Source organism: Eubalaena glacialis, chromosome 11 (genome assembly GCF_028564815.1).
Source record: "Eubalaena glacialis isolate mEubGla1 chromosome 11, mEubGla1.1.hap2.+ XY, whole genome shotgun sequence".
Lineage (NCBI taxonomy): Eukaryota > Metazoa > Chordata > Mammalia > Artiodactyla > Balaenidae > Eubalaena > Eubalaena glacialis.
This window is the reverse complement of record NC_083726.1, coordinates 105,053,620-105,197,798: the sequence shown is the minus strand read 5'-3', so window position 1 is coordinate 105,197,798 and position 144,179 is coordinate 105,053,620. Positions and strand designations below refer to the sequence as shown.

The following is a 144,179-nucleotide window of genomic DNA, read 5'->3' as shown; positions in this document are numbered from 1 at the left end:
TGCTATTGTTTTCTTTGTTTCTATTTCATTTATATCTGCTCTGATCTTTATGATTTCTTTCCTTCTACTAACTTTGGGTTGTCTTTGTCCTTCTTTCTCTAGTTCCTTTAGGTATAAGGTTAGATTGTTTATTTCAGAAATAAAAGGAATACAAATCGGAAAAGAAGAAGTAAAACTGTCACTGTTTGCAGATGACATGATACTATACATAGAGAATCCTAAAGATGCTACCAGAAAACTACTAGAGCTCATCAATGAATTTGGTACAGTTGCAGGATACAAAATTAATGCACAGAAATCTCTTGCATTCCTATACATTAACAACGAAAGATCAGAAAGAGAAATTAAGGAAACAATCCCATTCACCATTGCAACAAAAAGAATAAAATACCTAGGAATAAACCTACCTAAGGAGTCAAAAGACCTGTATGCAGAAAACTATAAGACACTGGTGAAAGAAATCAGAGATGATACAAACAGATGGAGAGATATACCATGTTCTTGGATTGGAAGAATCAACGTTGTGAAAATGACTATACTACCCAAAGCAATCTACAGATTTAATGCAATCCCTATCAAACTACCAACGGCATTTTTCACAGAACTAGAACAAAAAATTTCACAATTTGTATGGAAACACAAAAGACCCCGAATAGCCAAAGCAATCTTGAGAAAGAAAAACGGAGCTGGAGGAATCAGGCTCCTGGACTTCAGACTATACTACAAAGCTACAGTAATCAAAACAGTATGGTACTGGCACAAAAACAGAAATATAGATCAATGGAACAGGATAGAAAGCCCAGAGGTAAACCCACGCACCTATGGTCAACTAATCTATGGCAAAGGAGGCAAGGATATACAATGTAGAAAAGACAGTCTCCTCAATAAGTGGTGCTGGGAAAACTGGACAGCTACATGTAAAAGAATGAAATTAGAACACTCCCTAACACCATACACAAAAATAAACTCAAAATGGATTAAAGACCTAAATGTAAGACCAGACACTATAAAACTCTTAGAGGAAAACATAGGAAGAGCACTCTTGGACATAAATCACAGCAAGATCTTTTTTGACCCACCTACTAGAGTAATGGAAATAAAAACAAAAATAAACAAATGGGACCTAGTGAAACTTAAAAGCTTTTGCACAGCAAAGGATACCATAAACAAGATGAAAAGACAACCCTCAGAATGGGAGAAAATATTTGCAGATGAAGCAACTGACAAAGGATTAATCTCCAAAATATACAAACAACTCATGCAGCTCAATACCAAAAAAACAAACTACCCAATCAAAAATGGGTGGAAGACCTAAATGAACTTTCCTCCAAAGAAGACAAACAGATGGCCACAAGGCACGTGAAAAGATGCTCAACATCACTAATTATTAGAGAAATGCAAATCAAAACTACAATGAGGTATCACCTCCCACCACTCAGAATGGCCATCATCAAAAAATCTACAAACAATAAGTGCTGGAGAGGGTGTGGAGAAAAGGGAACCCTCTTGCACTGTTAGTGGGAATGTAAATGGATTCAGCCATTATGGAGAGCAGTATGGAAGTTCCTTAAAAAACTAAAAGTAGAATTACCATGTGACCCAGCAATCCCACTACTGGGCATATACCCTGAGAAAACCATATTTCAAAAAGATACATGCACCCCAGTGTTCACTGCAGCATTATTTACAATAGCCAGGTCACAGAAACAACCTAAATGTCCATCGACAGACGAATGGATAAAGATGTGGTAAATATATACAATGGAATATTACTCAGCCATAAAAAGGAACAAAATTGGGTCATTTGTAGAGATGTGGATGGACCTAGAGACTGGCATATAGAGTGAAGTAAGTCAGAAAGAGAAAAACAAATATTGTGTATTAGTGCGTATTTGTGGAATCTAGAAAAACGGTACAGATGAACCGGTTTGCAAGGCAGAAATAGAGACACAGATGTAGAGAACAAACGTATGGACACCAAGGGGGGAGGGGGGGTGGGTGGGATGAACTGGGAGATTGGGACTAACATATATACACTAATATGTATAAAATAGATAACTAATGAGAACCTGCTGTATAGCACAGGGAACTCCACTTCACTGTGCAGTAGAAACTAACACAACATTGTAAAACAACTATACCACAATAAAAAAATAAAATAAATAAAACAAAGTAAAAAATAAAAAATAAAAAGGAAGAAGAAAGAGGAGGCAGACAGGGGAAAGGTTTTGAAGTTCCTCTGTCCACACAGTTTAACTCAAAAGCATGAGAATTCCATGCTTTATTTAATTGAAAAAATTGTACTACTAAAAAGTTATTTGAAATTCATTGGCCTATCATTCAAATGATATGTAAAGAATAAGGTATTAAGTGATAATACAAGGATGAGGCAAAACTTTTGTTTCATTGGGAGTGGAACTTAGCAGGAATTGCTGTAGACAGAGTGACACAATGTATCTCAAGGAACATCCTGGCTGGGAGCCCAGATAGGCTACTACCAATGTTAAAATGCCTAAGTGATGTCACATGGTCCTCAGCTTTGATGGTGCAGGAAGTTGATTATCAGCTAATAAGAGATGATCAATCTCTTGAGGACTGCTTCAATTAAAAAATAGGAGATGAGGGACTTCCCTGGTGGCACAGTGGTTAGGAATCCTCCTGCCAATGCAGGGGACTCGGGTTCGATCCCTGGTCTGGGAAGATCCCACACGCCACAGAGCAAATAAGCCCGTGCGCCACAACTACTGAGCCTGCACTCTAGAGCCCGGGGTCCGCAACAAGAGAAGCCACCGCAATGAGAAGCCCGCGCACCGCAATGAAGAGTAGCCCCCAATTGGCGCAACTAGAGAAAGCCCGTGCGCAGCAGTGAAGACGCAATGCAGCCAAAAATAAATTAAAAAATAAAAAATAAATAAAATAAAAAGAGGAGATGAAAGTAAAAGCTACAATGCATTCATTTATAATAAGAAATAAGAAATTCGTGCAAACTGAAATACCCATGTTGTCGTGACTGGTACACATGCTCCATATAGGCAGGCTAAACAGTTGTCTTGAGATCCTGAAGTCAGAACAAAAAGAATTAGCTAGAGTGGGCAGCTGCCCGTTTCAAAACATGGACTCAATTTCCTGTTCTGATTCTTCAAAACCTCAATCTGTGTGATTTCTTAGATTTAAAAATTCTCATGATTGCGGTTATTTAAAAGATGAGATCTCGGGAAACAGGGGTAGGTCTTAGGCGGATAAGCATCTAACCAGAATGCATTTTGGAATAGACACAAATACCACCTGCTGAGGCAGCATCATAAGCTGAGGTCATGTTGAGACATCAGGGGAAAGAAATTAGCAAGGGAACATATACCTGCCAAATTATTAGTGCCACATTGGCTGTGAAAGTGGGATATCTCTGAACCTTTGAGAGCTAGATAAAGCATAGTAACATAAATTCAGAGTATTATGCATATTATCCATTTATAGAAAATAATTAAGTGTGGATGCATAGATGCATAAGTATGGATGTGTATATAAAATATTAGGAGTGGTTTTCCTCTATAAAGAAACCTATGTGAAAACATGGGTGTTCTTTATTTTCTTTTTGCTTTATCTGTGATTTCAAAATTTTCTGGAATAAAAATGTGCTACTCATGCAATAAAGAAATAGAAAGTTAGAAAAAAGTAGCATGAGAGAAAAAAGACTGAATGTCTCCCACATTCACTGGAACAGCTAATAGTTGTGCAGCTTGGATGGTGTTGGATGTGAACAGGTTAAGACCATAGGGAACACTAAGAAGGGCAGTGGAAAGGGGTGTGTTTAAAAGCATGTAGAAAGGGCCATGCTGCTGCACAGAAAGGAATTTCTTTTCGGTTTGGACTGAGAAACAGGAAGGGACTATTTTTGGTAGGAGTTTTAAATGCCCCTCCTGTTGGCAGAGCCAGCAACAAAAATATTTATCTTGCATAAAGAATGCACATGTTATTTTTCGAGCACACTAGAGTCATTTATGGAAATCGAGCATGTTCTAGGCTATCAAGCAAGTATCCACAACTTACAAAGAATTAATAGATCACAATAAAATTAAATCAGAATCAATAACACAAAGGTAACAAAAACCTCCCTCAAACATTTAAAAAATTTTAAAATACATATTTAAATAATTCATGGATGACAGAAGAAATCATAAGGGAACTTTGACAATACTTAGAACTCCATGATACTGAAAATGCTACTTCTCACAACTTGTGGGATGCGGCCTTTTATAATGCATGATTCTCTCAGCAAAGTTGTGGGGTGGAGCTTCCAATGTGTACTAAGGCATTTAAAGGAGGCCACATCAATTTCATTTTCTACATTATTTATATTTATGTATGGAATGGAACCTAGTATATATTGCTTTGCCAAATTAAAAATGACTTTTAGGGACTTCCCTGGCGGTGCAGTGGTTAAGACTCCGCGCTTCCACCGCAGGGGTCACAGGTGCTATCCCTGGTGGGGGAACTAAGATCCTGCATGTCGTGTGGCATGGCCAAAAAACAAAAAAAAGGATTTTAATATAAGGGCCAATTTACAGACGTTAGTTTGATTTCAATTAGAAGTTGTATGACAATTAAGTGACTGTTGAAGTTTTCCACCGGGAGCCAGGGTCAGGGCAAGTGTTCTCTTAGGACTCACTTCTAAGGAGTGTAGAAGCCTAACAAGGGTGAGTGAGTATGGTTGTATCCTGGATATCTTCCAGACTTTTTCAACAGGATTCCTTGAGAAAATCTAGCCCTAAAGGGCCAAAGACGCCCTTTGTATGTAATGAGTTAACCTCTCTTATGCGTCTAGAATGGAGTTAGTTATGCACCATCTTTGGGGGAATTAAGAAAATAGTCACTCAAATAATTTTCTGCATCCTGTGGTTTAGATGATGAACCCAAGTCGAAAAGGGCTGTGTGACAGTGGAGTAAACCCTGCTCTGGACCTTCTGGGCCCTCATACCTGGGGTTAGCCCAGAGGATCCTCATCCTGGTTATGAGGCAGGCGACTGGGTAGTCAAGGGGAGCTGGGTGAAAGGGCTAGACCCTGGGCTGATGGTGTGCATGCTTGAGAGACGCATCTTTGAGCTCATACCTAAGATTTTCCCCTTGTCCTCAGGGCAACCCTGTGTCCTCCTTCAAAATCCTCTCCTTGGCTTTGGAGCCAAGTTAAAACAATCCAGTTCCTTGTATAAAAAAAAAAAAAAGAGAACTCTACAGGACATAGGAAAGAATGATCACTAGTCTAAGATTGAAATTGTAGCAAGAAAACAGAAACTTAGACACAACTCTCAGGGCATCATTTTCTAAAAAATAATAAACATTAGGAAAGTTCTGATTATATCACAAATACCAGTTCTAACAACCACCAGCATCACAATCACCTGAGATCCTTATCAAAAATACAGAGTCCTGGTCTCTGTGACATCAGAATTTCTACAGTAAGGCTTGGGAATCTAATTAAAGACAAAGAACCACTGACTTAAGTAGATTTGTTGGGCACGTAGCAAAAGCCTTTACCCAACCCTTGTTAGATCTTAATCAGGAGGCTCCAGAGTGGTTTCCTTTGATATACAGAAGACCTCTGCCATTTGTGGATTCAGTAATCATAGTTTAAATGACCAAAGAGAGGTCCCAAACATCCATGACGTGTAGTCATTAGAGGTTTCGCTGAGGCACAAAGTCTAGATCAAATGGGAGGAAGTCAGCAGACGGTCCCAAAGACCCAGCATTGCAGCATGACTTTTGTAATTCTCTTTGTCAGCATGCATTCTGTAGGAGGAATTATTTGCTAAAATTGAAATTATGATTTTAAGGATACACCAAGGTCTCAGGGCAGGCAGGAGTCTTTTCCGATCTGATAGCGAGCCCTTTGCCCATTCTCCAGAAACTTCTTGAAGTTCACAAGTCTACTCCTAATTGCCATACCATTGATTTTTTAATTTAAATCTGGATTCTATTTGCCCTCTGCAGTGTTTGGCTCAGGTGACAGGTCCCTATTTTCAAACATCCTCCTCTTTTGGTGTTTATGAGGCCACCTCTTATTTTCTTTCACTCATTTTCATGGACCTTCTGCTTCCTGCCTCTATAGGCAGGGGACCTCAAGTTTCTGTTCTCATCCTTGATTTTCCACAGAGGTTTCATCTATCTTAGTGACCTTGTTGTGTGCTGGTCTCAGCCTATCAATAACCAATGTTATTGTTGTGGTTCTTATTATGATCTCAAGACGCCCTTCAGCAATAACCATCAGGAAACTTTGAAAAAAAAATAAAGGCTCACTGCTTACAGGACCTAGAAATTACACAGCACGCCTGGGGCCACACAGTGCGGTCACAGGTAGAGAAAGAGAGCTGAGGGCCTGGCGTCCTGCTTTTACTGGGGTCTAGGGTAGGGGTCCCAGGGCTTTGCAGGCTCACTCTTTATCAGTCACTTTAAAACATAAGAGCAGGAATTTAAAGTGTGGGAAGAGAAAAAACAAGTGGTTCCAATGGTCAGCTACTGAAATCAGTCAAGACCTCTAAGACAAAGTAGCTTCAGTGCAGGGAGGTGTCTGGCTCTTATCTAGTCATGTGGCTGGCCATGTGTTTATTCGGGATATCTGCCTTTGAAATGGTTGCCTCAGCAACCAAAGCCTAAGTCAGGCACTTGCAGTACAAAGAAGAAAAAAAGAAACATCTGCCAGGGTTTACACTACAGACTTCAACTAATACTTTGCAAGTATCTTTCTAAGTTTACAGTAAGTGTCTTGTTATCATTTCCATTCTAGCATGAAGTTCCAATCTGTTCCATCATCTCCTAATTTGTTTATTCAATCATTTAAAAACATCTAACAAATATTTTTGGTTTCCTATCACGTGCTTGGGATGTATTTGCGTGAAAAAAACAAGGTCACCACCCTGCAAAAGTTCAAAAGCCATACTCAAACGTCACATCTCCTGAGGTAACAGAACTTCTGTGTTCCACCAGGAATGTAATACCTTCCAGTCATATTGGCTCCAAAACTTGGAGTTCCATTTGACTTTTCCCATTTCCTCATCCCCCAGTTCTAATCAGTCACTAAATCCTGTCGATTCTCTTTTTGGATTTTCAAATTCTCATCTGCTCTCATACCAGGTACATGACTCTGGTAATAGTCTGCTCACAGATGCTGAAAATGAAAGAGGCTTTTTGTTCTCTGCCATTTTATTGCATCTTCCTTGATGTAGACTTACCTTCCTTTGTGTTATTCGCCTCTCTGATCGCCCATTACTTTACAAAAACCAGGCCAAAGCCATGAATGTAGAGTTCAAGGCCCTCCGTGATTTGACCCCATCTTCTTTTCACTCTCAAGCACTGCTATCACCTCCACTGATTCCTTCAAACTGCTCCTCCCTCAGTCCTCCTCAGCTTAGTAAAGGGCCACTCCTTTCCTATGGTTCCTCAGGACAAATACCTTCAGTTGATCGAATTGACCTTCACTCTTTTATCTCCACTTCTAAACTGTCAGCCAATCCTGCTGGATCTGCCTTCAGAATACACCCAGGATCTGACTACTTCTCATCCTCAATGCTGCCATACTAGGCAGATTGGATCTGGAGAACAGAAAGAAGATATCCAGCCCAGATAAATATAGAAGAAACTTCTCTCTCTAAACTTCTGTATCTGCGTGACAGAAGAGTGAAGGAGGTATAAGACAAATGTCCTGCCTGCAAGAAACTTTTAGACCAATCAATGATGACTATATATATATATCTCCAATATGACTAAAGAATAAATACAAGTGCCAAATGAGTAGTACTGAGAAGAGAGAGCGAATAATAACCCCAAAGTTTCAATTCCGTCATTGGCTTTGGTATCTGGGCAACCTATGTCCCAATACTGGCCTGTACTTTCAGTACTTGTGTAATGTTAGGCAAATTGCTCATCTTTATTGCTACAGAGTCTGTAAAGCAAGGATAATGGTTACTTAAGAGGTTGTAGTGGATTAAATGAAAGGATATCCCTAGTACCTATGTTTAACGAACATAGGAAAACTGAAGAAAGTTGGGGTTGCAGACAGAAATGGATGAGTTGGGAAAAGGCCTTTCTTTTTTTCTTTTTTCTTTTTTAAAGTGAGGAAGCTCTTCTTTTTTTTTTTTTTTTAAATAAGTGAATGATCTTTATTTATTTATTTATTTTTGGCTGCATTGGGTCTTTCCTTTCTCTAGTTGAGGTGCGCGGGGGCTACCCTTCGGCGCAGTGGCTTCTCTTGTTGCGGAGCAGGGGCTCTAGGCATGCGGGCTCAGTAGCTGTGGCTCGGGGGCTCTAGAGCGCAGGCTCAGTACTTGTGGTGCACGGGCTTAGTTGCTCCGTGGCATGTGGGATCTTCCCAGACCAGGGATCAAACCTGTGTCCCCTGCATTGGCAGGCGGATTCTTAACCACTGCGCCACCAGGGAAGTCCCGGAAAAGGCCTTTCTAATTTTGTAAGATCTCTGGAAAAAGGGAAATGGTTATCCCACAGTTCTAGATATCTTGTGGTTAGGAGGTTTTCCCCTTACAACTCCATAGATGGCTACTTCTGCTGAGTATCACCATTCTTCACAGAATGCTATTCAATTTCCCTGCTGGGCTTGACAGATTTAGAGACTTTGCAGACAGGCAGCCTTGGTTTCAAGTCCTGTCTCCACCAATTAGTAGTGGCAAGTTGTTGCTTTAAGTCCCCGGAGCCATAGTTTTCTCAGTTACAAAATGCAGTATCGCCATGAAGCTTCATGAGATAGTGTTGATAAAGTGCCAGAGAGGCGTTCCAATTTCTATCTGATCTGCCATTCTTATGATTGGAGCTGGACTTAGGAATCTCAATTTCTTTTACCCTTCTCACCTAAAGCCTAATCATTTCCTATCTATCTCCAGCAGCCAGCACTGTGGTACTTTTCAATGGATTCTACCCTTGTCCCCTGGGCCTTCCTGGTCACAGAAGTCTGGAGCAAGAGAGTCAAGAGGAGGAAGAAAAGAACAAGGATCTGCATTCATGTCTCCTGCAGGGATGCTCTGGTTCCACACTGGCTTTCATCCAGACTTGTGTCTAAATTTCTCTGCCTTGAGAATGAATAAAGTAAAAGGGGAAGGCTTGTGCCCGCCTTTTGAAATTATATGAGTAGGGCAGGATGTATCTATAGTAGGTCAAATCATGGCCCCCAAGATATGTCCATGTTCTGTGAATGTGACCTTATTTGGCAAAAGAATCTTTGCAGATGTAATTGAATTAAAGATCTTGAGAGGAGATCATTCTGAACTATCTGGATGGGCCCTAAATTCAATGACAAGTGTCCTTTTAAGAGACAAGAGACAACGAGGGTAGACTTGGAGAGAAGAGGAGAAGGCCATGTAAAAACAGAGGCAGAGATTACTCCCCCAGAAGCTAGAAGAGATGAGGAACTGTCTCCCTCAGAGACTTCAGAGGAAGCACAACCCCCAGACACCTTAATTTCAGAGTCCAGTATCTAGAACTGTGAGAGAATAAATTTCTGTTGTTTTAAGCCGCCAAGTTTATGGTTTTGTTACAAGCAGCCCTAGGAATCAATGCAGTATCCAGTCAACATTAATCATAAATAATGAGTATACGTACTACTGCTACTACTATCTTCCATCTGTTGAGCATCATATTTAAGATAGCAGTTTCTGGGAGCTGCAAGTTAGCTCCTAATTCTATTCCCAAGATGTCCACCCTCAGCAAGCCAGACAGTGATATAATTAAAAAAAACTATTTGGTCTTTGTCCCCTGTTCCTGGCACAGAGCTCCTAAAACCCTGAGAATTTCCTGAGCAGTAAGAGTATCTTTTGTATGCTAATGAGATGATCCAAGGCTGGGGGCCCCTGGATAGTTTCAGGATGAGGGCTGGTCACCAGAAAAACCAACCAGGGGATTAGTGGGTTAGAACTTTCAGACTTGCCCCTCCATCTCTGGGGAGAGGAGAGGGATTGGAGATTGAGTCTGGCTGCCATCTGGGTAGTAAGGAGGACCTGGTACAGTCCCTTCTAAGGAGATTCAAGAGTAGCCTCTGTTCTTAGTGATTCTAAATCAGAAGGGTGGGAGAAAGTTGGAAAACATTAGTTTGGAAAGTTGTAGCCAGATGTTTGAGGAAACTAGAAGAATTCAGGATCCAGTCCAGTTTACAGGGAGATAACAAAACCATTAAAGACTAAAATCTGATATCTAAAAAGGTGCAAAAATAATTCTTTTTTCTACACTTGCCCCCATTTTTAATCAAAGATAATCAAAATAAAACTAATTTATTTGCATTAAACCTCATCTGATTATTTACATGAGTGCAGCAAGACTAGTGCTTGACCATATAAGCTTCTTAAAGACTGCTTTGCTAGGACTTTTTATAAGGAATAATAGATTGAACTCTTAAAAAAAAATCTCCTGGTCAAGTAGCCAACCCAAAGTTCAAGCAGTTCCTTAAAGCTGTCTGGTCATATCTGAGTCTATGCATATCTCTCTCAAATTTGATACTCCAGTCAAAGCCTTGTTGATATAGTCAATATTTCCAACTGTGTTCTGTTACAAGGAGAACAGATTCTCACTGAACTTAACAAATAACTAACTCTTTTGCCATGAAAAGAATACTTAACAAGTTTCCAAATTCTAGAGGGATTAGGTAGGAAGAAAAAGTAAATGTTTCATCTTTGTTTCCAAAGGCATATCTTACTAAATTCTTGATAGCTTTAAGAGAAAAGAGAGAAAGGTTTCCTTAAATCTGGAAAAGCAAAACATAAAAGAACGAGCAAAATTCATAAAAATTATAATCATCTTCATCATTTCATTTAGCCCCATGTTATTAATTCTTATTCTGCTTGAATTGTTTTTCCATTAATTCTGGAAATTTTTACCCAGTTCAGTTTTATGATCTTAAAGTGATCAGAAACCTGTATTCTACAGTACCTGTCAGAGTACTTTCTATGAATTTTTCTAAAGCTCAAACACCTTTGTAGGAACACTTTTGCAAAATTGTTATAGTAAACAATAATTGCCTGTAAATGACAAAAGGCTTAAAATGCCCATTGTTAAAGATCTGATGAAAGTTCATTATAATGGAATTGACAAGAAAATTTGGTTATTTCTGTGACACATAACATTTCAAGATAACTGGATTTATGACATAACATTATGGCAGGACATATCTGAATTTTAGGAATTTTATACAATGTCTAGAACACTTATATTAGTAACATTCACCCACATAATATAACCTAAGGTTGATCATCACTTATTTAACAATGCTTCTCATGTAATTTAATATGCCGGATAAGTCTAATTAGTGTAACATCTCTCTTTCTATAAGGAGAAAGAATGAATCTTTTCAGATGTTCTAACTTGGGTTTTTCTAAGTTGGAAAAACCCAAATTAGTTCAAGGTCAAAAAGACATTATTTAGAATTTGAATTTTGGAAAGTTTGTCAAAAATGTCAAAAAAGGTTTTAAAACACTTGGTCAAATATAAGATCATAGGTCACTGTGAAACTATACTCAGTTATCCACTTAACCAAAGTGACAAAGACTTCAGAGGCAAATAAAGAAAATTATACACTTCTGAGTAAAATTTATCTCTGTTCAATATTGAGAAGATAGGTTTACTTAAGAAATCAAAGATCCGATGATAAAGATAACATGAAGCACAGGAAATTATTTTGATAAAAGACAAAATCTTTGTTTTCTGGGTAGGTAACTTAAAAGATAAAGAAAAATCTTTTACAATCTGTTATTATCAAAAGCAGACCAGAAGTCCAAGCAAACTTTGTAAAAAAGAGAGAGCAAACCAAATTATAATTTTGAACCAGCTTAATTTTGATATGAAAGCTCATTTACTTAATTAAATTTATTTTAATGCATAGACTGTCCTGACTACACCTAAAATTCTTTTTCAAATATTCCTTTTCCACAAACTTCCAAATTTTCTTTTTGCATACATACATTTTGGATTCATTTTTGTCCTATTTTTTTCCTTATTCCCAGCCAGGACAAAATTACTTTCTTTTCCTTTAACAAAATGCATTTCCATTCCTTATACCTATTTTACTGAAAACACATATCTTTTCTTGTATATGGAAATGTTTTCCTTATTATTTTTAGTAGCTTCAATCACATATGTTAGAATTATTTTTAATCCTTAGAAGCCCTTAATTTTTAGTGAAAGCTAAGAAGTAAGCAATTGTAAATTGTCCTTTATATTAGCATTCTGTGGCCTGGCAAATTTATACTTTTTGTAATTTCTGGAGACATGCTTTTTTATAGTAAATTTCTCAGTTTGGCACAAAACATGTTTACTAATAGATCCAAATATGTCTAATTCCTCTATAAAAAAGGAAACAAAAAGTGAATAAACTTATGTCAGTAATTAATAGTTCAGTCTTTTATTTAGAAATGATCTAAATATTCAATGAATTTCCCTCATTTAATTTAACTTAGAAAAGTTCTAAGGTTTTAGGTTATCAGAAAGATTTGGAAAAATGGCTTAGAAAGTTTACCTAGAAACTCTTATCTATTTAATTTACTTGTTCTCAACATTTAGGTTAAGCTACCCACAAGAACTTCATGGGACATTAGACAGAGTCATCCATCATCCAAAGTTATTTTTCTGGCAGACAAATTTTGTAACAGAGATAATAGGACCTTATTTGATTAGTAAACCCAGGTAGAATAAAAGTTTTACATTTAACATTGATAACCCTCAAGACATGCTTGCTTTAATTAAACCAGCAAACTTAAACTAGCATTAGTACTGAATATTTTCCCAGATCATGTGAACCTGAAAAACATTTGGGTTAGTCTCTATTATAGTTATAAGAATTTTTATGAATACTAAATTTATATAAGCACTTAAGCCAATTAAATAGACCTCTTTTACAAACTATTAATTTTAGTAATACCATCCAGAGGTAGTAAATGCCACACATCTACAACACATAAACACAGCCAAACACAAAGAGACCTAATAGTTTTCATTTTACTAGTTATTGAAGAAGTTGGATCTAAGTTGTTGGGTTTTTTTTTTTTTTCTTGATCCTAAGTTTCAAATGATCTTCCCCCTTTCATTTTCCTTATGATAAGAATTACATCCCTGAAGTTTGTGCTTCAACATTTACATCTCAGAGACAGAGGGAAACAATGTAAGTTACAAGCCTTTTAAGATAAACAGGGGAGGTTTGGGGATTGATAAAAAGGAACAGTGAACTTTTGAATTGCCTCTAGAGCTGTCTTCCTAGTTTTGTAAAGATGTGACAGTTGCTCTCAATTCCATAAGAAATTGGGTTGAGGCTTAAATGATATTATGGATTGATCTACTCATCCAACTGCATTATCTTTAATTTCTTTAGGGGAGAAGGCTTTAAAAAAATTCCTTTCAGGATCTGAATATCAGCTTCCAATCTCTGAGCAACTTTTGACCACAGAGCTACTTAAAAATTCTTTTAACTCTCTTGTCAGTTTTCAGCCAGGACAAACAGTACATATTTCTAGCAAAATTAAACAACTTCATGAACCCAAAGGCATCCTCAAAGAGGGTGAAAAAGGTACTGCCTTCTCAAGATCCAGAGTCACTCCCAAAGATAGCCAAAAGAAAGAACCAACAGCCTGCATGTCCCAGGGAGGCAGAAAGTCAGGCCAAGTTCTTACTTTGGAAGGTAACTGTTTAATAGTCTTTCCAGCATAGAAAGGCAATTCAGACAGAGGATTGCTAGAATAAGTACTCGAATAAAGGAGGATAGAGCGGAGCAATAGGAATTACATCAGTCCTATAGTCTTTTGTTTTAGGTGCCTTTTATGTCCTTACTTTTTTCATTTTAGCCTTTTGCAATGAATCTTTTAATGGGCTATTTTGGAATTTTGAAACATTTTGGAAGCTTCTTCATACCAATTAAAATATGTATCCCTTGTGTTTAAATGCACTTCTTAAATGATATTATCCAACTGGAACATTCCTCATAGTGGCCACTGTGATATCCCTGAGGGCTGGCAGCAGTTTGGTAGGACCCTTACCAAATGGTGTTCAACCCACATTTCTGCCCAGCCATATCTAGCCACAGATGGGGTGCAACCCACATTTCTGTCTGGCCATATTTTGGGGCCCCCAACCTGATGGTTATCAAGGCAAGTTCTCAGGACACAAAATTCTGGATTGTCTTTAGTAAGATTTTGACCATTTTTGGTAGATATTTATAGCTTCTTGGACCATAGTTCTTAAGCAGGTATGTAGGAAGGTGGCATGCTTAACTCTTTGGGTTTTAAGGATTCCCTTTTTTTTTTTTTTAAGAGAAAGTTTTGGGTCTTTCAGAGCCAAAATAATACATAAAGGGGATGTGCTGCTGGGTTGGGGATTGTGTGGCGTTTTGCAGGGTACCGCACAGCACAGAAATTTTCTTGAGGTTGGCAGGTGACCTAGTGTTGATCTAACCCATTCTGTGACCAACTTGTCCTAACACCAGAGTCTTTGGGTTAGGTGGTGAATATTCTAACAGCTTCTATTAAATGCTCTTCCCATGCTCACCAATTTTGTGATTTTTTCTTTTTTACTTCTGAGATTCCCATTAGCTATAGCCTTTACTCAAAATTTTATTCACTCAAGACCTCACACTGAACCCAGTCCCATTTAAATCAGATCTAGTCTGAATCCAGATTAGTCCGGTTTTTAAGTCAGACCCAGCCCAACTCTGGCCAGTAATTACCTGCAGTTCCCGATGTGGAACTGGGGATCTGGGGACAAAACCAAGGGCTGGGGTTTCCAACCAAATAAGTAACTATGGAAAAAGCCAATTAGATTAGGAGCTCCACGCAAAGAGGGCAGAGCTGAGAACCAAGAAGGGACTTACCCATGGGCCTTGGAAACGGTGAGAAAGACAGTGAACTCAAACAGGTCACAGGGTACCACTCCTGTGTTTCTCCTTGTCTTTGAAGCTGTCGAAAGTCTCCCTCAGTCCCGCTGCTGCCATCAAACTATTAAATAACAAAAATACAATTAAGTAAATTTAAGGATCAAAGTGGCTTTATTAAATAATTAATGAATCAGGCAGTATCCCATCTAGCAAATAGAAGGGCGTTCTGCTAAGCTGTACAAAAGGAAAGATTCTTAAAGGCAGAAAGGGGGAAAATTATTAGCAAAGAATGCATTACTTCAGGCAAGGTCACCTCCTAAAGGGAATGGAAGAGGATTACCTCACTTAGGGCTGACTAGGTAATTCCAGGTCGACTAGTTGAAGTTTCCTGAGGGGTTGGGAATATAAGGTTAGGTATTAAGTCTTTGGTGACATGGGCTCAGCACAAATGACTCCATTTGGGGCCTGTTGTTTCTTTTTAACAATAATAAACTGGTAAACATATAGTGTTTTCTCAAGTTCTGTGAGTTGTCCTAGCAAATTATGGACCCTGAGGAGGGGGTCATGGGAACCTCTGGATTATAGCTTCAGGGTGGCCCTCTGGGACTTGTGACAGGCACCTGCTGTGGAGACAGTCTTGTGAGACCGAGCCCTTAACCTGTGGAGTCGGTGCTGAGTTGGTAGCTACTGTCAGAATAGAATTGAATTGTTGGTCACCCAGTTGGTGTCAGAGAATTGGCTGTTGGTGTTGAGAAGAAAAAACTCACATATTAACTTCTGGGGTTTTTTTCTTAATTACTCTTTTTTACAGAAGAACTGCATCAGTTTTTCCAAGGTATAGATAAATTCTAGGTCAGTTTTGTTGGCCTCGCCTAATTACAGGAGCATGCATTCCTTCTTCACTTTAGCTGAGCTGTGGGTCTGGACTCCTCTCTCAGGAATTTGTCCCTAGAGGGATATACTACTGTGTGCACATCCCTGGAAAGCCTGGGAGGCAGCTGTGACATTCTAGGTTATTGATTCTGTGTTTTGGTTTTTTAATACTGAGGAGGATGGGTCCTAGTTAAAAACTTATGTGTGAATTTTTTCAGGCCCGACCATAGGCAGTTCCATAGGCTCTCCCTAGCAGGCCTCACAGGGAACGTTGCCCGCCCTACACCAGGCCTGGTGCACAGGTCATGCACTGCTATCTCTGGAGGAAGGTTAAGTCAAGGACTCAGGCCCTCAGGCCAGTCGTACTGTTTGTACATTTGCAGTCCTGGCCCCGTGCCTTCATTCCTAGGTCTCTTTATCTGAAGCCTTGGCTAGAGAATCCCTCCAGGTGTTTCTGTGGAGACCTCCTTATCAGGAGGAGGAAGAGGAAAACTTGAAGACACTTTACCCCATTTTGATCCAGGACCCAGTACTTTTCCACTCCTAGCCCTGCTCCCTTGCCCTCTCTTGACCCCAGAGTCAGGAAGACAGCCAGAGCCTTTTGTTGGAGGCTCCCTCAACAGTGAGGTGATGCCATCCGTGCTGGTCCCCCTGACCCTTAACAGGTGTGCTGTTCCATGGGGGGAAATGCAACAGGGGGAGGTGGTGTTTTCTCTGGTTTCAGACTCTTGCTTATACCATCTCAGTAAATGATTAGAGGCTTCGCTCTCTTTGTTGGCTTGCTGCTTTAATCAGCTACACAGACGATGAGCAGCTCAGATCTTTCTCCTAGCCTAGCGAGCTCCTGACAAATCTCAGGCCCAATTGACCTTCAGCCAAAGGATAGTTAAGAAATCAAATCAATTTAAATCACAGTTGCATTTCAATAAGCACATGTGAAGTGCCTACTGTACTCCAGGCACTGTACTAGGCTCTGTGGCTGTAGACGAATGAACCATAGCCCCTGCCTTTGAGGAGTTCATGGTCTGAAGGGGCCTAGAAGGTCAGCAGTTCACTTCACAGTGTGGTAAGTGCTGTGACAGAGGTAAGCACAGGGCGCTTTGGGGGGCACAGAGGATGGGCACTGAGCACGGAGGGGATGGGCACTGAGCACGGAGGACATGATACCTGAGAGGAATCTCAAAGCACAAGTGAAGAATGTGGGAGAGATTTCTAGGCAGTGGAATCAGCATAAGCAAAGTCATGATCAATATCAGCAGTGAAATCATCAACCTGTGTTATTGATTACCTCCTATATGTAATGCTATGGGATAGGTTTTTTTGATTGAGTTTGTTTTTTTGCTTTGTTTTAGTTTTGGGGTTTTTGTTTTTGTTTTTGTTTTTTAAGGACTACATGGCTTCCTTCTCACTGGTTGAGACAGGTTGGTGGTGGCATACGGCATGTCCATATGAAAATGGAGCAGATCATCTTGGAAAACTTGGAGCAATGAGAGAGGTGGCCGTGTTTGGGGAGACGGTATTTTCAGCATGCATATGGCAGAAGCATCTGGTCCTTTGGGGCAAATGTAGTGGGTTTCTGGATTACAGTTCTTAACAGTGCTGGGGAGCAGGGTCCTGTGGTGTTTCGCTGAAACAGTTCTCTGTTGTGACGATCCAGGTTTCATTTTTGCAGGCTCCTGGTTTTGTGGCCTCTAAGTCCGCTTCTCCTGCTCTTCCAGAGACTGGGGGAGCTACTGATGAACTCCTTACTTTTAAACTAGCTGGAGTAGATGCTTTTCCCTGTAGCTGAGAAACAGGGCCTTCTCACTGGGGAAGAAGTTTACAAGCATCAAGGCAGAATCAAGGCAGGACACTGTTCCTCTGGAGAAAAAGGCCTCATGGAGGGGGCTGGGTGGTGGGATGTAGGACTTCTTGCTCCCATGGTAATGCTGAGTCCGGTGCCCAACTTACTGGTCAGGATTCACAAAAGTTCTCTTCCAAGCGGAGCCTGTAAGTGTCCAAGAGCAGCCTTTGTTCGGATGTCTTCTTATCAGTCAACACAGGGAGCCAAGGGTGAGGAGACAGAACGGGCCAGGCACTATCTGCTCTATGCCCAGTTCCTTAGAAACCTCTTGGCACTACACTGTATACACACACTGTCCACCCTTCTTGCTTTATTTAAACAAATGCATCAATACACAGAATCATTAAAGTTTAAAGTACTATACAGATCACCTCCTTCAATTCTCTTTGAGTCAGATTGAAATTGAGGTCCAGAGAGGTTCAGAATAATAACTAATATGAATATAGTTCTCCTCTCTTTACAAAGCTTTCATCTATAAAAACTCCTTTGGTCTTCGCAGCAGCCCTGGGGGTTAAGCAACTGGCCCAGAAGCTCTTGGTTTAGCTTGTGGCAAAGCTGAGACTGAAATCTACATTTCTGAATGTATGGTCCTCTCTACTAGGGGCTCTGCAGACCGGTCCTGGTTTGCAGTGGCAGATGGACATTGCCATAACATCTAAGCGTGTGCTTCTGTGTTTTATAAAAGTATCATTCTCTGGTCAATTTGAAATGAAAAAAGATCCTTGATCACAGAATCACAGAGTGAGAAATACTGCTCTATATAATGTTTGTTTCTAAGCTGAATGAGTGACTGAGTAATCTAGGATCTCTTTAGAAGTTGCAAAAGGTTCTTGTGCAATTCCCACTCTTACCAAACATGTGCCCTATCACAAACCACAAGATTTGATTATTTATTTCAAAAGAAATATGGAACTGGAAGTGATAACTCATGTCTTTTGTAACAAATGTGAGTTTTGAGTCATGAGTCTGCCCAAATATTAGGACATAAACCAGGAGTGTGTCACTGGTTTCTCTGCTGTGAGCTCTATTTACACTGCGGTCAGGTTAATACATTAAACAATTTGATGGAATAATCTACACAATATTAAACTGCAATTACTTAAAGGTGCTAGATAAGATGTGTTTTAACTGGGATTGCATTGTATGATATATGTGTATATGTAAGCACATACACAAAGTTTTATATTCTATAAAAATACAGAAAAGAAGATAATGGCATTTTTAGCAAACATGAAAACAATGTGCTATTGCTGCAAATACAAAGTCTCCATGAGAATTCTAGGCTGGAAAGTCTTCTATTTCTATAATGGTTAACTTATCACCACTTAATAAAACAAGGTCATTTTCAGAACATATTATCCAACATCTGGTCTACCATCTGCTGGCTGAATAAAAATTCATGTGACTCAAGCACAAAAGGAGCAATTTCCCACATCATTTCTGTTGTTGATTTTTTCTCATTTACAAAAACAAAGGCTGTGTGATCATTTAAAAGATGCTCTCAGAAAGACACGTGTACTTCATTTGTGCAATAGGTAGGTTTCTGAAAAAAATTTGCATGAATTATTTTTTCCTTGTTTTACTAAATCTCATTTTCTATGCGTGGGGAACATCTAAATTTTAAACAAATTTTATTCTGAGTCTTTCAAACACATAGTAGTCCCAATTTTTATGGAATACTATCTGTTATTTATTTTTGTATTTTTTAAAATTTATTTTTATAGTCGATGTATAACATTATATAAGTTATAGGTGTACAATATAGTGATTCACCATTTTTAAAGTTTCTACTCCATTTATAGTTATTATAAAATATTTGCTATATTCCCTGTGTTGTACAATATATCCTTGTAGCTTATTTTTTTTTTTAATTTTATTTATTTATTTATTTATTTATCCATTTATGGCTGTGTTGGGTCTTCGTTTCTGTGCGAGGGCTTTCTCTAGTTGTGGCAAGTGGGGGCCACTCTTCATCGCGGTGCGCGGGCCTCTCACTATCGTGGCCTCTCTTGTTGCGAAGCACAGGCTCCAGACGCGCAGGCTCAGCAATTGTGGCTCACGGGCCTAGTCGCTCCGCAGCATGTGGGATCTTCCCAGACCAGGGCTCGAACCCGTGTCCCCTGCATTGGCAGGCAGATTCTCAACCACTGCGCCACCAGGGAAGCCCTTTTGTAGCTTATTTTATACCTAATAATTTGTACCTCTTAATTCCCTACCCCTATATTGCCCCTCCCCCTGTTATTTATTTTTTTAAATAATCTAAGCAATTAACGCACATAGTTTAAAGAGTACGAATATAATCAGTGTTTATAATGAGAAGCAAATCACCTGACCTACACTTCTCTTCCTCTAGTACAATGTCTCTGACGTTGTCCCTTTTTACTATTTCTGTTTTTAGGTCTTCTGAAGGTGCCAGCATCAATCAAGCCAATATGCCTATACTATTGTTTCTCGTTTTATCAATCTGACATTATCTGACTTCCTGCTAGGATAAACGAAGAGTTGGCTCACCTACAATACTCTCTACCTTGTTCTCCACCTCCTTCCATTATCAATGGTATCAGCGCCTCTACTGCTATAAACTTCCCTCTTAGAACTGCTTTTGCTGCACCCCATAGGTTTTGGGTCGTTGTGTTTTCGTTGTCATTTGTTTCTAGGTATTTTTTGATTTCCTCTTTGATTTCTTCAGTGATCTCTTGGTTCTTTAGTAGCGTATTGTTTAGCCTCCATGTGTTTGTGTTTTATACAGTTTTTTTTCTTGTAATTGATTTCTAATCTCATAGCATTGTGGTCGGAAAAGATGCTTGGTGCGATTTCAATCTTCTTAAATTTACCGAGGCTTGATTTGTGACCCAAGATGTGATCTATCCTGGAGAATGTTCTGTGTGTACTTCAGAAGAAAGTGTATTCTGATGCTTTTGGATGGAATATCCTATAAATATCAATTAAGTCTATCTGGTCTAATGTGTCATTTAAGGCTTGTGTTTCCTTATTAATTTTCTGTCTGGATGATCTATCCATTGGTGTAAGTGGAGTGTGAAAGTCTCCCACTATTACTGTGTTACTGTCGATTTCCCTTTTTATGGCTGTTAGCATCTGCCTTATGTATTCAGGTGCTCCTATGTTGGGTGCATAAATATTTACAATTGTTATATCTTCTTCTTGGATTGATCCCTTGATAATTATGTAGTGTCCTTCCTTGTCTCTTGTGACAGTCTTTATTTTAAAGTCTATTTTTTCTGATATGAGTATTGCTACTCCAGCTTTCTTTTGATTTCCATTTGCATGGAATATCTTTTTCCATCCCCATCAGTACCTCTACTGATCATCTCTGTAACTTCAAACATTTTTCATTTCCTAGTCCTTCAACCTAGGATAGAATCTCCTAAGCTAATTCTCATAGGGTCTCACTATTTCCTCCAACTTTATTCCTAGAACTGGTCAAGTATTTTGTAGAATGTCCCTCAATTTGATTTTGTCTGATGTTTTCACATGATGAGATTGAGGTTATGCATATTAAGGAAAAATATCACATAGGTGAAGAGACTCTCTCAAGACATTGTATGAGGGGGTACAGGATGTTAATATGTCTTGTTACTGGTGAAGTTAGGTTTAATTATCTGGTTAAGGTGGTGTCGGAGGCTTTTCCACTTTAAATGACTACTTTCCCTTTGTAATAATAAACATTTGAGGGGAGATACTTTGAAACTATACAAACATCCTGTTTGTCCTTAAACTGTCACCCACTAATTTTAGCATTAATTGATGGATATTGTCTGTAAAAATTATTACTCTGGTGTTCTCATAGCCATTTTCTTTTTCCTGCATTTTTCTTCACTTCTTAATTGGATTATCCTATAAGGAAGTGTTATCTCATCTCCATCATTTATTTGTATATTTAATCACATTAATTTTGGTATGGAATCATGGATATCTACTTTATCCTTTAAGTTTCATTATTTATTTTATTGCTAAATTTCTTCCAGCTTTAACCATTTGGGAGTTCTTTCAGGTTGGCTTCTGTGTCATTTTGACATGCCCCCAACTTTTTTTTGTTTGTTTTTGAGCACTTCATTACCTTCTGTCAACACAAGGTGCTCCAGGTTTATTTTGTATTTTTCCTGCCCTAGTCTTTTTTTTTTTAAGGGTATTTTTTTTTTCTTGGCTGTGCCACATGGCTTGTGGCATCTCAGTTTGCCAACTAGGGATTGAATCCAGGCCATGGCTGTGAAAGCCTGGAATCCTAGCCACTAAGCCACTATAGCCTCTACTATATATTTGCCTTTACCAGTGGAATTTTTCCTTTCCTATGATTTCTTATTTTTTGTTGTAGCCTTTTCTTTTTTCACTTAAAGAAGACCCTTTAACACTTCTTTTAAGGTTGGGTTAGTACTGATGAACTCTTTTAGTTTTTGCTTTTCTGAGAAGCTCTTTATCTCTCCAATTCTGAATGATAACCTTGAAGGTATAGTATCTTAAGTTGTAGGTTTTCCCCTTTTAAAACTTTAAATATGTCATGCCACTCCCTTTTGGCCTGCAAAGTTTCTGCAGAAAAATCAGCGGTTAGCCTTATGGGGGTTACCTTATATGTGACTCTTTGTTTTTCTCTTGCTGCCTTTGAAATTCTCTTTAGCTTTTGTCATTTTAATTATGAGATGTCTTATATGGGTCTCTTTGTTTTTTTGTTTTTGTTTTTTAATAGTTCATATAATTGTGAGTTTTTTGTAACTGGTGAATATGCTTCTAACACTCTTTTAAATATTTTTTTTTAATTAATTAATTAATTTATTTTTGGCTGTGTTGGGTCTTCGTTTCTGTGCGAGGGCTTTCTCTAGTTGCAGCGAGCAGGGGCCACTCTTCATCGCGGTGCGTGGGCCTCTCACTATCGCGGCCTCTCTTGTTGCGGAGCACAGGCTCCAGACGCTCAGGCTCAGTAGTTGTGGCTCACGGGCCTAGTTGCTCCGCGGCATGTGGGATCTTCCCAGACCAGGGCTTGAACCCGTGTCCCCTGCATTGGCAGGCAGATTCTCAACCACTGCGCCACCAGGGAAGCCCTACGGGTCTCTTTGGATTCATCTTGCTTGATGACTCTCTGTGCTTCCTGTACCTGGAAATCTATTTCCTTCCTCAGGTTCAGAGAGTTTTCAGCCACAATTTCATTAAATACACCTTCTACCCCTTGCTCTCTCTCCTCTCCTTCTGGGACCACTATAATGCTAATGTTAGTATGATTGATGTTGTCCCAGAAGTCCCTTAAGCTATCCTTATGTATCCTCATTTTTTAAATTTGTTTTTCTTATTGTATTCTGATTGGGTGATTTCCATTATTCTATCTTCCAGGTCACTTATGTGTTCTTCTGTATCAACTAATCTGCCGTTAATTCCTTGTAGTATATTTTTCATTTTAGTTATTGTATTCTTCAGTGATGACTGGTTCTTTTTTATATTTTCTAGTTCCTTGTCAAAATTTCCACTGTGTTCATCTATTCTTTTCCCGAGCTCAGTTAGCATTCTTATTACTAATGCTTTGAACTCTTTATCTGGTAAATTATTTATCTCTGCTTCATTTGGGTTTTTTTATTTCTTGTTCTTTCATTTTAAACAAATTCCTTTGTCTTCTCAATTTAACTTTCTCTGTCCCCATGAAATCAGTGAAACAGTTGCTTATTGTGGTCTTAAAGTGGTGTCCTTGAATGGAGCATCCTGTACAGTCTCTGGTACCCAGTGGCTTTGGTGGGAGAGTTGGATCTGAAATGAGCATGTCTTCCCACAGGTGTGCTGGCAGCCCCACCTTGGTAGGAGGTAGGGCTGGAGCTGGAGCAGCTAGAGCCAGAGCCAGGTGCAAGCTGGAGCTTCTCCTATGCTCAATGGCTGTTATCACCCTGTCGGGAGCAGAGTTGGGACCCAAGGGGCTGAAGCAGGAGCCCTGAGGGAGTTGGGTTTCTCCCAGATTGGTGGTAGTCTGTACCTTGGTTTGCATCATAGCCAGGGCCTGAGGGTTTGGGGCTGCACTTTTGTGCTGGCTTCACTTTTTCCCTGGTATGCGTGACTTGGTTAGAGGCTGGGTCAGGGCCAGTGGGGCTGTTGCCACACTACTCAGCTGGTTTCGCTCCCGCTGGTTTCGGTGGTCTCCACCCTGGAGCTAGTTCCCCTCCTCCCAAGTGTGGGCAGGAATGTGCGTGCTGGCAATGGCTGCCTCAGCCTTGGTCAGAGGCAGAGCCAGGCCAGGGTTTGAGCTGGCTCCATTCCCCCTAAGTCTGTGTACTCTCATTGGGAATGGTAGCCTCCATCCTAGCGTTGATTAACGCTAAGATTTTCTCTTGCCCCTTTATCTGCTCCTTCTGAGCTTGGAGCTCCCCCAGAACCCTTCCTACCTTCTCCATCAGTCCTCTTCTACAATTGCTTTGGGCTACTATTCTCTTTTAGTCTGATCCCATCTGTTTTCTGTCTTTCAGAATTGCCTCATAATTTCTGGTTCACCGAGGATATTCTTTCCTGTTTCCCAATTCTTTATAGAAGTAATTTTCTGTCATTCTGGGGGTTTGAGGTGGGAGTGGGTGATTAAAACTAATGCCAAGTGTGGCATTATAATCTAGTCTCATTACTGATCACTGGAGCTGGAATCTCAGTGTATTATTCTCCACATCTAAATTCTCCTTTGGGAGACTGGCTACATAAATTATCTTGGGCAAATATTAAACCTGACTCTAATTATCTTCTGGGTCTAACTATCAAATTCCAGGAAATATGGAAAATATAAGAACAAATTAAACATAACCATGAATATTCAATCAGCTAAATTCATTGAGGAACTATGTAGGAAAAATGACTCAATTTCTTCCACAAATAAATGTCATAGAAAAAAAGTGTGTATGGGTGAAATGGTATAGGTTAAAAGAGACTAGAGTGATGTTTCAGGCATGTGTAAACATATGGACCTTTATGGATCCCGACTTGAAAAAACTAATGTAAAATATTTTTTTGAAACAGCTAGGGAGATTTTTAATAAAATGAACCTGTTGTTAGTTGATATTAAGGACTTTTCATTAATTTCATTTGCTATGATAATGGTATTTTAGTTATGATTTTTAAAAAATCCTTATCTGCTAGAGCAGGGGTAAGCAAACAATAGCTGCAAATAAAAATAAACTTTTATTGGAACACATCCTGCCCGTGGCCTTGCATACTGTCTATGGTGGCTTTCGTGCTACAACAGCAGAGGTGAGTAGTTGCAACAGAGAGGGGGTTGCCTGCCAAGTGTGAACTATTTACTGTCTGGCCCTTTACATAAACTGATTGTCAACTGGTTAAGGGGGGAAGAGGGATAAGTTAGGAGTTTGGGATTAACAGATACACACTACTACATATAAAAATAAATAAACGACAAGGACCTATAGCACAGGGAACTATATTTAATATCTTGTAATAACCTATAATGGAAAAGACCTGAAAAAGAATATATGTATATGTTTATATATATATATGTATATATAAAACTGAATCACTTTGCTGTATACCTGAAACACAACATTTTCTATCAACTATACTTCAATAAAAAAAATTAAAAAAAAGATGTATTGAGGTATTTATAGGTGAAAGACAGGATATTTGGAAGTTCTTTTAAAACAATCTGGTAAAACAAACAACGTTGGTAGAAGATAGATGAAACAAGATTGGGAAAATATTGGTAATTCTTGAAACTGATGATGACTTGATGGGGATTCATAAGCTATTCTCTCTACTTTTGTGTACATTTGAAAAATTCTATAATCAATTCTTGAAAAAAATCATCTTAAGTATGCTTATTGCACATGAAAGTCCTGTGTTTGAAATGCTTTAGTTCTGACTAATTAAGCAAGTAGAGAGAGGGGGGAAAAATTGAAGGTAGAGGTTATATGTTGAAAATCTACTATATGAACCACTGTGCTAGGTTCTTGACAAATTTCATTAAAAAAATCATTATAACAACTCCTTGAGGTGGATATTATGATTAATGATTTATTAATGAAACAGAGGCTTGGAGACATTAATTAATTTACAGCTAGAAAAGAGCAGAGAAGGAATTTGACCGGTACCATTCTTAGTCACTGCCATCACTGGTGTTATACATCCACACTGTTAAGTGGACAAGCCGAGGCCACACATCTGTTTAAAGGTCAAGAAATATTTAACCACGTAGAGTCTATAATAGAATACAAACACTGGAGCCTTCAACTGAGAAGTTTTTCATCAATGTCCTGTGAGCATTAAAAACAATTTTCTGGTCGACCTTAGAGTTGCTAAGTTTGCCTGGTGTCAAGGATGCTGCTTGGTCCCCACACCCACTTATCTCTTTCCATTTCTCTCTCTCCTATAAGATTCAAGGTATGGCAGAGACCGTATGTCTCTACCGCCTACATTAAGCCCGGTCCCTGGAATAAAAGGAGAAGGTCAAATATGTTTCCTGAATGAATGAATGACCAAGAACTTCCATGCCACGACCTCATCCCTGTGTGTAAAGTCTCCTTGTGCTGGACACAGAGACACAGACAGATTGTAAACCTCCAGATTCCAAGGAAGGACTCTTGCTGCATATTACGTGTTCAACCTATACATCAGGAGATAATTTATTACTTTTTGATTGTCTGCTTTTCCAGGTGATGGAGAAGACATAACCGGTTTCTTAATCTCTGGAGTGGCTTTTGTGGCAGAGGCCTGGGGAGGTATGATGTGGTTAGAGCAGTTATTTTAGTGGTTTAGTGCCAGGGTGTTACATGCTTGTTCTTGCCCTTGCTGATACTAGTCTACTCAACCTGACCTTTGTCCTTTCCCCAGAGATTTCAAGCAGAGAGTCATGCTGGAGTGCCATTAGAAGGGGCAAGAGATTGCTGCTGGATGTGAAAGGGGGATATTTGCAGAGTTGGAAGTAATGTGTCTTTACAGGTAAACAGGATTTGAATTTAGCCCAGATCTTAAACAGCTCCTATGGTAGAGGGCTAGACACAAAATTCCCACATGCACACAGGTAATGATAAACGTCAAGGTTCGTATCCCTGAGCAATGATGCTAGCTTTGCCCTCCTTCAGTGCAGGGGAAGTAAGTCAGTTTTTCAGTGAGGGCAAGGCGATGGATGGCGCATTCCAGGAAAATGGGTGAAATAGATGGAAACACAACCACAGACCCAGGAAACATTTAACTTTTATTCCTACCTCATATACGGCATATTTTCTGCAAAAATTATGAGTTAAATATAATTTAATGGAGACAAAGTACTTAAAATATAATCGCAACAATTAAAAAAAGAATCCTATCACGAATACAGAAGGAAACAAAACAAAACAAAAATAGGCGAAATAAGAACAAAATCTCCTCAACTTTGAGATGGTACATTCATTCCTCTTCTTTCCCAGGTCGAAGCTCCCTGGGGTAACTGTTGAGATTGGGCCCCAGAGTAAAAGGTAATTATCGCACTGAGGGCACACATCTGATTCACAGAAGCAAGTCTATGTTCCAGACAGGGCAGCGAGGCTGAGGAGGCTGCATCTAAGTCTTCTTCCGTTCCACTGAGGTCTCAGGGAAATGGAAGCTTCAGGACACTAGAGGTTGTTGCCCAAGTGCAGCTGGGCTTGGTTTGCCCGAGCCCTTAGACTTCACTGAGGTTTAAAAGTGGGTGCTCTCCTTGTCTGTCGTGTTCAGCTGCAAGTATTCCAGGGTGCCCTTCTTGTAGCTGGCTACCCGGGTTGGTTTTCTGTTCCTTATCCCTGAGGCCTGTCTTTTCTGTAAAGAGCTGGCGATCATGTCTACAAACTCGGCTTGCAATCGCTGTTGGTTTTCCCTGGAGAGAGAGTGCGGAGGGAAAACGGATCTTCTCAGCAATTCATACAGACTACCCCTCAGCTCCAGAACTGCCAGTTCCATTCACTGAATACTTGTTGAACACCTATTCTGGGCTGAACACAGGAAGTCCAGAGAACACAAAATGATCCTTGCCTTCCCTTGATGAGCTTAAAGATCTGTCATCCCTGCTCTGTGGAGTTGTAGGAAAAGCAGAATATATTTCGAGCAGGAAATTATCGATATGTTTCAATTTCAAAGTGAAACAACATGCTGCGGAATTCGGAGGCATGGTTAGGTTTACACATACCTCTGCAGGGAAGGGAAAGGAAGCCAGGAGGGTGCTAAGCCCCTGCCACCACGAAACTCTGAAAACGCATTGGTCCCACACCTTCCTAGGAGTGTGGCTTGTCTGGGGAGGGCTCACAATGGGCGGAGGGTTTCAAGAGTTTAGAATGGACCTGGGGTGCTCTTAATAAGGGGCCAGGTCCCCCGTGACCCAGGGACGATCTGGGTTGTCTTGGCATCTCTACGGTCTTCCCCATGTGTCTGGGTCCTGCATCTAGGAGTCTGCAAAACAGGGTTTCTCTACCACAGCAAAAGCCATTCCAATGGCCACAGTGACTGATCGCAGTGGCCAAGGTGCAACTGGAAGACCATCTGAGTCATCTTTAGGGGAACTGAAACCGGTTACTTGGACCTGAAACCTCTCTTCCTCATCTCACGGGGAACACACGCTCCATGTGAAGACCCAGACCCGCAGTCCTGGAGCTGGGGGCGCTCCCGTTTCATCGGGTGACTCGGCAGAGCACTGCAGGCCCCGGAGGCAATGCAGTACAGTGTGCTCCACTGCTCTACTTTTGTTACGACCAGAGGGGCAGGGAGGGAGCCCTAAACTGTTCTCTGGTCTCCTGAGCAGGCCTGAAACCCTCTAGCGGTCAGAGAAGGGAGGTTTCCAAGCTTTTTCATGTGTGTAGTCTCTCGCCTTGTATTCATTGCATCACTGCCACTGGCAAAGCACTCGACAACAGTTAAACCGGCTGCATGTAGCACAACTTACAAAGCCGAGACCTCCCCTCCCCCACCCCTCCCCATCACAGCCGCAGGCAGCTTACGCGGTCGGAGGGGTTGGCAGGTTGTACTCCTGGTGCTTCCCCCCGGTCAGCCAGTAGGTGGTCTCAGTTCCTCTTCCCTAGAGAGAAAAGAAAGGTGTGTACCATGGAGACCAAGACAGTCGGCTCTAGCCCATCGTTCTGACCCACCGTTCTGACAAGTATCTGTTTCCAAAAGACATTTCACCTCTGAGTTTCTCATCAGTGCCTATATTTCAGGACAGCACCTGTTCCTGATATGATCTGCATTATTTGTAGACCGATCTTTATTTCTAAGTGCCTGTTAAAAAATAAGTCTCTCATCCACCAGACGTGTTTTTTTCAAAGTAGAATTTTCTTTTTTCCCAAAAGATATTTCAAAATACCATCACAGCAACAGCACAAGAGCTCTAAATGAAGAAGGAAGAACATTCATCCGCAATCCTGCTACACCAACGAATCCAACTGGTTTCTGTCGTCTACGTTTTATTCCGGCCCTTTCTGTCCCAAAACTTTGCCACGAAACTTGTGCCACAGTTTCCCCACCTTAAGTGTGTAAATTATAAATGCATGTGCATCGTAATAAACATTCACTAAGTACCACTGGCTGGGCCCATCTGGAGGCTATAAAATAAAGGGAAACACAGGCAATTCTGTTTTTGCTAGAGCTTGTATTTGAAAAGGAGACTGGATGTTTATATTTTAAAAAATCACTCATTCAAAACAATCGTGGTTTGGGGCTGTGTTTGGACTGTAATAATCCTTAGACCACTTCTGTTTTGGGGGGAACACCCTGCAGAAAATGTATTTACGGAGAATTAAAAAAGCGAGTGTGATGTTCGGACACAACTACCTAAAAGGAGGCTTTCCCAGCTGCCGTCACAGAGTAGAGGCCGGCGGCCCTATGACTAGTAGAGGCAGATGGTCTTGGCCGATCACTGGCTTCAGACCAACTGTGAGTGCGGTTGCCTTCAACTAGCAGCCGGTGGGCCACCTGGAGACGCGCGGTGGCTCTCGAGGGCTGCTGTTCTAAATGTGTGCGGGGCAGCACGGCGCATCTGAAACGGGGATTCTTACATCTCCCTGTGCATCACAGTCACGTAGAGTACATGTTTCAAGCACAGATTTCTGATCTACACCCAAGGAGAGTCTGACTCAGCAGGCCTGTGGGGGGAGTCCAGGCATCTGCATTGTAACACGTGCCCGGAGGATGCTGAGTCAGAATGTGGAGCCACATCTTGAGGTTCACTGGTCCAGAACCTCAGAAAAGTACAGCAAGAAAGGTGGCCTTAGAGAGTAGCAGCATCTTGCAGTAAAAGCGAGGACATGAGTGGGGAGAGTGGGGGCTTTGACTAAAGTAGTCCTGCAATAGACTTTAGCTCTTGGGAGTGGAGGGGGAACTGGGGACAAACTTGGATACAGGTGAAAGAAATGGTGGCAGCATTTTATAACGTAGTGGCCATAGTTCAAAACATCAGAAGGGCTCTTTGGAGTAAAGGAACGTTCTGAGTTTATAGTCTTCAGTGGTAGCTTCTCCTACAGGGGAGAGTGGGTGATCATTGCGGGGAGAACAGGAAAGCATTCTTCATCCTCACGCTCATCAATATACTGAACATTGGATGTCCAGACTCAAAGGAGGCATCCACCAGGTGCTGGTGAGAGCTTTTTTCTGGGTGCTGTCTCTGTGGATTCCTTACCTTTAAGTACGTTTCTCCTCTCACTTCATACAGGAACTGGCACTCCGTTCTCTTCAGGATGGATATTGTGGAGCCGCTCACGTGAATTCTCAAGGCTGGAAATGCAAAATAGATAAATGAAAATCTCGTCCGTTTTGCAAGCTATTATATGGCTCCATTTGTTTCCCCTTGAGCCAGAATATTTATTACAGGTGCTCTTGGCAGCTTAGATATTGTAGTTAAAAAAAAAACACTTAAAAATATCATCAGTGAGATAAGAACTATTATCACACATGGGAAGAGAGAGGGTCCTGAGTGAGGGGGCTCCTTAGGTTGTGCCCTGTAAATTCTCATCCCAGCTCAGAGTGGGAGCCCCTGGGCCTGGCTTTGGATTTAGCCTGTGGTGCTGAGCTTAAAAGGTGGAATTTGCTCTGGTGTCTCCATATAAACATTCCAATAAGTAGCTAAAGTGTTGGTGGCAAGGTGAAGATTCTGGAGAGAGTTATAGAGTCTTGATTTTCTCTTATTTTACTCTTCTGGGATAACTGTTATCCTTCTAACAAACAAGTGGTGAGGGCAATCTCATTCACTGATTCATTACTATATAACACCTTCCCACTCTGGTTGCCACAGACAGTAACAACAGTAAGAATAATGAAAACCCCGTACTGCCTGCCTAGCATGTACCAGAGGGCTGCTCAATGCTTAAAACACATCACTTCAACTCCTTCCAGAAACCCTTCCAGCAAGGTTGGAATCCCATCCTCAATTTGTATCTTCAACTTTCTGATGCCTAGAAAGATGAGGTAACTTCCTCCCAAGCTTACACAGACAGTGACTTGTATAGTTATGATTTTAACCCAAGTCTGTTTGGCCCCAACCTTATTATTTCCTTTACACCGTGATTTTCTAGTTCAAACCAGTATCAGGTTGTCAGTAGACTGCCAAAATACCATACTACCACCAGTGTTTTGTAAGCCCGCACACACATTACCAATGCTTTCTTTCTCTCTTGTATATATTTCTAATATTATCATAGTCATAGCTATTTATTGAGCATTTACTAGATGTAACACACACTGCCTCCACCTTGCCAGAAAAACGCAATATAAGCTTTTGCATATAACAAATACTTATCGTTTTCTTTATTAAAACCAATTCCAAAGAAAACCAAATAAAAGAGGAATAGGAAAGTGAACCAGGGTATATACTCTGTATCTAATCCACTGAATTTCTATTCAGTTTAACAGAAATCCCGCGCGCAGCAATGAAGACCCGACGCAGCCAAAAATAAATAAAAATAAATAAATTAAAAAAAAAAGTAAACCTTAAAAAAAAAAAAAATTTAGCCCTGGAATGCGTACCATGTCTTTCATTTTTCCTTATTAAAGGCTCAATCCAGCACTTTGTATAGGCTATGTACATCAGGCAAAGTTCAGTGTTCATAGGAGCTTGACATTAGCTGCCTCAATTTATAGCTGTGGTAGTTTGTCCACAGGGGTGTCAAATTTGAAGTCTGTAGGAAACAGATCTGGGGCCCGAGGACAGATTAGTCTGTAGGACTGTCTGACTGTAACATCAGCAACACCAGTAATATCTCCAATTTCTTTTTGGGTCCTTTTCTCAGCTGATGCCTGTGAGGCCATGTAAATGGCGGCTGCTGCCACAGATATCAGGCTCCTTCCAGGAACCAAGTCCAATGCCACAGCTTTACGGGCTATATGTGTAGCTGCCATCTGTACTTTAAATGTCCTAGGAACTCCTTCCTGTCTGCAGGCAATATAGAGACAAGCAGAAGCTATGGCATCATTAGCCCTTCCCTTCAGGCTCTTCTGTTCATACCCTTGCCTGAATAGATTTCTGTTAAACGGAATTTCTGTTTAACTTACATGGATCTATGCTAAATTTCATGGCTATTCCAGGTAGAGCATGCCTGAATGCATTGCAAATGAACCCAAATTAATGACAACAGTCTAAAACTGAGTCAAAAAGGAAGAATAAAATAGTTATCAGTAAACAGCAATTTGTAGCAAGGACCGGATTGACCCAGGCTCACGGCCAGTCAGTGTGAAGAGTCATTCTTCATCTCACTGGCACTTATTCTGCATTTTATCCTATAATTCCCCTCTGCTGGAAGACAGAATCTCTGTCCTCTAAGAAAAGCAGTCTCCCTTCTTACGGAGGCCAGTGGATTCCATCCGCGAGGCTGTGTTGACTGTATCTCCGAACAGGCAATAACGGGGCATCTTGATGCCCACAACTCCGGCAGCACAGGGACCTGAGAGGGACAGAAAGCAAGAGGTGGAGGCAACAGAAGTCACAGAGTCGGGGGGGTGTGGGGCAGGCCTCTTCTTGGGGTCACGATGCGCGATACCTCATGTCATGGAGAAGCGGTTCAAGGTGGGAAATGCGACCTGTGACTCTTGCTTTAAATCAATGTATTCACTGGGGGAAGCACCATTATCCAAATCACGCTTTCAGAAAGTATTTTGCTCTAGCACAGAGAAGCGCATTGGCAAGAAACAAGGCATCCAGAGATCCAGGCCGCAGAGGTGTAAAGTGCTCCTTGAGATTATATATATATATATATATATAAGATTTATTTATTATTTATTTATTTTATTTATTTTCGGCCACACTGGGTCTTAGTTGTGGCACACGGGATCTTTTGTTGCAGCGCACGGGCTTCTCTCTAGTTGTGGCGTGTGGGTTTTCTCTCTCTAGTTGTGGCGCGTGGGCTCCAGAGCGCCTGGGCTCTGTAGTTTGCGGCACGCGGGCTCTCTAGTTGAGGCGCGTGAGCTCAGCAAGCTTAGCTGCCCCGCGGCATGTGGGATCTTAGTTCCCTGACCAGGGATCGAACCCGCGTCCCCTGCATTGTTAAGGCGGATTCTTTACCACTGGATCACCAGGGAAGTCCCCCTCTTTAATGTATTAAATAGAAGGCTCTCAGGAAGGATGAAGACTATTTGGCATTGGTGGCCTGATGATGGAAGACCCAGAAGACAAGGACTTGGCATCTTCTTCCCTGAGCATTTCATGCACCATGTGAATACAGAATGGGGAGCCTGTCACACAAGGATACTCCAAAAAGAAGAAGAAAAGCCAAGGCAAGGCGATGCACAGTGGCATATCAGGTAGGAAAGAAGGGTTTGCTCATGCAAGCATTTGTGTGGAATGACGGAATGCAAGGAGTTAAAATTTTAGAAGTTAAAGATTAACTCAGAAACTGCAAAATCGGGTTTTGGATAGAGGTAACTATTGATTTTATGGTTGGCTGATTGGGTTTTGACCTCTGTGAGTTTCTTGATAGATTCGTCCTACAAATACTCTGTGTTTATGAACACTGAAAAAATTGAACATTGAGTTGTTCATTGTTTATGAACACTGAAAAAATAAAAACACTGAAAAAAAAAACAACTTTTTTTTTGCATTGAACCCAACCTCCCCTGTTAGGTTCAATGTAAAAAACAAAACAAACCACAAAGAAATAAAAAACAAACAAAAACAGCAGCAGCTACTTGATTAGAAGCTCTCTGAGCTTCCCAGAATCTAAAATATGACACAAATGAACTTATCTACGAAACAGATACAGACTCACAGACATAGAGAACAACCTGTGGTTGCCAAGGGGGAGGGGGGATGAGGGGAGGGACAGACTGGGAGTTTGGGATTAGCATATGCAAACTAGTGTATGTATGTATAAATGAATCACTTTGCTGTACACCAGAAACTAACACATTGTAAATCAACTATACTTCAATAAAATAAATTAAAAAAAAAAAAGATCTCTGAGCTTCCCAAGGCTGTGTCTTGACTAGTCACTTCAAAAATGGAATGATAAAACTGGGAAGGGCCTGGAGGTGGAAAATCCCTGCAGATATTATGTTTTGTCTTCAACTATCAATATTTAACTGCAACCTTTTAATTTCTTAGGGATAAACCCATCCCGGTATATGTGTCTACTATTTACTCTCATTCCAGCCCAATGTGACAGTGCCTGGGCCCTGGCAGTCACTCAGGCATTGAGTAGGTCACAGAGGAAAAGAGAGGGGACCAGGACCCAGAGCTCCATTCTCCCTCCCTGGTTCCATCAGTTCTCTTGCTGTCCCTTCCTCCAGGCCCGACAATTTGTGATGGGTCAGGGAGATGCCGAACAGTTCCCTTATGTGTATGTGGAAATATCTACGACAATTTGGTTGTGACATGACTGGGGAAGGCCACAGCTATGTTCCTGGCTGTCAAAGATGTGGCAGCAGTTTTTAACTTCTATTTACTGTCACTCTGAGACTCTCACTGATTCATTACTCAACCAAATATTTACTGTCTGACTCTGTGCTAGGCACAGTGGATACAGGATGACTTTTGCAAATGCCGTTGTCTGGCCCTCACCACAAAGCCTGGAGTGACCTCTTGGGTTTTCTCTACCTTGGGTCTTCTGTGAGGCTTGGAGGGCAGAAAAAGGGGCAATGACAAGAAATTATAGGGAGATGTGATTTACTTTAACACAAGGAAAGACTGTCTAACAATTATAACTATTTGATAAAGGAGTGAGCTGACTTTGGAAATACTGAGTTTTCAGGGAGTCCTGGGATTATTTACTCTAAACGTGGTTATATTATTACTTATCTTGGAAACTATAATTTATGCCCTGTAAAAGATTAATCTAGATGACTTCTGCGTTCCTCTACCACTATATTTTTCTGTAATACCGTAAGTCCCTACATACGAACGAGTCCTGTTCCGAGAGTGTGTTAAGTCTAATTTGTTCGTAAGTCCAACAAAGTTAGCCTAGGTACCCAACTAACACAATTGACTATAGAGTACTGTACTGTAATAGGTTTATAATACTTTTCACACAAATAATACATAAAAAACAAACACAAAAAATAAAGAAAACATTTTTAATCTTACAGTACAGTACCTTGAAAAGTACAGTAGTACCAGCTACATCACCGCTGCTTTTACGCTCGCTTCTGGACATCCTGGGCTCAAAATAAAGATACTGTACTACTGTACTCTAAACAGTACTATACAGCAAAGTACACAAAAGCACAACCACTTGTAGAGGATGCACGCATGTGACAACATACGCCAGATATGTGAGCTAACTTACATGACTGGACACGCGAACGCATGTTTGCATCTTTAAAAGTTCGCAACTTGAAGGTTCGTATGTAGGGGACTTACTGTATTCATAACTCATCTTCTCAAATCTCTACATTCAAGGTTGGATAAGTTTCATGGTCTTTGAAGTGATCCATGTACTTTCTGTACCACTGAGGGGTTGGGGGAACATAAACGCCCTTTTATTGTAGGGATCTGACCAGATATGTTTTCCCCCTGTAGGTAACATAATCCATTTAAGATACCGTAATATTTTAGTGGAAAAAAAATACACAGAAGTTGGGGGTGAGGGGGAGGGAGGGAATGGGGAAGAGATAAATGACATAGTAAATAGGGTGGCTTAAATAGGAAGTCTGGAGCTCGGTATTTTAGTTTGTGGTTGGTGTTTATCATTCCATGAGGGCTGTCATGGCTGTTGTTTCCTAGAACTCTCTAGAGACTAATTATAGGTCTAATTATGTCAGGATGTGTAACGGGACTTCGTATTTGGCAGGAGGATTCAAGAGTAAATCTCATGTGAAAATTGATCACGTCTGAAGATCCTTTAACCTTTCTGATTTAGTTGGTGCACAGAGGTACATACGGTTCCCGATTGCTACAACGCTCAGCTACATACCAGAGTGAATTCCAATGCGAATCCATATTGGGAGGCCGGGAAGATGCTCTAGCTCAAAGGTCCCCACGAAGCTGAGGATGTCCAAAGCCATCTTGGCAATGTCAATTGCATGCCGGTTGCCATTTCTCTTAGGCAAACCACTAGCCACCATGTAGGCATCACCAATGGTTTCCACCTGTGGAAGTAGTTTCTCATCAGTGAATCTGCCCCTTCTAATGGCACAAGAAATTAAACAGAAGCAGTTAGTCACATAACAAATACAAAAATTTTCGAGAACTCAGTATGAGCATGGCCCTGTACGCTTTTTCTGGGACTAGTTCAAGACCAGTTCTATGCTAATTTCCTCAGGGTTTTTATAGCTTAGTGAAATAGTTGATAAAACAACTATAAACGATTTTAACCATATGAAAGTAGTTTATAATAATATGAATCATCCAGATGTGATGACAATTCTATCAATGTTGAAATAATCTGAATGGTTTTATGTAATTTTAGGAACACCTCTAAATACCAGAAAAGTCATCTTTGGCTCTTATCATTTTTTATAAACTATTTGACAAAAAATAATTATAAAACTCAAAATGGATTAAAGACCTAAATGTAAGGTCAGACAGTATAAAACTCCTAGGGGAAAACATAGGCAGAACACTCTATGACATAAATCACAGCAAGATCCTTTTTGACCCACCTCCTAGAGAAATGGAAATAAAAACAAAAATAAACAAATGGAATCTAATGAAACTTAAAAGCTTTTGCACAGCAAAGGAAACCATAAACAAGACGAAAAGACAACCCTCAGAATGGGAGAAAATATTTGCAAACGAAGCAACTGACAAAGGATTAATCTCCAAAATATACAAGCAGCTCATGCAGCTCAATATCAAAAAAACAAACAGCCCAATCCAAAAATGGGCAGAAGACCTAAACAGACATTTCTCCAGAGAAGATATACAGATTGCCAACAAACACATGAAAGGATGCTCAACATCACTAATCATTAGAGAAATGCAAATCAAAACTACAATGAGGTATCACTTCACACGGGTCAGAATGGCCATCATCAAAAAATCTACAAACAATAAATGCTGGAGAGGGTGTGGAGAAAAGGGAGCCCTCCTGCACTGCTGGTGGGAATGTAAATTGATACAGCCACTATGGAGAACAGTATGGAGATTCCTTAAAAAACTAAAAATAGAACTACTATACGACCCAGCAATCCCACTACTGGGCATATACCCTGAGAAAACCATAATTCAAAAAGAGTCATGTACCACAATGTTCATTGCAGCTCTATTTACAATAGCCAGGACATGGAAGCAACCTAAGTGTCCATCATCGGATGAATGGATAAAGAAGATATATATGGCACATACATATGATGGAATATTACTCAGCCATAAAAAGAAACGAAATTGAGTTATTTGTAGCGAGGTGGATGGACCTAGAGTCTGTCATACAGAGTGAAGTAAGTCAAAAAGAGAAAAACAAATACCATATGCTAACACATATATATGGAATCTAAAAAAAAAAAAAAAAAAGGTTCTGATGAACCTAGGGGCAAGACAGGAATAAAGACACAGATGTAGAGAATGGACTTGAGGGCACCGGGAAGGGGAAGGGTAAGCTGGGATGAAGTGAGAGAGTGGCATTGACATATATACACTACCAAATGTAAAACAGCTAGTGGGAAGCAGCCACATAGCACAGGGAGATCAGCTCGGTGCTTTGTGACCACCTAGAGGGGTGGGATAGGGAGGGTGGGAGGGAGACGCAAGAGGGAGGGGATATGGGGATATATGTATATGTATAGCTGATTCACTTTGTTATACAGCAGAAACTAACACAACATTGTAAAGCAATTATACTCCAATAAAGATGTTAAAAAAAATAATAATAATTATAGGTTCCTCTAAGACATAATACACTTTCTTGTACTATGATGATTCCAATCACTTTTCTTGTAATAGGTAGTAGACCTATTTATTCTTTGATAAATGTTCTCTCTTTTAATATTATTTTCATAATCATATACATAGTTCACATGTGTTGGTTAGTTAACTTCATTTTGCTGAGTATCTCTAAAATGCATAATCATTTTCTATTCAACAGGAACTCTTGTTAGTATGGCTTTCTGATCTACATAGGGTGAGGACTGGGCTAAGATAAATCCTAAAAGGACATCCTCCCTGTGGGTAAAACCGTCATAACAGACTGTTACATGAATGACCCCTAAACTTAAGGATACAGAGTTTTAGTCATATTGTTTATCTCAGTAATCTTCAAAATAATCCATTGAGTTAGGTATTATTATGCCATTTTACAGATAGGTAGATTGAGACTTGCTGAAATTAAATACTGTATTTTATGAGGTCATGCAATGAGGTGGGGCAACCTGGGATTTGAATAAAGAGCTCTAATTCTGAAGTTACTTGTTCCCCATGCTCTGCTGCTTTTCCAACATGAAAATGTGGGAATGCAATTCTCCTTTACTCTTCTGATTCAGACATTATCAGCCCGGAACTGGCCAGCACCCTGGTCAGGCAACAGATCCAGCTCTGTTCTTTACTCTTCTTCGAATGATGCTTGCTACTTCAACAACAACGACAAAAGATTCCAATTCTCCTGAGAATAACTCTGGTGCCTTCTCTCCTTCATTCATAATCAGCCTAAACACTGCCCATTTTGTGAAGATGACTGAAGAGTAAACCATTTTCCCTAAATTTAACACCCCAAATTCGTTCTTGCTGGACTGTATGTTGTGTCTTTCATATTGGTCCTTAAAGTTACAAGGTCATTTCGACTTACAACCCTTCTTATTCTTCCACTTCCCTTCACTTTTAGCTCAGATTCAACCACTAATTCATTAAATCTTAAATTACAAAGGACAAGACCTGAGTAGAGTTGGCCTCTGTATCCACAGGTTCCACACTGTGGATTCAACGAACCGTGAATCAAAAATATTTAAACAAAATTCCAGAAAGTTCCAAAAAGTAAAACTTGAATTTGCCGCACTCCAGCAACTATTTATATAGCATCTATACTGTATTAGGTATTATAAGTAATCTAGCGATGATTTAAAGTACATGGGGAGGTACGTAGGTTATATGCAAATACGCCATTTTATACAAGGGACTTGAGCATCTGGGGATTTGGGGATCCATGGGGGTCCTGGAACCAATCCTGGGGCAGAGTGGGTAGTGGGTAGCGACGGAGGACTGTAATAACAGAAACAACCGATTCTGGCTCTGCTGACCTGGGGCTGAACCATCATTCAGCCTATTAGGTGAAGTGGTTACCTTGTACACGTCGTGGTGATCGAGAATGTGGTCAAAATTCTTATAGATGTCGTTGAGCATGTCCACCACTTCCATGGGGGTGCTATATTTGCAGATGGTGGTGAACCCCACAATGTCACTGAAGTAGATTGTAACTTCCTCGTATAGTTCAGGCTCCACGATGCCTTTCTCCTTCAGAGACTTGACCACCAGCCTAGATGAGGAAGCGAAAAACAAGGCCTTCAACGTCAGCAAATTTCTTCTTCTCCTACAGAAATCTTTGAGACAGTACTAATTGTCCACCAGGAATTCTAAAATTGGGGATTTCCAGTGAATTGTGTGGCTAGGAAGCAAAGATAGTTTGCATATACCAAATGTATGAATATACTACACACACACGTAACACATGTATTTGACCTCAGATGAATAGGAGGCTCAGTATTAATTTAATACTTGATTATAACACTAATACACATGTACACATAACTGTAATACCTACACAATCCTAATACTTGCTCACTTTTTACCTCTCTATTGATAGCTTCTTCTAGATAGAGCTCTACATCCAGAAGCCGAGAAGGAGAGTGTGTCATTGATGAGCCTGACTCACGATAGCGATCAGATCTGACTTTCTCATCAGTAAATACTTTTACTTCCCTGGCATATTTAACATGGCCTTGTTTAATATCACTATGGAGGAATAATGTATTTAGAATGAATTTTGATACATTCTGAACCCGGATTTATTTGAAACATTTTGGACCAGAATTGGGTCCTTTAAAAAGCAACATCAATTACCATGTAAACAAGTTAAAATTCTGCTAAAACTGCACAAGTCAAATAGAAGCAACTTAGAATATCTCTGTTGAACAGATATAAAGAGCAGTATATTAGACTCAGAATTAAGAGAGAAGAACCACAAGAAGAGATGCCACACTTCCTTTATGTGCCAAGTTGCCTTTTCATTGAGTAAATGGGGTGGAGGGGTGCTGACATGAGGCTGCGTGTTCCCTGTCTGCCTTTGGGATCACTTGGTAAAGGACCAGAGTATGGACCGCCTGCAAGCTGGGAGGTACGACAGAGGTCATAAAACCCCTTACTTTTCCAGATGAGAACGCTGAGGCTTAAAAAGAAAGTATGGGGACTTCCCTGGTGGTCCAGTGGTTAGGACTCCACGCTTTCACTGTCCAGGGCCTGGGTTCAATCCCTGGTCAGGGAACTGAGATCCCACAAGCTGCGTGGTGCAGCCAAAAGAACCCAACCAAATAAAAAAGTATGACTTTCACAAGGTCCCAGAACCACTGAGGGCAGAGCCAGTGCTGGAACTCAGTAACTCCCACCCTTCAGCCTTTTAATTGTGTCACATTCCTCCACAACCCAGGCCTCGGATCCTCGGGGTGATGGGGAAGATTTGGAGGTGTGCTGGTTGTAGTAAAGGAAGAAGGTCTGGCACTTCCCTGCAAAACAGACAGCCAATCAACCACAAGCATTCCCAAAACTCATTTAGAGAACCTTCAGAGCATCAAGGGAGGTCCTTTCAATGGGTACGATGATGAAATTTGGGAACTTGAAAACCACCCCTTCCGTGCGGCTGGTTAGATTCGCAGGGGCACGTCTGGGGTGGTGGTTCTTTACGTGCCCAGTAGAAGGGTGCAGATTATTTGGAGGCTACATAGACTAATGATAAGATTGGATATTTCGCCATCTTTGCCCTTCATTTTACTGCTTATAGCTGAAAAGTCATATGAGCTTAGAAAATAGTATGTTACCTGAGAGAGAAACTAATGTTGGTGGATAAATGAAGGAAGGGCTATGACTTAACCTGGTGAACTTTGATAACAGGTTTTTGCTGACACAGTATACAGAGTAGGTGTCTTGGAAGTGCTTCCCATAGGTAGGTAGTTTTTTCCATAGGTAGAAAAACTTCTATTCTAACCTGTTTCAAAACCCCAAGGAGTACTGTGAAATAAGTGCCTAAGTAGTATCTGGCTCCTACCTGCAGTTTATTTACAATTTTGCTGTAAATATTTATTTTGGATTCTTCTAGGTATCATGCATGTATATTTTAGTTTTCTTTTGCAAATATAAAGAACTTGTATATAAATGATCAAAATGACTTGCCCTGTAGTCATTGTGTATTGCAGCCCTTGCTCTACAATCTTTGGTGATCCAATAGGAACATCTCCCATCTAGTGGTCAACGTGGCACACTGAACCAAGGGTAGGAAAAAATCCACGGTGCTGAGCCAGCTGTTTCAAATCGTGTGAGTGTCATTATGGGTTAAAACCATCAGTGATAAAAAGCTGGGAAGGCAGCTAAATCATCAGGATGTTGTTTTTGTCACAACTCAGCATGAAAGGCCAGGCAAGGACTGATGCATTATATAAAGAACATTCACAGAGCGCTAACAGAAACTGCCATCTCTAAAGTGAATAATAAGGGCTCCAGCCTATGCCCAGGGTACCAATGCCAGGCTGAGGGCACATGGGTTCTGCATTAGGCTTTCTTCAGGGCCAGATGGCTGAACAGGGCATGTGTGTAACTCCTACCTCCTCATTCAAGCTTGTAGGAGAGAAACTATTTCTTTATTTAGAAAACAACTCATATGAGCTCAAAATCACTCCTTTATTAATGTAGAGCTGATATGCTCAATGAGCATGGGTTCAAAATAAAATAATAATTAATGCAAGTAATATATAAAAGTCGTAACTACTATGCATAGTAATAACAACCATGGACGTTCCAGACACTGTGCTAAGTACCTTATATTGTGCACATTATTTTAGAGGATTCTTTGAGCCAGCCTATGATGGGAAACTGAGGCTTGCAGTGTTTAGGTAACTTGTCCAAGGCTGCAGATCACAAGTAGGTGGTGGAACCATGATTTGAAGTCAGGCCTAGCTGACCTCAGTTTCCGTGATCTCACCCAATGCGAGACTGCCTCGCTTATCCTTAATCTAAGAGGACAGTTTATCATTCATTAATGAGCAGAGAACATTACCTCTCACTTGTGACAGTTGTGGGTCCCTTGGTCCAACCTATTTCCCAGCTGTTCACATTTTAATTTCTTGCTTATCTTAACATTTCTTAGTTATTACCTGAGGGCCAACACTTATAAAACGTTAAACTGGGATTTCAACCTTAATTTCTTTCTCTTCTGTCATGGTTGTAATATTGTTTCACAAAATAGAGATCAGCCCGTAGATGCCTGTGTGATGAGACACCTGGGGAGAGTGGGACCATACCTTCTCTACTAAAGATGCTCCCACTTCTTGTAATTTGGCCTCTACTTTGAGGCAGACAGAAGAAAGCAACGAAACTAACACTTAGTGCCTGAAAATGCCTTAAAGCTCACAGATTCTGTAGGAAAACTTTAATTTCCATTTTTGGACTGGGGACAGACAGTGACTGGCCTAAGGTCCCAGACTTAGCAGAAGCGGCCAAGAGGTGCTGGAACCCAGGTCACTTTAACTCTACTGTCCATGCTCCTTCCATGGCACCACACAGCCACTGGAAAACAACCTCTTTCTTCTAGCTATTTAGACAGTGCAAACCAGGACAAGGCTTAGCAAGGTACATGAATTTTTAGAAAAATATATTTTCTCATATTTTATTGTGCAATATAAACTTGACTAAAATGCACTAAGTAACAACATGTTATATTTAAATCAGCACTAAATTAAAATGTTTGGTAGGAAATAGTATAATTTATTTTAATACACTCCAACTCAGTAGGAAGGTGAGCAGTTTATTTCTGAAGGTTTAGAGATTTTTAACTATAGCTTATTATTGAAACAAACAAATTTTTTGGTCTCTTTCTTCACCTTTGATTTTTAAAAATTCTTCTTCTTTAGTTCACAGTGTCATAGAAATGTAAAATAAGACTGATAGAAACCACTCTAAAACATATGGCTTTATATACATAAAAAATTCAATAATGTTGTCACAACCCCTAATACAGTATGATTCTTATTTATTTACTAGCATCCAGAATAAATACATGTTCTGTACATATTAAATTGTTCAAGTATATCTAGAGCAGTGCTTGTAAAAGCAGGGATATATGCATTTTTAAACACAACAATCTGTTGAAGAATATGCAAAAGGGACCAATCCTATATAAATACAGAGAAAACCAATGCTAGACAAATATGCTTTGGCTTTCAGCCTTAAGGGCTGAGCGTGTCTGTGGAGTCTGGGAAATCACGTCCGCGGGAGGACTTCCTTACCTTGGGAGCAACATAAAATTAAGTCTGTCAGCCCTGTCCCTCTCTGCCTTGTACAGCTGTGTCCTTTCTTCCACCAGATGTTCCAGGTTTCGGGAATACAGCTGTAGACGTCGGATCAAGGTATCCATATAAGTTTCATTTTTTTGGTCATGGAAAAGGCTGTAGGTAGTGATAGATGAAGAGGTCTCCATATTATTAAGAAAACATGAACATCCATTAAAACAATGGGCAAATATCATAAACAGGTAATTAAACAAAAAAAGAATAAAAATGACCAACAAATGCAGCAAAAATTTTTAACCTGAGGAAGGATCAAAGAAATAGAAATAATGTTTTAAAAAAAAGGAAAACAAATATTAGCACAATGGTAATCAATGTAGGTAAGACGGAAGAAAAATATACATTACAGCCTTTCTGGAGGGAAATCTGGTAAAATGTGTCATAAGCTTTAAGAATGCTTATGCCGATTAGCCCATCAACCCTACTTCTAAGAATTATCCGAAGGAAACAATCATGCATGTGCTGAAAGTTAACTGCAAAGAAAGCCACAGTATTCTTCACAAGCAAACATTTAAAAATAACCTAAATGTGTAATGAAAAGTGATTAAAATATGAAACGATGGAATATGAATGTATCATTAAACACAAATTAGAATCGTGATACACACAAAGATGCTACCTCTATATTATTAAGTGAAAAAAGCCAGTTTATAAAACAGCAAAAATTATCATCCCATTTTTAATTTTTGAAAACTGGTGGTCATCTATTGAAAACCAGGTGATGTTTGTACTTTCTTGTTTGCTTATTCAAATTTTCTAAAATTTTAATAAGGAGCAACTTGCAATAAAGGGGAATATAAGAAAAGGACCAAGAAAAGCAAAGCTGAGCCTTATATAGTATCTCCTCAGACAGAGTCAGGGTCCTAGAGCAAGAGCCCTAACTCTGGAGTATTTTGTTAGATCAAGACAACTTAGATGAGATGGCAGCTTTTCGTGACCCTGTGACACGCCTAGGTGCAGAGCCCAGTCGGGAGGCACACTGAGTCCCGCACAGCTGTTGTGAGGATTGGCGACAACGTTCATGACACAACCGAAGGGATGAATAGATCATACTGTTTCATTATCACAACAACAATTACAAGTTGCCATTTCTGTACTCAAAAAGATGGACTACATCATAATCCCCTTGGTGTGGGTCGGGATGTCTGTTAAAAATTCAGTACTTTTCTGAGTCCTACCACAGACCTATATGACTGGAAACTGCTAGGTTTGGGATTAAGAGAAATATTTAACAAGGTCCCTAGGAGATTCTTACCAGAAACCATTATGGAGTCTAGTTGGGTAGAAAGAGTGAGGGAGCAGGTGTAAGGGATGGATTATCTTATTTCATGATGAATTGATTCAATTAAAACAGTTTCCTCAACCTTGGCTGTGTATTTTAATCACTTGAGGAGCTTATTTAAACTCCTGATGCCAGCCTGCACCCAGATCAATTACACCAGACTCTCTAGGGTAGGACTCTGGCATCAGTAGTTTAAAAATCTCCCCAGGTGATTTCAGTGTGCAGCCAAGTTGAGAACCACCATATTAAAGGCTAAATATCAGGGGCCTAGTTTTATCTTCACGAGCTTACATTTCATCTGTCACACATACAATCTCATCTGCTCTTAGTAACAGGTCTGGGAAGGAATGAAAATAATAAATCATTTATTATTCCCTGCTCCTTTTCCACATATGACGGTTTAGATCAAACAGTCAATGGCCACACTTTCATTGTCTTCACTCTACCCCATCTCGGTCCTGGGCTTTATTTAGCTTTATCTGTGTCTTTGACTTGACGAGAACTACAGAAAGAGCTGGAAGGAACTGCAGAAATCATCTTGTTCATTCCAATTTTACTAGCAACAAAATTAATACCCGGTTCGGGTGTTTTGCCCAGTGTCCCACAACTAGCTATTATTAGATCCTAGCCTAGAAACTGGATCTCCTAACTCTTACCTCAGAGCTATTTTTCTCACCCTGCATTGTATCTAACTGAAAACATGGGAAATCTAAAATTCAGTCTTACTGGATAACTGTATGTTACTTTTTTTGATCCTGAATTATAATCCGATTCATGGCTCAAGTGCTTAAGGCCAAAGTTGCTGATCTTAAGATTTTAAAACTGTAAGAAACTTTTTGATCTTCAGAATTATCCAGGGTTGTGTGCAGATTTGTACTAGACTTCTAAATCCTAATTACCTGCAGAAGGGTCAGGGAACTATATTTTTAACAGATCAGTCAGAATTTATTTTCTAATCAGGCAAGTTTTGCCCTTGAGTATAGTACTTAACGTTTCAAGTGATTATTCCCCCAAGAAAATGGTCTGTTCGCCTCCATACCATTTTAATTTTTTTGAGACAGGTATTGTAGTCTGTGATTTTTCATTAGAAAAGACATTCTCATACTTAGCTGCCACTGAATGTCAGCTCTTATTAGAAAAATCTGAAATTAGAGGAGAAAAGTAAAAATTTCAGCCATACCCAAATATCTTGGCCAGTGTATTCTCAATTTTCTTGAAGTCTGGCCTCTTTTCTGGATCTTCCTCCCAGCAGGTTTTGACAAGTAGATAGACCTGGAAGAAAGAAGAGGTGGAAGTGAAGTAAGTCGGAAGAAGAAAAACAAATACCATATGATATCACTTATAGGTAGAATCTAAAATACGGCACAGATGAACCCATCTACAAAACAGAAACAGACTCACAGACATAGAGATCAGACTTGTGGTCGCCAAGGGGCGGGCAGGGAGGGAGTGGGAGGGACTGGGAGTGTGGGGTTAGCAGATGCAAACAATTACATTTAGAATGGATAAACTACAAGGTCCTACTGTACAGCACAGGGAACTTTATTCAGTATCCTGTGATAAACCATAATGGAAAAGAATATTAAAAAAAGAATATATATGTGTATAAGTGAGTCACTTTGCTGTACAGCAGAGATCGGTACAACATTGTAAATCAACTATACTTCAATATAAATAAATAAATGAATGAATGAATGAATGAATGAATGAAGAGGTGGATTAGCTTAGAGGGCGGTATCCTATCCTATTCTGTTCTGGGTTGGGAGTAACTGAAGCAGAGACTATTTTTAAAACATCTCAACTCTGACAACGAGGATGAAACGGCCCAGCTCCCTGTGGTGTATCTCACTCACTGCCGCCTGCACTACCTTGCCTCACCCTTCCCTTTGATCCTAAACTAAGGAAAACGGCGATACTGATTTGGACCAGGTGGGGTTGATGGGAGAGACAAAATGCTTTACGGACGGACGTTTGCAGGCTTTGTGCAGGGGATGGCAATAAACAGCTGGGCTCTGTGAGTACGAGGCAAGTGACTCTAAATGAGTGAGGCTCTATGACGTTAGTTTTCAACCATGCCTGACCGTGGAATCGTCTGGGGAGCGTTCACAAAACTTCCTATGATTTCCGGAGATTCTGAATTAACTGGTTTGTGAAGGGGCCTTGTTAGGGTTCTCAGATATAGCAAATAGAAATACAGGACACCCAGTTAAACTTGAATTTCAGATAAACAACGAATAGTTTCTTTAGCCTAAGTATGTCCCAGATGTTGCATGGCCAAAGGACACTCATCTGTACATTTTTAAGTTCCCCAGGCGATGCAACGCGCAGCTGCGGTGAAGACAAGCGAGGAAGGGGAGGTGCGGAGGGAGAGGGAGACGCGAGGAAGCCTGTGGAACCGTCTCTCGTTCGATACCACTTGTTTGCAGCTTTTGTGGGATCAAAAAGCATGGTGAAAACCATTTGTTTTAAATAATAAAGTTTGTTCTTCACTCTGACCCCAAACAGGATCACAAATGGTACTAGATACAGTCCCTGCCTGCGTCCTTTTGCCTTAACGAGAGTCCCTGGGTAGGGACAGGACCACGGTATGGAACCGTGGTTGCCTGTATTCACCACTAGGTGATGCTCCTGCCTGGGAAAACGATCTGCTGGCCGATGCCTCAGCAAAGAAGGGACAGAAGCACTGACAAATGGGCTGATACGGCACCGCCCGTGAAACAGCAGATGTTCTTCAGGCATTGCCAAGTCTTGGAGTTTTGGGCCTGTATTCTGTTGGAACCAGCTACTAGATAATGCAATCGAATTCCTCATATCCAATTCCAGAACCATCCAGCCACACGAGTGAACTGATGAGGAGGATGCTTTGGTGAAAGAGGTTGTAAACAACATGTGGATATACTCAGGCTAGAAAGGAGGGTTTGAGAAGAGAGATGCTGATGTGTGGGGAGGGATCCCAGGATCCAGAAAAGCAGGAGGAAAGGAAGGCATGAGGAGAAGCAAGGATAGAAGCAGATGTAGCTCAGAACCCTGGGGTATAACCTGCCTTTAATGCTGAAAAAGAGAGAGAGAAGTAAAAATGGCCCATTCATGCCCAGCAGAGTCTGGCCATAACCGCATCTGGCAGGTTGCCTGCAAATTAAAGCAAAATATTTTTATCTTTATCCTGCAAGGAACTAAAGTTTAAAAAAAAATTTTAACAACCATAAATATTTTTTAAACATTTACTTACCATCTTTTGGATTATAAAAGTGCAGATAAAATTCTAAAAAAAAAAATTAGAATTTTTTTTCCCACAGGCCTTAAAGGCCTTTGTGAGGGATTACAAAAAAATTAAGCAGATACAGAGAAAATCTCCATTTTCTTCAGAGGAAGGATAGAAAGAGTGAAAGTACATTTCCCTATTGTTTCTAGATGTTGGCATATTTATTTTTTAATCAGGAGGTAGTAGTTATAAGCTTAATATGGTTATCACATGGAATCTTGCTCTTTTAGCTCCTAAAAATCGAGAATGTAATGTGTACTTGAGTTCCTTCCTGAGTTGGGAGTATGGTAGGCCGATAGCGGCTCCCAAGGGTGTGTCCCAACCCCTGGAACCAGTTACCTTATTTGGAAAAAGGGTCTTTGCAGATGTGATTAAGTTAAGGGTCTTGCGATGGGGAGATAATCTGGATTATCTTGATGGGCCTGATTGTAATCACATGTATCCTTATATAGGAGGGAAGTAGAGGGAGGTTAGACAGACAAAAGAGGAGAATGTGGCCTGGAAGCAGAGATTAAAGCATTGTAGCCACAAGCCAAGGAATGTCAATAGCCACCAGAAGCTCCTGGAAGGAGCAAGGAATGGATTCTCCCCTAGAACCTCTGGAAGAAGCATGACCTTCTGACAACTCATTTCACACTTCTGGCCTCCAGAACTGTAAGTGTATACATTTCTGTTGTGTTAATCCACCAAGTTTGTGGTCCTCCCGCCGCGGCCCAGAAAAACTCCATGCAGGGAGATATACTCACTTCCAGCTCTTTTTCCTCTGCTGTTTCCAGGAACAGATCAGGGCGGAAGGGTTTCGTTCCGTCGGAATTCTCCACTCTGAAAATCTTCTCTGGTGGGGTAGGAAGAATTCAAATTACAAGAAAGAATGCAGCGCGAAGGAATTTTAGCAGCAGCCGCCAGACTCTGAATTGGTTCACCGACCCTGGGTGGGTACCCAGTGGGAGCGTGGCAGAGCCTAGGCCAGCACTTGACAGACAGATGTGAATGAATGGATGATCCACCAGGCGAAGGGGTCTCATGCCCCCTTACACCCAGGAGATTACCTTAAGTTAAGGCTACTAACCCTTTAAAACTTAACTCAGAGACCACTGTCTTAGGGAGGTTTCCTCTGACCAAGACGCTAGCCTGTCCTCCCTATATCCCTTAGCCACCTCCATCCCCCAGACAGGTAGGAGCTGGCACATAATAAATGCTCAGTAAAGCGAGGACTGGATGAACAGAAGGAGACATTTCCCCCTTGAGAGGACATGTGACAAAACTATAGATCTGCTCTTAGTAAGAACTAAAATATGTGTTGTCCCGCTAGAGTGATCTAGTTCAGGTGTGAAGCAGACACACATCTCTTATTGGAATCAGAAGGAAAGCAAGAAATTGTAAGGCGAGATTCTCTAACTCACAAAAATGCTGACGGTAGTGGCAGCTGGCAGTGGTATATTGTCCTATGCTTTTCAGAGCCCTCTAACATTCATACTGTCACTGAATCCCTCCAACTACCCCGTGGAGCGTGGAGGGTGGATGTGACATTGCTTTTACAGATGAGGGACTGAGATGTGGTCACAGAAACCTCGGGGTCTCAGTCAGCCTAGAATTCCTGCTGGGTCCCAGAGAAGGCCCCCGAAGGGTCAGACTCTCACCCTTCTGGTCCCGACAGCTGAACGTGTAGAAGGTTTCTCTCCGCAGGATGATCTCCTGGGCGATGATCCCATAGCTGTACACGTCTCCTTTCTGCGAGATGTTGGCTTGGCGAAGGTGCTCCGGGGCAGTCCACAGGTCTGTGCGTTCAGCATTGAGATCGCGAGGTTGAGAGGGGTGAGCAGCCCAGAGATCCCCAACTTGCTTTTATTTTTAAGTCCCTCTACCATGCTGATGCTGGTGATGGGGCAGAACACACACTTGCCTCCCAAGCTGACTAGGTAATGCCAGGATTTGGGTGAGGAAATATGGCAATGCCTTCCCTAAAGCTGCTTGGATCATAGGCCTGAAAACCCTCAAGGTCTACCTAGACTAGCACCTGGGGTACAGGAAGCGCTCAGTAAATATTTGTGGGGTGAATGCAGTAGAATGTAAGAGGCTGAGGATTTAATAGCTTACGGAACATATGGCATAAACCTATGAAAGCCTCTATAAATATTTTAAAACTATATATTTATATATTTTATGTAATATAGAACATTACAAATACATATATTTATAATGTTTCCTAAAAGAAAATAAAGACAGAACATTTGAACAAAGAGACCACCACTGATATTTTCTGGGTGTGACATACTGGCAGCCATGAAGTCAGCTATTATCCACAGATGTGTTTTCTCTGGAGGTCGCGGTATTATTTAGAAATAGAATGCATACACTTTACTCACATTTTACTAGTGTGCCTGCTATTCCTAGTGCTTTCCATCAAGTCTACTTCACACGAGCGAAGCACTCCTGTGTCCTGTGTTTGGCTCCTATAGACACCTGGGTTTTGGACCCCTATCACATATCTTATGTATAATAATGAGGGCATACAATTAATTATCCTCCAACATCCCTTGGAAGTTTTCCAGGATCACCTAGCTCCTTGCAGACTTTTTGAGATTTCTATCTTCAGCATTTTCAATTAAGTAAGCCTACAGATTCATGTGTTTTCAGTATGGTGAGATGCTTATGATGAAGCACACTTTCCTCATTTAGTTTTCCATCCAACTGTTCACTGCCTTTTTGAATTTATGTCTTGTGAATTCATGTGGCTTGTGATTCATGAACAACTGATCCTAATGGTTAAACTTGTGGGAAGGGAAATAAATCTACTTATGCTAAAATTTCTGATAACCGACCCCATAGACGGGTAGGTATAACTGGATGATGTTCAGAAGGATAGGATTTGGCCTGCAATTCATCTGATGCTGTGTCATGGTGAGTCATTTCATGAAGGTGAGTCATTTCATGAAGGAGATTTGCTCACTCCATGATGAGCACTGCTTGGCACACAGTAGGTCCTCAACAAGCACTTACTAGATTGAGTCCAATGTCCTAGCATCCTTGACATGACTGAAGAAGTTGGGGGCAGAACTGTAATTTTTCATCTATTAAGGGAAAACTAGAGGATTGCAAAGTAGGATTAGAGGTAGAATTTAGTTTTTGGATCCAGGTAGTATTTTGAGGCATATATGAGTCCTAGCCTTCTGAGGCTGTTTAACCCTGAATTCTAGTAAAGAACAGGTGAATGTTCAACATGAAAAGCCCTTTATACTTTACAAATCACTTTTTTGTGTGTTACTTTTTTGATCCTCATCACAATCCTGAAAGGGATAAGTATGAATATATTTTACTGATAAGACTTTTTTCTTATCATCATCATTTCTTATCATTATCACAGATAAATGAATGAAGTCTAGAATTGGGAAATGGGTCTTCAGCCTTGTACTCTATCTTCTTGGGCAAATCTCTTAACCTCTCTGAGCTTCAATTCTGTCTTCTACAAATGAAGAGGGTTCGATCAGACGATTTCTAAGATCTCTTACTGCTCTAACTTCTGTATTTTTTCACGCAGTCCTGCTTCCATAAGCCAATAACTTCTTCATGATTTCTCCCTGATATCAAGGGACACACAGATGAAGGAAATCCACAGAGGAGATTTGTTCAACTCGACAAGCATTCACTGAACACTGAGAAGGGGGTAGTGCTGGAGAATGACCCAGCTGATACCTCTTACAACTCCAAGTGTTTATTTTCTGACCAGTATCACCATTTCCTGAGCACCTTACATGGACTTGTGAGAAAAAAAAATTTTTTAAGTGGGAAACGAGTAAAAATTTCATTCATGACAGACCTTTTCTTGGAGGTAAAATGGAATTGCAGCCAAAATCAGTGATCTTCACCACCATTCTACTATCCACCACGCAGTTGGTGGATTTCAGACGACCGTGGACCTCTGTCTTACTGGAGTGCAGATATGACATCCCCTGTAGTTTTTCAGATAACAGGAAAACAAAGAGATATGACACTTTTCAGCAGCTCCATTATTTTAAGGAAAGAAATGACATTTTGAAATTATTTTGGCATGCAAATAGAATCACCATCAAACTTTAAATTTAATTCCATTAAGTTTAACTTTCAAAATGTTGTTAAAGCCCCAATATTTGCCTAAGCACTGCATCTAGTTTTGAAGTCTATCTAGGTGACACAGTAAAAGGCAATTGTCTAAAGACTCTGTTTAGTAGTTGTATATAATATGAAGCAAAGATTGATCCTATTTTTTTAAAGCGTTTCTGCTTACCACTTATTCTGTATGTGACCTTGGATATGTCTCTAGTCCTATGCTACCTCAATTAAAAAATATGAATAAGGCCTTGCCTTCCTGAAGGGAGGGGTGAGGCTAGATTATTTCCTAAAGTCTAAACGGTTTCATTCTATCTTGAAATAGAATGTTTCATTCTGTTTTGAAAGAGGAAGCCCTTTTTGGGCTGATGTGCCTCCCCCTGGTGGCCAGAGGTGGTATTGCAGAAACTGGTGTTCGGCCTTGATCCCAGGGATGAAATGTACCAAATAAGGTATTGTGTCACATTTTTTCCAACTGATTCTGATCCTATGTGACTTTCAAGTGATTTAAGGCTGTATCACATAGCTTACTCTCGGGACTCGCTTTTCTTCATTCTTGAATGGGGCCCTAGTTACTGGTATCCACTTCCTTTTCATAGCACATCTGGGAAATATACATGTCCAGATTTATTATTGCCTCATGCAAGACGAATGCCTGCCCTTAATATTTTCTCTTATGAAGATGAGGATTCAGTCATCTTCTCTGAGACCTTATGTGATTTTTTTACTTCCAGCAAATCTGTGAAAATGTGCGCCCCAAGCCCAGTGTAGAAAGAATTTAATAATAAAAATAATAATGGCCAACATATATTGAACACCTGCTTGTCAGGTCTTATTCGGAGCACATGCACTGTTTCATAAAATCCTCACAACAACCCTATGACATAGGTACTATTTTTATTATCATTTTACAGATGAAGAGACCAATGCAATAGCTTGCTAGATCTGTTTTCCCAGATTTAACTTTCATAAACGTCTTTTGTGTTTGTGGGTCTCTTACCTTAGCAATGTCATACAAGACAGAGATCTTAAACTCCCAATCCATGAATGTACCATCAGGATAGGAAATTGTGTCATTTAAAACTTCCTGAGCAGGAGAAAAAGAAGAAGATGAGTTGGCTGAAGGAGGCTATTGTGGAAAGACTCTTACAGGCAAATAACGACTTTCTGATCATGAGGCCTTGGGCTCAGGAACAAGTTGGAACTTCATTGTCCTGGTTTTCCTGAACATGTGTTTCTTTTCTCTCTGATTTAAGAAACATTAGGTGGTTCTTATCCCAAGGAGATGAGCAGGAGATGACCATAGATCCAATATACCGGTTCTTCCACCAGGAGTAAAGGAATGAGCAGGCACCTGCCAGGAGAGTGGGCTGGTGGGCTAAGCCGCAGGCTCTGTCTCATCAAAATTACCCTAGTGTTTTTCAACAAGGAATTGCTATTAGGAAATTCTTTCATTAGGCTATTTTCACTTACATGATCAATTGTATCCATTGGCTTAATACCTCTAAGTGTTTCTTCCATTTACTAAGTCCTCTGTCGTTAAGACAGAGCGCTTGGACTTTCACAGGAACTGTAGGACCTAGAATTTTGAACTCACAGTATTAACGTGATGATGGTTCTATCAAGATACAGGGTTTTAACTAAGCTGAAAACTATTCTTCACAGTAAAACTCTAAACAGCACCCTAACTGAGAACCTAACAATAGTTTCTTGTTTGGGGAAAAAGCCCAGTTTTAACTCAGGTACTGTACCAATAGTTTCCAACAGAGGGTCCAAAGCCGTCAGTCATTTCAGATAAGGGGCTGTGGGTAGCAGGCCAAGTTAAGGGAGAGGAGTTCTGAGCAGACAGACCCTAAGTAACTCTTTCTTTGAGCACTGACATTTTTTACGTTTTTATTTGTTTACTATCTCTTCTCCTTATAAAAATGTCAACTCTGTGATAATCTTCATTTACTGGTGTATCTGCAACATCTTAGTGTCTGGCACAGAATAGATGTTCGATAAATGTTTATTGCATGAATGAATCAACTGTTCCTAAACAAGGTTAGCCAAGGTTAGCCTTTTATATGCTGTATATTTTTTAAAATTAATTAATTAATTTATTTTTGGGCTGCGTTGGGTCTTCGTTGCCGCACGCGGGCTCTCTCTAGTTGCGGCGAACGGGGGCCACTCTTCATCGTGGTGCGCGGGTTTCTCATTGCGGTGGCTTCTCTTGTTGCGGTGCGTGGGCTCTGGGCAAGCGGGCTTCGGTAGCTGTGGTGGGCGGGCTCAGTAGTTGTGGCTCATGGGCTCTAGAGCGCAGGCTCAGTAGTTGTGGCGCACGGGCTTAGTTGCTCCGCGGCGTGTGGGATCTTCCCGGACCAGGGCTCGAACCCGTGTCCCCTGCATTGGCAGGCGGATTCTTAACCACTGTGCCACCAGGGAAGTCCCGGTTGGTGTATATTTATAAGATGGGAAGTATATTGTTTTTACTCTGTCTAGGGAGAGACTTTCTCATTTGTTTCCCCACAAAAGTAGTTTCTGATGGGATCTGCCATGGGTTGAAGCCTAAAAGGATTACATCAGGGAGGGGAATGTAGTTTGCAAAGGCACAGCCTTTGCTTTGAGGTTCATGATACAAAGGAGTGGATAAGTTTCCTGTAGAAGCTTCTGTGTGGTCTGCTCCCAGCATGAGTCAGCAATGCCAGACGGGGGGGGGGGGGGGGTGCCAGGACCACTCAGGTAATTGAAGTTTCCCACCATAGGGTAGAGAGCCAAAAACACTACGCATATGATATCTAAATGTTGGCTGGGCATTCTAGGGATTAAAAGACCGTGTGATACCCTTTGACCAGGCTCTGTTAATTGCTAATTTCTGTTGCACTGAAATCAAATGAATCAGATATGGTCTAGCCTTTGTATGGAAAACATTGAATTTGAAAGACCTGAAATTGTTATTATTAGGAATGTGTTTATTTTATTATATCAGCAGCAATTTAAACGATCACTTTTAGCATCAGTTAAAATGATCATATGGTCTTTCTCCAAAGACCTTTTGATATGATGCATTACAGTAATATTTTTTCCATTCGTAGAATTAACTGTATCTAGTTGTATTACACTTTTCATATACAACTGGCTTAGTTACCAGTATTTTATTAATAATTTTTCCATTTACATTCATAAATGTAATTAGTCTTTAATCACATTTAAGTATCAACTTTATGCTAGCCTTGTTGAATGTTAACTGAATTTAGAAGACGTTCATGTTTTTGTTTAACTTTAGAACAGTATTTACATAGATGATAAGAATTATTCACTGAAGTTTAGAAAAATTAAGCTGAATCTGGTTTTCTTTGTAATGGGAGTGTTAATTTCTTCTATTGTTACTGACCTCCTTAAGTTTTTACTTTTTGAGTCAAGTTTTCGTGATTATATTGTTTCTGAAGTTTTTCCTTCTTTTTTTTAGATTTTTTTAACTTAATAGTCATGACATTCTTTCATAATTGAAAGCATCTTTTTCATAGCTTTATTTTTTTTATTTTTCACTTTTGTGTATTTTTATGTTTGTTTTAGAGATTTAATTAGAAGTATGAGAAGCTTGTATGTTTTGTAGTTTTTTTTTTTAAATAAACAACTCATGAATGCACTTTAAAAATTTACCAGTTTTATAGTAATTGAATTGTGAAGGTTTCCTTTCCTTAGGCCATAGTTATTCTTCTAAATTTTGCATTGAATACTTAGATTATTTTTTTAAGAGAGAATAGCATTTAGGGATATAATTTTTTTCTTTGAAGATAGATTTGAGTTTATGCCATACATACATTTTTAAAGCTACGTTCTTTTTTTTTTTTTCTTTTTTGGCCACGCTGCGTGCAGCATGCAGGATCTTAGTTCAGGATCCAACTCGTGCCGCCTGCAGTGGAATTGCGGAGTCCTAACCCCTGGATTGTCAGGGAATTCCCTCTTGTGTTTGTCTGTTGTTTTTTTTTTTTTAATTGAAGCTTATTGAACAAAAATATTTAAGTTATTAGTTCAGCATTTTTTATTATCTTAAAATTTTATTGAATTATGAATGTTTGGACCTCTTTGAAGCTGCTGCTGCCCCCAATATTAGTATTCTGGCTTTGTTGGGGAAAACACTGAGGTTTTTAAGAGATACGAGGTCGGAAAGGAGCCCATAGGTAGGGTGACCACAATTCCTGGTTTGCTTGGGGCCAGCTGCAGTTTATGTCTGCTGTTACAACATAATTATTTTGGTACCCCCTTTCATTCTCAAAGGATCCTGAGAATGAAATTATACGGTCACCCTACCCAAAGGTATTTAAAAGGCTGAAAGCTCTTGTAACATATGCCTAGAAAGTACTCAAGGTGCGGAGCAAATATTTCGATGCTCTTTGAAGCAACTGTCCTGGTTTCCTTCCTGCTCCTCCCCTTTTCCTCGACACCTGACTTTGTTTTTTGTATGAATGCTTCTGTGTATGCCTGCCCTTCTGAACTAGCCAATGATTTGATATTCTTAGCTCGATAGTTGGTTCTTCCCAAGAACTTGCCTCAGTCCTGTCTTTCTTTTTCTGCTTTGGACTTGTTCAACGAGAATTCCTGACCCCATCTGGCAACTCCTGGGTCATCCTCAATCCTTCCCAAGGGAGACAATGGTAGGATTTAGACAGCAGAACTAGGACTTAGGAACAAGCCTCCTTGCTATTGTAATGACCATCCAGGTTTCTTTTAATACAAAAGCAAGTATGCAAGTAAAATAAAATGAATCAAGAGGCAATCACATTCCACATCTGTTCTTTGTTTTTTCAAGTCTACACTCCTGAATATTTTTTAGCTAGTTTTCTTATAAAGATATAATATGGATGATTGACAAAATCTGAGTGATCTAGTTTGACAAGCATATGGGCCCATACACTTTTCCTGATAACTCTCTGATATTATTTCACTGAGTGAGCCTTTAAAATTGCTACTAAATATTTGTTTTTGCATATGGTTGGCTAGTTAGGGAATTGGAAACGATCCTGGTTCCTTACCCGCAGGGATCCTCTCTCGCAGTACTCAATCACCCCAAAGATCATGGAATCAAGCTTCACCGTGCCGTAGAACTTGGTTAGGTTGTAATAGTCAATCTGAAGCAACTGAGATATAACATGTTTATTTACAAAGCAAGTCAGCCAGAAAGCAGCGCCTGAGTAAAAACTAACATGTTAATAAAACATGCCGTGTCTCAGATCTCTGGGAAGATGTATTGCTCTTGATACAATGAAGTGTCAGTTCATTTCCTACTGCACTTGGCATTACATCTTACCCCACAGCCTTTTTTTTGTCAGCAAGGGGACTTGAATACAAACCTTTGACTACTCTCAAATCACATCAGGACCACTTTCTAGGACATGCCAGCATGTTTTACACCATCAAACATCACTCTTCAACATATTTTGGTAGAATTTTCAGCGAGTATGGTCACCCATTTCTTGGTCTGAGGGCTTCTCTGTCAGCATCCCCAGTAACATCTTGCTCCAGCAGGGACCTCAATGCTTGGGGAAAATGGAGTGAAGCTATTTCTCACTTAAAGGTTTTAAGTAAGGGACGCATACCTTGTTCAAGTCTATCTTCTGTTTCTCGGTGAAATTGCCATCGTTGTGCTTGAGATCCTTTAGAATCACTTGCTGCAAAGATCCATTGAATTAAGGAGATAATGTAGCATGACCACTCATATGCATGTTATAATAATTTGCTCACGTGTCTATCTTTCCACAATACCGTAAGCTCTAGAGAGCGGTAACACTTTAATTGCTGTTTATATCCTTGGTGCCTAGTGCCTGGGATATGGTAGGCTCAGATGGGAATGTTTCTTAAAAATGACTAAATGAAAAGGAAGGAAGGAAGGGAGGGAGGGAGGGAAGGAGGGAGGGAAAGAAGATACAAAACCACCCTATGGGATTGTCGTATTCCCACTGCAATGAGCTGAAATATATACAGGGTTGCCTAGACTACTCTGAATCTCTTTAATTTTTCCTTTTCCTTCCTTCACTCTCCCCCTCTTAAAAATTCTATTTTTCCTTCAATATACTCATGACTTGTGAGTGTTGTAACCCTTGAAGCAGAGCCCTGCCCATCCCTGTGAAAGGCTCCAAGAACAGCCCCTGGGGTCAGCCCGGGCACCCTGGCCATCGCACTGCCGACATCAGAGCTGGGGCGACGATGAGCCAGAAGACCCAGCACATACCCCTGATTGAGAGTTCAGAAAAGCAGAGGAGACTAGAGTCACCTTTTTGTCGTATTTGCACTGTCGTAGTCTCTGGATTGTATCTCGTCTCTTGTCATCATCGATCTGGCACAAGAAAAGGCCAATTATTCCAGAAGCTCCATACCTTGTCTCCCCCGCCCCCCCACCTGCCAGTCAAGGCTGAGAGGCCCTGCGGGTGGCCTGTTTCTGTTGTAGTTTGCTCACAGCACTCTGGGCAGGCTCAGAACAACTGTCAGAATTGACTCGTGTTCCCCATCATTCTCACCTTCCCCCTCCAACGGTATCTTCCTTCCAAGTATCTGCCAGCTTAACCCTGGGTTTTCCTCCCTTCCTCCTGTGGCTTATTTCAGCCAGCGATTTCCTTTGCTTCCTTCTCTCTCAGCTCCCCCATCTATTGGGAACCATCCCCTGTAGCTCCAGACAGATGCTCTTAGGGGAGCACGTTGTGCGTCTGAGTTGCGAACTCATGCCTAAATGCCCAAGTAGCAACACATGTGGGGACACTGTGCTGGGGCTTCGGGGGCAGCCGCATCAGCTCTGGGTTCAGCCTGGAGTTGCCAGATCATCTGATTTGTCAAAAGAAGCTCGTAATATGGATTTTCTATGCCATTCCCAGATGTTTGTATTTGGTAATTAATTTTTTAAAAAGTTAAATATGGAACGAAACACACACACACACACACACACACACACACACACCTGCAGGCTAGTATGGCTCTTGGTCTGCCAGTCTAAAGGCAGAAAAAAGACTGAGAACTATTGCATCTTTCCACTTGATTCTCATAAAAACCTGTGTATTATATTTGTTAAAACTTACCTCATAGGGACATTTTGAAAATGTGAGTGTCATAAGTTATAACCAGTTCCAAGCATGATGGCCAGCACAATGCAGATTAATAAATGTCACTTGTCTCCCCTTCTCCTGTTTCTCATTTTATACATGAGGTACAAAAGGGTTACAGGATACCACATGTGGCCTAAGAACATATGGAACCCAAGCATGACTTCTTGTCTAGTATTCTTTTCACCCTCTCAGGCCTCGATACGTCATTTAAACCATTTGAACCTCAGTCCCTTCCTTATCTGGGCAATCCTAACTCACAGGGATACCTGAGAATCAACTGAGACAAACTTTGTGACATTTTCTTGCAAGCAAAGGTGTTTTATCCTCAGATGAGTCCTCTGCACCTTTACCATTTTTTTCTGTCTGTTGCTCTCCCCTGGGGCTTTGCTGACTTCTCTCCCTCTGGCTGCCTTGGTTTTCTGACCCTCTCTCTTCTAGCCCGGGATGCTTTCTTCATCATCTCGCTCCTTAGTCTTGCTTCCTTATCCAGAGCTCGAACCACCGCCTGTCTGGTTGTATGGCATTTTCCCCTCTTGCTGACTTTGCCTGACCTCCGTGGGCCTTCTCCCGGCCCTGCCGGACTCAGAGCAACGGAAGACCTCTCCTTACAGCCAATTCCCAGTCGCCTGCTTCCCAGCCGGGCTGTAACTCAGAGTAACAACGACTCCCCAGGCTCTGAATCACTTCTAACCTTCCTTCTTCTCGGTTACCGTCCCCAAGACCTATTCCTTAGCCTTTTCCTTAACTGATGAATTAACTCATAAAAATTCTGTCATGCCTGACAAGGGGTAGATGGGGTATACTCCTAGGAGTATTTATATTTTAAGAAAACGCGCAGAGACACAATGTTTTAGGCTTAACCCAAAAGAACAAAGTGCAATATTGGGGTTTTGAGGCGGTGGGGTGGCTTGTGAGGAGTGGAGCCGTGGCTGGACGTGGGCAGAGGTGAACCACGTGGGAGCCCATCCTCGTGTCACACCAGAGGCAGGGGAGCACTCACTCCTTCTACAGGTCTCCTCTCCCCTTCCCAGGGTACTGCCGGTAAGTCATTCAGGTCAATAAATTCTCTCTTTGAAAATCCAATAATCTGACGATTGTTTACATTTTACTGTGAATGACCACAAGGTCGATTTCATCCTGACACTTGCCTGAGACAGATTGGTCTTTTTTTTTTTTTTTAATTTTTAAAATATTTATTTATTTGGTTAGTTAGTTGGTTAACTATTTGGCCACACTGCACAGCATGCGGGATCTTAGTTCCCTAACCAAGGTTCGAACCCGTGCCCCTTGCAGTGGAAGCTTGGAGTCCTAACCACTGGACCACCGGGCAAGTCCCTGGTCTTTGCCAACAGCACCTTTATTTCTGTGGTTCAGAATGTAACAGGAGCATCACTTTCGAGCATGGAGCATTTCTGGAGGATGGGAAGACCCAGCCCTTGCACAGCCGTGAGGGGACCTGAGGCACGAGAGTGCAGCATGCACGACTTGGGGTGGAATGCCAGGAGCTGGCGGAGAGGCTCCAAGCACAAACCTGACCCATGAAGCAATTTTACTTTTGCTGACTCTAGGCAGGTAGGCACCCCAGGTCACACGATCATGTTGGCTTGGCCCTGCTCTGAGGGACCCTGCTCACTCCTTCACGTGGAGGTTCTGGGACTCCATCTCCTCTTAGTATGCTTTGGTGTAAAACCTCTGATAAGGCTATGGTGTATGGTGAATGTTAGGATCGTGGTCTTCACAGTTATACAGACTGGGTTCAAATTGTGGCCACGCTCCTGAAATTCTAGCCCTGTTGCCTCAAAGTGCTCGGGAACAATGAAATGGGTCAATGCATCTGGCACATAAGAAGTGCTCAGGAAATGTTAGCTGTTACCATTTGTAGCAATCTGACTCACTAGCTGTGTGTGATCCTGCCCTGCTTCTCAACCCTTTGCCCTTCAATTTCCTCATCAGCAAAATTAGGATGATAAAGTTCATCTCATGAGGCCCTTGTGGGGCGTAGATAAGACCACTTAGGTCCCGCATCACCCTCAGTGGATGGGAGGAGTTATCATGGGCTGCTGAGATTTCCTGGCTGAGGGAGAATGTGGGCAAATATCAGCAGAGACCTCTTTTGTCAGCAATGAGCAAGTAAGTCACACGTCCTTAGTATAAGCAGAGTAGTTCCCCAAGGTTTAGAGGAACTCAAATGCTCTACCCATTTCCGTATCCCTTCCATAACAAATTCTCGCTCTGTGCATTTGTCTTCTGGGTCAAATGCAAGGAATGAGTAACACACCATATCTCAGCCTCCACCGAAGTGTTCATTGGTTCAAATAGCTGACATTTAGTGCAATGAAGAGCCAAGGGAAAAATAGGAAGCTGAGAGTTAGAAAACATCTAAGTCTTGGATTCTGAAACAAATGATCCTGGCCTGGAACATTTCATACCATGTACCAAAGTCTTGTCAAATCCCTGGCAAGTTGCACCAGCCCTTGCATTCACCAGGTAAGGGACACCTTACCTTTAGGCTAACATGGTTGGTCTCATTGGACTCCAGGGGTAAGATATTTTCAGGAGGAATGTGGGACCACTTTTTCTGACGAAGTGCATATTCTCTCTTATATTTTCTGTGAAAGGAATAGAACCAGCCAATAGGTTTGTATTAGTATTCATGCCATTCGGTTTCTGAACACTAGGAGAAATCTAGAGCTATGATGCCCTCAGGTGGATACACGGTGAGTACAGCTGGCCCAATGGTGACTCCATGTTCTCCAAACTGGTGAGTGCAGGCCTTTTGTGGACCTGTCAGGATTTCTGATGGTCTTCTGTACTCTTTCTTTTTTTTCTTTTTCATTTCACTTTCTCAGATCCTTCACTAAGGCAACCCTTTATTATAATAAAAAATTTGAACTGATGTCACAGAAAGAGTGAGGCGAAAACAGAGGATACATCAGATTCCTAAATAAGCCAGTTCCTCTTCGGCATTTGTGCCTTTTAAAAAATGCATTAAGAAAATAGAAAAGCACAGAGAAAAATGTAACAACATGTAACCCAACATTCAAAATGTCAAGAATTTGTGATTGTTTCCCCCAGACAGTATAGACAAAGCAGCATTCTTGGGTTATAGGAATGCACACTCACAACTTTACAGACATTGCCAAACTGTTTCCCAAAGCGGTTGCACCAATTTGCCCTCCCACTGTGAAAATTCCCGTTTCCTCCGTATTCTTAACAACATTTGGTATTGTTTAACTTTTTTTAACCTTTAGGATGTATGTGAAATGGTGCTTGTTGCTTTGCATTTCATTTTCTTGATTATTAGAGAGATTAAATATCTTTTCAAATATTTTCTAGCTATTTTATAGAGTTGCCTGTTCATAATTTTGCCCATTTTTTCTATTGCATTGTCTTTGCCTTATTTATTTACATGAGTTCCTTATAAATTCTGCAAAACAAATCTTTCGTCCTTTGATGCGTTGCAAATGCCTTCTTCTGGTTTATTGCTTTATTGAGCTTTGTTGTATAAAAAGTTTTGATTTTATTATGGCCATGGTTATATTATTTTCTTCTTTGACTTTTCTTTTTTATCTTGACTGAGAAGTATTTTCCTACTTGAGACATAAAGTCATTTTCTATTAATTTCTTCTGAGTTTGCTTTCTCACATTTAGGTCTGTAATCCATTTACAATCCATATGGAATGAACTTTATCTTTGTGTATTGTTTCAGGTAGGGCTTTAATTTCATTTTTTTCACATTGAGAGCCTACTGTTCCAACAGTAGGCTGTTCCAACAGCCTACTGTTCCATTCATTTCCCAACTGACTCACAATGTTCCCATCATATGCCAAGTTCTCACGCCTGCTCGTGTCAGATTCTAGAATCTGTATTCTTTCCCATTGGCCTATTTGTCACTGAGTTTGTCTTTGCTTGTGCTCATTTGACAAACTCCTACTCACCTTCTCAAGGTCATAGATGATGACTTTCTGAATGTCCCCTAAGCAGAAATGATTATTCTCTTCCTATGCTTCCATTTAACTCTGACTATTCCTCTATTAGATACATATAAAATAGTATATTATTGGCCAAAGATTTTGGTCCTAAGACCTGGTGGCAAGTGGCGTGACTATTAGGGCCTTGAAGGCTCCCGGACTCTCATCTCTGCACTGCAGAAGACTTCTGGGACTCCACAGAGCCAACTGCCATTCATATTGAATTAGAGGATGCTATAAATCATTCACGACTTTTCTTGCATAGCTGTTGGAATGGAAAACTATAAGAATAACATCTGTCTTCCATATCTCCTCATGGACACAGTATTGCTCCGGCCATTAGGGAGCCCTATCTCTGCTTTCCCTGCTTAGAGAAAATGGAAAATGCCTGTTTCCACCTGTTACTGTTTCTTACTTTGTGATTCATCCTATCTTAAGCTGATGCCCATTTGGACTTGGTGTCTGAGGGACAATAGCCACATCTGTGGCCCTGCTATTGGCTGCCTTTACTCTTCTCAAATTTTGGTCTCCTCTTACCTTCAACTAAATGGTCACCACACACTGTAAATCATCTCTTATATTTCTTGGTAATACAGAGTCACAGGAGTCAAGTTCTGCCTTCAGACTGAAGAGAACAATCTACCTGCTTTCCTGGAGAAACCTTTAACTGACATGCAACAGACTGGACTCTCATGATGAGAAGGTACAGTGACACACAGACCAAAGCGTGTGATACATAGAGGAAAACTGTTGTCTGGTTTAGTTAGGAAATGGGAGTGATCCCGATACTCTAATGGGATAGAAAGTTTTGTGTGTTTAACACACACAGATTAGGAGGTAGTGTGGGACTCACTCATTCATTTATATATTCAACAAATACTTCTGAGTATACAGACTATGTCTCTGGCACTGCACTAGGCTCTTCATATGTCCAAGCTGAGTAGAACAATCATGGAACTGATGGTCAGAAGGCCTGAGTTCTACCTTTGGCCCAACACACGACCTGGGGATGTGATTCCAGACAAGCCATTTGGCTTTCTGGGTCTCTCTTTCCTCAGGCTAAAGCAGGAGGTTTGGAATGGATGATTTCTAAAGCCTCTTCCAGCCTGAAAGTATGTAATATAGAGACTCTGAAATTTCTCACAATATACTAATAAAACAGCAGAAATAGCTATTTCTACCTGTAGAATGCCTGGTATATGGTCACTATACGGACCTTATTTCAACTCCTCACAACAGTTCAGATGAGGATACTGAAGATGAGTAACATGTTTAAGTTGCTGATAGTATGGTGAACACCACACAACTGGTAAAGCCCAGAAGTGGGATGTGAGTTCAAACGTCTCTGACTGTAAGCTCTAATCCATCCACTGAGTAATATTCTGCCCTTGACAGAGTCTTTGATGCTGAATGCCTTCGTGATCTTAGCTCTGTCCAGAGACCTTCTTGTGAATGTATACTATCATCGACAGACGTCAGACGTCTCCCTCTTGCCCTCTTCCCTCTCTGAAGGAGGAGCACAGCAGGTTAGAGGGGCTGGTAGGTACCTGAGCACCAGGAGAGCAATAAGCAGGAGCAGGACCACAGTCCCAGTGAGGGTGAAGACGGCGATCATCAGGATTTGAGGGCCTGCGGCAGAAAAGACAGCGAAAATCGCACTAGTGAGGCTCTTTGAAAAGAGAATACACACACTTCACAAGATTCTAGTTGGATAATATAATCTGAGGAAGGGGAAAAGGAGAGACCTTTTAAGATATCTGTCTTTTAGAGAAAGACAAATATCATATGATATCACTTACATGTGGAATCTAAAAAAAATGATACAAAGGAACTTATTTACAAAACAGAAACAGACTCACAGACTTAGAGAACAAACTTACGATTACCAAAGGGGAAAGGTGGGAGGGAGGGATAAATTAGAAGTTTAGGATTAACATACACACACTACTATATATAACATAGATAATCAACAAGGGCCTACTGTAGAGCACAGGGAACTCTACTCAATATTCTCTTAATAACCTCTATGGGAAAAGAATCTGAAAAAGAATGGATATATGTATATGCATAACTGAATCACTTTGCTGTACACCTGAAACTAACACAACTTTGTAAATCAACTATATTCCAATATAAAATAAAAATTAAATTAAAAAAAGATATCTGTCTTTTATTAATCTCTTCATTGGTAATGCAGATCCTGCATCCTTGGTCTATGAGGAAAACTGTCTGGAATGTGCCCCAACGTGGCTTAATTTCATCTACCCTTATAGTTTTGACATCTCGTTTCTTATGGGAATCATCAAATGTTACAAGAACATAAAATAGTTTCTGGCACACAAATAATTTTGGTGGGAAGACTATCTGATGTCTTTGAAACCAATATACCTAAGGAGGATTCACAGAGGAAGAAATAGACAACTGGTTTTCAATACAGAGAACAAATCGGAGGAAAAGTAGGACAGTGTGGAATGAACAGTAAATGACAGTGTCGCCCACTGGTCCTTTCCAAGCTCAACCAGGTCATTGAGGGAAGTCAATGAAGAACGTAAGGAATTTGATTTATTAGCATGTAGGTGAAGCTGTGTAGAAGGAGGAATTTGAGAGACTCGCTGAAGGGTCAGTGGAATTCAGGAAAATGTGGATCCAACCCAACGAAGCACTGACGCAGACTCTGAGTGTGCAGAGGACTAAGCCTAGATTAAGGACAACAACAATAATAAAACTGCACAAGAGGGCTTCCCTGGTGGCGCAGTGGTTAAGAATCCGCCTGCCAATGCAGGGGACACGGGTTCGAGCCCTGGTCCGGGAAGATCCCACATGCCGCAGAGCGGCTAGGCCCGTGCGCCACAAAACTACTGAGCCTGCGCGCTAGAGCCCGAGCTCTGCAACAAGAGAAGCCACTGCAATGAGAAGCCCTCGCACTGCAGAGAAGAGTAGCCCCGGCTCGCTCGCCACAACTAGAGAAAGCCGTGCACAGCAATGAAGACCCAATGCAGCCAAAAATAAATTAAAATTAAAAAAACAAAACTGTACAAGAAGGTCGTTGTTCAAACATGCCTCAACAGATCCCTATTAGAATAGGAAGTTAGAGGGTTCAAGAAGAACAAATGGAATGGATTCCAAGCAACAGAGAGTGTGTAAGAAGCTGGAAGGTAATAGCAATAAGGTGAAGGAGACAGGTTTTTTTTTCTTTATAGCATAAATAAGAGAGACCCAATCAGAAACTCTAGGGAAGAACGTTCAAGGAAGGCGCAATCTAAAAATAAAACGAAGTAAAATAGTTTGAGAATATGGAATTTAAAAAATCCATTTGTGTGTGTGTGTGTGTGTGTGTGTGTGTGTCACAAAGGAGAGACATTGGAGTTATACAGAAAGAAATGTTATTCTGACATGCTATCTAGTTTTATAAAAATAATAATGAAAATATTTAGTAATTTTCAACTGATAGGTAAATGACAGAGGGCTTCATATGGCTACCAAAAAAATATTATCAGCCCCGACAAATTACAGCAAAATACAGGAGAATTTGGGAGGTGGGAAGGAGGTAGAAGAAAGGAAAGTGACACTAATGTCTTCATCTTACAAAGCTGGGAAGCAAGAACTTTTATATATACTTGATAGAACTCGAAGCTTATGCAAAGTTAATTTAAATTACAAGGCACCAATAAATGTATTGACAAAAAGATATAACTATATTGAGAAGAGCTTAGAGAAAAGTAGGGCTAGTGAAAATGAACTATATCTTCATTTATCAATGCAAGAAATAAATAGATAACATCCAAAGCTTATAAAGCAAGAAATATATGCATATTATTTAAAAATATGGAAAAAAACTAAGCAGAAGGGACTGCAAGACCAGGGATATGCAGAGGTGGGACCAGGTACACTCACTTTCCATTAGGAATATTTCTACTCTTGGCTTTTAAAATCATGCACATGAATTTTTATACAATAAAAATATAATTAATGAAGGTGTCCCTGGAATGATGAGTGGCCGGCTCTTATTCAAGTAGCACCTCAACACCTCACACTGTATTCTCTCTCATGGCACCATAACAAGGACCCTTGAGGGCATGGCCGGGGTTCTGTCTGCTCGTCCTGATACCTTTAGCACGCAGCACCAGACCTGGTACCTGGTCACGTATCAGTAAAAAATTACTGAATAAATAAATAACTGAATAAAAACTTGGCCCTGCTCATCTCACTCTCTGAGAAGAGGCAAAGAAAAATGCCCAAATGTTAATATACGTAAATAAATTCACATAAAAAAAGTCTCTTGTGCAATTAGACTTCGCTTACATGTCACATGTCTTTTTGAACCATTTTTGTTTCATCACATTATGTCCTTCTAATGAACTAACCATTTTTTTTTTCTGAGGTAGAGGGTTTAGTAAGGTTCATACTGCAGCACCTTTCTATAAGGGATGAATTGGAAGGAGTTATGCTTTGCTAACTTATAACTTTGCCTCTGCTTGTTATTTTGTTTTCTGCTAAGGGGAGAATTTAACAGTGAAAATGTGAGCTCTGGATTTCTATTCTCGTTAGGGCAGAAATAAATTATTCCCTTGGAGGTGGAGCTGCATTGTGGGCATATTTGACTTTGGTGAACTCCGTTTATTACTACAATCACCACTTCCATCCCCATCACCACCACTCTCATACCCCCAACCCCCCCCCAAAACAACAGTGAGTACGAGGAATACAATTTCAACAGTGCAGACGATTCTACTCATCAGTCTACTAAAATTACCCAGCCTCCAGACTACAGCATGAGTTGGAGGAAATATCTGCTGAGTCCTTAGCCCCTCTCAATTCTTCCCTAGTGTAAACATCACATTGCATGAAATATAATTATGATCTTTAAATACACTACATACTATCTGAATACCGTAAATTTTAATTCAACATACTTGTAAATCACCGTTATCACATTAGTTCTAAGGTTAAGCTTCTGCTGCCCTCTGGTGGCTACTGTGGTTATCACAGCCTATTTAACTAGATAGACGGTGAATGCAGATTGAGTTTTATAACCCCAAGGTCATAGAACATGATTGTTGGAAAGAACTTTGAGATCAGTTAACAAACCTCCTGACTTAACAGAGGAAGATACTCATACTTAGAGAAGTAAATGGACTGAAATTAACACTGTCTAGATTGGTACTGAATAGAAGCATATTCATAGTTATCTCATACTATCTTTCATTCCTTACTTCTTTCCTTCCTCCCTTCATTTCCTCCCTTCATTTCTTCCTTCTTTCCTTCCTTTCAAGGCACTGTGTCTGAGTAAAGAATGGACCCTACACTTACACGGTGTATGGTGTAAACAAATAAATGAGATATAAGTAATATGCTAGAAGTCCGGTGTAATAAGGGCAAGATCAATAACCTCCTGAGATGCTAAGAAAAAGCTTAGGAGAGGTGAAATCCAAGTTACACATTGAGGATGAGTGGTTGTTTACTAGTTCTATGGGGGGGTGGTGATAGATTTTAGTCAGAGGGAGTAGCATCGATAAAGACACAGGAGCGTGAAGCTGCAAGACCCTTTCTTCAAGGAAGTAGGAGGAAGTTGAGAGAGTGGGGAAGAGATTTCAGGTAAGATGAGATAGAAGGCTGGAGACGTGGGAAGATCAGGGACATTTTGCGCTATAATAAGTCATTTGGACGCTGAAGGCAAAGCGGAGCTGCCAATCGAAGGGTTAGCAGCAGTTGGGTAATGCGACTGGATTCGCGCTGTCCCTCTGGCGGCAGTGGTGGCTGGGTTTGAGGTGGGCAGGAGGTGGGGCTGAGCAGGAAGACAGATGGATGTCACTGGCACCCAGGAGGCAGCTGACGAAGGCCTGGGTGAGGAACAGGAACCAAATCTGCCTTGTCCACTGCTGTGTCCCAGGTGCTTAGAACATTGTCTGGCATTAAGTAAATATTTGTCAGATGAATGAAAAGACAATGATGGTAGAATCTCCAGATGAAACGTTCTGTTACTTAGTTGGCAGTTGTGTACACAGATGAAAGACCAGGCATGACTATCTTATTTGTATACTATTTGAAAGACTGAGTTACTTACTTTATAAAGTTTGAAACTAAATGTAACAGTTAAAGAATGAAAAGCTCTGGCTAACTGAATTTTCTAGTTAACTGAGGATGAAGTAAAGTTGTCCAGGATGAGGCAACGTCCCTGTCGTATGTAATGTAAATATTTAATGTGATCTCGTTTAGGTAAATAATGAGAATTCTCTCAAAAATCATGTTTTGAGAAGTTCATTATTTTACACAGTACAGACCTTCTGTTTAATAACCAAAATATCTAAAAACTTTTAAAGAAATATATTAAAAATACAAACCCAACTCTGTCACTGAGGGCTATAATTAAGGAAAAAGAAAAATAATTTTAACTCAAAAAATTACAAAAGAAAGAAGCACAGAGTTGCAGAAGCCTGTGAGAAAAGAGATATATTTCAGAAGTCAAGTTTGGCTTGAATCTAGGAAGCTTGAAGATGGTTCTAGAGATAATTAAAAAGAAAAAAAAAAAGCTTGCTAAAGAAAACAAATCAACTTTAAAAAGCAATGATGACGGTAAATCATTTGGAAGAATGGGATCCCTACTTCCTACCTCTCTCTTTGCTTCAGTCAACTACCTCATGTCTATTGACTAAAAACACAGGATTCATTTTTAACCACATTTGACTCATGGAACACAAGAACTAGAAACATAGTTACAGCCATAATGTAAACAAGCCCATTTCATCAGAACTGTTCTCTTCAGCCAGATCAACCTTTCAGCCAGAGTTTCTGGCTGTAGAGCAGGGCTAGAAGTATTTCTAGTTTATAATTTTTAATATTGTTAAAAAATGGTAAATTAATAGAGTCATTATGGAAAATTTAGAAAACTAAGAAATATATTAAAAAGCAAAAAGAAAATCAGGATACTACTACTCGGAGGCTACGACTATTGACATTTTAGCATATTTTTCTGCAGTCTTATTTCTATACATTGTTTTGCAAAGTTAGACTTTCATTAAATAAAAAAGCTGTATTACTTTACTCATAACTTTTCCAATGTCATTTAAAATTCTTTGTAAATAATTATTTTTAATTGGTTGCATGTTGCCCCATTTATGAATACATTGTAGTTTTCTAAGTCATCTTATTAATAATGTTTCCACCTTTTTTTTTCTTTTGCATCTTTGGGCATAAATATTTGTTCAAATTTAAACTTTTTTCCTAAAAATTGATTAGTAACATGGAATTACTTACTATTCATTGTGGAAAGCCTTGGCCAAGCCAGCCATGGGCAGAGTGTCCTGAGACCTTGTTGCCCATGAGATACGCAGCTGGCCCTGTCCAGTGACAGTCAGTGTTATACAGTTGCATGGCAAGTTGCACGGGTGAAGACCTAGCCGTGTTAGGGCTTTCATGACATGATAGGACCTCATCTCAGGTAGGAGGGTAACCATCATTATGACCCAAGTATGTGTGTCCTCCGAGGAAACGGGGGAGACTTTAGAGGCCACGCTCACTTACCACCCTCAGCCTAATGACATCGAGTATTCCTTGCTGAAATATATATTCCATGAGTTTCCTTCAGTAAAATGTAAATGGAGTGAGATTATGTGTCTCTGTGTTCATTTTGCCAATTGCCAAACCTAGTTTTCTATAGGAAAATTTACGTCAAGGGGTAGGTAGGACACCCTATTAAAGACACGTTATATTAAAGACAGTTATAGCTAAATTAGAATGGGATATCTTCAGTGTTTTATCAGAACTGTAATATTATTCATTGGACAGAGACGTAAAGTCCATGTTTACAAACCTGGCAAATCTAATACAGACAATAAGCAAAACAAAACAGAAAACACAGGCTAATTTCATAAACCACAGAATTTACTCTCCTTACCAAAAAAACAATTTCAGGAAAAGAAACTTCACGAAGGATATCTTACCCCCGCCTGGAATATCATTAGGAAGTTTGTGGTTCTTCCAGATGAATGTGGGGCTCTTATCCACCGGGTTAGTCTGGTTTATGCGGGTGTCATAGGTCAAAAGAACCTTGTACTGTGTCAGGGCATGAAAAGAAGAAGGATGAACAGAAAAAGACATTTTAGAATGACTTCTGATGAGACTGACCGTGCTGCCCAGTGACATTTGAATTTCATAGCAATGTTTCTCAGTGAAACAAGGCAAATGTTACCAGCCAGGAGCTAGTTAGCATCCACTTGGTTCTCACCATGAACGTGGATTTAAGCTCCATGTGGGCCAATTAGTTTTTTGTTTCTTTATGACCATATGCTACACCTGCCCAGCAGAGATTCTTTGGGTCTTTCTAGTTCAAGTCTTTCATTTTACTAATGTTAAAATAGAGGCACAAAAAATTAAATGGTTAGCTCCAAGTCACATGACAAGGGAGGCAGCAGTGTTTTCCACAATATTAAGTTGTTATTAAAAATGATGTCTTGAGAAAATGCACCATAGCTAACATCCATTATGCATATTTATACATGTCAAGGGGCTCCTAGAGAATTCTACATTTCTTAAGTTCTGTCAATTACATAATTTTTGAATTTCTTCTAGCCCTATGCTCTCATGTGCTTTCTTAGACATGACACTCATTAGGTTTCCAAGATAAAAGGTTTCTTTTTCAAGTAATCTGTCAATGGAAATATTAATATATCCTTAAATTACTGCTGCATATATTGAGTCAGTTTTGTAAGAGACATCTGGAAAATGTTCATCCTTCTAAATTCACCACTGCTGCCTCAAAACATTCTGGACAAAATTTTATATTTTCAAAACTGTACTCTTAACTTGAAAACAGAATATAAACTTGCATATATTGAGGATAGAAAATATCCTATATATTAGGGGCTAGTAGATTATATCTCTACTGAGACCTACTCTGGTTATGGAATAACTTATCTATAGCCCTATGTTTTGAGAATTAATCCCTGTTTTCCCCATAGATACATATCATACAGCACAACTGATGGCATTAGATTACTGAAAAGTTCAACTAGGCTTGCCTGTGGAGACAGTAAGTGCACAGAACCACATTTTTCATTTTGAAGAGCAATCACAAGGCTGACATAGAATCTCACCGCAGGTATCTGCCTCTCTCCAAGGGAGGCAAAGGCATCATCCCAGGTGCAAATAACTTAGAGGGGCACGTAGTTATCTCAGTAGTTACTACTAGAAACTGAAGTATTGAGCAGATTTCATTTTAAGGTATTCCCATGGTATGATGCCAAATACAGCATTATAGTAAAGGTTCAGTATAACTAAAACAATGTAACTAAAAACGATGCATTACTTTTCTGAAATGCTGCTACCCCCGCCCCGAACTTCTAGTTTAACTTTCTCAATCTGAGCATCTTTTCTCTAGCTTTCCACATTTCTCATTATAGATGTCTTTTACAAAGCTGGGTCAATACATACACTCAATATATGAGTTAGGGACGTCAGAATGCTCATATTGGAAAATTACATGAAAAAATGAAAAACTTTTTCTAGTAGATTCCTGGTTATGTCAGGACCTAACTTCTTAAAGAAGAAAAGGTTTCTATCTACCATTTGGTTGGTTAGAACAGTGGATTCTAGTTCATGATGGGCACGACTCTGGGTGACATAAAGGCAGGTATTTTTGTTTTTAAATTAAACGCTTAGCAGCCATCAACTATGTGCCAGATAAGAAGCTAAGCACAGGAGACATGGAGAAATGAGATCCATTCCCTTTCTTCAAAGAACCTACTATGTAGGTGTGTGAATATATCTATCTATCTATAGATAAATAGATATGTACTATGTATATACAGTGTGTGAATATAAAGCACATATGTAGGTATGTAAATATATATCTACTTATATACAGATAGACAGATATGTACTATGTATATATAGTGTGTGAACATAAAGCATAACATTAGAAGGCTGTTTGTATGTGCCAGAGGGATTACACAATTAATGATTTTCCTGAGACTTCAGAAGGAGAGAGAATAGGTAATGCTTCATTCAAATTTTTAGTTGTGGAAATGAATAAACGATTCTTAGGAAAAAACCATCACCTTCTCATTGGTATCTCATCAACAGTCTGGTCTTTATACCAGTGTTTTCTGGGTGGGTATTTTTTATACAGTAAATAGAGTGGATACTCTGAATAAGAAGTTCTATGGGAGAAAATGTTTAAGGAATATGGCCCCAAGGGGGGCATAATCGTAAATCTGAAATAAACTAACCTCTAGATTCTAAACATAACTTTCCTAATTCCTTTGCTAGTATTGGGTTGGCCAAAAAGTTCGTTCGGTTTTTCTGTAGGATCTTAGTTACAGAAAACCTTTTGGCCAACCCAATACTTGCCTTCCAGGATAACCCTCCTCACCTAGTTACTTAACCCCAAGTTCGTGATAAGAAGTCAGACGTACTTTGTTGGTGTCCACAGAGGTGTACAGAAGGAACATAGTATTGTCAATATCCCCACAGTCATCCAAAGTCACAGGACCCACATGCCCTAGGGCAAAATCAGAAAGAGTTAGAGGCCATTGTTGACTTCTTGACTGAAAGACCAGTTACATCCTGACAGAGGGTATAAAATAGATTCAAATTGCTCTATTTTACTGAAAAATTATTGACCTTAATGATGTAATCTGAGGGCATCTGGATTGGTTCTTGGCCCTGAGATCTCTGAAGTATATTTTTATAAGAGACGGTATTTAGTTAGAAGGAAAATTCTTTTTCATTGCATTTAGAATGATGACACTAAATGTAATCAGTCAGTAGATTTCTCCTGATTATTAGTGACAAGTTTTTGTTGAGAGTATTTACTAAACTAGTGGCACAGTGTTTGTCACTCCATAATCTAACTTAGATTGTAAAAAGGTCAAAATCCCTTCACTACCATGTATTAGCTGAACACATTGAAAAAGTTAAGTTCTTTAAGTCTCAGTTTTCTCAACTATGAAATTATAGCCATATAGGATGAGCCTATGAAACGGCTGTTTAGGTAAAAGAAAAAAATTGATCAAATATCAGTAATTTCACATGGTTCAATATAATAGCTAATATTTATTTTGTGTTTACTAGACCAGGCTCTGTGCTAAGTGCTTCATATGCATTTATCATATTATTCTTCCCCAAATACCATGACATAGAAGCTGTTATTATCTCCATTTTATTGATGAGAAATCTGAGGTCAGAAATATTACTAACTTGTTCCAGGTTATAGGTACAGGTAGCAGGTGACTAATTGCTGCTTATGATCACAGAGGTGCAGGCAAAAAGGTGGCAGCCACTGCCGTTGCACCTCCCCCATTGTTGAAGCCCTTCCCCCTCTGCTGATTATGACTTTCAAGGGATGTAAAGGGTTGGTGCTCCCCTCAATCCCCCTTCGTTTTTCTCTTTTTCCCCTTTGAGAGCCAGACATTGAAGACTAGAATATTCAAGCAACTGCATATATGGGGGAAATTAGAAAGCTACTACACATGCCCAGGGGAAGGCAGAGGCTCAGAAAAGACCTAAGAAGGCCTTAAGTTTACACCTCAGGCTGATCCTCAGCAGAGATAGCCTACAACAATAAAAACAGAAACAAAAAGCAAAACCAAAAAACAGCAAACCCTGGGGAATGAGAAAATTCCCCATTCCCCATGTGATTTCCAGGATTACTGATTATTAGATTCAAATGTCCAGTTTTCAACAAAAAAATCACAAAGCATACAAAGAAACAGGAAAGTATGGTTCATTCAAAATAAGAGAAAAAAAAAAACCCAATGGAAATTATCCTTGAAAAAGACCTGATGGTGGATCTACTAGACAAAGGCTTTAAAACAACTGTCTTAAAGATGCTCAAAGAACTAAAGGAAGGCATGGATAAAGTCAAGAAAATGATGTACAAACAAAATGTAAATAGTGATAAAAAGGTAGAAAACCTAAAAAAGAAACCAGAAAGAAATTCTGGAACTGAAAAGTACAGTAACTGAAATAAAAAATTCACTAGAGGGATCAAAGGCAGATTTGAGCAGGCAGAAGAAAGAATTAGTGAACTTGAATATAGGACAATGGAAATTATCAAATCTGAGGAATAGAAATAAAAAGGATTGAAGAGAAGTGAACAGAGCGTAAGGGACCTGTGGGACACCACCAACCAGACCAATACATGCATTGTGGAAGCCCCATAAGGAGAAGACAGAAAAATGGGTAAAGAGACTATTTAAAAAAATAATGGCTGAAAACTTCCCAAATTTGATGAAACACGTGAATATAAACATCCAAGAAGCTCAATAAATGCCAAGTAGGATGAATTCAAAGAAATCCATGCCAAGGCACATTATAATCAAATTGTCAAAAGCCAAAGACATAGAATTTTGAAAGCAGCAAGACAGAAGTGATTCATCACATATAAGAGATGTTTAATAAGATTTATAAGCAGATTTCTCATTATAAACTTTGAAGGCCAGAAGGCAGTGGGCTGATATATTCAAAATGCTAAAAGAAAAAGCTGTCAATCAAGAATCCTTTATTCAACAAAGCTGTCCTTCAAAGTGAAAGGAAAGTAAGACATTCTAAGATAAAAGTTGAGAGGGTTTGTTACCTACCACTAGACCTGTCCTGCAAGAAATGCTCAAGGGAGTCTGGCAGGTTAAAATGAAAGAACAACAGACAGTAACTTGAAGTCATACGAGGAAATAAAGATCTCAGTAAAGGTAAATACACAAGCAATTACAAAATCTAGTATTATTGTAAGAACAATGTGTTACTCCACTTTTTGTTTTCTACATGACTTAAGAGATGAACAGGGCTTCCCTGGTGGCGTAGTGGTTAAGAATCCGCCTGCCACTGCAGGAGACATGGGTTCGAGCCCTGGTCCAGGAAGATACCACATGCTGCGGAAAAACAAAGTCCGTGCACTACAACTACCGAACCTGCACTCTAGAGCCCGTGAGCCACAACTACTGAGCCCATGTGCCTAGAGTCTGTGCTCCGCAACAAGAGAAGCCACCACAATGAGAAGCCCACGCACTGCAACCAAGAGTGCCCCTGCTCGCCACAACTAGAGAAAGCCCACGCGCAGCAACAAAGACCCAGCACAGCCAAAAAAAAAAAAAAGAGAGAGAGAGAGAGAGGATACATTAAAAAAAATTAGTCTAACAGCTAGTATTATTGTAACTTTTGTTTGTAACTCCACCTTTTGATTTTGAAGCAATTTAGGAGACTAATGCTTAAAAAAACATTAGTTTCCTACTTGGACACAAAGTATAAAGATGTAATTTTGCAACACCAATGTCTGAAAGGGATGGGAATGGAGCTATTAAAGGAGGAGAGTTTTTGTATTCATTGAAGTTAAACTGGTATAATGTCAAACTAGAGGGTTATAATTTTAGCATGTAATCCCCATGGTAACCACAAAGAAAATAGCTAAAGAATATACACAAAAAATGAAAAAGGCATTTAAACATTTCACTATAAAAAATAAACAATACAAAAGAAGACAGTAATGCAGGAAATGGGGGTAAAAAAGCTATACAGCATATAAAGAACAAATAACAAAGTGACAGAATAAATCTCTCCTTATCAGTAATTACTTTAAATGTAAATGGATTAAATACTCCAATCAAAGATAGAAATTCAAAAATTGGATTAAAAAAGTGATCCAACAGTATGATGTCTATAAGAGATTCACTTTTGATCCAAAGACAGAAATGGGTTGAAAGTGAAAGGAAGGAAAAGGATATTTCATGCAAATAGTAACCAAAAGAGAGCAGAGGTGCCTACACTAATATCAAATAAACAGACTTTAAATCAAAAAAGTTTACAAGAGACAAAGAAAGAAATTCATTATATATTAATAAAACATTCAATAAAGCAAAAATATATAACAAGTATAAACATTTATGTAACCAACAACAGACCAACAAAAAATATGAAGCAAAAATTGGCACAAGATAAACAGTTCTACAATAATCATTGGAGATTTTAATACTCCACTTTCACTAATGGATAGAATAACAAGACAGAAGATAAGTAAGGAAATAGAGGAGTTGAACAAAATGATAAACCAACTAGATATAATAGACAAATACAGAACATTCTACCCAACAACAGAACGCACATTTTTCTCAAGTGCCTGTAGGACATTTTCCAGAATAGACCATATGTTAAGCAACATATTAAGTCTCAGTAAAATTTAAAAGATAGGTATCATACAAAGTATCTTCTCTGACCACAATGAGATGAAGTTAGAAATCAATAACAGAAGGAAAACTGAAAAATTCGCCAATTTGTGAAAATTAAACAGCACACACTTAAATAACCAATGGCTCAAAGAAGAAATTACAAGGGAAAATTTTTAAGACCTAGAGATAGGTGAATATAAAAATACAACACACCAAAACTATGGGACATACACAGTGAAAGCAGTGCTAAGGGGAAATTTATAGCCATAAATGCTAACATTAAAAAACAACAAAGGTCTCAAATCAACACCCTAACTTTACAACTTAAGGAACCAGTTAAAGAAGAACAAATTAAACCCAAAGGTAGCAGAGGAAGGAAGCTGTAAAGATTAGAGCAGAGATAAATGAAATACAGAATAGAAAATCAATCGAGGAAATCAATGAAACCAAAAGTTGGTTCTTCAAAAAGTTCAACAAAATTGACAAACCTTTAGCCAGATAGAGTAAGGAAAAAAGGAGAAGACTTGAATTACTAAAATCATAAATGAAAGTGGAGACATTACAACCAATTCTAAGGAAATAAAAAGGAATATAAGGCAGTACCATAAGCAACTGTATGCCAAAAAATTGGATAACCTAGATGAAATGAACAAATTTCTAGAAACACAAAACCTACCAAAACAAAACCATGAAGAAACAGAAAATCTGAATAGACCGATAACTAGTAAGGAGACTGAATCAGTAGTCAAAAATCTCCAGACCCTCTACCCCCTAAGAAAGGGCCCTGAACCTAATGACTTTACCAGTGAATTCTACCAAACATTAAAAAAATAATTAACACCAATCCTTCTCAAACTCTTCCAAAAACCTGGAGAGAAACACTGCGTAACTTATTCTATGAGGCTAGAATTACTCTGATACCAAAGCCAGACAATGACACAAAAAGAAAAGAAAACTACACACCAATATCCCTTATGAACATTGATCTAAAAATCCTCAACAAAATATTTGTAAACAGAATTCAGTAGCATATTCAAAGGAGAATACAACATGACCAAATAAGATTAATTCCTGAAATGCAAGGATGGGTCAACATATAAAAATTAATCAATATAATACACTACAAGAGAATGAAGAAAAAAACCACATGATCATATGAATTGATGCAGAAAAAGCATTTTACAAAATTCAATACTTTCATGATAAAACACTCAACAAACTAGGAACAGAAGGAAACTACCTCAACATAATAAAAGCCATATATGAAAAACCCACAGCAAACATCATACTCAATGGTGAAAGACTAAAAACTTTTCCTCTAAGATCAGGAACAAGGCAAGGATGCCCAATTTCACCACTTCTATTCAACATAGTACTAGAAGACCTAGCCAGAGCATTTAAGCAAGACAAAAAAAGGCATCCAAATTGGAAAGGAAGAAGTAAAATTAACTCTGTTCACAGAAAATATGATTCTATATGTAGAAAACTCACAAGATTCCAAACACAAATAACCTGTTAGAACTAATAAAAGAGCTCAGCAAAGTAGCAAGATACAAAGTCAACACAAAAAAATCAGTTTCATTTCTATACACTAACAATGAACCATCAGAAAAGGAAATTAAGAATACAGTTTCATTTAAAATAGCATCAAAAAGAATAAAATACCTAGGAATTAACTTAACCAAGGAAGTGAAAGACCTGTACAATAAAAGCAACAAAACATTTCTGAAAGAAACTTGAGAAAACATCAATAAATGAAAACACATCCCATATTCAAGGATTGAAAGACTTAATATTGTTAAGAAATCAATATTACCCAAAGCAACTGACACATTTAATGCAACCCCTATCAAAATCCCAATGATATTTTTTGCAGAAATAGGAAAACTCATCATAAAATTCATATGGAATCTCAAGGGACCCTGAATAGCCAAAACAAATTCTGAAAAAGAAGAACACAGCTGGAGGACTCACACTTCTTGATTTCAAAACTTACTACAAAGCTACAGTAATCAAAAGATACTGGCATAAAGTCAGACAAATAGACCAATGGAATAGAATAGAGTGCCCAGAAATAAAACACTGCATATATGGTAAAATGATTTTCGACAAGGGTGCCAAGACAATTCAATGGGGGAAAACATAGTCTTTTCAACAAATGGTGCTGGAAAATTTGATATCCATATGCAAAAGAATGAAGTTAGACCCTTTGATAATGCCATATACAAAAGTCAACTCAAAATGCAGCCACAACTTAAATATAAGACGTAAAACTGTAAAACCCTTAGAAGAAAACACAGGGCAAAAGCGTCACAACACTGAATTTGGCAATGATTTCTTGGATGTGATACTAAAAGGCATAGGGCACAAATGAAAAAGTAGACAAATTGGACTTCATGAAAAGTTTAAAAATTTTGCGCATAAAACGACAGCACAGTGAAAAGACATCTCACACAATGGGATATAACATTTGCAAATCATATATCTAATAAGGGATTAACATCCAGAATACATAGAGAACTCCTAAAACTCAACAATAACAACAGAAAACAACACAATTCAAAAATGGACAAAGAAAAGAAAAGAAAAAAAAAAACTGGACAAAGGACCTGAATAGACATTTTCCAAAGAAGATATACGAATGACCAATAAGCACCTGAAAAGGTGCTCGACATTACTATTCATTAAAGAAATGCAAGTCAAAATGACAATGAGACACCACTTCGTACCCATTAGGATGGCTAATATATATATTTCTCTCTCCTCATCAACATATATATATATATATAAATAAAAGTGTTGATGAGGATGTGGAATATTGGAACCCTTGTGCACTACTATTGGTAGGAATGTAAGATGGTATAGCCATTGTGTAAAACAATATGATTGTTTCTCAAAAAATTAAAAATGAGATTTCCATATGATCCAGCAATTCCATTTCTGGGTATGTACTCAAATAAATTGAAAGCAGAGTCTTGAAGACACCTTTATACACTGATGTTCATGGAAGCATTCTTCACCTTAGCGAAAACATGGAAGCAACTCAAGTGTCTATCGACAGATGAACGCATAAGCAAAACGTTGTATATAATATGATGGAATATTATTCAGCCTTAAAAAGGAAGGAAACATATCCTACAATATGGATGAAACTTGAGGACACCATGCTAAGTGAAATAAGGCAAGCACAAAAAGAAAAATATTGTATGATTCCACTTATATGAGGTACATATAAATCATAATCATAAGATTACGTGGTCAAAATTGTAGTAAAAATCATAAAGACAAAAAGTAGAATGGTGGTTTCCAGGGGCTAGAGGGAGGGGAGAATGGGGAGCTATTGTTTAGTAAGAATAGAATTTCAGTTTTGCAAAATGAAAGAGTTCTGGAGATGGAGGATGGTGATGGCTGCACAACGATATGAATGTACTTAATGACACAGAACTGTACACTTCAAAGTGGTTAAGATGGTAAATTTTATGTTATGTGTATTTTACCACAATAAAAAAAATTGAGAAAAAATGCACATAAAGTCACTGGCAGAACTTGGGATACAGGGAATGATTAATGACTCTCCCTCCCTCCCTGTATTTTCAGGGGAGCAGAAGTGATCTCTTCCTGTCATTGTCATACCCCACAGATGCTGGTACAGCCCTCAGTCCTTACTGCTGGGTGTCTGCTGCCCTCTGAAGCCAAGAGAAGAAGGTTCACTCTGCAGCAGGATAAAGGTTTTCCAGAGTAAAGATTTCAGGCAAGTTAGAGAAGTGAACCATCATTTGTCTTTTACGTAATACACATTAAATCTAAAAGGAAATTTCTTCCTAGTATCTGGACGAGATCTGGGAAATGAAAGAAGTTTCCATAGGGGTTTGTGTAGAAAAGGAATGTTGATCCATGTGGCTCAGAGGGACATGTATTGGGAGCTTTTGGATGGCATTGCTATGAGAGGTTTTTTAGTTAGAGAAGTAACACAGGGTCCTTGATCCCTGAAGGACAGAAAGGGAGATATGGAAGGACGAAAATCAAACTGCAGCTATTTCTCTTCTTGCTGGTCTCTAAGCAAAGTCAGGACATCACTGCCCAAAATGCCCTGTGATGAGCCTGGTCATAAGTACAGGGCCTGAGCTACCTGCTCTTTCTTTGATATCCAAAGATTCTGAAGTTCTGAAGCATAAACTGGGGTCTAGTTATAGATTATAGCATCCCCAAGGTTTATGCAATTATGTTTGCCTCCAATTAAGTTAAAGGTATTTAGCTGTTGATCCATTTATTGCCACACCCTCTCTTTGCTTCCCGAAGTCTGCCCACAGGGCCCATATTTCATCAGATTCCTCTAGAAACTGTTAGGTAAGTGTTGTTTGCTCCTAGGAAACCGGTACCTTCAAAAGTGACGTTCCTGAAAGCATGAGCAAATTTAGGGGTGGTAACTTCTTCTCCATTTGCAAGAAATATCTTCAACATGTGTCCAAAGAGCAAGACTCCATCAAAGTAGGCAGCAGCGAAATCATGTTTTGCCTGAATGAGAAAGGAAAATCTTAAAATGAGTTCCAAAAAAAAAAAAAGATTCTGGTCTTGAACCTGGAGAAAAACATTCTTGGGGTCAGCAGGGTAACTAGAAAGGTAAAGGAACATTAGGGGAATTGTAGGGGTGGTATTAAAGGAAGTTTTGGAAAAACTTTTCTTGGACCAGGGCTCTTTATCATCCCCACGTGACAATTCTGTCTTCTCTTGGGATCAATAAACTGCAAACCCTGCCTTTAGGGAAGTATCTAAAAGCGGCTGTGCTTCCTCCTTCCCATTATGAGAAAATATTTTACTTCGACCAGGAAGGACAACATACAGCATTTTCGATTCCTGTAAGGTTTTATATAGAAATAATGCTTTCATTTAAGAGGAAAAGAGAACAGCAACAAAAACAACCCCACTGCCTTTGAGTATCCTGATGGGGTGGGAAGAGTTTTGATTGGATGATACCATTGAATTTGCTTTGGAGATAGTCCTGACTGGGTGTTAGTTCAAGCCACAAAGGTCTGCCCTGGGGAACATAAGAAGGGGGTCAGAACTCCTCTGCCTTTGCAACAGTTGTGTGGTTGTCTTCACAGAGATGGGCTATGGATTAAAAGTTCTGTGCCCGCCTGAGACCACGTGAGTTCTGTCGGCTCAGACACGTGGGAACTCCCACCTGTGAAGAATCAGACTTTTGCCAGAGCCTAGAAGCTGTGCAAATGATATGTGAATACTACACCCAGAAGTATATTTGCTAGAAAATATAAAAAGGAGAAACTAAAACACTGCTCATTGGTTTCAGTGTCTTTTGCTGAAATCATCCTTTCATGACATGAAAAGAATCAGTTAAGACCCAGCCCCCAAAGGGGTTGCAGCCCCTAATTTTGGCAGGGTTGCAAAACACAGGGTTTAGAACTGCTAGTCTAGGCAAAACTGTGATTCTCTCAAAGGTCCCCAACTTTCCTCACTGCTCTCTGGGCCTTGTCATCCCAAAGTTGTTCAGGGCCCTCAGGACAGACTGCCCCATCACTTCCTTCTCCAACCTGCTCTCAACTGTGTCTGAGGGCAGAAAACATCCGATGAATTTAGTCGCGTTAAGGTGCAGTGACTGATAACACCCAAAGTGGTATTAGAGGCAGGGGTCTTGCATTTAATGATTTTTTTAAATATATTTTTAAAATTTCTTTATTTTATTTTTTTCCTCTGTGTCTGGTCTTCTTTGCGGCGCGTGGGCTTCTCTCTAGTTGTGGCGTTCGGGTTTTCTCTCTCTAGTTGTGGCGTGCGGGCTCCAGAGCGCATGGGCTCTGCAGTTTTTGCGGCACGTGGGCACACGGACTCTCTAGTTGAGAGTTGAGGCATGTGAGCTCAGTAGTTGTGGCGCGCGGGCTTAGTTGCCCCGCGGCATGTGGGATCTTAGTTCCCTGACCAGGGATCAAACCCGCGTCCCCAGCATTGGAAGGCGGATTCTTTACCACTAGACCACCAGGGAAGTCCTGAGACATTAATGATTTAATGTCCAATTGGAGGTTCTTTTTCTGGGACAAATGCTAAACCAGATGGGATGCTGGGATAAGAGGAATAAACCAGGCCTTGCCTGGACAAATTTGAACAATGGCCAACCTAATTAAAAAAAAAAGGGACAATGTCTTAACCTAGGAATATGTATCTCTAGAGGTAGAACTGTGATATCAGGGCCAGCAGAAAGTTGCTTTAGGATGTAGGGAACTTCATTTATCTTTCATTGTTTAATTTCTACCTCCCCTGTGTTAGCAGGGCTTCTTCTGATCTTCCCACACTGTCATTTCTGTTCTGATGTCACAGCAGTGTGCACTGTGGTGTTGATCTAGAGCCTAGCACAGTGACCTATAGTAACAGTTTTAGCAGCAGGAATCCTGCTATTGGCCTTAGTTAACATCTGTTGAGTGAATTGGAACAAGTGAAAAAAATGAATTGCTCATTTTAGAATTTGGGTCCCAAATGGAAGAATGATATTTTACCCTTGCCAAAAAAATAATAATATATATGTATATGAAGCTTACCAGTGATAAATTCTTGGAGAAAGAGCTATTTGAGACAGAATTTTCAGGAGGCAGTGTCAGAACAAGAACATTTTTCATATAGTCAGGGGCTGTGACATTGTCCATGAAGTAGTGGTCACTGGAATAAAAAGTACAAGTTCCTCATGAAAATCAGATTCCTCCAAAAATAGAAATGGAGCTTCTACAATTCATAGAGCAGCCTTGAAATAGTTTAAAACATCTTTTTCCTGCAAAACGTTCTACTTTTCCCAGATAAGTTTCTTCTACACCTGCTACCTTGAATAGAAGAAATTAGGCAGCTGTGGTTAACATACACAAATGGAAAGGAAGATCAGAATACAGATACTTATCTGAGGAAGATTTTTTGGGGGCTCTGGGCACATCAGCTTGTTTTCAAGGCTTAATGACTCTTGGTTTATACCTGGAAACTTTCTTTTCCTTAAGTGCTTATAACACTTTAGAGATTTATGGATAGGATAGAGAGAAAGTTTATGAATTAAATTTACTTTCCAGATGGTGAAACATAAGCATGAAAAGACTAAGCATTTTCTCTAACATTGTAAGCTTCTTAACATTAGATTATCGGTCCTTGTATCCTTGACTCCTAGACAGTATTTGGTACACTGTGGACCCTCAATACTGTCTGGGATGGCACTGCCAATCATATGGGTCCCAAGCTTCCTAATCATTTTAATGTTTTAATATGCAAATAATCTAACAAGCTTGAACCGCTGTAACTAGGATGACCATCATTTAATAGGCAAACAGTAGGTGAACACATCTATGTACAGAGGACTGTGTTGAATAGTTTGCTCATATTGTCACATCTAATCCTAAAAGCACTCTTATAAAGTAGGCATTTTTATTCTCACTTTACAAATGAGAATCTCAAGATATACTAAGGAATACCCAAGAGTCAAATGAACCAGAAGTGTCAGAGTTAGAATTTGAACCCAAGTTATGTCTAGTTTCAAATGAATCTATCTCATGATCATTCCGAAACAGACCCAGAGGTCCTTAGGGAATAGTGACAAAAGAATGCCAATACTTTGGCAACTGATTGAGGATTTGCTAAAAATAAAATTACACCAACCTGGTTACATTGAGGCCTCCTTCCAGAGGGCAAAGCAGCTATTGAAAGCAGCTATCAATGTGGTTGTAGGAATAAAATGTTGATCATTTTGCCCTCTTTTTTGTATTCTGCAGCTAAAAGGCTCAGTTGACTAAATTATCTTTGTAAACAAGATAGGCCTGCAGTTCCTATGCTTCATTTTTCTCAATACTGGGACAAGTGCATTTAGTGTGGGTGAAATGACTAGGCAAATATGATATAGTGCAGGAATAGCTTCTGGTCTGAATACGGACAGGGAATGATTAATGATCCAATCAGATAAGTGAAGTCATATGATCTAGCTGATGGGGCAAGGGACACAGGTGTACCAGCAACACCTTTTTTAAGCCTAATCTGACTCAGATATTACCTTTGCACAGTTTGTTTGTGGGGTCTCCAACCATGTTAGAAAATGACTAGTAAAAAGAGGGGATGTGATAAAAGGTAGTTTCTGTTCTCCAGAATTTTCTCCCCTTAGCTCCAGATAAGTGCAGAGGAAAAGATCACCACCCAGTGACTATACCACAGAGGGCAAAGAATAACTGTGTAAATCAAATTCACGTAACGGGAACTTTTCTCTTACCGAAGGTGACTGAAGGAAAAATAATCTAGGACCAAAGGCCATTGGCAATTGAAGGCATAGATAGGGCCCACGTTCTCAGAAATATGATTGGGATATTAGTTGATTTATTACTGCCTGGAAAAAAAACACCTTAAAATCAGGCTGAAGACCAGGATCTTTGTTGAATGAGTATGCGGGTTTCATGGGGATTTCATAAAACTTTTGTATTTAGACATGATAGTGATGTCAAAGGTATACATCTCTGCTAAGGCTATAATTAATTAAATAAGAATGAGGTTGTGATAAAGAAGAAATGAAACACTGGTTAAAGTATTATCTTCATAGAGAATCCCATTTTAGGCTGTGCAAAACGTGAGAAAAGAGAATATCTTCCCGAAATCCTTAGAGTATTTCCTTTCTGAAAGGAGGAGAGTTCTTCCAAATATTATACCTACTTGAAAAAATCCACTAGAATAATGACAGTGTCTTCAGCCACTGCTCGGTCACCCTTGAGGACGTTGACGGTGTTTGGTGTACCACACATAATAATCACTGCAGGAGAGAGAGCAAGACAGGGAGAAAAATATACAATAGTCTACTCCCAAGCAGGAAGGGAACCAGGGGCCTGAATTTGAACCCAGTAAGTCCATGCTACATTCGTGTTTTAAGATTAACACCAGTTCCTCCAATTTACTCCCCCTCCTTTTATTTTTCATTTACAGTCATAGAATCAGAGGAGAGCTTCATGGGATCTTAAAAAGAATCATCTAGTCCTTCCCCTTAATTTTATTGATTTAAGGAGACTGTAGCTAAAATGCCAATGAGATAAAAAACTGGTGGATGAATAATTCTGATAGTCAAGTATTTGAGTCTGGCTTAGTGCTTATTCCATTACACGAGGCTGGAGTAGTTATATAGAAGCTATTCTCAGTGGTAAGTGAAGGGCACTGCCACTTGTAAAGTAGTTGGAAAAGATATAAATTAATGTGAGAATTTATGAAGTCTTCCTAAGCACCTTTCCTTGGGTTTTGGTTGCAGCTTCTTAGCTCAGAGCTCAGTGATTTCAGTGGTCGAGTTCCAGTCTGATTCTCTAAGCTCTCCTATCCACTGCAGCCAGATTTCCCAAATGCATGGCTTGATGAGAAGGATGAATAAGCTGGGAGACACTTCATTAGATCTGTTCACACACTGTGTTGTCCAGCTGAAGTGTAAACACTTTAGGGACATGAATCGTCTTATATTTCTTGTTCCCCATATCTTGGTTAATGTTTTGCAAATGGTAGGCTCTTAATATGGCAAATGCTTAATTGTAACAGCAAATGATATTTCAAGCGATACCAGGAAATCCTGACAAGCAAGAACATTTCCTCGTAGAAAATTCCACAGTTGATTCCTTTGCTCCTGATATATTCTTATTTGCAAAAAGAATTCTGTGGAAAGTGAAATAAATCACCAAATAACTTAGTATCCCATTGGCCTTTCACACTTGGCCTATAACTGAGAGATCATTAGGCAGGTAAAATACCGACAGAGTAAAGCAAAGTGAGACAATCCTTGCCTACCTGGTAATTTTGCTTAAGGCTACATATCAATAAATAAGTTCTCTTGGTCACCAGGGGACCAGGGTTCAGAATATTTGAGAATTCGTCACAAATCCAACAATATGTTAGATTGTGGTGAACTTTAAAAGCAGTTTACTGATGGTGGATCGTGATAGCATTTTTGGCTTATAAAAGCTGGATTTTAGCATCATCATTACTTTCATAATGTTAATATATTTGCTCAACATTACTTTGCTAATTTCTCTCAGAGGATAAGGTTTTAATCAGCAAAAGGAACAGTATAACGGAGTTGCATGCAGCTACAGATCTCTGCAAATATACAAAATATATAGTAACGACGATAGCTCTGTGGTGGTAGATTTGTCAAAATGACTCATAGGGAGGTGGCAGTTGTGGGGATGTAGCTAGCCAAAAATTATCTTCATGTCTTCTTACCATTGCTTTTCCTGTTCTGGTCCATTAAGATACGCTGAAACTCGTTATCTCCTCTCAGCGTCTCCTTGAACTTAAGTTTCTGAGAAAAATAGGAAACTCCAGCCTCCAGAGCATTGAGGTACCTAGAACAGAAAAAAAGAGAAACTCTAAGAAATCAGCTTAGTTTCTTCATGGCTTTCCATCTTGTTTGCTCACTGTTTACAGATCTGTCCAGGGACTTGTTCACCTAAAATTCATTTCTACCACTAACACAATAGACAATACACAGCGTGATACCAATGGTTAGGACTACGGACATCTAATTTAGGGAAAGTTTTAGGGAATCTTCGTGTATATATACAGATAGTAGACATTTGGCAAATCCCTTATAATGGCTTCTTGTTATTTGCTGAAGGAAGACTATTCTGCTTGTCCCATTATCACAGATAAATGGAAACTTTTCAATCTATAGTACAAAAATTCAGAGTTGATGGGAATAATTTCTCCTACTGTGTGAAATGGACTTTTGTGTGCTCTAAGTTCACCCCAAAATTTCTAGGATGCTGCCTTAGGGTTGATTCTTGTTGTTCCCTGGATGTGTGTTCCCAGTGGTACCCTATTTTAGTCCTCTGAATGCTTTGGTGGAGAGCTACTGCAGACTCCTTCAAGAGATTCTTTCTGCCACCTTTGCTGGAGTTGTGTGAGCCTTGTGATTTTATTTTAGCAATGGTACCCAATATCCTGTTCTCCCCACCACCCTTTTTCCTCTGAAAAGCTGTGAGAGAAATGATTTCTAACTCGTGTAGGACAGGCAGAATGCGTATTCTCTGCTATCATATGTTGCACGGTAATATGACAGCATTTACTTCTGGTTTCCCTTCTCCTTATCTGTAAAATGGAGATCATAATACTCGTTCTCTTTTCTTTAGAGGGTTTATTTTCATCAAAATATATTTATTGGGACTTCCCTGGCGGTCCAGTGGTAAAGAATCCGCCTTACAGTGCAGGGCACGTGGGTTCGATCTCTGGTCAGGGAACTAAGATCCCACATGCTGGGGCAACTAAGCCCGCGTGCCACAACTATTGAGCTCACATGCCTCAACTAGAGCCCGTGTGCCGCAACTAAGATCCGACGCAGCCAAAAAATAAAAAAATAAAAAAATAATAAATCTAAAATATATATATAAATATTTATTGCTAGGTCACGTATGCCATTTGGGAAGAATTAGAAAAAAATTTAGTCAATGTATTTACGATTACATAGACACTTTATGTCAATCACATTGAGACAACAAAATAAATCAGATCACTGTTAACTAAAAAACTCTGAGAAAATGCAACTTTTTGAAAATATGTTTAAAAAACATTTATTCAGAGTTCTCAAGACATATAACACACTCCATATGATTCCTTTTTATTAATATGAAACATTAGCTGCACACCCTATAGAATAAACGTTCATTATTCAATTGAATCTGTAGATCTCATATCCTAAGACTGTCAGCCTCAACATCAGACTCTCCTTCTTACACCACTACATTCTAGTAGTTAATAACAATTTGGGTAGAGGTCAGGAAGAAAATTGTGGCCACTTTGAATAACTCCATGCACTCCTTTTAGGAAATAAATATTAGGTAACTTTTAAAACATGTTCTTGAAAAGACATTTTTCATTTGCTGTACAGCAAAACTAACACAACATTGTAAATCAACTATACTCCAATAAAAATTCTTTTAAAAAGAGAGACGTAGATGTAGAGAACGGACATGTGGACGCAGTGGGGGAAGAGGAGGGTGGGATGAATTGGGAGATTAGGTTTGACATAAATACACTACCATGTGTAAAACAGATAGCTAGTGGGAACCTGCTGGATAGCACAGGGAGCTCAGCTCGGTGCTCTGTGATGACCTAGGTGGGAGGGAGCGGGGGAGGGAGGTCCAAAAGGGAGGGGATATAGATATGCATATAGCTGATTCACTTAATTGTACAGCAGAAACTAACACAACATTGTAAAACAATTCTACTCCAATAAAAAAAAAAAAAAAAGAAAGTGCTTAGTGCAATGTTTGGCAAAAAGTAAGGACTCAAAGAAAGTTGCTTTTTAAAAAAAAAATGACATTTTTACCTGCTGCTACTGATTTAGATCATGGAATCAGTGAAGTGTTGTACACTTCCAAGTGAAATTTCAATTTGACCTAAAGTTAATGGGTATCTACTTCAGAGAGCTATGCTTAATATATCTAGTTCAAATAGGAGTAACAAACAGCCTTATCTAAATATATCTACAGCTTAAGAATGAAATCAATTAAATGTAAGCTATGTACCATTTGTGCGTAAGAAAGTGGGCTGGTTTCCACTCCCAATGCTACTATTCATGGAAGGCATGTCTGATAATAACTAGTGGCCTGCTGAGAGTTTATGGCTTCTCTCCCTGCTAAGTGCCAGAAGGATATTAATGGTCCTGCTTACCAGAAACAGTCCTCAGACTCGGTACTATTCTTGAAAACATAGGCAGTGTTCCAGGAAAAAGTTTTGAATGGAAAATAATTGACCTTCCAAAAGTCAACGAAGAAGTACATCAACTTCCTAGCTGGAGTCATCAGCCTGGTTAAAGTTTCTTTGTAGTCACACGACAATCCAAAACTTCCAGCTGAAATCATGGGATACTTCAAATCTGTGTCAAGGCTACGCCAAGAGGTGAGAAAGAAACCAATATCAGGATTAACCTAAGTAGTACAAATAAGATCCCTCTTTAAGCTGTTTCAGCGTGTGGGTATAAATAACAAAAATGAAACAGGGTCATTCAAGCAGGTGTTCGACGTATATAGGTCTGTCCCTCACAGGTGAATCTAAAACAATATTTACTGAACGTATGCTATGTTCTAAGCATACTCTGGGTGTTTTCTTGTATATGTGGCTTGGTTACTTCGATTTATTCTAAAATGAGTTGTCAATTGGGTTGTCCTAACATCTAGGCTAGGACATATGGACTTCGGGGAGTAGGGCAGAGAAGAAATAGAAAATGGGCCACCATAGCTACTACAAATGTTGTAAAGCCCAGAAGATGCCCTCTGCAGCTTCCCTCCGTGCATTGCCTTATTTCCAGCTCTTTTATGGACGGCCTTTGAGACAGATATCACCTGAGGACCTTACTGTTTTCCTTCCACTGCCTGGCACACGGGTCTGCTTGTGGTCCCTTAAACATAGCAAGCTTTATTTTCTACCAGGGTCTTTACAGATGCCAGAAATGCTGTTCCCTTCTGTCTTTGTCTGGTTGATACTTACTCATCCATCAGGTCCTTAATTAAACATCTCTTTATCCATCAGGAGAGCTTTCCTTGATAACTAAGACCAGGAATCATGGGTGAGAACCTGTTTAATATCTGTCTCCTCCACCAGACTGCAAGCGCCACAAAGGTGGAATCACGCCCAGCTTGTTCACCGCAGCATTTCCGGTCTGCCTGCTTTATGTGTAGATGCTTAAGATGTATTTGATAAAGGGAGGAAAATGACCTCCCCTTCCATCTTCGGTGCTCCACTGAAAGGTTTCACTTGGGTGTCCTGCTTGCATTTCAAACTCCTCATGGTCACGGTGAAATTTGTCTCTTATTTTTGTTTCTCAAAACTGTTCCTTATCCTGATTTTCCCATTTCTTTTAGCGTTTTGATACCTCAAAGCCTTTTCAATTACTTTTTGTCCCACACTCCAATATCCAATCAGTTATCAAATGCTATTGATTCTACTTTTAAATATCTTTAAGGCGATGCTCCTATTCCAAGTCGACTGCTTTCTCGCTAGTTCAGGATCTCCTCCTCCCCTGTTGACTTTCCTGTCCTCAGTCTCTCCTGCTGGGCTCCAGCCTTTCCTACACACTGTTGCCAATTATTCTTCCCAAAGTTGAGCTGCTTCTGATGGCACTTCCCTGCTGTTTTAGTGGTTTCTGATGCAAATCTAATTAAAAACCCTTCCCTCACTTAGAACTCATGACCACCCAAATATGGCCCTATCTAATTTTTCGAGTTTTATCTCTACTATTCCCCTATACATCTCTTGCACTCCAGTTAATACAGACTTTCACAAATTTTCTACACTTCCCTGATGCTTTGCTTTTACATATACTTCTCCCTCTGCTGGCTGGGATGCTTATCACCTCATCTCTACCCATTACAATTTAACCCATTCTTCAACACTCAACTCATATACCATCTCCTTCATGAAGTCTTTCTCCTCTTGAAGCTTAATTCTCCCAACCAGAGGGACCATTTCCTCTGTGCATCCATAGCACCTTGCTTGTACTTCTCTAAGGGAACCTGTCCCACTCTGCCTTGTATTGGTCACCAGTGTCCTTGTCCTCTATTTTACTTAATTGTCTCCACTCTGACACAACAAAAATGCGTCTTTGCACACGGAAGTTCCTCATAAGTGGTGAATCAATGTTCTACTTCTCCTTTCCTTCTGGGCACACTCTCCAGCAGTATCAGTAAATGGTCAGGTAAGATGACAGTTGGGAATGAGCACCAGGAAGGGTAAGATTCTGTATTCGTCTGCACTTTGGTACAGAAGATGAGGTCAAATGTGCTTCTGTGGGGTGTCTATGGTCTGTGTGGGCGTGAACGTCTGAGTCTGTTTATACAGCTGAGTGGGAGGTGTGAGAAGCAGACTTTGCAACAGAAATTTCAGAAGTCTAATGTCTACCCTTCAAAACCTATTGCAAGGGTTCCTTCAGCATAGTTTTCTCTGTGCAGACAAACGGTCATCCTTGATTCACGGGGAGATGGAACAGGTGAAAGAAAGGCATGTGAGAGGGATTTGGATTGGGGGAGGGGTGATCTGGCAAAACAAAGTGTTTTGCAGTGAGGAGAATTACACTGAGTGAAATGATCGAAAGGGATGAGGGCGATTTTCCCAAAGCCAGGAAGTATTTCCACTCTAAACACAGTGGAAGCTTTTTCTTTTTTTCTAAGCTGATAAGGGCACTGTGCAAAGTACTTTAGTATGTTATATATATAATCCTCAAATAGTGCTCTGAAATAAGAACCCTGCTACCTTCCCTATTCTTACCGCCCTAAGGATGGAACGGAGCCCTGTTAATGCCCTAGGGTGCTGCACTTTCCTTTGTGTTTGGGTACATTCTGCCCATACTTCTGGGAAGATTTCCTTTATTCAACTCTCAAAATATCTAAGTTCACCATCTTCCGTTTCCTGCCTGGAGTCTAACTTTTCACCTCTACCTTTTTGCTTTTCAAGCTCAGATGTTAGTAACTGAACCGGAATATCTACTGTCATCCACCCCACACTGAGCAAAGGCAGAGTTACCCGGATGAGGGAATGACAGTTACAGAGAGACTGTAAAATACGAGGGCCCTGGAACCCTCAATTGTATTGCCTTGACTAGACTACTGTTTGATAAATCATTTAAATCTTGATATGATGTCCTGACTTCAATTCACAGGGTCATGAAAACAACAACAAACCAAACTACTTACTACATCTGGAAGGTGGAATAGGTACACGTGGGCCCCATGAGGACACATCCCATCTGTTTTTTGCTCTGTAGGAGAAAAAAATAACAACCAATTCCTAAAACTATGAATCAATGCACAGGAAAGAACCAGCAAGGGGAAGGCTCCCAGAAGGCTAGAAAGCGGGCCTCTCGAGATGTTAGAATGTAGAGCAGAAAGGAGCCGCGTGCGTGCCTTGGGCTGGGCGAGGGCCGGCCGAGGAATGAAGGGGTCCGAGAGGGGAGGGGCTGCAGATGGAGGGAAGGGCATCCCACTGAAGGTGAGCTGACTGAACGTGAACCTGGACTCTATCAAGGGGAGGATGTCCAGTGGTGGGAGAGGGACTGGTAGACTGTCACATTAGCAGTTATCTGTAGGCCAAGCGGTGAAGAGGCTAGATTTGGGGGTGCTGTGGGGGGACAGGGCAAGTTTCGGGTTTAGGGAGAGCTACAAAGCGGGGCTGGAGAGAACAAAACGCAGTGTGGCCGGGTGGGAGGCTGTAGATCGTAATTCCACTCTTTCTCAAGGGGAAACTGATTAGGAGCATTCCATCGTTGGTGCTGGAGAACGAGGTGGGACCTCCCACCTCTGGAGAGGGAGAGGGAGGAGGCACACCTGTTTATTAAACTCCCCTTGCTTGCCCCTCGCCCTCCCATGATCAAGAATGACCACTTCCTGACAGGAGTGCGGCCAATCTGGTCGATGTGATGTTATTGATCAGAGCTTTAGAGCCATGGATCTGTGCCAGTGCTCAGCTTCCTGGACGGCCTTCCCTTAGGTCTCTGTAGCAAAGGGACATCTCACACCTTACCTGCCTCTAGAGAGCTTGGACTACTCTTCAGTTCCAGAAAGCTCTGGTTGGGGATGGAGTTGGGAGGAGGAACTAGGCAGGAATCTCTCTCTTCCCATTTCTACGGATTGACATTACAGCTACTACTTTAAAGTTAGGTTTCAGATTCAGCCCTTAAGCAATAAACCTGCAACCGTGTATATGGTGATGACTTGTAACAGGTGTCTGGTGTAAGGCTTTAGAGTATATTTTTTAATGGGGCACCTCAGATTTTTCTTGAGGCACACGAAGGCAAACCAGTTAATACCAACATTTAAATTTTTTAAAAGTTCTAAAAACAGCTGAAAACAAAATAATTCCCCTCCATACCACTGAACGTGTACAGACAGAACATAGCTAAGGTTCTCCCCGCTTTCCTGCATTCCTGGAGGGTGCTTGTCACTTGGGAAATAGACGGGGATACAGTCGGAGCACCCGGTCCCCAAATCACTCAGCTGCATAGCTGGAGACGAGGTGAGAGATCCTGGCGGGCCAGCGCCCAAGCTCACGCTGTGGCCCTCCTGCGGCAGGAGGGTGTGAACTGACTCTGCAAAGGCAGGTACTCACTGAAATCGTCCTGAGTAGGTCGAGGCCTTCACAGGTGCTACTCCGGCAGTCACTGGACTTATAAATCATACCTTCCGAATGGACAAAGGTGGCATTCACGGTCACATTTAGGCCTATTATCCAGAAATGAGGGGAAAGAGAAGACTAGTGTTATTTCTCAGGAAGTTTATACCAGCCATGAGATTTTATTTTTCTACCTTTATAGAAAAAGGAGATCTAGAGAGGTAAGTTAACTTGCTTAGGGTTACCAGCTGGCAGGTAGTGGAGCTGGGTTTTGAACATAGGGCAGTCTGATTCTAGAGCCAATACACTATAGAGCAGTGGTTCCCAAAGTGTGTGCCATAGACCCCTGAGGCACCCTGAGACTCTTTCAGGAGGTCCATGAGGTCAAAACTATTCTATTATTTTAAGACATTCACTAGCATATAGTGAAGTTTTCCAGAGGCTACATAATATGTAGTATGGCAACATTTTAATTGCAGAAGCAGATATGAGAATCCAACCATTTTCTGTTAAGCCTAATATTAAAGATTTGCTAAAATGTGAATTTCTGCCACTTTTCCCACCTACTTCAAGTTTTTGGTTTGAGAAATATGTTTTCTTTAATATGAAATTTTATTTATGTTAACAAATTCTTACAATTGTTATTTTAACTGCATCAATAAGAAAATATTTTGAACATTTTTCAGTTTTAATTTCCCATATAATAAACACTGATAAATGTAACATAAACAAAACTCTTTAGAACCCATGATTATTTTTAAGAGTGTAAAAAGGCCTTGAGATGGGAAGTTTGAGAACCACTTCTGTAGAACGTACTGTAGTAAGCTGCTGCCTCTCATCATTATGGTGATGTGAAGTGTTTTTGCTTACTTTTATCTCCCCAAATCCCAAGTGATTTCTCAAGAAAATATTGAACACTTTTTAGACAATAGGATGGGATGACTTCAAATCAGGCTTCACTTTTGAGATAATGGGATGACTTCAAATCAGATTTGGGGAGATACAAGCAGTTCCCACCAAGTGCTGTTTTCATTCCTGTCTTGCTTGCACTCCCCACAGAACACCATGAGATCTCAGTCCTGGAAAGGTGAGTGGAACATTTTGGAATATAGGGTGATCTCAGAATGCTCTCTCTCAAATCTAGGGCTTTGTGGATGGGACTGGACCAAAGTGAATCTGGATATAGATGCTGGAGTCTAGGAAATGGACCCCCTTAGCACATGAGAGCATGTGGAGGGTAGAGACCAGGTACATTTAGCCATGGCACATACATCCTTGGGAAGCTGATTTCCTAAGGTTGAAGGAATCTTTTTTTCATGTTTTCCACCAAGTCCTATGTATTCTTCAAAACCCACAAAGCTTTCCTAAGTACTAGGAGAAAATATTGCTCTCTTCCATTTGGACATCACCCACATTTGAACTCTTTCTTTTCTTCAAATTAGCCCTTAAGTATATTGTCTTAAGCTTTTTCCCAAATAACAATGCTTAGTATGTTTAGACCATAAATCTATCATTCCCTCACAAGCTGCACTTCTTGAGTTTACTATGCCTGAACATCTGTCTGTCAAAACGCATCATCAAATGTAGAAATCTGGGCATCAATGTTTATTCTTTCACACACCTCCCCTTCCAATTCTCCTCTTATTGAGTCCATTTAAAAACCTCACCATTATTGACTCCATTTTACAAATGAGATGAGCGAACTTAGAGAGAATCAGTAACTCACTCAGTACACGATGGAACAGAAATGCTGATTCAGGTGATATGAGTTCAGAGATCAGCATCTTACCAATGCACCATGCTGTTTATTTTATACGCCTGGTAACGTGTTCTGACACCACAGCAACAAACACAGTATCAACGTCCTTCACAAGCACAACAGTAAGAGCAGCAACAATAAAACAACTGCCATTTATTGAGTTCTTACTATGTATTAGTCAGTGAATTAGGTACTTTATGTGAATCTCCTCATTTAGTTCACACCACACACACAGAAGGAAACTACTATTTATTGTGATTTTACAGGTGAGGGAACTGAGGCTCAGAAAATGTAAGTAACTTGCGCGAGGTCACTGGTGATAAATGGTTGGATAAAAGGCTGGACTATGAACCACGGTCTGTCCAATTCCAAATCTCTGCTTCTAACCACAGTGTTCCACTACCTTATTTTCACGAGCAATGGGTGGGTAAAGATCTTACAGTGGCGACATGATACACTCTGTGGAATGTGACAGGGGTTTGACACTCATTTCAAACAGACAACTTGTATGACTGCAGCAAAGTTATTAAACCTCTGCTGTGAAACAGTGTCAGCAATGTTGGTCGTACAGAGCTGTGGCGAGTAAAGAGATTATATGTCTTACTTAGCACTTGACAGGTACTCAAAAAACAAGAACACCAAGTTCAGGGAGACCAAGGGAAATAGCTCACATGAGATTGGCAGGGACTCCAATTCAGGTCCTCAGACTTCGAATCAAATGTTCTTTCCACTATACCACACTGCCCAAGTAAATAACAGGATTTTATTAAATGACCTCCTAGTTCCATTATAGCGCTAGATCAGATCCATCCATTTATATCTGAATCTAGTCTCAGAAAGGACTGAAGAAATGTATATTGCACAGAAGACAGTTATTACACATATATGATATATGATCTATGATACCTATTGCTATTATTACCACAAATTTTAAATAGAGAAAATTAAGACATCCTCTCCTTAGAACCATAAATAACCATTAAGATGTATGAAATACTCATTGACTCAGTAATTATACTTATGGCAATCTCATCTCAAAGCATGGGAAAAAACCGTGTACATAAAAATGTTTATTGTAGTAGTTTTTAAATACTCGTGAGAAATTAAAAACAATGGAATGTCCTACCATAGGGAATTATTAGATGATTTGGGAGGATATCTACTCTAAGGGGTATTGGTCATTCGTTCACATGATGCTACGAAGATTATGCAGCTCTAGGAAAGTCACTTGTAGAATAATGTGAAATGAAATAGGAAGGACAGAAAATTGTTTCTGTGCCACAGTGACCCCAACTGTCTTCTTAAAAACAGGAAACTCAGAGGCATATGAAAAGATAATGGAAATATCCAGGTGGCTGGAAATTATCAGGGGTGACTTTTTTTCCCTTTATTCTACATGCTTTATCTACTGCTATAGCTTATTTTAATAATTAAGAGATACATGCAAACTAGCATATATAGGATGCATAAACAACAAGGTCCTATTGTAGAGCACAGGGAACTATATTCAACATCCTGTGATAAACCATAATGGAAAAGAATATATATATACACACACACACACACATAACTGAATGACTTTGCTGTACACCAGAAATTAACACAACATTGTAAATCAACTATACTTCAATAAAACATTTTAAAAAGTAAAATAAAATAAAATAATTTTCTTATTCCCCCCCCAAAAAAAGATACAATAAAGAACTTCAACACTGAATTTGATTGCAAATTTATCATATTGACTGTATCTTATAATAACAGCCACCAGAGATGTAAAGAGTGAATAGACGGATTAAAAATCCCAGTGAAAGATTTAGCACCTGGATCTTTACTTAATTTTACTTAATTCATCTTCTTGACTGGTAATCCTGTGAAATCTCAGATACAGACCAAATCTTGCCTCTGAGAAGCTACAGAAGGAAACATAATGCCTTCCTGATGCTGAGTAGTTTTATCTACTTAAATCCAGTTAAGTTAAATCCAGTTTTAGCTGGGACATTTCACTGCTGTGAACACTTGGGTCAGGGCCATCCCAAAAGCAGAGTAGATCATGAGTGAACTCATTGAGGTAGGGCTCAAATCCTTCTCTCTGAGGATCTATTGCCTTGAAATAGAAAAGGCCTGTGGGCCAGGCCCTTAGAGAAGGTTGGGTGATCAGGCAAAGAACACAGGTCTTGGCTTAGCAACCCTTTGACCCCAGAGGTGGTAACAGGGAGGAGAATTCTGTTACCATCTTCTTACCAGCTTCAAGCAGACGCTGTCTCACTATTTCCACTGCCACATTCACCACCTCTTTCAAGTTAACCCAGGACTCTGGGAAGGCCGAGTTGTTCATCATCAGGACACTGATCTCGTAGCTGCCATTGTGGCAGTTCTGACTCACGTGGGAGGTCCAGAACAAAAGCCCTGGTCGGAGGAGCAGTGACCACAAGGTCAAGGCCAACAGTGGCGTCTTCATGACCTCCCTCACCTCAGCACCATACTCCTTGCTTTACTCCGGGCTTTCAGGGAAGCAGGAACTCCAGCTGAACAGCCTGTCACTGGGTCCCTTGGTCTACTCTTCCCCACGCTCCTTTCTGGTCACCCCACTGGTCACGTGGACCATGGAATACAGCCTCCCTGTCGGCAATTAGCAGCTACATTACAGTAGGAGATAAACCAAAGTTCACTTTGCGTGTTTGCTCACAGAAAGGTCAGAGTTATAAACAGGGAGATTACCTGTGCCTCACCCAATAAAAAAAACATCACTGGTGACACAACACTGAGAAGAGAGAAAAGAGGAAGAAGGCAGTATTGTATATACCAAAAACGCTTTGTAAAATGGAAAATAAAGGTCAAAGTATTTAAGGCAAGCACAAATATGATAGATTATTAGCTTTTAGGTTATAGTTGCACATTGAAACTGAATCCTTCACATTGAAACTGAATCCTTAACTAGGAAGATCTGTGTTTCACTCACCCAGTCAGCAACTATTATTGAGACTTGACGGGGCATTGGAAGGGCACTGGGCATACAGCCATGAATGACATGGATACATTAACGTCTTCATGGAACACATGTCTTCTGGTGGGGAAGACAAACGTTAAATAAATAATTATGAATAACTAAACTCAACAATGAAAAACAGTGCAGAGTGCTGTGGGAGCACATGGCAGATTAACCTAACCTATTTTGGAAAGTCAAGGACGCGTCCCTGAGAAAGTATCCTTTGAGCTGAGCCCTGGAGGATGAACAGGAGTTAGCTGAATGGAAAGTGAGGGAGAGCATGTGAGGCTGGGACAGAGCTTGTGCAAAGGCCCAGAAGTGGGAGGAGGCATGGATATTTGAGGAACTGAAAGAGATACAGTATGGCTGAAGTGAAGAAAGCTAGTCCAGTGCAGTAAAGGATGCCAGAGGAGTAGGCAATGTAGGCCAGGGGGTTTCCTGTGAGCCATTAGGAATTTGGAACTTTACTCTAAGAGTCAAGAAAGGGACATGATCAGATAAATTTTGTAAAGAGCACTTAGGCTGCCATGGAAGAAATGACCTAGAGAGAGGCAGGAGTGGGGTCATGGAGCAAATTAAGAGGCTGCTTCTGTGGTTTAAGTGAGAAGTGAAGGGGGCCAGATGAGGGCAGTGGCCATGGAAGTGGATTCAAGAGACATCTAAAAGGTAAAATGATAAGAAGATATTTCATTGGACTTGGGGCATTAGAGAGAGGGAGGAGTCGAGAGTGACCCCTTATACACTCAGCTGGGTGGATGGGAAAGCTGTTGACTAAGCTCTAGGATTTTGAAAGCAGCAAGAGAAAAGTGACTCATCACATGAAATGGAACTCCTATAAGACTATCAGTGGATTTCTCAGCCCAAATCTTGTAGGCCAGGAAACAATGCAATGATATATTCAAAGTACCTGAGAGAAAAAACCCTGCCAACCAAGAATATTATACCTGGCAAAATTATCCTCTAAAAATGGAGGAGAGATAGAGTCTTTCCCAGATAAGCAAAAACTAAGATAGCTCATCACCACTAGACCTGCCTTACAGAAATGCTTAAGGAGTTCTTCAAATTGAAATGAAAACATACTAAACAGCAATGCAAAAGCATATGAAAGCATAAATCTCATGGCAAAGGTAAATATATTAAAAAATGCAGAGTAAAGTAATACTGTAATGGTGGTGCCTAAGTTATGTTTAAGCTTAATATAAAAGTTAAATGATAAAAATTTGTTACTGGGCACACAATATAGAAAGTGTGGGGACAGGAGAGTAAAAGTACAAAGTTCTTGTACGCAATTGAAGTTAAGGTGTTATCAACCTAAAATAGATGGCTACAACTACAAGATATTTTATGCATGCCTTGAGCTAACCACAAAGCAAAAACTATAGCAGAGACAAAAAAGATAAAGAGAAAAAACTTGAAAGCAAATCATTACAAGAAAACCATCAAATAGCAAAAGAAGACAGCACGAGAAAGTAGCCCTACAAATTTTCCCCAGAAGTAACTCTATTTACAGTTTAAAACTGACCAAATACAATATGTGAAATGATAAATTCAATCAATCATGGTGGTCGGCCGCCAAAAATTTTTTTAAAAATTTTACTGGAGTATAGTTGATTTACGGTGTTGTGCTACAAAAATTTTTTAATAAAAGCTGGGCTGTTGCCACCCTTCAGGTTAACTTGAGTGGCCCTCTAGTGACCTACCATGTCCCAGCTGATCACACCTCTACACTGGGAGTTGCATCTCCCACTGCAGGGCCTACAAGGAGAATGGACTTCCTCAGATCATGACGTGAAAGAGATCTTGTGAGTGATCACGGAAAGGCTGCCTCCAGACCTCCTGGGACAGGACAGGAATTGCCTGGTGTAACACTCCCTTGACTTAGCCTTGCCGGTTCTACTGTTCATCCCAGGTAAAAGGAGAAATGCATTCTGGGTACTCAATGAACCAAACATTAATAGAAGGGATTAGTAAAATTGAATGGGACAGTATTTGTGATTCTCCTCATTTTATAGTAGACCAAAAACTGAAAAATAGGCTGGTTCTAGAAATCCACTCAGTGATTGAAGACAACCAGAAATTAGGCTTCTTTTACCAGAAGCAGAGGAGAGAAACAGAGTTGTAACCAGAAGTGGGGATAGGGTTATGAGAGGATTTTTAAGGGTGAAAGTTAGTTATTTAAATGTTGATAAGGAGCTGGTGGAGAGGGAGAGGTGGCAAATGTGAGAGAGGAGGCGTAAATGATGATGGCTCCAAGAAGATGAGAGGCAATGGGATTCCAAACATGGCAGAAAGAACAACTCTTCCTTATAAAAGGAAGAACGTGTTGTAGGATGATTGTGTATGTTCCCGAACAGAACTTGGATCCACCCACCTAGATACGCAGCAAAGCCAATCTACTGGGTTGTGGTGAAGGAAAGCACAGTGTTTACTGCAGGGCACCCAACAAGGAGAATGAGCAGCTAATACTCAAAGACCCAAACTCCCCGATGGTTTTCAGAGAAATGTATTTAAAGACAGTGTTTGGGGTAAGGGTCACAGGGTGTGTGATCAGCTCATGGACACTTTTTGGATTGGTAGACGGTAAGGTGACAGGGTGATGTTTCAGTAATCTTGATCATCAATTTTCCAGCTCCAACCAGTCTACGGTCTATGTGTTCAGGGTCAGCAGTTTCCACCTGGTCAGGGGTCTGGTTTCCGTAAGAAATAACTTAAGAATGTGTGTCAGACACTGTTATCTGTTTTTCTCAAGGAAAACTAGGACTTTATGACCTAATCCTTCAATTTTACTTATTGCTTAAGTTGTTATCACCTTCCTTGCTTGACTGCTTTTTCTTAGTTCCCGCTTTTGCCCCTCCTTAAATGATTAATTGCTTGAGTCTATTTTCTGAAACAGGCCAGGGAAAATAAGGTTGTTTTTTTCTAAAGGTGGGAGTGGGGGAACATGGAAGGGTCTGCAATCACGAAGGCCCTGCAGGGCTCTGCTCGGTTTCATATATACACGTATATTTCTAGACTTCTGTGCTGGAAGATGAGATCGTTTATGTATGAGTGTTTAAATTTATTTTCTGAAGGAGGTGAGTCATTGGCTGAGAATGAAAGGAGAGCTGGGCTAGTCAGAGGCTTGAGAAGGGAGGGACTTGAAAAGTTACTGTGATGAGTGAGAGAAGGACTGATAAGAGATGCGTCCTAAGGTTGTTTGTCAGTGGTGAGATTAGGAGATGAGTGACTGAAAACTGGCCCTACTCAGCCCAGCTTTATGATTTTCTCTAGCAATGTTTAGCTGCCCAAGAGCAGGTACAGGAAAGTGAATGGTTGGGCTTATTCAGGTATGGTTTTTCCAGGTAGGTGCAATGAAAGAACAAATGGATAAAAAAAAAAATTAAACAAAGTCAAAAGAGTGGAGAGATGGACTATAAAATCTAAATTGAATAAGAATGAAGTGCATGCAGGAGGGGAGTGAGGGAAAGGCATAAAGAAGAAGCTTGAGGGAATTCCCTGGTCGTCCAGTAGTTAGGACTCCATGCTTTCACTGCCCAGGCTGTGAGTTCAATCCCTGGTGGGAGAACTAAGACCCTGCATGTTGCGCGGCATGGCCAAAAAAAAAAAAAAAAAAGAAGAGGCTTGAAGGGATGATGGTACAGTAGGCAGGCAGAAGTACAGGTGGAAAGGGGACAGCTGAAACAAACAGCTGGAAGGGTAGTGTTTGCATTAGAGGGTGGATTTTCTGAATTACTGATTTGAGCAGTTCAAGGTGGCTGAGGGGGGGAAGGAAAATGTTTTTGAACAGAGGAGTTTCAGGAACTCAGAGTCCAGTCTATTGGACAGGTCACCTCCTGGGTATGAAAATCAACCAGACTGATAGCAGGCCCTTGTTGGGGAGGAATAAACCAGGGAGAACATCCAGGACTTCAGTAACTGACAGTGGTTGATGAAATGGGATAGAGAGTATCCTGGCTAGATGGTACATGCCTCAAGGGAACAGAGGTGTTTTTTAAAAAATTTTTAAACTATGAAGTAGATCATACATGTAAAGGCATATCTACAATGAATATATACAAATTAAAAGAATAATAAAATGAACACTCATGTACATACATCACAGCCTAAGATATAAAATGTTACTAGAGCCTTTGTACCTCTGTGTGCCCCATCCCTAACACATCACCCCTCCTTCTCCCAACCTAGCCATGAGGTGTACGGAACAGTCCATGAAGAGATACAGGATACTGAGGCATGTGTTGAGCATGGCGTAGCAATATGGGGATGAACAAAGGCTAGAGAAGATATGACACCAAGTACCCATGTTTTGGGGGATGAGTGATGTGGAATAAGGTGGGTTCAATTCTAGTGTCTCCTGGAGCGAGGACAGTAGATGTTCAGACTTCATAGGATTCAGCTTTGATTCAGAAGGAAGGCACTGGGGTATTTTATGGGGGGGTACGTGGTGATGAGTGACTGAGAGTGGTCAGGAGTGGGTGCCCCTGGATACTTTTAGTGGACGTTAGGAAGAATGGAACAGCAGGCGGCAGAGAGGCACACGGCCATCACAACGGTGATTAACCTTTGCTACAGGTAACGATTTTATATGTTGCACATTTGGTGGCCACTGTGGACTCAAACTCGGTTCTCTGTTAATGTGTTGCTATTCCCACTTCCTGTGGTAGGAGAAAGAGTAGACTGTTTTTGTTTTTGTTTTTTGACTTGGTCTGCAAATGGCAAATATGAAAAAAAGCCACGTCAAGGGATGGATGAAGTTGTAACTGTCAGGTGCTTTTAATTCAGATGTGAAGACAGAAGGCAGATGCAGTTCTGGGAACCCTTTGGTTATAGCATGGAACCAGGAAGATTTTCAAAAGGGAAGGAACAAGATGACAGTCCTTCCTGGATCCTTTAAGGCAAACATTATGTATCTTCTTTATGTTGTAAAACTACCAGCATGTAGATCATGATTAAAGAGAGGCAGGTTCTGCTGGGAAAGTTTCAAGGGTCAAAAACAAATAATGGAACACTGAGTTGGCAGATTTATGAGATATACTCTTCAGTAGAACACAAAAGCCCTAAAGATATGAGAAAAAAAGGGAAATTACGCCACATGGGAAGGGGCGGCTGGGCAGGTCACCTGCATGTGCCACTCTTTCGTTTCTGGCAAGACTTTGGGTCTCTTTTGTATGCTTCTCATTAAGATCCCCTGCTCACCTTCAGGCCTATCAGAATACTTGGCATCTCTACAGTCTGTAGCAGTCCTAGGGTTCCTCTCTCCCTATCTCAGTGCAGATGCAAAAGTGAGTTTTTCAAAAGGGATTTTACGAACTAATGTAGCTGATAGAACTAAAACATGAAAGTAGTTTTTTAAATAAGCACAAAAATCTGATCTGGATTTATTGAGGAAAAATGGCTACAGTAAAGTACTTCTCTTTTTCCAGTGTTAGTGAGAAATACTTGACATACATCACTGTATAAGTTTAAGGCATACAGCATGATGGTTTGCTTTACATATATTGTGACATGATTACCACAATAGGTTCAACTAATATCCATCTTGCCATATAAATACAATAAAAAGAAAAAAAAGAAGGAAAGAATAAAGGAAAAAAAATTCTCCTTCTGATAAGAACTCGTAGAATTTATTCTCTTAACAACTTTCCTATATATCATATAGCAGTGTTAGCTGTAGTCATCATGTTATACATTAGAGTATTTCTGAACGGATGATTTAATAGACTCACCAGATTAGCTGAAATACACCCTGAATGCCTGCAGCCAGTGGACGTGTATACTTCTGCTCCTTCTGGTTAAGTCATTTGCTTACCAAGGGTCCCTTGTGTTTGCGCCCAAATTTGCCAAACATACTTATTAAATTATGTCCTTAATGAAATGTTACGTAATCTGATAAAATACATACAAAAACTGTTGGAAATCTTAAACAAAGCAAATTACTAAGAAAACTGCTGTGGGGAGACTGCTATAATACACCAGGGAATAACAAAGAAACCTAAAAAAATTCTGTCCTTAGAGAACTTGTCAATTACCTTAAAACATCAAACACCAAAAGTAGTACAAGTTGCACTAGGGGTTTGTTTTACTTAAGAAAGTTGATACAGGGGGGAGGGACAAATTGGGAATTTGGGATTAACAGATACACACTACTATATATAAAATAGATAAACAACAAGGACCTACTGTATAGCACAGGGAACTATATTCAATATCTTGTAATAACCTATGGAAAAGAATCTGAAAAAGACACAACTGAATCACTTTGTGTCACAACTGAATCAATCTGCTGTATACCTGAAACACTGTAAATCAACTATACTTCAATAAAAAAAGAAAGAAAGAAAGCTGATACAGAGCTCCAACCTGGCTACTCATGCTCAAAGAATATTACTTGGCCTGACATCAACCAATGGGTGAATAAACAAACATGAATATGTTTTGAGATAAAATAAAACTTTTAAGGTATAAATATATAATTTTTAATGATTCCTAGTTTAACTGTTTTTTTCCTGTGAAGGAAATACTTACTGGTCCTATTCACAAAGGATAACACAATGCCAGATGGGTTCAGGTAACTAAAAGGCTATACGGTTTTGCTGAGCACTCAAATGGATTTGGTTACGCAAACCTTCTGAGTCAGGCATAGAGAAATATAAATTGCTTTACATAATAAAATGAGGAAAATGTGAAGCTCCCAGGGCCAATCCAGGAACAAGGGAATGAGGAGGAGAGATGGAAAGAGATAAAGGGAAAGAGATGGGAGCTACATAGAAATAAATGGCCTGTGGGAAAGGCCTAGTGGGATGCAGGCTGAAGACATTTAAGAACAAGGATGTATAAAATAAATAAGAGGTTGCTCGTCTTTTCCTTGAGGAAAAGATGCCTTACTTCATCCATACAACAGATATTTATTGAGAACCCTCTAACCGTTCTCAGCATTGGGGTTACACAAATGAACACATTTCTGCCTTCATGATAATTGTATTCTAGTGGGAATTTAAAACTGATAAAACTGGGTAACAGTTCCCAAACCTTCAGTCAGGTCTGTGCCAGATACGACTTGCCTAACTTTTGGGAATTATGGCAAGGTGCTCATATCTGTGTCTAGATTCATGGGGTAAGAACAGGAGTAGGATGGCTAGGTGATTCTCAGAAGCAGGAGTCTAAAGTCAGAGATGATCATGGTAGTTTAAGACTTCAGGGTTTGATGAAATATTGGGAAGTGTTTTTGAACTTTCTACAAGGATGCGATGAGAGTCAAAGTCATGTTATCTAGATCACAAGGTCGGGTGACCCGACTGATACCCAAATCACTATTGTACACTAGGGCTGCATATCTAAATCTAGCACCAGTGCCTGGGCGCTTCAGGCTGACAGGCTTCTTTCTTTTCCTTGTTATGCCTGTTTCCTCTTGTCTTCCCCGCCCCCATTCTCAGCTCGGTGCTCTGTGATGATCTAGAGGAGTGGGATGGGGGTGGGGTGGGAGGGAGGCTCAAGAGGGAGGGGATATATGTATACATATAGCCGATTCACTTTGTTGTACAGCAGAAACTAACACAACATTGTAAAGCAATTATACTCCAATAAAACAAACAAACAAACAACAAAAGAAACTCTATTTAAACCCTGAGCAACATCTTCCTCTCCCTCCTTCCCCAGCCCATTTTGTACAGTCTTTTCATATGCTCAGGAAAGGCTGGAGTAGGTGATTGTTATACACTTGCAGGGGCAGCTGGAATTCTGTTCAATTTCCTAGTGACTCTTGGATTGCCTCCTCTGTCCAGGTGGCTAGTTTTACCTACTTAGGCAAATATGTGCTGGAGACAGTAGTAATGCATCTCAGCTGCAATAAAGTTCTCCATGTTCTGGAAACAGCTTTGTTTATTTTCTCTTACCTCCAACACACGGAAGGAAACAGGCCGTAGGCTGCCAAAGAGTGGTTGGTTGGGTTGATACGTCAATCCTGAAAAAGGAACTCTGTATTCTCCTGTAGAGAAGCTGGACATTACTCTTCCCCACCACGCCAAGGCAGCTGAAGGATTACTTCCTCCTAGTTTTACGGGTTAAAATAATAGCTTGGGAAAGAAGGAAAAAAAGTGATCAGTCTCCTGAAGTGTAAACTCCTTACGAACAGAGTAATTACCAGTTTTGTTTATTCATGCTTCTTTACAAAGTTGGAAAGGTAAGGCAAGCATTTAAAGAACAGAATTGTATATCTTGAGGCAAAGAAGAGCATCTTTTTTTTTTTTTTTTTAAAACATCTTTATTGAAGTATAATTGCTTTACAATGGTGTGTTAGCTTCTGCTTTATAACAAAATGAATCAGTTATACATATACATATGTTCCCATATCTCTTCCCTCTTGCATCTCCCTCCCTCCCACCCTCCCTATCCCACCCCTCTAGGTGGTCACAAAGCACCGAGCTGATCTCCCTGTGCTATGCGGCTGCTTCCCACTAGCTATCTATTTTACATTTGGTAGTGTATATATGTCCATGACACTCTCTCACCCTGTCACATCTCACCCCTCCCCCTCCCCATATCCTCAAGTCCATTCTCTAGTAGGTCTGTGTCTTTATTCCCATCTTGCCACTAGGTTCTTCATGACCTTTTTTTTTCCCCTTAGATTCCATATATATGTGTTAGCATACTATATTTCTTTTTCTCTTTCTGACTTACTTCACTCTGTATGACAGACTCTAACTCCATCCACCTCATTACAAACACCTCCATTTCATTTCTTTTTATGGCTGAGTAATATTCCATTGTATATATGTGCCACATCTTCTTTATCCATTCATCCGATGATGGACACCTAGGTTGCTTCCATGTCCTGGCTATTGTAAACAGAGCTGCAGTGAATATTTTGGTACATGACTCTTTCTGAATTATGGTTTTCTCAGGGTATATGCCCAGTAGTGGGATTGCTGGATCATATGGTAGTTCTATTTTTAGTTTCTTAAGGAACCTCCATACTGTTCTCCATAGTGGCTGTATCAATTTACATTCCCACCAACAGTGCAAGAGTGTTCCCTTTTCTCCACACCCTCTCCAGCATTTATTGTTTCTAGATTTTTTGATGATGGCCATTCTGACCAGTGTGAGATGATACCTCATTGTAGTTTTGATTTGCATTTCTCTAATGATTAATGATGTTGAGCATTCTTTCATGTGTCTGTTGGCAATCTGTATATCTTCTTTGGAGAAATGTCTATTTAGGTCTTCTGCCCATTTTTGGATTGGGTTGTTTGTTTTTTTGTTATTGAGCTGCATGAGCTGCTTGTAAATCTTGGAGATTAATCCTCTGTCAGTTGCTTCATTTGCAAATATTTTCTCCCATTCTGAGGGTTGTCTTTTGGTCTTGTTTATGGTTTCCTTTGCTGTGCAAAAGCTTTTAAGTTTCATTAGGTCCCATTTGTTTATTTGTGTTTTTATTTCCATTTCTCTAGGACCTGGGTCAAAAAGGATCTTGCTGTGATTTATGTCATAGAGTGTTCTGCCTATGTTTTCCTCTAAGAGTTTGATAGTGTCTGGCCTTACACTTAGGTCTTTAATCCATTTTGAGTTTATTTTTGTGTATGGTGTCAGGGAGTGTTCTAATTTCATACTTTTACATGTACCTGTCCAATTTTCCCAGCACCACTTATTGAAGAGGCTGTCTTTTCTCCACTGTATATGCTTGCCTCCTTTATCAAAGATAAGGTGACCATATGTGCGTGGGCTTATCTCTGGGCTTTCTATCCTGTTCCATTGATCTATATTTCTGTTTTTGTGCCAGTACCAAACTGTCTTGATTACTGTAGCTTTGTAATATAGTCTGAAGTCAGGGAGCCTGATTCCTCCAGCTCCATTTTTCGTTCTCAAGATTGCTTTGGCTATTCGGGGTCTTTTGTGTTTCCACACAAATTGTGAAATTTTTTGTTCTAGTTCTGTGAAAAATGCCAGTGGTAGTTTGATAGGGATTGCATTGAATCTGTAGATTGCTTTGGGTAGCAGAGTCATTTTCACAATGTTGATTCTTCCAATCCAAGAACATGGTATATCTCTCCATCTATTTGTATCATCTTTAATTTCTTTCATCAGTGTCCTATAATTTTCTGCATACAGGTCTTTTGTCTCCTTAGGTAGGTTTATTCCTAGATATTTTATTCTTTTTGTTGCAATGGTAAACGGGAGTGTTTTCTTAATTTCACTTTCAGATTTTTCATCATTAGTATATAGGAATGCAAGAGATTTCTGTGCATTAATTTTGTATCCTGCTACTTTACCAAATTCATTGATTAGCTCTAGTAGTTTTCTGGTAGCATCTTTTGGATTCTCTATGTATAGTATCATGTCATCTGCAAACAGTGACAGCTTTACTTCTTCTTTTCCGATTTGGATTCCTTTTATTTCTTTTTCTTCTCTGATTGCTGTGGCTAACACTTCCAAAACTATGTTGAATAATAGTGGTGAGAGTGGGCAACCTTGTCTTGTTCATGATCTTAGTGGAAATGGTTTCAGTTTTTCACCATTGAGGACAATGTTGGCTGTGGGTTTGTCATATATGGCCTTTATTATGTTGAAGAAAGTTCCCTCTATGCCTACTTTCTGCAGGGCTTTTATCATAAATGGGTGTTGAATTTTGTCGAAAGCTTTCTCTGCATCTATTGAGATGATCATATGGTTTTTCTCCTTCAATTTGTTAATATGATGTATCACGTTGATTGATTTGCGTATATTGAAGAATCCTTGCATTCCTGGAATAAACCCCACTTGATCATGGTGTATAATCCTTTTAATGTGCTGTTGGATTCTGTTTGCTAGTATTTTGTTGAGGATTTTTGCATCTATGTTCACCAGTGATATTGGCCTGTAGTTTTCTTTCTTTGTGACATCTTTGTCTGGTTTTGGTATCAGGGTGATGGTGGCCTCGTAGAATGAGTTGGGGAGTGTTCCTCCTTCTGCAATATTTTGGAAGAGTTTGAGAAGGATAGGTGTTAGCTCTTCTCTAAATGTTTGATAGAATTCGCCTGTGAAGCCATCTGGTCCTGGGCTTTTGTGTGTTGGAAGATTTTTAATCACAGTTTCAATTTCAGTGCTTGTGATTGGTCTGTTCATATTTTCTATTTCTTCCTGGTTCAGTCTTGGCAGGTTGTGCATTTCTAAGAATCTGTCCATTTCTTCCAGGTTGTCCATTTTATTGGCATAGAGTTGCTTGTAGTAATCTCTCATGATCCTTTGTATTTCTGCAGTGTCAGTGGTTACTTCTCCTTTTTCATTTCTAATTCTATTAATTTGAGTCTTCTCCCTTTTTCTCTTGATGAGTCTGGCTAATGGTTTATCAATTTTGTTTATCTTCTCAAAGAACCAGCTTTTAGTTTCATTGATTTTTGCTATTGTTTCCTTCATTTCTTTTTCATTTATTTCTGATCTGATCTTTATGATTTCTTTCCTTCTGCTAGCTTTGGGGTTTTTTTTGTTCTTCTTTCTCTAATTGCTTTAGGTGCAAAGTTAGGTTGTTTATTCGAGATGTTTCCTGTTTCTTGATGTAGGCTTGTATTGCTATAAACTTCCCTCTTAGAACTGCTTTTGCTGCATCCCATAGGTTTTGGATCGTCGTGTCTCCATTGTCATTTTTTTCTAGGTATTTTTTGATTTCCCCTTTGATTTCTTCAGTGATCACTTAGTTATTAAGTAGTGTATTGTGTAGCCTCCATGTGTTTGTATTTTTTACAGATCTTTTCCTGTAATTGATGTCTAGTCTCATAGCGTTGTGGTCGGAAAAGATACTTGATACGATTTCAATTTTTTTAAATTTACCAAGGCTTGATTTGTGACCCAAGATATGATCTATCCTGGAGAATGTTCCATGAGCACTTGAGAAAAATGTGTATTCTGTTGTTTTTGGGTGGAATGTCCTATAAATATCAATTAAGTCCATCTTGTTTAATGTATCATTTAAAGCTTGTGTTTCCTTATTTATTTTCATTTTGGATGATCTGTCCATTGGTGAAAGTGGGGTGTTAAAGTCCCCTACTATGATTGTGTTGCTGTCGATTTCCCCTTTTATGGCTGTTAGTATTTGCCTTATGTATTGAGGTGCTCCTATGTTGGGTGCATAAATATTTACAATTGTTATACCTTCCTCTTGGATCGATCCCTTGATCATTATATAGTGTCCTTCTTTGTCTCTTGTAATAGTCTTTATTTTAAAGTCTATTTTGTCTGATATGAGAATTGCTACTCCAGCTTTCTTTTGATTTCCATTTGCATGGAATATCTTTTTCCATCCCCTCACTTTCAGTCTGTATGTGTCTCTAGGTCTGAAGTGGGTCTCTTGTAGACAGCATATATATGGGTCTTGTTTTTGTATCCATTCAGCCAGTCTGTGTCTTTTGGTGGGAGCATTTAATCCATTTACATTTAAGGTAATTATCGATATGTATGTTCCTATTCCCATTTTCTTAAATGTTTTGGGTTTGTTATTGTAGGTGTTTTCCTTCTCTTGTGTTTCTTGCCTAGAGAAGTTCCTTTAGCATTTGTTGTAAAGCTGGTTTGGTGGTGCTGAACTCTCTCAGCTTTTGCTTGTCTGTAAAGGTTTTAATTTCTCCATCAAATCTGAATGAGATCCTTGCTGGGTAGAGTAATCTTGGTTGTAGGTTTTTCTCCTTCATCACTTTAAGTATATCCTGCCACTCCCTTCTGGCTTGCAGCGTTTCTGCTGAAAGATCAGCTGTTAACCTTATGGGGATGCCCCTGTGTGTTATTTGTTGTTTTTCCCTTGCTGCTTTTAATATGTTTTCTTTATATTTAATTTTTGATAGTTTGATTAATATGTGTCTTGGTGTGTTTCTCCTTGGATTTATCCTGTATGGGACTCTCTGTGCTTCCAGGACTTGATTAACTATTTCCTTTCCCATATTAGGGAAGTTTTCAACTATAATCTCTTCAAATATTTTCTCAGTCCCTTTCTTTTTCTCTTCTTCTTCTGGGACCCCTATAATTCGAATGTTGGTGCGTTTAATGTTGTCCCAGAGGTCTCTGAGACTGTCCTCAGTTCTTTTCATTCTTTTTTCTTTATTCTGCTCTGCAGTAGTTATTTCCACCATTTTATCTTCCAGGTCACTTATCCGTTCTTCTGCCTCAGTTATTCTGCTATATTGATCCCATCTAGAGTATTTTTAATTTCATTTATTGTGCTTTTCATCGTTGCTTGGTTCCTCTTTAGTTCTTCTACGTCCTTGTTAAATGTTTCTTGCATTTTGTCTATTCTGTTTCCAAGATTTTGGATCATCCTTACTATCATTATTCTGAATTCTTTTTCAGGTAGACTACCTATTTCCTCTTCATTTGTTAGGTCTGGTGTGTTTTGACCCTGCTCCTTCATCTGCTGTGTGTTTTTCTGTCTTTTCATTTTGCTTATCTTACTGTGTTTGGGGTCTCCTTTTCACAGGCTGCAGGTTTGTAGTTCCCGTTGTTTTTGGTATCTGTCCCCAGTGGCTAAGGTTGGTTCAGTGGGTTGTGTAGGTTTCCTGGTGGAGGGAACTAGTGCCTGTGTTCTGGTGGATGAGGCTGGATGTTGTCTTTCTGGTGGGCTCGTCCACGTCTGGTGGTGTGTTTTGGGGTGTCTGTGGCCTTATTATGATTTTAGGCAGCCTCTCTGTTAATGGATGGGGCTGTGTTCCTGTCTTGCTAGTTGTTTGGCATAGGGTGTCCAGCACTGTAGCTTGCTGGTCGTTGAGTGAAGCTGGGTCTTGATGGTGAGATGGAGATCTCTGAGAGATTTTCACTGTTTGGTATTACGTGGAGCTGGGAGGTCTCTTGTGGGCCAGTGTCCTGAAGTTGGCTCTCCCACCTCAGAGGCACAGCCCTGATGCCTGGCTGGAGCACCAAGAGCCTTTCATCCACACGGCTCAGAATGAAAGGGAGAAAAAATGGAAAGAAAGAAAGAAAGAGGATAAAATAAAATAAAATAAAGCAATTAAAATAAAAAATAAGAAAAAAAATTATTAAGAAAAAATTTATTAAGAAAAAAATTTTTTAAATTTTTTAAAATAAAAAATATGAAAAAACTTACTAAAAAATTTTTTTTAATTTTTTAAAAATAGAAAATAAGGAAAAAATTATTAAGAAAACATTTATTAGGGAAAAAAATTTTTTTTAAGTTAAAAAAAAAAAACAAACCAAAAACGGACGGACCTAACCCTAGGACTAACGGTGAGAGCAAAGCTATACAGACAAAATCTCACCCAGAAGCATACACATATACACTCACAAAAAAAGGAAAAGGGGAAAAGTTAATATATCCTGCTCCCAAAGTCCACCTCCTAAATTTGGGATAATTCGTTGTCTATTCAGGTATTCAACAGATGCAGGCACATCAAGTTGTCTGTGGAGCTTTAATCCGCTGCTTCTGAGGCTGCTGGGAGAGATTTCCCTTTCTCTTCTTTGTTCGTACAGCTCCCGGGGTTCAGCTTTGGATTTGGACCCGCCTCTGCATGTAGGTCGCCTGAGGGCGTCTGTTCCCCGCCCAGACAGAACGGGGTTAAAGGAGCAGCTGATTCGGGGGCTCTGGCTCACTCAGGCCGGGGGGAGGGAGCGGTACGGAGGAGGCGGGGCGAGCCTGCGGTGGCAGAAGCCGGCGTGACGTTGCAGCAGCCTGAGGCGCGCCGTGCGCTCTCCCGGGGAAGTTGTCCCCAGATTACGGGAGCCTGGCCGTGGCGGGCTGCACAGGCTCCCGGGAGGGGCGGTGTGGAGAATGACCTGTGCTCGCCCACAGGCTTTTTGGTGGCGGCAGCAGCAGCCTTAGCGTCTCATGCCCGTCTCTGGGGTCTGCGCTGATAGCCGCGGCTCGCGCCCATCTCTGGAGTTCGTTTAAGTGGCGCTCTGAATCCCCTCTCCTTGCACGTCGCGAAACAAAGAGGCAAGAAAAAGTCTCTTGCCTCTTCGGCAGCTGCAGACTTTTTCTCGGGCACCCTCCCGGCTAGTTGTGGTGCGCTAGCCCCTTCAGGCTGTGTTCACGCAGCCAACCCCAGTCCTCTCCCTGGGATCCGACCGAAGCCCGCGCCTCAGCTCCCAGCCCCCGCCCGCCCCGGCGGGTGAGCAGACAAGCCTCTCGGGCTGGTAAGTGCTGCTCGGCGCCGAGCCTCTGTGCGGGAATCTCTCCGTTTTTCCCTCTGCGTCCCTGTTGCTGTGGGATCCGTGCTGATAGCCGCGGCTCGCGCCCGTCTCTGGAGCTCGTTTAGGCGGCGCTCTGAATCCCCTCTCCTTGCGCGCCGCGAAACAAAGAGGCAAGAAAAAGTCTCTTGCCTCTTCGGCAGCTGCAGTCTTTTTCCCGGACTCCCTCCCGGCTAGCACCGAAGCCCGAGCCCCAGCTCCCAGCCCCTGCCCGCCCCGGCGGCTGAGCAGACAAGCCTCTCGGGCTGGTGAGTGCTGGTCGGCACCGCTCCTCTGTGCGGGAATCTCTCCGCTTTGCCCTCCGCACCACTGTGGCTGCGCTCTCCTCCGTGGCTCCGAAGCCTTCCCCCTCTGCTACCCGCAGTCTCTGCCCACGAAGGGGCTTCCTAGTGTGTGGAAACCTTTCCTCCTTCACAGCTCCCTCCCACTGGTGCAGGTCCCATCCCTATTCTTTTGTCTCTGTTATTTCTTTTTTCTTTTGCCCTACCCAAGTACGTGGGGATTTTCTTGCCTTTTGGGAGGTCTGACGTCTTCTGCCAGCGTTCAGTGGGTGTTCTGTAGGAGCAGTTCCACGTGTAGATGTATTTCTCATGTATCTGTGGGGAGGAAGGTGATCTCCGCGTCTTACTCTTCCGCCATCTTGCCCCTCCCTCCAAGAAGAGCATCTTTGAGTTTCCGGAGGCAGTTCAATATTCTTAAGCAAAAAACCAAGACCCACAAAACTTGAAGCTGGATTTGAATCATGTTTCAGCTGTTTGTTAAGCATATGAACTCGAGCAGATTACCTACATTTGCTGATCTTTAGTTTTCTTATTTGTAAGACAAATTTAATTTCTACTCTAGCCAGTAAGCCTGAGCTGTGACCCTTGTTGGAGTTTGGATGTGGGTAGGTGTGCCAGATGATTGATGGGATTTGCCCAAACAACACTCACCTGGGGTTGAAGAGTCACACCATAGGTGATTCATTCCCAGGGAAACAGCCAAACAATAGCTGCCATATTATTCAAGCCTGTCTCCAATCCAGTCCATACATGCAGACCTTAGTTCAAAGGAGAAAAAGACCTGGAATAAAAAACTGGAAGAAAAACCTGATAAAGAACTCAGTAGAATATTAAGTCATAGATAATTGCCTAGGGCCGCTCTAACAGGTTCTATCACATAAAGAAGAAGAATGTCGTACTTCACTTGATCAAAAATTGGCAGCCTGCTCTGGCACTTTGAGAGTCCTCCATGGTGGTTGTCGGGATTGCTGGAGCTGTGGTAGCACCCAGTGGGGGACTTCAATGTGTGAGCAAATTGCACTCACCAGGTGGCAGAACCCACTGGAGACCCTCATGCTCAGTGGGCCCACAGCAGTTCCTGGGACAAACAGACTTATTGGACAATATTCAAGACATGCTTAGCAACTTCTAGATATAGTCACAGGAGCACCAGCAAGTGAAAATTAAGTTACTACTGTTGCGTGAACTTCGCAGATTCTAGCACAGGAAGTTTGGTTTAATTAAAGCAGAAAATGGTATTATAAAGTTCCTGGCACCTAGTTAGTTATTGTTATTCCTTGATGCCCTTCTCTAAACGGCAGAATCAATTGCTCCTTCCTTTGTGCTACTTTTGTGTATAGTAGGTATATCTTCTCTAACTTTAATTGAATGTTTATTTAATTGAAATTAATTGAATTGAAAAAGCAAAGTATATGACAACTTCACTTTATTAGAAAAGAATAGTAATGGAAAGAAATTTCAGTTGTATTCAAGAAATAATTATGTGGCTAGATGTGATTAAAAAATTGTCCCTAAGACAAATATTTGGAATCTACCACAGGAACAAAAATTTAAACTACATTTATTTAGATATACTTCTTTATATTTAACAGTGAATCAGCAGGATATATTTGAAAGAAAGAAGTTCTGAAATGTAGAGTGGTAGATATTCCTTTTCACCTTATGTACGAGATTAGGAAAAACGAATTTGTCGAATGCTTAAAACTTGGCAAAATTATTTGAAGGAGGAACAAATGCCTGATGAAATAGGATTAGATGGAAAGGGATAAGAAGATCAAGGGGAGAAAAGTCTTATTAATGCTTCAAGATTGCAGAAACTGGTCGCCCAAAGACACATCATATCAAATGTATTAGATGCGACCACGTTTAATACATTTGATATGTATCATTTTTCTGTAAAAAATTTTTTCTGTAAAAAATTGAAAGGAGTTTTATAGTTTTGCTATCAGTTTTGATTTTGTAGTTATCTTTTTTGTATTTGGAGCCAACACTTCTTTCTTTTAGGTCTCAAACACCTTTATAGGCTTTTAGAACGCTCAGAGGTCTAGACAGTGATAGACTGTCCCTGATAGGTAAGGATGTAAAATAGACTGTGAGAAAGAAACCAAGCCCATTTACAGCTGACACCCACAGCATCCCTGTGAAATAAAAGGACAGAGTATTTAACTTCAGGTGTTTATCAGAGAAATGGAGGCCAAGAGTCAACAAAACAAAGTACAAAGCTGTAAATTTGTCGGGAAAGAATATACAATCATACTGAGGATGTGAATGTAGAGGCTAGTGAGAATTCTTGACATAAATTTAGAAAGTTGCAAGGGTAGTTTGAAACACACACGTGAAATCAGCAGGAATGATAACAATGATACTGGAAGTTTGGATTTTGCTACCGAACCAAACTTGGGTCTGCTTGCCTGCACATAAAGTCAACCTACTGGGTTGTGATGAAGGAACGTGCACTGTGTATTGTAAGGCACCAGACAAGGAGCCTGGGGCAGCTAATGCTCTAAAAATGCAAACTCTCCAGTGGGTTTCAGGGAGGCATTTTTAAAGACCAGGTGAGGGAGGGGAGTCGCAGGGTTGTGATCAGCTCACGCAATTCTCTGACTGGTTGACAGGGTGAGGTAACAGGGCAGGGTCACAAGGGATAACATTATCAATCCTCAGGCTCCAATAAGTCTGGGTGCTCATGGTCATCAAGTAGTTAACTTCTTCCATTTGGTGGGGATTTTAGCATCTGTAAAACAACTCAGGAAATGTGCATCAGATACTGTTACCTAGGTACTTCAGAGAGGAGCTAAAGCAGAGAACCTGAGGGGAGGGGTCTGTCTCAGGAAGGCCCTTCGCATGCCCCCCTGAACTCAACACCACAAAGGGGTGGGCAGACACCTAAGCCAACCCTCCAGCCCGACCCCTGGACACATCTCTACCCTCACCCCATATAAGGAACCAGCTCCCCCCATCCCCTCAGGGAAGCGAGCTAGCAAGGGACTGTTACTTGTTCTCTCTCCCCCCTGCTGCAGCAGGAGCCCCAAGAAAGCCTTGCCTGAACTTCCTGTCTGGCCTGTGATCAATTTCTGTTGATTAAGGAAGGCCAAGAACCCTGGTTGGTAACATTTGGGTCCAAGGCCGCTTGGGTGGTAAGTAGCAGAGCCAGAATTTGGATTGGTTTTGCCACATTCCACAAGCCTAGCCTTCTCCACTCTGAGCTTATTAATTGAGACTGGGGGCTGGGAGCTGGTGAGGAGGGCAGGTGGTGAAACAACTGGAGGGCAACGAATTAGATGAACTTAAATAACAAAGAAGTAGTTTATGGAAGCAGAGTGAGGAAATTTGGAGGGAAATAAAATTTGACACATAAAGGTGTAAAAGAGTATAAAAGGATAATAGACATAGGAAAGCAAAACAGGTAAAGGGAAAATGGCAAAACCTTGAAAGTGTTTAATTTATAAGGATATGATTTTGTGCCACACAAGGCATTTTGTTTAGTTAGCTTTTATGAAAAAAGTTATAAAAATGAACTGTCCCAGTACTTGCTGTTGGGGGCAGGGGAGAGAAATAATTTTCCCTCTACTCTTCTGAGTTCTTAGCTGAGACCCTTGTAATAAAGGACAGATTAACATGAGAAAAACAAACAGAAGGTTATTAATATGTATACGTGAGGGAGATAAGAGATACAAATTTCCAGTTGCAAAATACATGATTCACGGACACGATATGTACTGTGTGGGGAATATAGCCAATAACTATGTAATATCTTTGTATGGTGACAGATCATAGCTAGATTTATCATGGGGATCACTTTGAAATGTACAGAAATATTGAATCACTATGTTGTGTAACAGGAAATAACATAGTGTTGGAGGTCAATTATATTTCAAAAACAAACAAACTCATAGGAAAAGAGATCAGATTTGTGGTTACTGGAGGGTGGAGGGTGTGTGGGAGGGTTAGATGAGAGCAGTCAAAAGGTACAAATCTCCAGTTACAAGATAAATAAGTCCCAGGGATGTAATGTACACACCATACACATAACTAACACTGCTGTATGTTATACATGAAAGTTGTTAAGAGAACAAATCCTAAGAGTTCTCATCACAAGGAGAAATATTTTTTTCCATTTCTTTAACATTGTATCTATATGAGATGACAGATGTTCACTAAACCTATTGTGATAATAATTTCATGGTCTATGTAAGTTGTCATTAAGCTGTACAACTTAAACTTATACAGTGCTGTATGTCAATTATATTTCAAAAAAACTGGAAGAAAAAATACAATAAAACCTGTTGGAATAGTTAAAAACAAGTAAATAAATAAATAATAAAGTATATCTTCAAATCTTCCCTCCCCCAAATACAATACAAAACATGTATACTTTATGTATACGGGGTAGATTCCCAGGGAAAAATGAGTAACATAAAATGGCTTAGAATTCAGGCTTAAATACCATCTTAATAGGGAAAGGGGAGGAGGGAGGTAGACCTCTTGGGGAGAGTAAATGATTTTTAGGAAAGATGAACGGACCTTTAGACGAATAGATGGGAAGTATGTTAGTTTGTGACACAGTCTGTCTGGCTGCGGTGTCCACTTTTATTCTCCTCTCCTGTGACAAGAGTCAACCTTCCCTAGTTGATGAAACTCCCAGGGAGGGGATTTATGACAATTGAACTCCTTTTGAGGATCTGTCTTTAGGCAGATAAAAGGAGTTCAGAGAAAGCCTCTCCTTGTATTTGCTGTTTTTCAAGTGACTACAGCTCAAAATAATCAATATACCAAAGGGGCATTTTTTTTGGGTTGCATAGTCTGTTATCTTTCAATGTCTACACTTTCATCCTAAGAAATCTCATCCATGGCTTTATATAATCTCTAGAAGGTGACTGAACTTACGTTTACATCTTGAACCCTGAACTCTTCCTGAACTAACTCCAGATTCAAATATCTGTCTTGATATTTCTACTGGGATGTGGAATAGAAGTCTCAAACATGGCATGTCTAGAACAGAACTCTAGATTGCATCACCCTGTATCATGTTCCTCTTCCAGTCTTCACCATCCCAGGAAATGGAATCCTCATCTACCCTATTCAATCAAAATCCTAATAGTCGTCCTTGATTTCTTTCTTTCCTTCATGTTCCACATCCAATAGGGTATGCAAATTCTATCAGCTCTGCTGCCACAATATTTCCCAAAAAGGTTCACTCCTTCCCTCTCCATTATTACCACCCTAGTCCAAACCATCATCTCTTGTCTGCGATACTGTCAGAGCCTCCTAACTTGTCTCCCTACTTCGGCTTCTGTCCTCTTAAAATCCATCTCCTACACAACAGCCAGCAGATTTTTTTAAAAAACTACTAAATCAGATTATGTATTACTGCTTCCTAAAACTCTCAGTGGCTTGCTGTTATATTTATTATAATAATAATGACCACGTATAGTATTTACCAAGAGCCAAACATAATCTAAGTGATTTATATAAATTAACTCAATCATCACAAAAATCTATGATATCAGTTTCATTATTATTCTTGTTTTTCAGATGGGGAAACTTAGGCAAGACTGATTAAGTAATTTGTCTGAGGTCATACACATGCTGAGTGTTGGTTCTGGGATTCAAACCTAAGCAATCTAGCTCTAGAGTCTGTGTTCTTAAGCGGTACATTGTACTGTCTCTCAACAGAACCTGAATTCATAAATTTACATCTCCAGTTCTTAAACTTTTGGATCTGAGGACCCCTTCTTACAAATTACTGAGGACCCTAAGAGCTTTTGTTTATGGGGTTTTAACTACTGATACTTATTATATTGAAAATAAAAGAGGGCTTCCCTGGTGGTGGAGTGGTTAAGAATCCGCCTGCCAATGCAGGGGACATGGGTTCGAGCCTTGGTCTAGGAAGATCCCACATGCCGCGGAGCAACTAAGCCTGTGCACCACAACTACTGAGCCTGTGCTCTAGAGCCGCGAGCCACAACAGCTGAGCCTGCATGCCACAACTACTGAAGCCCATGCGCCTAGAGCCCGTGCTCTGCAACAAGAGAAGCCACCGCAATGAGAAGTCCGTGCACCGCAACGAAGAGTAGCCCCCGCCTGCTGCAACTAGAGAAAGCCTGTGCACAGCAACGAAGACCCAACCCAGACAAAAATAAATAAATAAAATAAATTTATTTTAAAAATTATTTATTTTAAATAATAATGTTAAACCCATGACATGTTAACATAAATACATTTTTTTGTTGGTGTAGCCACTATGGAAAACGGTATGGGAGTTCCTTAAAAAAACTAAAACTAGAGCTACCATATGATCCAGCAATCCCGCTCCTGGGCACATGTCCGGAAAAGATGAAGACTCTAAGTCGAAAAGATACATGCACTCCAATGTTCATAGCAGCACTGTCTGCGATATCCAAGACAGGGAAACAACTCAAGTGCCCATCAACAGATGATTGGTTTAAGAAGATGGAATATTACTCAGCCATAAAAAAAGAATGAAATATTGCCATTTGCAGCAACATGGATGGAACTAGAGGATATCATACTAAGTGAAGTTAGTCAGACAGAGAAAAACAAATATTATATGATATAACATATATGTGAAATCTTAAAAATAACACAAATGAATCTATATACAAAACAGAAACAGACACACAGACATAGAAAACAAACTTACAGTTACCAAAGGGGAAAGGGGAAGGGATAAATTAGGAATATAGGATTACAAACTACTACATATGCAATAGATAAGCAAGAATTTACTGTATAGCACAGGGAACTATAATCAATATCTTGTAATAACCTGTAATGAAAATAATTTGAAAAACAAAATATATAATTGAATTACTTTGCTGTACACCTGAAATAACACAATACTGTAAATCAATTATACTTCAATAAAAATATATTTTTATGAAAAACATCTGTATTTTCTTAAAATAAAAGCTGATGTGTACAGTGATTTTGTTTTGCATTTTTGCAGATCTCCTTGATGTCTCTTTAATAAAAGATAGCTGGATTCTTATATTTACTTCTGCATTCAATCTGTTTTAATTTGTTGTTTTGGTTGAAGTATATGAAGAAAATCTGGCCTCACATAGATATGCAGCTGAAAAAGGGGGGGGGGTATTTTCATAACCTTTTCAGATATCCTTTGATTTTATACCCAAACTTGACAAGTGATAGTTTCTCAAAGGTTAGTTGAAATTTGAGATCTGGAACCATATCAAGGAAATTTCATACCCTGATATATTAAAATCTATTGAGCTATCATGCACTTTGATTGAATCTTTCACATATGCATGATTTTTAACATCATGAATCAGTTAATTTGGAAAATACTGTTTCATTGAGTTCTGCAGATCTTTCAAATTTTAACACATTGCATGATAGAATATCAAAATATCGCATTTGTCCTATCACTGTTGGTCTCATTAGAAAAGTCAAGTATCAAGAAGATGTCAAGCTCATGGTAGCAGATACAAGTTTTCCAAAATTTTAATTTTTACTTGTATCCATGACTTTTTATCATCGGTAACAAATACTGTCAGTTGTGTTCCTTGAAGTGACAGTCTCACTTGGCTTACTTTTTGAGAAAATGTCTGCAAACATTCAAATCTGAATAACCATCATTTGTCTTTCAAGTAAAAATGGTTTCCATAAAAAGGTGACTAGGTCAGCTTGCAAACTCAATCATGCAAATGATATGTGATGGATGAAGAATATAATGAATACTAGTATAGTCTGGGTATCACTACCTTGATGTGCTGAGGTTATAGTAGTTTCACCCACCATTGCTTCTGAACTATTAACACTAATGTCAACAAAGAAAAAAGGCAAATAAAATGTTAGTATTCTTTTGAAAATAGTTTGACTCTGTGACCCTTTAAAGTGTCTTGGGGACCTTTACCCAAGGAGTCTACGGACCATACTTTGAGAACCACTGTTTTACATGGTAATTGTCTTGCCAAGTTTCATGTCTCCTCACTTATCCCGCTCTGCCTTGCTAAGTTCCACTCACTTAAGGACATCTGCATCAACTGTTCCCTCTGCTGGGAACTCTCTGCCACTGGTATCTTTATTGTTATCAGATTTCAGCTCAAATGGCACCTCCTAAAGACACTTCTTGTGATTAACCAGTTTAAAAGACACCTCGCTCCCCTAGTCATTCTCTATTATGTTACTCTGCTTTATTTTCTTTATAAAAGTTATCATCATTTGATATTATCTTGTTTATTAATTAATTAATTTGCCTCCCCCATTAGAACTTAAGGTGTAGGAATTCAAGGAATTGAGATGTCTTATTCATTTCTGTATCTCCATCTCCTAGAATTGTGCAGTCAAAATTTAATAAATATTTAAAAAGACCTTGAGGGGGCTTCCCAGGTGGCACAGCGGTTGAGAATCCGCCTGCCAAGGCAGGGGACATGGCTTCGATCCCTGATCCGGGACGGGAAGATCCCACATGCCGCGGAGCAACTAAGCCCGTGCGCCACAACTACTGAGCCTGCGCTCTAGAGCCCGCGCTCCACACCAAGAGAAGCCACCGCAATGAGAAGCCCGCACACCACAACGAAGACCCGACGCAGCCAAAATAAATTAAAAAAATAATAATAATTAAAAAAAAAAAGACCTTGAGGAATTAAAAGAAAAAGTAGATATTGCAGTAATTTGAAAAGCACAAAGCATTATAAGGTGGTTTATAATAGTTTTCAATATTAATCTCCCAATGACTATTAACTCCTGACATTTTTCATAGTTTATAATCAACTTTAATATTCTCTCCACACCAATATAGAACTTGTATTCTTTTATTTTCCCCTTCCCATTATTACACTTGGATGGAATGCAAAATATTTTAGGATATAGATGAAGTTAGAAAGGCACTTAAAATATTCTTCTTCTAAAAAAAGTAATTTCTTCCACAGCATTTTTAGAGCATAGTGTGTGTAAAGGTTAATATCTATGAACATGGTCAATTTGGGGTATTAGACATCTTTAGTATACTGAGTCTTCTTATTCAGGAACATGCTCGGTCCCTTTACTTACATCTTTATTGATGCATCTAAATGAAGTTTTACTATTTTCAACATAAGTATACTGTACACTATTAGAATTATTCATAACTACTATATATTTATATATGTTTGTTATTGCAAGTAAATTTTAAGTTGTGTTTTCAAAATCTCTTATGTTTATGGAAATTTAAATTTTTTTGTATTGATCTTGTATTGGCAACCTTGCTAAGTTCTTTTATTACATACTAATAGTTTGTAGATGAAAGTTTTTCATATATGAAAGCACATCATTTACTAAATGATTTTTTTCTCTTTTTATTGTATTGTCCCTAATAGATCTCGGAAGATTGTGCATCTTAGTTTGCCTAGGTGGGTTGGTAACATAGTTTTTATACACTTATTTTCTCTCCTTTCTTACTTACTGTTTTCACCTAGCAGTACATATCTTGTTATATTTCCTATTTTAAAGATAATGATTTTTAACATTTCGCCATTAAGTATGAAATTCACTGTAGGAATTTAGTTTTAATTTTATTTTTGATTCTTTTATCATGTTAATGACATTTCCTTCTATTTCTAGGTTCCCAAGTTTCTAATCATAAACGATGTTTTAGTTGTATTGTCTTCTTTATCTACTGAGATGATCAAATGTTTTTTCTACTTTTATTTTTTCATGAGGAAATTATATCATTAATTTCCTCATGAAAAATATTATATTTATCATATTGAACTCTTCCTGGAATAGTTGAATCCTGAAATAAACCCAATTTGGTCATGATACATATTTATTTCTTATTTAAACATTGCTAGATTTGGTTTGCTATTATTTCATTTGGATTTTTGCATCTATGTTTTGCACTTATTGGTCTGTAATTTATCTTTATGAGAAAGTACTGCCTTTGCCAGGTTTTGGTGTCAATCTCATAACATGAATTGAGGAGTATTGTTTCTTGTTTTTATTCTTTGGAAGAGTTTGTACTGAATATAAGGTTGAAATAATCTGTTCTTGAATATTTAGGGAGGGTGAGATTTTTAAAAACAACACAAAAAAGTGAAAATCACAACGGGAAAGCTAGTTTTTTTCTCCTACACTAGAATTAAGAACTTCTATTCATCAAGTGCACTATAAAAAAGAGTGAAAATAATTGTAGCATGAATAACTGTCGAAGGGTTAACATGTGCAGACTACCTTAAGACACCTACAAATCAGTAAGAAACAATCAAATATAAAAATGATCTACACAATTTAATTCTAATCATTGTCCCCTCTATTCTGTTCTACCAACCTTATGTAGGTAACAATTTTTAATTTTGCTTTAATCATTCCAGCTTTTTAAAAGCATAGATGAATATATATTTTTTTAACCTTTTCTCTTGTCTACTGACATCATTTAATGACAAAAATCTTAGAACCATGCTCATACCTGTACATAGAGATCTTCATTCTTATTTTTAAAATAACTGCATTGTATTTCATCATGTAGATTTTTTATTGTTTATTTAGGCAGTCTCATTTTATTGAACATGAATTTTTCCCAACCCTTGGCTACAAATATTGCTAAAATGGGTAATTTGTATATATTATCTTATAGCTGGATAATTGTATCTGAGAAATAGATTCCCAGAAGGGAGATATTTGGGTCAAAGAGTAAATGTAAGCTATAGTTTTTGTGTATATTGCTAGATTTAGCCACTTTGGCCTTTCATGTGAGGCACTCCCACCAGTAATATGTGAGACTACCTGGTTCTTCACAGCCCCTCATACAGAATGTGTTGTTAAACTTTTAGACTTTGGGTTACTTAATAGGTGAGAAATGATATTTCAGATTTCTAATTACATTGCTCTTATTAGGAGTTAAATTAAGAATTGTTTTATAAGTTTAAAGACATTTTTCAACAGCTACACAATTTTAGGGTGACAGTACTTTGAAGATATATTCTGCAGTCTTCTGGCTTCCATTGTTCCTGTTAAGAAGTCATCTGTCTAATCATGAATTCTTTGTCTTTTCTTTCTAGAGGTTTTTAAAGTCTTCTTGTCTTCTGGCTTCTACAGTTCTACCAAAAAGTTTCTAGGTTGATATTTATTTTTATTTTTCTATTTGGGATTTATTGATATTCCTGATTATGAGGATTTGTTTATTTGATCACTTCTGGATAGTGCCAACTACTAGCTCTTCAACTACTGCCTCATTCTCATTCTTTCTCTTCTTGCCTTTTGAAAGTTCTATTAGACAGAGATGTACCTTCTCACTTTACCTTCTATGTTTCTTTATACCTCTCTCATAGTGTTTTATTTTTCCCTATCTGTTCTGCATTCTGGATCATTTCTTCAGATTTACCTCCCAGCTCTCCAACTTTTTTTTCAGCTATGCCAAAGAAGATGCTTAACCTGCCCATTAAGAATTTAAATTTAGGAGCTGTATCTTTAATTTCTAAATAAGTTTTACCTGTTTTCTAATCTACTAAATACGTTTTGGAAGTTTATCTTTTTAATAATGGTTTCAAATCTCTTTTTTTTAACATAATAAATTCACTTATTGCATGCTCTGTAACTGCTAAATCCAATATCTGCAAACTCTGTGGCCTGATTCTGCCATTGTTTCTTCTGACACTTGTTTATGTAGTTGTTTGTGTGTGGTAGTGTTTTCTATTGGTATCTCATTTTGGGGGGAAATTTATCTCTGTAACTTTTTTGAGGTTTATGTGTTAAATGTGTTAACCCAGGGACTATTTTGCACTTGCTTTTATCAGTTGTCTTAGGGGTATTACTAATCAGAAGCATTTTTAAAATGTTCTTACTTTATTTTTTAAAATTAGACTTTTTATTTTGAGGTAATTGAAGACTTACATACAATTCTAAGAAATAACAGAGAGATCCCATGGATCCTTTACCCAGTTTATCTAATGGTAACATCTTGCAAAACTATGGTACAATATCACAACCAGGATATTGACACTGATAGAGTGAAGAATCTCTCAAGTTCTTTCATAGCCATACCCATTTCCCTCCTGCCATCCCCATGAGAACCTCTAGCAACCACTGACTGATATGTTCTCAATTTCTATATACTTCTTTCAAAAATGTTATATAAATGGAAATACACAGTATATAACCTTTGGGGATTGGCTTTTTTTCACTCAGTATAATTCTATGGAAATTCCTCAGGTTGTTGTGTACCTTAGTAGTTTATTCTTTTTTATTGCTGAGTAGTATTCCATGGTATAGATGTACTATAGTTTGTTTAGCTGTTCATTCATTTAAAGACATCTGGGTTGTTCCAGTTTTGGAGTGTTACAAATAAAGCTTCTGTGGACAATCATGTACAGGTTTTTCTGTGGATATAAATGTTCATTTCTCTGGGATAAATGCCAGTGAGTACAATTGCTGGGCAGCATGGTAGCTGCATATTTAGTTTTGTTAAGAAACTGCCAAGTTGTTTTCTAGAGTGCTGTACCATTAAATTCCCACTAGCAATCTATTAGTGATCAGTTTCTCTGCATTCTCATGAGCAGAGAATGTTAGTGTGGTCACTATTTTTAATTTTAGCCATTCTAACTGGTATATAGTGATAGCTCATTGTGGTTTTAATTTTCATCTCCCTAATAGGTATTGATGTTGAACATCTTTTCATGTGCATATTTGTCATTTGCATATCTCCTTTGGTGATATGTATGTTTATGTCTTTTGCCCATGATTGTCTATTCTTTTACAGTTGAATTTTGCAAGTTCTTTATATATTTTTACATATTACTCTTCTGTCCAGTATGTGGTTTGCAAACATTTTCCCCAGTCTGTAGTTTATTTTTTCATCCTCTTTTCAAAGGGTCTTTCACAGAAAAAGAGTTTTTAGTTTTAAGTCCAGTTTATGGAACTCTTTTATGGATAATGCTTTTGTGCCAAGTCTAAGATTTCTTTGCTTAGCCTTAGATCCCAAAGGTTTTCCCCTACTTTTAAAAAAGTTTTATAGTTTTAAATTTACATTTAAGTCTATAATCTATTTTGAGTTAATTATTTTAAGTGAGACTGAGATGGAGGGTCGTTATTCATTCATTTGCTCATTCATTCATTCCTTTATTTGCCTATGGATGTCCAATTGCTTCAGTATCATTTGTTGAAAGGCTATCTTTCCTCCGTTGCATTGCTTTTGCAGAAAGAGAAAAACAAATACTGTATGCTAACAAATATATATGGAATCTAAAAAAAAAAAAAAAGGGTTCTGAAGAACCTAGGGGCAGGACAGGAACAAAGATGCAGATGTAGAGAATGGACTTGAGGACATGGAGGGGGGAAGGGTAAGCTGAGACAAAGTGAGAGAGTGGCATGGACATATATACACTACCAAATGTAAAATAGGTAGCTAGTGGGAAGCAGCTGCATAGCACAGGGAGATCAGCTCGGTGCTTTGTGACCACCTAGAGGGGTGGGATAGGGAGGGTGGGAGGGAGATGCAAGAGGGAGGGGATATGGAGATATATGTGTACGTATAGCTGATTCACTTTGTTATACAGCAGCAACTAACACAACCATGTAAAGCAATTATACCTCAATAAAGATGTTAAAAAGAATCATATTTGTGAAGATTTAGTTTTGGATTCTCTGTTCACTTGTAGAGATGTACAGATTTATCTTTCTGCCTTTAACAAAGTCTTTATGACTGTACCTATATAATAAGTCTTGAAATCAGGTAGACTGATTCTTCCTACTTTTCTTCTTTTTCAAAATTGTTTTAGCTGTTCTAGTTCCTGTGCCTTTCCACATAAATTTTAAGATAATATTGTTTATGCCTTCAAAAAATCTTGCCACTATTTTGATACAAATTGCACTAATCCTGTATACCAACTTTGGAAGAACTGACATTTTTACTATGTTGCATATTCCAGTCCATGAACGTGTATCTCCATTTATTTGGATTGTATTTGATTTCTTTCTCCAGAGTTTTCTAGTTTTCAGCATACAAGTAATATACGTGCTTTGTTAGATTTCAAAGTATTTCATTTTTTGAGTGATTAGAAATGGTGTTATATTTAAAATTTTGGTGTCCATGTATTCATTACTAGTACATAGAAATACAATATTGATTTTGAATAGTGTAACTTTGACCTTGCTTTGTTTTCAGTCTTGGGGAAGAGAAGGGGAGAATTCAGTATTTCATCATCAAGTGTAATGTTAACTACAGTTTTGTTGTAGATGATTTTTGTCAAATTGAGGAAGTTTCCTTTTATTCCTTATTTTCTGAGAATTTTTATCATAATGGATCTTGAATATTGTCAAATTATTTTTTTGCATCTATTAATAATATTATGCAATTTTCTGTTGATATGATAGATTACATTAATTTTCAAATATTGAACCATCCTTGTTTCCTTGGAATATACCTAATTAATTATGTATAATTCTTCTTCTATATTGTTGAATTATATTTGCTAATATTTTGATAAGGAATTTTGCCTCTATATTCATGAGGGATATTGGTCTGCAATTTTCTTCCTTCCTTTCTTCCTTTTCTTCCTTCCTTCCTTCCTTTCTTTCTTCCCTCCTTTCCCTCCTTCTCTCCCTCCCTCCTTTCTCCATTTCTTTCTTTCTTTCTCAGGATAATATTAGGCTTATAAAATAAGTCAAGAAGTATTTCCTTCTCTTCTATTATCTAGAAGAGATTGTTTAGAACTGGTATTAATTCTTTTAATGTTTTGTATAATTCTTGAGTGAAACCATCTGGGCCTGGAGATATTTCTTTTGGGGGACTTTTTAAAATTGTAAATTCAATTTCCTTAATAGTTATAGGTCTGGGCTTCCCTGATGGCACAGTGGTTAAGAATCTGCCTGCCAATGCAGGGGACACAGGTTTCAGCCCTGGTCTGGGAAGATCCCACATGCTGCAGAGCAACTAAGCCCATGCACCACAACTACTGAGGCTGCACTCTAGAGCCCATGAGCCACAACTACTGAGCCCACACACCACAACTACTGAAGCCTGCGCACCTAGAGCCCGTGCACTGCAATGAGAGAAGCCACCACAATGAGAAGCCCATGCACCGCAATGAAGAGTAGCCCCTGCTAGCCGCAGCTAGAGAAAGCCTGCACACAGTAACAAAGACCCAACGCAGTCAAAAATAAATAAATAAAATAAATAAATTTATAAAAATAGTTATAGGTCTATTAGCATTATCTATTTCATTTTGGATAATCTGTGGTAGTTTGTACTTTTTGAGGAATTGACCCATTTCATTTAAATTGTCAAGTTCATGTGTATAGAGTTTGTTCCCTTACCATGATTCTAGTGTGTGCAGTCTGTAGTGCTAACCCTACTTTATTCTTGATATTGGTAATTTGTGTCTTTTCTCTTTTTTTTTTTAATCAGTCTTGCTAGAAGTTTATCAATTTTATTGATCTTAAAAAAAATCCACGGGGAATTCCCTGGCGCACCAGTGGTTAAGACTCAGGCTTTCAATGTGTGGACCCAGGTTCAATCCCTGGTTGGGGAACTAAGATCCCACAAGCCACATGGTGTGGCCAAAGTTAAAAAATAAAAAATAAAAAATAAATAAAAATTAAATAAAAAAATTTTTTAAACCCATGGTTACATTGACTTTCTATACTGTCTTTCTGTTTCCAATTTCATTGATTTCTGCTCTTATCCTTAATATTTCCTTACATTTGTCTCCTTTGGATTTTCTTCGCTCTTTTTCTAGGTGAGAGCTTAGATTATTGATTTGAGGCTCTTCCCCTTTTCTAATATGTTTATTTAATTTTATAAATGTCCCTTTTAGCAATGCTTTAGCTATATCCAATAAACTTTGATATATTTTCATTTTCTTTCAATTCAACGCCCTTTTTATTTCCTTTCAGGTTTCCTTTTTGAAAGAGAACCATGAAGTATGTTGTTTAATTTTCAAACATTTGGAGATTTTCCTGTTTTCCTTCTGCTGTTGATTTTTAGTTTGATTCCATGATGGCAAGAGAACATGCGCTATATGATTTAAATTTTAAAAAATGTTTGTTTGGGCTTCCCTGGTGGCACAGTGGTTGAGAATCTGCCTGCCAATGCAAGGGACACGGGTTCGAGCCCTGGTCTGGGAAGATCCCACATGCCACGGAGCAGCTGGGCCCATGAGCCACAACTACTGAGCCTGCGCATCTGGAGCCTGTGCTCTGCAACAACAGAGGCCACGATAGTGAGAGGCCCGCGCACCGCAATGAAGAGGGGTCCCCGCTCACCGCAACTAGAGAAAGCCCTCGCACAGAAACAAAGACCCAACACAGCCAAAAATAAATAAATAAATTTATTTTTTTTAAAAATGTTTGTTTTATGGCCCAGGATATGGTCTATCTTAGTACATGTTCCTTGGGCACTTGAAAAGAATGTGTATTTTGCTATTTTGGGGAGGACTGTTTTATAAATGTTGATAAGATTCTGTTGCTTGATGGTGTTGTTGACTTCTTCTATATCCTTGCTGGTTTTCTGTCTAGTTGTTCTATCAATTATTGAAAGAGGGGTGCTGAAGTTTCCAGTTATAATTGTAGATTTGTCTATTTTTCCTTTCCCTTCTATTTGTTTTTGCTACACATATTTTGCAGTTCTGCTATTTGATACATAAACATTTAGGATTGATATGTCTTCTTGGTGGATTGACCCTTTTATTATTACATTATATCCCTCTGGCTCTGGTGGGTTTTGTTTTGTTTCTCTGAATTCCACTTTATCTGATTTTAATATAGACACATATGCTTTCTTTAGATTAATGTTTGTGTGATATAAATTTTTACATCCTTTTACTTTCAACTTGCCTATATCTTTATATTTGAAATGAGTTTCTTATAGACATTATATAGCTGGGTCATGTTTTCAAGTCCACTCTGCCAAGATTACTTTTAATTTGTTTCCTTGGACCATTTACATTTAATGCAATTATTGATATGTTAGGGAATAAGTCCACCATTTTTTATGTTTGTTTTCTACTTGTTCTCTGTTTTTTGTGTTTCATTTTTATTGTCTTCCTGTGGGTTATTTGAACATTTTGTAGAATTCTATTTTGGTTTATTTGTAATGTTTTTGAGTGTATCTCTCTATATAATTTTTTAAATGGTTGCTCTAGGTGTTATATACACATAACTTATCACAGTCCACTGGTGTCATCGTTTGACCAGTTCAAATGAAGTACAGAATCCTGACCCTCCTTTATATCTCTTTACCCTCCCCATTCATAATATAATCTTATTAAATATTTACTCTACATATATTTAGAATCACACCAGATACATGTTAAATTTTTGTCTCAATCATCAAACATTATTTAAGAAGCCCAAGAGAAGGGAGTCTACTGTAATTATTCATATTTTTGCTTATCATATTCTTTCTTCCTTTGTGATGTTCTGTGATTCCTTCTTTCATTGTTTCCTTTAAGTTTAGAGAACTTCTTTGAGCCATTATTTTAGAGTGGGTCTGCTGGTGACAAATTCTGTTAGTTTTCCTTAATGAGAATGTCTTGATTTACCCTTCATTCCTAAAGTGCATTTTTGCTATATACAGAATTCTCGGTTGTCAGTTCTTTTCTTTCAGCATGTTAAAATTGTTGTGGCACTTCCTTCTGGCTTTCACAATTTCTGATGAGAAATGTGCTATCATTGGAATAGTTTTCCTCTTATATATAAGGTGTCACTTCTCTCTCACTGCCTTCAAGAATTTTTGTCCTTAGTGTTTGGAAGTTTGACTTTAATGTGCCTTGGTAGGATTTGGGGGGTTTTATACTCCTTGGAGTTTACTCACGTTGTTGAATCTAAGTTTATGTCTTTTGCCACATTTGGGACATTTCAGACATTATTTCTTGGAATACTTTTGCAGCCCTCCTTTCTCTTCTCCTTTGACATTCTAATGACAAAAATGTTGGATCTTTTGTTATATTCCCACAAGTTCCTAAGGCTGTTTCTTGTTCTGTTTTCTTCCTATTATTCAGATTGGGTAATTTCTATTGTTCCATCTTCAAGTTCACTAATTCTTTCCTCTTTCCTCTACATTTTGATTTTGTGCCTATCCACTGAGTTTTGATTTAAATTAATTTATTTTTTAGTTCTAAATTTTACATTTGATTCTTTTAACAGACTTTATTTTTTTACAGCAATTTTAGATTCACAGCAAAGTTGAGCAGAAAATACAGAGAGTTCCCATATATTCATGGCCACCCCACAGCATGCAGAGTCTTGTCCACTATCAACCTCGCAGCATCATCACCACAGAGTGGTACATTTGTTACAATTGGTGAGCCTTATTTACACATTGTTATTACCCAAAGTCTATAGCTTACAGTTCACCCTTGATGCTGTACATTCTATGGGTTTGGATATAATGACAAGTATCAACCAACATAGTATCATACAGAATAGTTTCACTGCTCCAACAAATCATCTGTATAATTCTTTTTCATATCTTCTATTTCTTTGAAGAAATTTTATTTTTTCATTTGTTTCGAGTGTGTTCGTAACTTCTCATTAAAGTATTTTTATGATGGCTGCTTTAAAATATCTGACAGATGATTCTAACATCTCTATCATTTCAATGTTGGCATCTATTGATTATCTTTTCATTCAGTTTGAGGCCTTTCTGGTTCTTGGTATAACATGATTTTCTATTGAAATTTGGACATTTGGATATTCTACTATGAGACTCTGAATTTTATTTTAACCTTCTGTTTTATCTCTCTTCTTTGGACATCACTCTGGCAGGGAAAGGGAGAGACATAGACTCATTACTGCCAGGTAGAGATAGGAGTCTAGGTTATTCACTCATGCTTTCTTACAGCCCAGCAAGGGTGGAAATCTGAGCTCCTTTTCTGGTAGAGGTGGGGTGGGACTACAGTTTTTCTCTGGTATTTGGCTGGAGAGAGTTGTTATTGTCTAAAAGTTTTCTGTCTTGTTAGGCTTCCCTTTCCTCCAGCTAGAGAGAGCAGGATTTGTTGGGCTTGTTTTGTCTGCATTTGTTAGTGTTTCCAGTTTTCTAGCTTCTGCAGTTCCAAGACTGGGATCTACATGCCAAAAGGAAAACCCAGAAAACTCACCACTTTGTTGTTCATTGGATTCTGAGTTCCCTTGTCAATCTGTCTTTTTCTCTCCACCTTTTAGAGTCCTCTTTTATTTGCTTTATATACAGTGTCCAGGGTTTTGGTGTACTTAGCAGGAGGAACATGGCAAACTACATCTACCCTACTATTTTGGGAGTGGAAATCTACTATTGAATTTTGTCTTTAATTTTCTTCCTTTACACCGTGACTAGATTGGCTCCCAGATCCTTTAACTGAGGAATAAACAGTTAAAGACCTGAGATGGCAGGAGTTGTCCAAGTTTGTGAGGGAAAGAAAAAGGTGGTTAGCCTTAAATGGCATTATTGGCCCAGTGCAAAGCTGTTCTGTAAGTATGAGGGCCACAGAAAAGAAAGAGGATAATAAGGAAAGTGCACGATGAATATTTATCTGTATATCTTCTTTACAATGTGGGAGGAGTGTTTGAACTGTGAGTAATGCAATTAAGTCTCTTCTTTTGTCAAGAAACTGTATTAGTCTAATTTATATATGAAACAGAGAACTATTTTGTACACAAATTGAATTTTGTATTACTAGTGCAACAATAGTGCAACAATCAGAAGATAAAAGGAAAGAGAAGACAACTTCATACTTAGGTATCTAAGATTCTGTAAGCTTTTCCAGAATCAAATTAAGGTAAGTAATTAAAGCTTTGATTTCATAGCAAAGTATTTTGCAGAAAGTTATTTAAATAATTTACATCCATTATTTTTTAACTATCAAAACAACTCAGTCAAGGTAAGAATAAGCCCAGCTTAGTTTATGTCAAAATTGATGGATTAATAATTAATAAAGTTTACTAAAGTGAGATATCCATTAGAGATTAGCTCATGAAAATATTTAATACAGAATAAACTGCCACACGGGTAAAAAAAAGTATCTTATTTTTCACTGTAACATGTCACACTTCCTTTCACTTTCCTTTGGCAGCAGAAGAAAGCTGAAGAGGAGGTGGTATCGGTAAGTAATATAGAAGGTATAAGAGAAAGATTGCTGGAAATACTCCCACCTGCTGGAAGAAGGAGGAAAATGCCAGACCTTCAAAAGCTGCCACTGAAATTTGATCTCTGCTGCTAAAGACATCTATAATGATTATAAGGCCCATCCCTCCTTTTTCCTGGCAGAACCACAATTTGTACAGCTATCTGCTAATCCTCATGCTAACATGAGCTTCTGGGAGGCTTGGCTCCTCCCCTGTTCCAGGAGGTGACTCCTAATTAACTGATTCAGTTGCAATGATCCCATTGCCTTTGTAATGATGAGCTTAGGCATGGCCATGTGACTTTATTTTGGCAAGTGAGACATATGGGAAGGTTTTTTAGGGATCTCTGAAAAGGTTTCTTTGCTCTTAAAAAGGAGTTATGCGTTAAGAGATGGTCTTCATCTAACTCAAGACTCCAAATGCTGTCTATATGCTGATGACACCTAAATACATATATTTCTAACCTTGACTTCTCCCCTAACCTCAAGAATTTTATATATAACTGCTGACTTGACATTTCCACCTGGATGTCTAATACATATTTCACATTTCTCATGTCCAAAACTGCACTATTGTTTTCCTCAGCTCCTCTCTCCAATCTTGCTCCTCCCCAAGTCGTCCTCATCTCAGTAATTATAACTCTACTCCTCTACCACTCTACTTTCTCAGGCTCTCCTTTTTTTTGTTGTTAATAATAATACCACTTTTTAAAAATTTATTAGTTAATTAATTAACTTTTGGCTGCACTGGGTCTTCATTGCTGCGCGTGGGCTTTCTCTAGTTGCGGTGAGCAGGGACTACTCTTTTGTTGCGGTGCGTGAGCTTCTCACTGCGGTGGCTTCTCTTGTTGCAGAGCACGGGCTCTAGGTGCATGGGCTTCGGTAGTTGTGGCACGTGGGCTCAGTAGTTATGGCTCGCAGGCTCTAGAGCACAGGCTCAGTAGTTGTGGCACACGGGCTTACTTGCTCTGTGGCATGTGGGATCTTCCCAGACCAGGGCTCGAACCCATGTTCCCTGCATTGGCGGGAGGATTCTTAACAACTGAGCCACCAGGGAAGTCCTCTCAGGCCCTCCTTGATTCTTCTTTTTCTTTTATACCCTACATCCAATTCCTCTCTAATTTCCAATATGTTGGCTCTATCTTCAAAATACATTTAGAATCAAATTACTGCCATTGGTCCAAACTATCATCATCTCTTGTATTCTTGCCCCCTACAGTTTATATTCCTCACCACCAACAAACTAGCTCTTTTAAATTATAAGTCAGATCATATTACTCCTCAGCTTAAGATCCTCCAGTGGATTCCCATCTCATTCAGAATAAAGGGCAATGCCCTTCCAGTATCTTAAGCCAACAGACCCTCTGACCGCATCTCCTCCCAGTTTTTCTTTAGCCAACTCTGCTTGACCTTCACTGGCCATCTGGGTATTCCTTGAACATACAAGGCATGTATTATGGTCTGAATATTTGTGACCTCCAAAATTCATATGTTGATGCTCTACCCCTCAATATTATGATTTTTGAAGATGAGGCCTATGGGAGTAAAGTGAGGTTAGATGAGGTCATGACGATGGGGCCCTCATGATGGGATTAGTGCCCTTATAAGAAGAGACACCAGAGAATTTGCTCTCTGTCTCTCCCCATGCATACACAAGGTCCTTCTAGAATTCAAAACTTGGATATATACTTGGCATTTAATGTGGCATGATTTTCAAATTAATCTCCAACTAAAACCATGGCTTCATTTGTTTCTTCCTGGCAACAATCTCTTTGGTTGGTGACTGAAGCAAATTTCACTGAAAAACCCCAATTCACCACACACCAGGAATTAGTGTTTCAGTGGGTCTGAATATATGTAACTTTATCAAAGACAATGTCTTTCTGAAGAGATCTAGACAGATTGAAGGTGCTGTATTGGGTTGTATTTTTCCTATGAGACAGTATTGGAGATAATACTGAAATATTAATATGCACTGGTAGAGGTAATTAATGACCAAGCAGAAATTAAAATTCCTTATAAACAGTTCACAGATAACTATAAAAGGGAAATTTTATATGCTTCTGGGTAATTACTATATTACTCTCACTAAAATTATAAATTGCTGTTTCTCAAACTGGATCTTAAAAAAAAGTTAACAAAGTAATATGAGTATATGGTATCAAATCAAATAGAAAAAAAAGTTACGATGTCCTTACAGATATCTCAGCCCCACTTCACATAGGAATTTTATGTTCGATCCCCTTTTTTGTAAGGTGAGAATATTATTGCTTCTATCATTTCCTCTATGGTTCCTTCATATCTTTCACTCCAACAGTGTAAAAGTTATATTGTCCAGGTTGCTAACAGTTAAATTCTACTCTGCAAAGACCAAGGGAAAAAAAGCCTGCCATGTGACTAGCATAAGAATCTAGGTTCTGCTACCCATTTTGCATGAAGCCAAATAAAAATTCTAACTCTATGCCTCTGGAACTAGAAAAAGAAGAACAAACTGAGCCCAAAATTAGCAGAAGGAAGGAAATAATAAAGATTAGAGCAAAAATAAATGAAACTGAGAACAGAAAAACAACAGAAAAGATGAACCAAACTGAGAGCTGGTTCTTTGAAAAGATGAAAATTGACAAACCCTTAGCTAGACTAACCAAGGAAAAAAGAGAGAGAACCCAAATCAACACAATTATAAATGAAAAAGGAGACATTACAAATGATACCACAGAAATGCAAAGGATCATAAGAGACTACTGTGAATAACTATATGCCAACAAAATGGACAACATAGAAGTGAAAAAGTTCTTAGAAACATACAACCTACCAAGACAGAATCAGGAAGAAACAGAAAATCTGAATAAACCAATTACTAGTAAGGATATTGACTCCGTAATCAAAAATCCCCCAATGAGAATGAAAGAAAAGAATTATATGATTATCTCAATTGAGGCAGAAAAAGCATTTGACAAAATACAGCAACTGTTTATGATAAAAACAATCAACAAATTAGGTGCGGAAGGAACATATCTCAACAAAATAAAGGCCATACATGAGAAGCCTAGCGCAAACATCATACTCAGTGGTGAAAAGTTAAAGTCCTAGCTAGAGCAATCAGGCAAGAAAATAAAATAAAAGTTATCAGAATTGGGAAAGAAGTAAAATTATTTCTACTTGCAGATGAAGACACAACCAAAAAACTGTTAGAATTAATAAATGAATTCAGTAAAGCTGCAGAATATAAAATGAACGTAGAAAAATCAGTAGCGTTTCTATACACAAACAACAAATTTTCTGAAAAAGAAATAAAGAAATTAATCCTATTTACAATAGACTCAGAAACAATATAATACTTAGGAATAAATTTAACCAAGGAGGTGAAAGAATTCTACTCTGAAATCTGTAAGACACTGATGAAAGACATCAAAGAGGACACAAATAAATAGAAAGGTATCCCACATTCATGGACTGGAAGAATTAATATTGTTAAAATGTCAATACTACCAAAAGCCATCTATAGACTTGGTGCAATCTCTATCAAGATTCCAATGCCATTTTTTACAGAAATAGAAAAAAACCTCCTAAAATTTATATGGAACCACAAAAGATCCCAAATAGCCAAAGGAATCCTGAGAAAGAAGAACAAAGCAGGAGGCTTTTCCTGACTTCAAGCTATCCTATAATACTATAGTAATTAAAACAGTATGGTACTGGCATAAAAACAGACAAATAGACCAATGGAAAAGAACTGAGTGCCAGATATAAACCCAAGCATAAATGGTTAACTAATATTTAACTAGGGATTCAAGAATACTCAGTGGAGAAATGACAATCTCTTTAATAAATGTTGCTGGGAAAATTGGATATTCATGTAAAAAAATGAAAATTGATCCCTATCTTATACCACTCCCCCAAATTAACATGAAATGGATTAAAGACTTAAATGCAAGATCTGAATCCATGAAACTCCTAGAAGGAAACGTAGGAAAAAAGCTCCTTAACATGGGTCTTGGTCATGGTTTTTTTGTAAATCACACCTAATGGGCAAAAAAAAAAAACAAGTGGAACTGCATCAAACTAAAAAGCCTCTGCACAGCAAAAGTAACTCTCAACAAAGTGAAGAAAACCTACAGAATGGGAAAAATATTTGTAAACCATATATCTCAGAAAGGGCTAAAATCCAAAATACATAAAAAGCTCATAAAGCTGAAAAGCAAAAAAGCAACTAATTCAAATAAAAAATGTCAAAAACCTGAATAGACATTTTTCCAAAGATACACAAATGGCCAACTGGTACATGAAAAGATGTTCAACATCACTAGTCACTAAGAAAATGCAAATTAAAACCACAATGAGATATCACCTCATGCGTGTTAGAATGGCCGTCATAAAAAAGACAAGAGATAACAAATGTTTGTGTGGACGTGAAGAAAAGGGAACCCTAGTGCATTGTTGGTGTGAGTGTAAACTGGAGCAGCCACTATGAAAAACAATATGGAGTGTTCTCAAAAAATTAAAAATAGAACTACCATACAATTCAGCAATTCCACTTCTTAGAATATATCCAAAGGAAATGAAAACACTAACTTGAAAAGATATCTGCACCAATGTTCATAGCAGCACTATTGCAATAGTCAATATACAGAAATAACCTAAGTGTCCATTGATGGATGAATGGATAAAGAATGGAATATTATTCAGCCATAAAGAACAGTGAAATCCTACCACATGTGACAACACGGATGAATCTTGAAGGCGTTATGCTAAGTGAAATAAGTCAGACAGAAAAAACAAATACTGAATGGTCTCACTTATATGTGGAATCTAAAAAACAAAAAAAACAAACACACCAAACTTATAGAAAACAGAAAAAGAGATCAGGGATCAGATCTGTGGCTAAAGAAGAGGGGTGGTGGGAGGCGGAATTGGAGGAAGGTGGTCAAAAGGTACAAACTTCTAGGTATAAGATAAATAAGTACTAGGAATGTCGTGTACAACATGATGACTATAGTTAACACTGCTGGATGATATACAGTTATTCCTTGAACAACATGGGTTTAAAATGCACAGGTCTACTTACACATGAATTTTTTTCAATAAATACGTATTACAGTACTATGATCTGTGGTTGGTTAAATCCACAAATTTGGAACTGAATGAGGAGGCCAACTGTAAAGTTATAGGAGGATTTTCAACTGCACGGGGGTTGGTGCTCCCAACCTCTGAGTTGTTCAAGGTCAACTGCATAGGAGAGTTGTTAACAGACTAAATCCTAAGAGTTCTCATCGTGAGGAGGATTTCTTTTCTTTTTATTGTATCTATATGAGATGATGGTTCTTAACTAAACTTATTGTGGTGATCATTTCACAATATAGGCAAATCAAACCATTGGTGATGTATGTCAATTATTTCTCAATAAAACTGAGAAAAAGAAATAAATTGACATAATCCAGAACAACACCAAAAAAGCTCAAGAAAGATATGGATAAAACCATGTTTGATCATACCACAATAAAATATTTAATCATAATTTTTTCTTATTTTAAAAATAATATGTTTACCTCAGAAAATTTTAATATATGTTTATATTATACATGTTTTGTGGCCTCTGCTTTAAGATGGGACAATTCAGAGTTATAATTCCCTCTCCAGAAACTCTTGTGGATCAGACAAAGGCTAGACTTTACCTGCCCTTGGAAACAACTTCTTTTCCCTACCTGGCTTCCACTGTGCCCTCACATTTTCTTGAAAAGCACTCCCTCAGTAAATCATCTGCACCCAAGCCCTGTCTTAGGCTCTGCTTCAGGGAAAGCAGTTCCCTAATGTGAAGAATAAGTTGAGTCAGTAGATTGAAAAGGAGTTACCACAGTAATGGAATACAAGAACAAAATAGCTTCAAACGTATCCTGGTAAAATGACTGAACTCCAAGGATAAAAATAAAATCTCACAAATAATAAATGAATAAAGGCCAGTGAACGAGCATGGGACTTCTTAGCTGCACATTGGAAGCTGATGGACCATGCAACACTATCCAGACTTCTGAGAAAAAAAAAGAGCTACAACTTAAGGGTCTATATATCATTAAGATAACATTTACCAGTCAGGGTGAAGGAAAGATATTCCTAGAGCTGCAAAATTTCATAGACTCTATTACCCACATACCTCACCTAAGGAAAATTCTTCAAAAGGGACTACTCAATTGAAAAATAAATCAGGGGACTTCCCTGGCAGTCCAGTGGTTAGGACTCCATGCTTCCACTGCAGGAGGCATGGGTTCAATCCCTGATTGGGGAAGATCCTGCATGCTGCATGGCTCAGCCAAAAGTAAAAAAGAAAAAAGAAAAAGAAATCAGAACAGAGACTTCAAAATCAGGGAAGATGAAGAAGAGAACAAATAGTAGTGAGCTATGATTCCTGCAATGTATGTGTAATTAAGTCTGAGTAGATAATGATACAGTGATTGGGAATTTGTAATATAAATGCTAAATAATGATTCTTGAAAAAAAAAAAAGGCACTCTGCAAGAGAAATCATAACAGTCTAGAATTAAAGTGCTAAATCATCTCAACAAATCTTTGCAGTTGACAGGGGATATAAAGAAGAAAATAAAACTATTAAAAAGGTGTTAACCTGAGAGTAAAGGTAGAAGGCGAGGAAGTACATATATTCTGAAATCTCCACTTTCTGAGGCAGGGAGAACAGTGAAGGGGCTGGATGTGCAAAAGCTGGTATTTTATAAAAAGGGTAAAGAAATATGGTTTAACTCTGCATGTCAAAAGAGAATGTAAAAAAAAAAAAAAGAGAATGTAACCAGTAATAAAAAAATACAGTATTACTTCTAAATTAACAAAGAAGAAAGGGGAACATACATTCTGCCAGTTTGGTATTACTTTGGGGCGATTAGTAATAGAAACCTGAAATAACAGGGTCTTATCGACGATACAAGTTTATTTTTTCCCTCATGCCCCTGAAAGTAGACCACTCAAGGCTGACAACAGTGGCTTCACGAGGTCATCACTGTCCAGGCTCCTTTAATTTTTTTGTTCCAATATCCTGAATATTCGACTTCCTTTTTCAATGCCATCTCCTAAGTGCTACCCAGCCATGATTACTCCCGCACTCCAAGTAGAAAAAGAGGAGGAAAAGGGAGCTACAAAGGATCTCTCATCTGAGTTACCCTCCTTCTTAGTCAGGTTTCCCAGAAGCTCCACCCACAGCTTCCACCAGCCATACGGCCCTCCTCTCACCACAGGGGCCTTGGAAATACAGTTTTTCTCCTGAGTGCATTATCACTCCCCAAAAAATTTAGGTTCTGGTATTAAGAACAAACGGGAGAATGGATAATGGATCAGTCACCAGTGATGTCTGCCACAGTGTCGTGATAAAACCAGTAGAAATAGCAAAAAGGAACAGCAATAGAAAAACATAAAGATGGAAAGAAAGAATCATGTTTATAGTTGTTTAAATGTGAAGGGACTGAATTCTATTAAAAGCTAACTGTCAGATTAAGTTAAAAATATAAAACCACTATAAGTTGCAGAGAAACAAAATTATAGGAAAATTATTTCCTAAAAAGGCTGAACTCAGGCAGCACCTTCCTCCAGTTTCTTTATCTTATTCTTCAGTGAATAAACAAGAGTTTAGGGCTTCCCTGGTGGCGCAGTGGTTGAGAATCTGCCTGCCAATGCAGGGGACACGGGTTCGAGCCCTGGTCTGGGAAGATCCCACATGCTGCAGAGCAACTAAGCCCGTGAGCCACAACTACTGAGCCCACGTGCCACAACTACTGAAGCCTGGGAGCCTAGAGCCCGTGCTCCGCAACAAGAGAAGCCACCGCAATGAGAAGCCCACGCACCACAACGAAGAGTAGCCCCCGCTCGCCGCAACTAGAGAAAGCCCGTACGCAGCAACGAAGACCCAACGCAGCCAAAAATACATAAATAAAATAAATAACAAAACAAAACAAAAAAACAAAAACCCAAGAGTTTAGCAGCAATGATTATGACAATGAAGATGAGTAAAAATGATGCAGAATTGCAGGTATTTAATTGAAAATATAAAAGTATCTCTTTTTTATATATCTAGAATGCCTAATTCAAAGGTTTAGCAAATTGCAAGATTAATATAAAATCCCTCTCTAAGATAGCTTGCTTTTAATCAAATTTCATATATCCCATAAGAAAGTATTAGACACCAAGTACTTATTGTTATGCACGATTATAATCTTCAAGATAGTAAAGCAGTTGTTCGGATTTTGGGACATTATTATTTGAGCGAGCTCAAGGAAAAGAGTTTTGTGAAAGATAACCTTAGAACACAAAATATGTAGGTATTCATGTATGTAAGCACAAAAATATTTAGGTAGAATTTTGGATTTGATAATAAGCAAACTTATTTCTTATTATCAGAATATAATCATTGTCATAATGTTTAATGCCAGTTATTAAAGAATTACATAAAGGTAAACATCAACTACAATTTTTGTTTATTAGTTTTTAATATTCCACATATGATATTTAAGGTAGCCCTTCTCTCCACCTGTCAGGCCACTTTGCTGACCAATAAAAGTGGTCAAAGAATCTGAAAAGATAACCAAAACATAACCTCCAGGGCAGGTCAAGGCAAATGGTTTACTAATAAATTTAAGGGACAGATAATCGTCATGGTATAAAATCTTTTCAGAAAATGAAAATATATGGAACAACTCATTTTAGTAAGATATGTTAACATATTATCAAATAGATAATTTTCCCAAAACATTAATAAGTGCCTATGAGTATTCCAAATTCTAGGTCAGAGGTTCTAGGGGCACACATATGAATCAGATTCTTGCTTTCAAGGAGTTCACAGACTAGTCAGGGAAAACACATAAATTCAAATGCTGTAGTTAGTGAAATCCACTTACAGCAGTTTGGCAATCTACAGAATCTGAATGAACCTTCTAGCACAAACGCTGCATTATTATGGCCAGAAGAAAATAAGGAAAATCAAAGAACAAAAAATAAAAGGACAGTGAAATAACAACTGAAGGTGAGAGGTAAGCAAGCATCCACTCTAGGGTTGCAATGGAGAATAAATCTGTAAGGAGGCGAAGTAGAATATGAGCCTCTTCAACAAGCTGGGACACCCACAGGGTGCTAAAATGGTCACAGGTTGATAGCAGCATCCAGCCCAAAGGAGAAGAAAATGTTAATTTTCTGTGGAAGGCAGCAATGCTCAGTTAGTTCCTCAGGACTCCCACAGGTGATCTTCAACCATATATTAGTTTAGAATATATATTTGCCAAATAAATAAAGACACAAGTCTTCATGTGTTGTAGACCACCATGAATTGACTGTGTTTATCAGTTCATTCTGACTGCCAAATTATATCACACCGTAATTTATTCATCCAGTCTCTTGTCCATGTGCAGCTGGTTTGTTTTTGCTACTGTGAAGAGCTCTACCAAGAACTTTAGTGAACATGCACCATGTACGTAAGTGCTATCATTTCCCTCGGGTAAATATCCAGGAGTGGAACTGCTGGTTCAGCATAAATGTGAATCTATATTCAAGTTCACAAGACAATGACAAAGTTTTGTCTC

At 39.3% G+C, this 144,179-nt stretch overlaps 1 protein-coding gene across 1 annotated transcript; it reads right to left on the bottom strand.

Annotated features, from left to right (window-relative positions):
- Positions 1-26,755: 26,755 nt before the first annotated feature.
- GUCY2C (guanylate cyclase 2C) lies at positions 26,756-107,152 on the bottom strand. Its single transcript, XM_061206503.1, has 27 exons — positions 107,010-107,152; positions 94,370-94,482; positions 92,959-93,023; positions 89,942-90,157; positions 87,494-87,615; positions 85,952-86,048; positions 83,824-83,941; positions 81,658-81,793; positions 73,535-73,620; positions 71,063-71,174; positions 64,670-64,751; positions 61,655-61,760; positions 58,329-58,391; positions 57,655-57,726; positions 57,091-57,195; positions 53,076-53,162; positions 51,807-51,939; positions 49,630-49,767; positions 48,736-48,824; positions 45,908-45,999; positions 43,386-43,544; positions 39,178-39,370; positions 35,882-36,056; positions 32,321-32,419; positions 30,163-30,257; positions 28,490-28,566; positions 26,756-27,375 (listed from the first exon to the last, which is right to left on the bottom strand). Exons 2-27 carry the CDS (start codon positions 94,436-94,438, stop codon positions 27,201-27,203), a joined length of 2,961 nt encoding a protein of 986 aa, XP_061062486.1. The 5' UTR covers positions 94,439-94,482; positions 107,010-107,152; the 3' UTR covers positions 26,756-27,200.
- Positions 107,153-144,179: the final 37,027 nt, after the last annotated feature.

Coding starts and splice junctions, on each gene's coding strand:
- GUCY2C (XM_061206503.1), bottom strand. CDS start 94,438: ATGATTTATAAGTCCAGTGACTGCCGGAGTAGCACCTGTGAAGGCCTC. Junction 90,158..92,958: donor TATTCCACCTTCCAGATGTA/GTAAGTAGTTTG, acceptor CTCTTGGCGTAG/CCTTGACACAGATTTGAAGT. Junction 32,420..35,881: donor TCGCATTGGAATTCACTCTG/GTATGTAGCTGA, acceptor TGTCCCTCTCAG/GTCCCTGTGCTGCCGGAGTT.